The sequence below is a fragment of the Oncorhynchus nerka genome, linkage group LG7 (genome assembly GCF_034236695.1).
Source record: "Oncorhynchus nerka isolate Pitt River linkage group LG7, Oner_Uvic_2.0, whole genome shotgun sequence".
Lineage (NCBI taxonomy): Eukaryota > Metazoa > Chordata > Actinopteri > Salmoniformes > Salmonidae > Oncorhynchus > Oncorhynchus nerka.
The window spans coordinates 50362637-50494894 of NC_088402.1; the positions used below are offsets into that span (position 1 = coordinate 50362637).

Genomic DNA, 132258 nt, shown 5'->3' on the forward strand with positions numbered 1-132258 from the left:
ATGGAACGGACATTGAATGAGTCCGGAAGCCCCCCTGTATGCAATAAAATGCTAATTAATTACTTAAAAATTATACAATGTGATTTTCTGGATTTTTGTTTTAGATTCCGTCTCTCACAGGTGAAGTGTACCTATGATAAAAATTACAGATCTCTACATGCTTTGGAAGTAGGAAAACCTGTCAAATCGGCAGTGTATCAAATATTTGTTCTCCCCACTGTATCTATGTAATGTATCAATGGACAACTACAAATACCTAGGTGTCTGGTTAGACTGTAAACTCTCCTTCCAGACTCACATCAAACATCTCCAATCCAAAGTTAAATCTAGAATTGATTTCATATTTCGCAGGGTAGCCTAGTGGTTAGAGCATTGGACTAGTAACCGAAAGGTTGCAAGTTCAAATCCCGAGCTGACAAGGGACAAAATCTGTCATTCTGCCCCTGAACAGGCAGTTAACCCACTGTTCCTAGGCCGGCATTGAAAATAAGAATTTGTTCTTAACTGACTTGCCTAGTAAAATAAAATAAAAATAAAAACAAAGCATCCTTCACTCATGCTGTCAAACATACCCTCGTAAAACTGACCATCCTACCGATCCTCGACTTCGGCAATGTCATTTACAAAATAGCCTCCAATTCCCTACTCAATAAATTGGATGCAGTCTATCACAGTGCCATCCGTTTTGTCACCAAAGCCCCATATACTACCCACCACTGAGACCTGTACGCTCTCGTTGGCTGGCCCTCGCTTCATACTCTTCGCAAAACCCACTGGCTCCAGGTCATCTACAAAACCCTGCTAGGTAAAGTCCCCCTTATCTCAGTTCGCTGGTCACCATCGCAGCACCCACCTGTAGCATGCGCTCCAGCAGGTATACCTCTCTGGTCACCCCCAAAGCCAATTCCTTCTTTGGCCGACCTCTCCTTCCACTTCTCTGCTGCCAATGACTGGAACGAACTACAAAAATCTCTGAAACTGGAAACACTTATCTCCCTCACTAGCTTTAAGCACCAGCTGTCAGAGCAGCTCACAGATTACTGCACCTGTACATAACCCATCTATAATTTAGCCCAAACAACTACCTCTTCCCCTACTGTATTTATTTATTTTGCTCCTTTGCACCCCATTATTTCTATTTCTACTTTGCACATTCTTCCACTGCTAATCTACCATTCCAGTGTTTTACTTGCTACATTGTATTTACTTCGCCACCATTGCCTTTGTTTGGCTTTACCTCCCTTATCTCACCTCACTCATAATGATTCAGAAGATCATTCATCAGATGTTTAATAAATATCTGTATAAACCATTTACTACTCATTAGTGAAGTAGTTTTGCAGTCCCTTACCTAAAGTGAGGACTATTCATACTTTCTTAATACTTCATAAATGTTTTGAACAGAATTCGCTTTGTCATTCCTCCACTGGGCTCATCCCCTTCCAGTACGTACTGGGATATCAGCCGGCCATGTCTCCGTAGACTCCGAGCCAGACTGAGGGCTTCAGTAGACGAGTGGTTCCGGAGGGCAGAGGGGGTGTGGAACGCCGCGCGCCCTTCGCCTTCAGAAGGATCATGTGGACCGCAATCGCAGTGAGGCTCCTGTGTTCCATCCTGGTGATCGCATCTGGAACCACCCGCTCCGCTTGCTCTACCGGAAGCTGAGCCCCTAGTTTGTGGGGCCCTTCAAAGTCCTCCGGAGGGTCAATGAGGTAGCCAATCGTTTAGAACTCCCCACCAACTATCGGATCTCACCCTCCTTTCATGTTTCCCTTCTCTGGCCGGTGGTTCCTGGTTCCCTGACTGATGCCGTCCCCTGCAACAATCCTCCGTCTCCACTTGACATGGAGGGTACCCCAGCCTGTTAGGTCCCTCCTGGACTCCCGACATCGTGGGGGTCGGCTCCAGTACCTGGCGAACTGGGAGGGGTACGGTCCTGAGGAGTGCTCTTTGGTCCTGGTGGCAGACATCCTGGACACCAACATCATCCGGTATTTCCACATCCACCGTTCAGACCCGCTCCTCGCCCTCGGGTACGTCCTCCGGGCCATAGTCATCCTGGGGCTGGAGTCGCACATCGAGGGGTGGTACTGTCACGCCTACTCCTGCTCCCTCCCTCCAGAGCTCGACATCGTCAGTCTACTAACCACCGGTCCTGGCAACCCACATTGTGCACACCTAGACATCATCACCACCCTGATTACTCCCCCTTCATGTAGCCTCAGTCATCAGGCAGTATTGGTTTCGTTCAGTACTCTTCTCCTGTTTTGTTTATCTGTTTGTTTATCGGTTTTCTCATCATTAAACTTACCTTCTGCACCTGCTTCCTGACTCCAAGCGTATACATTACAACAATTGATATGTTCTAGTCCATTTTGACACCTTAAATATATACTTATTGTGAGAAATTACACAGGTCACTCAAAACATTGATTAATCGTTCCAAAGATACAAACAGCTCTCACTTTAGATTAGTTACTGCAAAAATACTTGATTAATTAATCATTAATATACACTGCTCAAAAAAATAAAGGGAACACTTAAACAACACAATGTAACTCCAAGTCAATCACACTTCTGTGAAATCAAACTGTCCACTTAGGAAGCAACACTGATTGACAATAGATTTCACATGCTGTTGTGCAAATGGAATAGACAACAGGTGGAAATTATAGGCAATTAGCAAGACACCCCCAATAAAGGAGTGGTTCTGCAGGTGGTGACCACAGACCACTTCTCAGTTCCTATGCTTCCTGGCTGATGTTTTGGTCACTTTTGAATGCTGGCGGTGGTAGCATGAGATGGAGTCTACAACCCACACAAGTGGCTCAGGTAGTGCAGCTCATCCAGGATGGCACATCAATGCGAGCTGTGGCAAGAAGGTTTGCTGTGTCTGTCAGCGTAGTGTCCAGAGCATGGAGGCGCTACCAGGAGACAGGTCAGTACATCAGGAGACGTGGAGAAGGCCGTAGGAGGGCAACAACCCAGCAGCAGGACCGCTACCTCCGCCTTTGTGCAAGGAGGAGCAGGAGGAGCACTGCCAGAGCCCTGCAAAATGACCTCCAGCAGGCCACAAATGTGCATGTGTCTGCTCAAACGGTCAGAAACAGACTCCATGAGGGTGGTATGAGGGCTGACGTCCACAGGTGGTGGTTGTGCTTACAGCCCAACACCGTGCAGGACATTTGGCATTTGCCAGAGAACACCAAAATTGGCAAATTCGCCACTGGCGCCCTGTGCTCTTCACAGATGAAAGCATGTTCACACTGAGCACATGTGACAGAAGTGACAGAGTCTGGACACGCTGTGGAGAATGTTCGGCTGCCTGCAACTTCCTCCATCATGACCGGTTTGGCAGTGGGTCAGTCATGGTGTGGGGTGGCATTTCTTTGGGGGGCCGCACAGCCCTCCATGTGCTCGCCAGAGGTAACCTGACTGCCATTAGGTACGGAGATGAGATCCTCAGACCCCTTGTGAGACCATATGCTGGTGCGGTTGGCCCTGGGTTCCTCCTAATGCAAGACAATGCTAGACCTCATGTGGCTGGAGTGTGTCAGCAGTTCCTGCAAGAGGAAGGCATTGATGCTATGGACTGGCCCGCCCGTTCCCCAGACCTGAATCCAATTGAGCACATCTGGGACATCATGTCTTGCTCCATCCACCAACACCACGTTGCACCACAGACTGTCCAGGAGTTGGCGGATGCTTTAGTCCAGGTCTGGGAGGAGATCCCTCAGGAGACCATCCGCCACCTCATCAGGAGCATGCCCAGGCATTGTAGGGAGTTCATACAGGCACGTGGAGGCCACACACACTACTGAGCCTCATTTTGACTTGTTTTAAGGACATTACATCAAAGTTGGATCAGCCTGTAGTGTGGTTTCCCACTTTCATTTTGAGTGTGACTCCAAATCCAGACCTTCATGGGTTGATAAATTTGATTTCCATTGATAATTTTTGTGTGATTTTGTTGTTAGCACATTCAACTATGTAAAGAAAAAAGTATTTAATAATAATATTTAATTCATTCAGATCTAGGATGTGTTATTTTAGTTTTTGAGCAGTGTACAATTTAAAAGTTGTTTACACATGCGAGAATACATAGCTTACTTACATTTAACAAATGTGGGACTAATGATTAGTAAATGAGGAACAAACTGTAAATGACTAAACAAGTGGCTTATTACTGAACATTATTATAAAGTGTTACCAAATTAAGTGATGAATAAAAAAATGACACAAACATGACATGCACACAATCACAGGATTTTGTTCAAGGTATGTTTACTCTTACAATACAGTAGTTAGACTTGTATTAAATCAAATCAAATCCAATCAAATCAAATTTTCTTTGTCACATACACATGGTTAGCAGATGTTAGTGCGAGTGTAGCGAAATGCTTGTGCTTCTAGTTCCGACAATGCAGTAATAACCAACAAGTAATCTAACTAACAATTCCAAAACTACTGTCTTATACACAGTGTAAGGGGATAAAGAATATGTACATAAGGATTTAATGAATGAGTGATGGTACAGGGCAGCATACAGTAGATGGTATCGAGTACAGTATATACATATGAGATGAGTATGTAGACAAAGTAAACAAAGTGGCATAGTTAAAGTGGCTAGTGATACATGTATTACATAAGGATGCAGTCGATGATGTAGAGTACAGTATATACGTATGCATATGAGATGAATAATGTAGGGTAAGTAACATTATATAAGGTAGCATTGTTTAAAGTGGCTAGTGATATATTTACATCATTTCCCATCAATTCCCATTATTAAATTGGCTGGAGTTGGGTCAGCGTCAATGTCAGTGTGTTGGCAGCAGCCACTCAATGTTAGTGGTGGCTGTTTAACAGTCTGATGGTGTCACGACTCCGACCGAAGGACACTCCCCTTCCCGTTCGGGTGGCGCTCGGCGGTCGTCGTCGCCGGCCTACTAGCTGCTACTGATTATTTCCTCCCCCTCCTTATGTGTTGATTGAGTGCACCTGTTTTGAATTAGGTAGTAGGCTTTATTAGTCAGCCGGCCCGCGGAGTTCCTTGTGCGGGATTAATTATTGTGACCATCTGTTTTAGTGCACTTGTGTGCACGTCTATAGGTTTTGTGTTTTTCCCATTTTGTGGGTTTTCCCTGGACCGTTTAAGTCCCGCTGTTTGGGGGCATTTGTTTGCTCATTACGCCCTGTGTGTTCGTGAGGGTTTGCTTATGTTCGCCGTTTGTTCGGTGCATTAAAATAGCACACCTGAACTCTCTGCTTCCTGCACTTGACTCCTCACCCACTACACTCAGATCGTTACAGATGGCCTTGAGATAGAAGCTGTTTTTCAGTCTCTCGGTCCCAGCTTTGATGCACCTGTACTGACCTCGCCTTCTGGATGATAGCGGGGTGAACAGGCAGTGGCTCGGGTGGTTGATGTCCTTGATGATCTTTATGGCCTTCCTGTAACATCGGGTGGTGTAGGTGTCCTGGAGGGCAGGTAGTTTGCCCTCGGTGATGCGTTGTGCAGACCTCACTACCCTCTGGAGAGCCTTACGGTTGAGGGCGGAGCAGTTGCCGTACCAGGCGGTGATACAGCCCGCCAGGATGCTCTCAATTGTGCATCTGTAGAAGTTTGTGAGTGCTTTTGGTGACAAGCCGAATTTCTTCAGCCTCCTGAGGTTGAAGAGGCGCTGCTGCGCCTTCTTCACGACGCTGTCAGTGTGAGTGGACCAATTCAGTTTGTCTGTGATGTGTATGCCGAGGAACTTAAAACTTGCTACCCTCTCCACTACTGTTCCATCGATGTGGATAGGGGGGTGTTCCCTCTGCTGTTTCCTGAAGTCCACAATCATCTCCTTAGTTTTGTTGACGTTGAGTGTGAGGTTATTTTCCTGACACCACACTCCGAGGGCCCTCACCTCCTCCCTGTAGGCCGTCTCGTCGTTGTTGGTAATCAAGCCTACCACTGTTGTGTCGTCCGCAAACTTGATGATTGAGTTGGAGGCGTGCGTGGCCACGCAGTCGTGGGTGAACAGGGAGTACAGGAGAGGGCTCAGAATGCACCCTTGTGGGGCCCCCGTGTTGAGGATCAGCGGGGAGGAGATGTTGTTGCCTACCCTCACCACCTGGGGGCGGCCCGTCAGGAAGTCCAGTACCCAGTTGCACAGGGCGGGGTCGAGACCTATTTGGGCGGTAAGCAAATTGGAGTGGGTCTAGGGTGTCAGGTAGGGTGGAGGTGATATGGTCCTTGACTAGTCTCTCAAAGCACTTCATGATGACGGAAGTGAGATGAGTCGTTTAGCTTAGTTACCTTAGCTTTCTTGGGAACAGGAACAATGGTGGCCCTCTTGAAGCATGTGGGAACAGCAGACTGGTATAGGGATTGATTGAATATGTCCGTAAACACACCGGCCAGCTGGTCTGCGCATGCTCTGAGGGCGCGGCTGGGGATGCCGTCTGGGCCTGCAGCCTTGCGAGGGTTAACACGTTTAAATGTCTTACTCACCTCGGCTGCAGTGAAGGAGAGACCGCATGTTTTCGTTGCAGGCCGTGTCAGTGGCACTGTATTGTCCTCAAAGCGGGCAAAAAAGTTATTTAGTCTGCCTGGGAGCAAGACATCCTGGTCCGTGACTGGGCTGGGTTTCTTCTTGTAGTCCGTGATTGACTGTAGACCCTGCCACATGCCTCTTGTGTCTGAGCCGTTGAATTGAGATTCTACTTTGTCTCTGTACTGACGCTTAGCTTGTTTGATAGCCTTGCGGAGGGAATAGCTGCACTGTTTGTATTCGGTCATGTTACCAGACACCATGCCCTGATTAAAAGCAGTGGTTCGCGCTTTCAGTTTCACGCGAATGCTGCCATCAATCCACGGTTTCTGGTAAGGGAATGTTTTTATCGTTACTATGGGAACGACATCTTCAACGCACGTTCTAATGAACTCGCACATTCGAATCAGCGTATTCGTCAATATTGTTATCTGACGCAATACGAAACATGTCCCAGTCCACGTGATGGAAGCAGTCTTGGAGTGTGGAGTCAGCTTGATCGGACCAGCGTTGGACAGACCTCAGCGTCTGTCCAACGCTGGTCCTTGTGCCCAGGGTCTGGGGGCTACAGCTGAAGCTGTTGAGGAGGGCTAACTTGATTAAATTCCTAATTATGATTTATTCTGAACGAGTTGTCATTGTTGTGTGGAAAATTATTTTATAAGTGCTTTGGAGATGATTGATTTAACTAAATGAAAAGGAGAATTACATGTCTTAGTCTTTTTTGTTTAAATCAGAGAAAACAACACACCAGAAAAGGAAAACACTTGACTTGGAGAACACATACTTCTGTGGTTGTTAAGTGTTATTTAATGATAAATAGTACATATTCTAATTGAACATTCTGAGGACATGAGTCGTTCTACATGTTGTTTAACATCTCCCTCTAGTGGCTCAATTGTGGCACAATGTCTTCATCAAGTGTAGTAAAGTTGAAATGTACAATACTGCATGATATCAGATAACGTCCAGATCTAACTAAATTGTGTATTTTGTAAGTAGTTGATGGTTAAATGTAATAATATGCAATTATGGGTAACACTTTATAATAACATTCAGTAATAAACCATTTGTAAGGAATTTGCAGTTTGTTCACCATTAAGCCCACATTTGGGAAATGTTACTCAGCTAGGTATTCTCACAATACAATGACATTACTTAACTCAGTGTTGTCACCATAGATACATGTGGTGTTGATACTGAATGATTTGTCTGGATTGGAATGGAATGACTTGGAGAAGGCATAAGAAGGAATAAGCTTGTTTTATAAAAGACATTCTAGTCATTATGGATTGTATACTCCAAATACCCAAGGCTGTGGTTGTTCCATGTTACTTAATGATAAATAGTATGTAAGTGTTCTAATATTTAATTCTGAGGATGTCATGACTCATGCTATATGTTGTTTAACATCTCCCTCTAGTGGCTCAATTTAGGCAAGAATGCTTTATCAAGTGTAGTAAAGTTGAAATGTACGATGCTGCTAGATATCAGATAACGTCCAAGTCTATCTCATAATGTAATGTTGTAGTTAAGGGTAAAATGCAAGAACATCCCAATTATGGGTAACACTTTATAATTTCAGTAATAAACCATTTGTAAGTCATTTACAGTTTGCTCACCATGTATTAATCATTACTCCCCCTTTAATGAAATGTTAATAAACTAGGTATTCTCAAATTTATAAATACTACTATATCCATTAATGATTCAACACAACAGCGCAGGAGACCGCAGGAGACACTTGAACCTCATCATACTGGTTATGAAGACAATCACTGCTCTCACTACCACTACTCTAACTACATCCATGATGCCAGGTCAGGGGTCACGCAAGAGCAGCTCTCTCAGATGCTGTGGAGTCAGCATGAATATAGAGATTGGTAACATTTTGCAATAAAACTTCATCATTCATGTAGCATTACTCCCACATTTGTTTTAGTTATTCACACATGTATTAACAACTTTTATAGTCTGTAATAATGGTAAATAAGATAATTCATAAGATGTTTAATGAGTTAACTTATAAACCATTTACTAATCATTACTAAAGTCATTTTGCAGAATCTAAAGGGAGGACTATTCACACTTTCTAATACTCTATAAATGTTTTGAGCAGTGACCAGTGTAATTTATCACAAAAAGATGGACATGCCATAGGTAGACAATCCAATACTACCTGATGCTACTTAAGGTCTCAAAATAATCTTGAACAAACCAATGGTAAATGATAAGCACACAACACAGAGGATGTTAAAGGACATTTTTTAAACATTTTATTCCAAAACAGTCACTTGTAGTAGTGTGCTGAAGGAAGCAATGTGTTTTGTCTGAAAATGACAGACATTCTTGTTTGTTGGCAGTGACTACCAAAACCAAAGTGTGGATTGCAGTCACTCATTAGAGCAGTTCATAGACTGCTTACATGGTAATGGAACCAATATCCAAATACTTCATTTCATTAAAGATTATTGTCACACCCTGACCATAGTTTGCTTTGTATGTTTCTATGTTTTGGTTGGTCAGGGTGTGATCTGAGTGGGCATTCTATGTTGGATGTCGTGTTTGTCTATTTCTATGTCTGGCCTGATATGGTTCTCAATCAGAGGCAGGTGTTAGTCATTGTCTCTGATTGGGAACCATATTTAGGTAGCCTGGGTTTCACTGTGTGTTTGTAGGTGATTGTTCCTGTCTCTGTGTTTTGCACCAGATAGAACTGTTTCAGGTTTTCCACGGTTGTTGTTTTGGTAGTTTATTTGTGTACAGTTTCTTTATTAAAGTACAATGAATAACAACCACGCTGCATTTTGGTCCGCCTCTACATTACCACAAGAGAACCGTTACAATTACGTTTAAGGGGTTACAACCTTTAACCATACTTATTCAAGTTGAGGTAGACTTTGTCTCAGTTACATCATGGGGACAAATACTTTTGTCAGACATCAGAAAAACCACACTGTACTCTGACCCAATCGTCCCTTGATGTTGTTTTCCATTTCTGTGGTGTTGTTTTCTCAGAAGAAAATGTGATTTCCATTTGATTTTACTTTAAATAATGTATCCAAAATAATGTGTACGACCACAAATAACAATAACTGTAGCGACCCTAAAAATGTGGATAACGACTTTGCCACTTCAGGATGCTTTTGTGGTGCATACGACGCCATGCAGGGCTATGGGCCCTGTCTGTATCATGAGGCCTACACTATGGTCAGAGTTGGCTACAGACAATGATCAGCTAGGGGAATATCAGATTTCCAACATTTTCCAGCAACAGGTTTCTCTGCCAATGAACCCCACAACCAATAAACAAAGCATACCGACTTCAGTTGTTTCAATATCATGACAATCGTGACAAATTACAAGACTATGCTCTTGCTCCACAAATGCTCTTGCCTGGTTTAATCTGGGTCATCCTTGACATCAGACAAGGAAATCAGATGGGCCACCAGTCTGAGATAGGGTTTGATGTTGGCCCAGAAGTGATCAGACAGCATTTGGCTATGGCACCAGCACTGTCGACGACTGATATCACTGTCAGCATAGATAGTTCGGGGCAGAGAGCTGTCGCTTATCCCCATGAGGAGCAAGTTGGGAGTGACTGAGTCTGGTCAGGTAGGAGGATGATGAAGGGGAGTGGTACTTCTGCCACATGGAGCACCAAGGGCAGTTGAAGGAAGGAGGTGGGTTTTGCCATCTGTCGTAACACTATGATGACCTGACCCCCCTGTCACTGGAGGTGACCTGACCCCCCTGTCACTCTGTAAATGACCCTCAAGGTTGGTTCCTCTTCTCTATGGACAGTTCGATGTTTGTAGCCAAGGGTGTCTGGCTAACAGCTCAGGCCCAGAGTTGGTTCTTGTGGACGGTGGTCTGGGAGAGCCATAGCTCACTGCTCTTTGACCTCCCTTCTGGAGGAAGGTGTTCCACAGAGGTAATGTTACTGGCCCATTCAACCCCTCGGCCAAGAGGCAGCTTTGCAACCTGTCCACCAACGACTTTGCTTCGGTCCCCAAGGGTAGACTTCTCGACTGACTCCTGAACATCCGTGTTGCCATCATGGTGGTCCTGAGAATGTTTCTGGAGGGCATAGATGGCACAGCAGGGACTACACATTGTTACGAAGGGTAAGACCTTCCATTCATAGGTGCTCGGCACTGCTTTTCAGTCCAAATTAAGATCCACAACATTTATTCCATGGGACAAAACTAGGTCCAGAGTATGACTGTGGCAGTGAGTAGGTCCGGAGACATGTTGGACAAAACCCACTGACTCGATGATGACTCCGAAAGCCTTTTGGAGTTGGTATGTGGATTTTTCCATGTGAACATTAAAGTCACCAAAAATGTGAATATTATCTGCCATGACTACAACGTCCGATAGGAATTCAGGGAACTCAGCGAGGAACACTATATATGTAAACAGTAGCTATAAAAAGTGATTGAGTAGGCTGCATGGAGTTCATGATTAGAAGCTCTAAAGACGAAAACATCTGGGGTTTTTGTAAACTGAAATTTGCTATCATAAATGTTAGCATCACCTCCGCTCTTGCTTAACCTCTTGAACCTATGGGGGCGCTGTATCATTATTGGATAAAAAGACGTGCCTGTTTTAAGCGCAATATTTTGTCACGAAAAGATGCTCGACTATGCATGGAATTGACAGCCTTGGAAATACAAAACTCTGACGTCTCCAAAACTGCAAGTATATTATCTGTGAGTGCCCCAGAACTAATGCAACAGGCGAAACCAAGATGAACTTTCATACAGGAAATGCCCCAGATTCTGAAGGCGCTGTGTTCCAATGTCTCCTTATATGGCTGTGAATGCGCAAGGAATGAGCCCGCGCTTTCTGTCTATTCCCCGAGGTGTCTGCAGAATTGTGACGTGTTTGTAGGCATATCATTGGAAGATTGACCATAAAGAGACTACATTTACCTGGTGTCCCGCCCGGTGTCCTGTGTGCGTAATCTGTAAGTCCATGCGCGTTCCATTTCTTCAGAAGAGAAAGTAAAAATCCATCGTGGCAGTTATCGTCGATAGATATGTCAAAAACACCTTGAGGATTGATTCTAAACATCGGTTTGCCATGTTTCTGTCGATATTATGGAGTTCATTTGGAAAAACTTCGCGTTTTAATGACTTATTATTATTATTTTTTCCTTAACCAAACGTTATGAACAAAACGGAGCGATTAGTCGACACAAATAATATTTTTTGTAAAAACGGAACATTTGCTGTCTAACAGAGTCTCCTCATTGAAAACATCTGAAGTTCTTCAAAGGTAAATGATTTTATTTGAATGCTTTTATGGTTTTTGTGGAAAATGTTGCATGCTGAATGCTAACGCTAAATGGTACGTTAGCCATGAATACTGTTACACAAATGCTTGTTTTGCAATGGTTGAGAAGCATATTTTGAAAATCTGAGATGACAGTGTTGTTAACAAAAGGCTAAGCTTGAGAGCAAATAGATTAATTTCATTTCATTTGCGATTTTCATGAATAGTTAACGTTGCGTTATGGTAATGAGCTTTTGAGGCTGTAGTCACGATACCGGATCCGGGATGGCTCGACGCAAGAAGTTAAGCCATGTTTAAGTCAGGCCAGTCACATCAAGATTATGATCTTGATTAGTGATATGTTAATTTTCTATAACTGCCTTGGAAGTGAGGGATCTAACATTAAGTTGCCCTATTTTTAGATGTGAGGTATCACAATCTCTTTCAATAATGGCAGGAATGGAGGAGGTCTTTATATCAGAGAGATTGCTAAGGCGAACACCGCCATGTTTAGTTTTGCCCAACCTAGGTCGAGGCACAGACACGGTCTCAATGGGGATAACTGAGCTGACTACACTGACTGTGCTTGTGGCAGACTCCACTAAGCTGGCAGGCTGGCTAACAGCCTGCTGCCTGGCCTGAACCCTGTCTCATTGTAGAGCTAGGGGACTTAGAGTCCTGTCTATGTTCGTAGATAAGATAAGAGCACCCCTCCAGCTAGGATGGAGTCCGTCACTCCTCAGCAGGCCAGGTATGGTCCTGTTTGTGGGTGAGTCCCAGAAAGAGGGCCAAGTATCTACAAATTCTATCTTTTGGGAGTGGCAGAAAACAGTTTTCAACCAGCGATTGAGTTGTGAGACTCTGCTGTATAGAGCTCATCACTCCCCCGAACTGGGAGGGGGGCAGAGACAATTACTCGATTCCGACACATCTTTCTAGCTGATTAACACACTGAAGCTATGTTGCACTTGGTGACCTCTGACTGTTTCATCCTAACATCGTTGGTGCCGACGTGGAAAACAATATCCCTATACTCTCTACACTCTACACAGCATTTCCCTCCAGAAGCCATGAGAAAGTTGTCCGGCTGCGGGGAGTGTGTGAGGGGATTATACTACAATCTGTACTTACTGGTGATACAGACGCTGTTTCATCCTTTCCTACACTGAAATTACCCTTGGCCAACCACCATCCTATGGCCACAGCACATACTGAAAGCAATCCCTGCCCACTGGGCACAGACATGAATTCAATGTCAACTCTATGTTGGATAAAAGATGAATGTTGATTCAACCAGTGTTGGACCAGTGGGTGTATCACTCTGTAGTTAAACTGTTTTTCAACTGGCCTCTTCATTCCAGCATTTTGGATATGAAATATAATGTTTCATGAGGCGACATTAGAGAACATCACCTTTTATTTGAGGGTATTTTCATACATATGTTTTACAGTTTAAGAACAAAAACAAATTATGTATCTAGTCCCCCAATTTGAAGAAGTCATACGTATTTGGACACCTTCACTTGTAGTGTTTTAAAGGTCTTAACCCTTTAAACGTCTACTTCTATAATGAGGGACTGCAATCCACACTTTGGTTTACGTACTCAGGGCTAACAAACAAGAATGTTAGCATTTTCAGACAAAAACGTTACTTACTTCAGCACAATATTAGGACAGTGTGACTGTTTTTGGAATAAAATGTTCAATATTTCTTTAAACATCCTCTGTGTTGTGTGCTTATTGTTTAACCATTGATATGTTATAGGTCATTTTGAGAACATCAGGCTGTCACGCCCTGGTCGAAGTATGTATGTTTGTCTTCATTTATTTGGTCAGGCCAGGGTGTGACAGGGGTTATTGTGGTGCGTTTTTGTCATGGGGTTTTTGTGGGGTGTCTAGCAGTCTATGGCTGCCTGAGGCGGTTCTCAATCAGAGTCAGGTGATTATCGTTGTCTCTGATTGGGAACCATATTTAGGCAGCCATATTCTTTGAGTATTTCGTGGGTGATTGTTCCTGTCTCTGTGTTAGTTGTCACCAGATAGGCTGTATAGGTTTTCACGTTCCGTTTGTTGTTTTTGTATTGTTCGTGTTTTGTCTTCATTAAAGATGTATCGAACTAACCACGCTGCATTTTGGTCCGACTCTCTTTCGACGGAAGAAAACCGTAACAGAATCACCCACCACACCAGGACCAAGCAGCGTGGTGACAGGCAGCGGCAGCAGGAGCAAAGTTTAGAGTATACGACTTGGGAGGAAATAGACAGGTGGGCGGTCGACCCAGAGAGAGTGCCGGAGCCCGCCTGGGATTCGCTGGAGCAGTGTGAAGCAGGTTATCGGAGAATGGAGTTGGCGAAGCAAGCATGGCGGTGCGGACGGAAGACCGAGAGTCAGCCCCAAAAATTTCTTGGGGGGGGCTCAGGGAGAGTGTGGCAGAGTCAGGGTTCAGACCTCAGCCAACTCCCCCTGTTTACCGTAAGGAGCCATGGATGTTATCGGAGCTATCGGCGAAACTGAGGGCTGAGTCTGAGAGAGTCGAGGAATTATTGGACAGAATGGAGGAGAGTGAACAGATGGGAGATGAGGAGACACTCGAGGAGATGTTAATATAATTGGAGGAGAGTGACGAGAGAGAGCAGTTGATTTGGCGTAGTATGCAAGATATTCGCCCGACGGAGCGTGTCGGGATTTGATGGCACCTGGGTCAACGCTCCATTCTCGTCCTGAGGTGCGTGTTAGTCGGCTGGTGAAGATTGTGCCAGTCTCACGCACCAGGCCTCCTGTGCACCTCCCTAGCCTTGCACGTCCTGTGCCAGTCCTGCTCTCAGGCTCTCCAGTACGCCTTCACGGTCCGGTCCATCCTGTGCCACCTTCACACACCAGTCCTCCGGTGGCAGCTCCTCGCACCAGGCTTCCTGTGCGTGTCCTCGGCCCAGTACCACCAGTGCCAGCACCACGCACCAGGCCTTCAGTGCGCCTCGCCTGTCTAGCGCTATCAGAGCCTTCCTCCTCTCCAGCGCTGCCGGAGTCTCCCGCCTGTTCAGCGCAGCCAGAGCATTCCTCCTTTACAGCGCTGCTGGAGTCTCCCGCCTGTTTAGCGCAGCCAGAGCCTTCCTCCTCTCCTGTGCTGCCGGAGTCTCCCGCCTGTTCAGCGCTGCCAGAGCCTTCCTCCTCTACAGCGCTGCTGGAGTCTCCTGCCTGTTCAGCGCAGCTAGAGCTGCCAGCCTGCATGGAGCAGCCTGAGCTGTCAGTCTGCATGGAGCAGCCTGATATGTCAGTCTGCATGGAGCCGCCAGAGCTGCCAGTCTGCATGGAGCAGCCAGAGCTGCCAGTCTGAATGGAGCAGCCAGAGCTGCCAGTTTGCATGGAGCAGCCAGAGCTGCCAGTCTGTATAGAGCTGCCAGTCAGCCAGACTCTTCCAGATCCGCCAGTCAGCCAGACTCTTCCAGATCCGCCAGTCAATCAGACTTTTCCAGATCCGCCAGTCAACCAGACTCTTCCAGATCCGCCAGTCAACCAGACTCTTCCAGATCTGCCAGTCAACCAGGCTCTTCCAGATCTGCCAGTCAACCAGACTCTTCCAGATCTGCCAGTCAACCAGACTCTTCCAGATCTGCCAGTCAACCAGACTCTTTCAGATCTGCTAGTCAACCAGACTCTTCCATTTCTGCCAGTCAGCCAGACTCTTCCAGATCTGCCAGTCAACCAGACTCTTCCAGATCTGCTAGTCAACCAGACTCTTCCAGATCTGCTAGTCAACCAGACTCTTCCAGATCCGTCAGTCAGCCGGGATCTGCCAGAACTGCCAGTCGGCCAGGATCCGCCAGTCGGCCAGGATCTGCCAGATCCACCAGAGCCAGGATCCGCCAGTCAGCCGGGATCCGCCAGTCAGCCAGGATCCGCCAGTCAGCCGGGATCTGCCAGTCAGCCGGGATCTGCCAGTCAGCCGGGATCTGCCAGTCAGCCGGGATCTGCCGAAACCACCAGCCAGCCAGGATCTGGTAGATCCATCAACCTGCCTGAGCTTCCTCTCACTCCTGAGCTTCCTCTAACTCCCGAGCTTCCCCTCTGTCCCGAGCTGCCTCTGTCCCGAGCTGCCCCTCAGTCCCGATCTGCTCCTCAGTCCAGTGGGGTTCTGGGTGAGGACTACTAGACCATGGTCGGCTGCGAGGGTGGACTATCCAAGGACGCGAGGAGAGGGGACTAAGACATTGATTGAGTGGGGTCCACGTCCGGCCACCATGGACAGATGCCCACCCGGACCCTCCCTATTGTTTTGAGGTGTGTTCGGGAGTCCGCACCTTAGGGGGGGGTTCTGTCACGCCCTGGCCGAAGTATTTTGTGTTCATCTTCATGTATTTGGTCAGGCCAGGGTGTGGCATGGGTTTTTGTATGTGGTGTGTATGTATTGGGATTGTAGCTAGTGGGGTGTTCTAGCAAAGTCTATGGCTGTCTGGAGTGGTTCTCAATCAGAGGCAAGTGTGTATCGTTGTCTCTGATTGGGAACCATATTTAGGCAGCCATATTCTTTGAGTGTTTTGTGGGTGATTGTCCTTGGTGTCCTTGTTCCTGTCTCTGTGTTAGTTTACACAAGTATAGGCTGTTTCGGTTTTCGTTACGTTCATTACGTCCTTTGTTTTGTAGTGTTTGTATTGATTCGTGTTTTACGTTTGTTTATTAAACATGGATCGCAATCTACACGCTGCATTTTGGTCCGACTCTCCTTCACCACAAGAAAACCGTTACAGTAGTTAATTAGCTTTGGCTACCTGTGGATATTCATGCATGGTGGCTAGCTATTACAATCAGTATGGGTTGGGATTATGTTAGCATTCAAAACAACTGGGAAATCGGAACTGGGAAGATGGAAATCTCTGCCTTCCAACTTCAGTGCTTTCATAGGCCCAGGACTAGATAAAGCGTATTTTGCTACTACTTTCACCTGTTTTAGTCTTGAAATATTTGGTTGTTTACTACACTACCTTACTCACTCTGTTTAGCACATGTCCTCACATGTGAATCCTTAAAGACATGGGAGGAGCTACGGCTAAAGAGCGTGTGAACTAGCAGCTAGTCTCTACTTTTATCCAACATAAAAAAAACACAATTTAAATTGATGTTACACAGCACCGAATCAAGCCGGTCAGTCTCATATTCATTCAGACTCAATAGCATGTGAGAGAGCTGCTCTGGCATGACCCCTGACCTGCCAGCATTCTGATAGTGATGTAGTGAGAGTAGCTGTAGTGGGGTTCAACCTTTTGTCAAGGTGGGAAAGGGCAGTGAGGAGTGTGATTGTGCATCATCAGTTTATCTGTTACGGCGGTATGCGAGTTGGAGTGGGTCTAGGGTTTCCGGGATGATGGTGTTCATGTGAGCCATGACCAGCCTTACAAAACACTTCATGGCTACCAACGTGAGTGTTACGTGCGGTAATCATTTAGGCAGGTTACCTTCACTTCCTTGGGCACAAGGACTATGCTGGTCTCCGGGAAACATGTAGGTATTACAGACTCGGTCAGGCAAAGGTTAAAAATGTCAGTGAAGACACTTGCCAGTTGTTCCAAGCATGCTTGGACTACACATCCTGGTAATACTTCTAGCCCCGCGGCTTTGTGAATGTTGACCTGTTTAAAGGTCTTGCTCACATCAGCAAATGAGAGCGTGATCACACAGTCGTGCGGAACAGCTGGTGCTCTCAAGCATGTTTCAGTGTTTCTTGCCTCAAAGCGAGCCTAAAATGCATTTAGCTCATCTGGTAGGCTCGCGTCACTGGGCATCTCGCGGCTGGGTTTCCCTTTGTAGTCTGTAATAGTTTTCAAGCTCTGAAACAACAGTGTCAGAGCTGGCGTAGTAGGATTCAATCTTTTTACTGATTTGACGCTTTGGTTCGTCTGAGGATATAGCCGGATTTCTTACAAGCGTCCGTATTAGTGTCCCGCTCCTTGAAAGAGGTTGCTCTAGCCTTTAGCTCAGTGCAGATGTTCCCTGTAATCCATGGCTTCTGTTTGGGATAAGTACGTATGGTCACTGTGGGGACGACGTTGTCGATGCATTGATTAATGACTGGGTGCAGGCTGAGGGCTGTGAACTGTCTAACTGCACAGCTAGAGGAGCATATAACTCTGGGTCTAGCGCGACGGGAGACCAAGGGCCTAGATCTAGGGCAGGTGGTTTGGCATGTAGCACTGAGGGAGCTGCTTTCTGACTGCTTGCTGACTGAGGCTGGGGGCTGCCCACACACTAAGGGCAGATACTGCAAACGTAGTGGGGAAGAGAACCTACAGCCTGGCGGAGCAGTGGACTGACTAGAGCTGAAGACAGTGAGGACGAATCTGAATCTGACAGGGTAAATGACTGTGAACCTGACATTGTGAACGACTCTGAACTTGACAGAGAGATCGACTCTGGACCTGCCAGGGAAACTGACGCTGGACTCGGAGAATAGTAGAGCTCAGGGCCTACTATACTCTGAGCCTAGTGGGGAAGGAGCTTGATGACCCACATGGGCTAGGGACTGAGAGGCGACTATTGCTGAGGAAAACAGACCTAGTGCAGCTAGAGACTAATGTCCTAGTGTAGCTGGAGACCAGTGACCTAATGCAGCTAGAGACCAATGACCTGGTGCAGCTGGAGACTAATGACCTGGTGCAGCTGGAGACTAATGACCTAGTGCAGCTGTAGACCAATGACTGAGTGTAGCTGGAGACCATTTTTAATTTTTTACCTTTGTTTACTAAGTAGGCAAATCAGTTAAAGAACAAATTCTTAATTTCAATGACAGCCTAGGAACAGTGGGTTAACTGCCTAGTTCAGGGGTAAAATGACATATTTTTACCTTGTCTGCTCAGGGATTCGATCTTGCAAACTTTCGGTTACTAGTCCAATGCTCTAACCAGTAGGCTACCTGCCGCCCCACACCAATGACTTAGTGCTAGGCATTGATGGCTGACGAGGGTTGAGAACTGAAAACCTAGCACAGGTAACTTATGGCCTAGCATTCTGGCAGACGCAATGTAGACTCCAACCGAGTGTGTGTGTGTGTGTGTGTGTGGGGGGGGTGCCTGAGTGACGAATATCTGTTAAATAGCTGTGGTCCCGTGGAGGTGGTGAAAACTCAGGACGGGACGTCCTGGAGTAGTGTCTCTCAGGGGAGAAGACCGGTGACTCCGGGAGTCCCGGCAGTGTTGACTCTCCCGTGGCGGAGACGATGGCTCCAGCCATGGAGGCCTGGAACTGTGGTGGTCATTTATTCTGGCTCGAATGACAACGTAAAAATGGTTGGCTTGTATGCCGTTACCCGTCTGAGTGGTCGGCTGTGAATTCCCTCACGCTATATACTTATAACTGATTGGTCTGGTGCTGTCCTGTTACAACATGATGTTGAGGCCCATCACTATACTCTTGATAGTCACCACCACACACACACAGACACAGTTGTTTCCATTTGAGGATGTTTGTATGGTTTTGGTAATCCGAAAGACTTAGAATCTTATTGATCAGGTTCTATATAAGGCAAAAATGTACACACATGTAAACAGTATTATTTAAATCAAATTAGTTGAATACTGTCAAATACTTACTTCCAAGCCCTTAACCAACAATGTGAAAGATGAACGGAGCAAAGTACAGAGAGATCCTTGATTTAAACCTACTCCAGAGATCTCAGGATCCCAGACTGGGTTGAAGGCTTTTTAAATGTATTTAATATGTAACCTATATTTATCCAGGTAAGCTAGTTGAGAACAAGATCTCATTTACAACTGCGACCTGGCCAAGATAAAGCAAAGCAGTGCGACACAAACAACGACACAGAGTTACACATGGAATAAACAAGCGTACAGTCAATAACACAACAGAAAAAAGAAAGTGTATATACAGTGTATGCAAATACACCTTCTACAGAACAACGAAACTAAGCACACAGACAAGACAATGCAGGAGTGGCTTCGGGACAAGTCTCTGAATGTCCTTGAGGGGCCCAGCCAGAGCCCGGACTAGAATCTGATCGAACATCTTTGGAGAGATCTGAAAATAGCTGTGCAGTGACTCTCCCCATCCAATCTGACAAGGCTTGAAAGGATCTGCATAGAAGAATGGGAGAAACTCCCCAAATACAGGTGTGCCAAGCTTGGAGAGTCATACCCTGTAATCGCTGGCATAGATGCTTCAACGAGGTACAGAATCCTTAGGGCACCCGGTGTGACCAATACAATTTGATTTGATCTGACTCCTAATGAGTGACTGCCATCCACACTTTGGTTTTGGTAGTCACTGCCAACAAACACAAATGTTAGCATTTTCAGACAAACACATTACTTCATTCAGCACACTACCACAACAGTGTGATTCTTAGAGAGCGTATTACATCAGCAAAAGTCAACCTGTGTTCTGGGAATGAGGTCTAATACTCTAAGGAATTCCACCAATTAAAGGTGTTACTCCAGGAACCTAATAAGGCCCAATTACAACATCGACATTCAAAGTGAACCTAAGTACAGCTCTATTGTCATTTGTGTGAGTACAACTTCCATTAGGCCTCAGCCTCAGTACAACCCTCACCCCTGAACTTGTCTTCCCTGCACAGGTCAAGAATCCCACCTCAGAATCATGACTCTGTCACAGGAGGGATCTGAACCGTGGTATCCTGAGTGGAACACCAACATCTTAACCAATAGTCCAAGAGGAAAGTTCCTCTTGCACCCAAGGTGGCACTGATTTAGAAGTACCAGGCAGGTCTACCTCATCACGAGAGCATGAGTCTGACTCTCCTCTGCTACACATGATCTATTTGAGTCATTTAGCAGATAAGGGGCGGGCGGGTGGGGGGTGGCATTAATCAAGATACTCATGAAGAGGTAGGTTTTAAGACTAAACCTCCCCTAAACTCACTCAATTCTCAATCCTACACCCTCTCTATAGTGTTTCTGACAAATAACAAGAGATTTTCACTATTACAGAACTGAAATGATATTTTTATATGGCCTCTCTGAGTTGGCACATCTTAAAACCTCTTAACCTTTTGTGACTAGGGGGCAGTATTTTCATTTTTGGAAAAATAACGTTCCCGTAGTAAACGGGATATTTTGTCAGGACAAGATGCTAAAATAAGCATATAATATAAGCTTAGGATAGAAAACACTCTAAAGTTTCCAAAACTGTAAAAATATTGTCTGTGAGTACAACAGAACTGATATTACAGGCGAATGCCTGAGAAAAATCCAAATCAGAGAGTGACTCTTATTTCGAAACCTCTGCGTTCCTATGCATCCCTATTGAGCATTGAAAGGGATATCAACCAGATTCCTTTTTCTATGGCTTCCCTAATGTGTCTACAGTCACTAGACATAGTTTCAGGATTTTATTTCGAAAAATGAGCGTGAACGACAACATTGCGTCAGTGGTCAGGTGGTGGCTCTCAGAGTGATTTGTGCGTAATAGACAAAGACGGCCATTGTTCCTCTCGCTCCTACTAAGAAGCCAATTGTCCCGGTTGATATATTATCGAATAGATATTTGAAAAACACCTTGAGGATTGATTATAAAAAACGTTTGCCATGTTTCTGTCGATATTATGGATCTAATTTGGACATTTTTTCAGCGTTGTCGTGACCGCAATTTCCGGTGGATTTCTCAACAAAACGTGAAGAACAAACGGAGGTATTTCGGCCATATCTTTATGGAACAAAAATAACATTTGCTGTCTAACTTGAAGTCTCGTGAGTGAAAACATCCGAAGCTCATCAAAGGTAAACGATTAAATTTGATTGCTTTTCTGATTTTTGTGACCAAGCTTCCTGCTGCTAGCTGGACATAATGCTATGCTAGGCTATCGATAAACTTACACAAATGCTTGTCTTGCTTTGGCTGTTGTCACGTTCTGACCTTAATTTCCTTTGTTTTGTATTTATTTAGTATGGTCAGGGCGTGAGTTGGGTGGGTTGTCTATGTTTGTTTTTCTAGGTTTTGGGAATTTCTATGTTTCGGCCTAGTATGGTTCTCAATCAGAGGCAGGTGTCATTAGTTGTCTCTGATTGAGAATCATACTTAGGTAGCCTGGGTTTCACTGTGTGTTGGTGGGTGATTGTTTCCGTGTCTGTGTTTGTTCGCCACACGGTACTGTTTCGGTTTTGTTCACGTTTATTGTTTTGTATTCATTGAGTGTTCAGTTCATGTTTTTAAATAAACAACCATGGACACTTACCACGCCGCATCTTGGTCCGATCCTTGCTACACCTCCTCTTCAGACGAAGAGGAGGAAAACCTTTACAGAATCACCCACCACAAACGGACCAAGCAGCGTGTCAACAGGCAGGAGCAGCCCAAAGAGGAGAAGCGCTATAAGGATTTCTGGACATGGGAGGAAATCCTAAACGGAGAAGGACCCTGGGCTCAGGCTGGAGAATATCGCCGCCCCAAGGAAGAACTGGAGGCGGTGAAAGCTGAGAGGCGCAGATATGAGGAGGCAGCACAGCGACGCGGACGTAAGCCTGAGAATCGGCCCCAAAAATTTATTGGGGGGGGCTAAGGGAGAGTGTGGCAGAGTCAGGAGTCAGACCTGAGCCAACTCTCCCTGTTTATCGTGAGGAGCCAAGGAGGAGACCAGAACCAGAGCCGGTGTTGGAGGTGAGCGAAACAGAGACTGTGAAGGAGTTAATGGGGAAATTGGAGGAGAGAGAAATGAGGGAGTTGCTGTGTTGGTGCTTTTTGCATGGAATTCGACCGACGGAACGTGTCGGGGATTTGATGGCACCTGGGTTAGCGCTCCATACTCGTCCTGAGGTGCGTGTTAGTCGGCTGGTGAAGTTGGTGCCAGCCTCACGCACCAGGCCTCCTGTGCACATCCCTAGCCTTACACGTCCTGTGCCAACACTGCTCTCAAGATCTCCAGTACGCCTTCACGGTCTAGCCCATCCTGTGCCACCTCCACACTCTAGTCCTCCGGTAGCAGCTCCCCGCACCAGGCTTCCTGTGCGTGTCCTCGATCCAGTTCCAGCACCACGCACCAGGCCTTCAGTGCGCCTCGCCTGTTCAGCGCAGCCAGAGCCTGTCTCCTCTCCTGCTCTGTCGGAGCCTCCCGCCTGTTTAGCGCAGCCAGAGCCTGTCTCTTCTCCTGCGCTGCCGGAGTCTCCAGATCTGCCAGTCAGCCAGACTCTTCCAGATCTGCCAGTCAGCCAGACTCTTCCAGATCTGCCAGTCAACCAGACTCTTCCAGATCTGCCAGTCAACCAGACTCTTCCAGATCTGCCAGTCAGCCAGACTCTTCCAGATCTGCCAGTCAGACAGACTCTTCCGGATCTGCCAGTCAGCCAGGATCTTCCAGAGGTGCCAGTCAGCCAGGATCTGCCAGTAGCGCCAGTAGGCCAGGATCTGCCAGTCAGCCAGGATCTGCTGAGACCACCAGCCAGCCAGGATCTGGTAGATCTATCTACCTGCCTGAGCTTCCTCTCACTCCTGAGCTTCCTCTCACTCCCGAGCTTTCTCTCACTCCCGAGCTTTCTCTCACTCCAGAGCTTTCTCTCACTCCCGAGCTTTCTCTCACTCCCGAGCTGCCTCAGTCCCGAGCTGTCCTTCAGTCCCGATCTGCTCCTCAGTCCAGTGGGGTTCTGGGTGAGGACTACTAGGCCATGGTCGGCGGCGAGGGTGGACTATCCAGGGACGCGAGGAGAGGGGACTAAGACATTTATTGAGTGGGGTCCACGTCCCGCGCCGGAACCGCCACCATGGACAGACGCCCACCCGGACCCTCCCTATTTGTTTTGAGGTGCGTTCGGGAGTCCGCACCTTAGGGGGGTTCTGTCACGCCCTGGTCTAAGTATTTTGTGTTTTTCTTCATGTATTGGGTCAGGCCAGGGTGTGGCATGGAGTTTTTGTATTGTGGTGTGTTTTGTCTGGGGGTTTTGGTGTGTATGTTAGTGGGATTGTAGCTTAGTAGGGTGTTCTAGGAACGTCTATGGCTGTCTGGAGTGGTTCTCAATCAGAGGCAGGTGGTTATCGTTGTCTCTGATTGGGAACCATATTTAGGCAGCCATATTCTTTGGTTGTATTGTGGGTGATTGTCCTGAGTGTCTTGATGTCCTTAGTGTCTTGATGTCCTTATTTCTGTGTTAGTTTGCACCAGTTTAGGCTGTTTCGGTTTTCATTACGTTTATTGTTTTTGTTGAGTTTGTATTTGGATTCGTGTTACGTTGTTTTATTAAAACATGGATCGAAATCTACACGCTGCAGTTTGGTCCGACTCTCCTTCACCATTAGAAAACCGTTACAGAATCACCCACCCACCAAGGACCGAGCGGCGTGGTAAAAAACCGCAGCGACGACAGCAGCAGCAGCAGCAACAGCGGCCAGCATCACAGGACTCCTGGACATGGGAGCAGATACTGAACAGAGAGGGACCCTGGGCACAGGCTGGGGAAAATCGCCGCCCTAAAGCAGAGCTGGAGGCAGCGAAAGCTGAGCGGCGTGGTAAAAAACCGCAGCGACGACAGCAGCAGCAGCAGCAACAACAGCGGCCAGCATCAGAGCAGAGTCTGGACTACACGACTTGGGAGGAGATAAACAGGTGGGTGGTCGACCCAGGGAGAGTGCCGGAGCCCGCCTGGGATTCGATGGAGCAGTGCAAGGAAGGCTACAGGAGAATGAGGTTGGCGAAGCCAGCACGGCAGTGCGACAGGTACGAGAGGCAGCCCCAAATTATTTTTTTGGGGGGGGCACACGAGGTGTGGTACTAAGCCAGGTAGCAGACCTGAGCTCACTCCTCGTGCTTATGATAAGCAGCGCATTACTGGTCAGGCACCGTGTTATGCGGTTAAGCGCACGGTGTCGCCAGTGCGTGCCCATAGCCCGGTGCGCTATAGGGCAGCCCCCCGAGAGTGCCATGCGAGTGTGGGCATTGAGCCAGGGCGTATGGTGCCTGCTCAGCGGGTCTGGTCGCCGGTACGCAGTTTTGGTCCAGGTTATCCTGCGCCGGCTCTGCGTGCTGTGTCTCCGGGCGCTGGGAGGGTGCAGTGCGTCCTCTGCCTGCGCTCCGCTCGTGCCGGGCAAATGTGGGAGTGGAGCCAAAGGGAGAGGTGCGTGTAGTAAGCACTAGATCTCCCGTGCTTACCCACAGCCCGGTTCAACCTGTGCCTGCACTCTGGAGGGTCCGGGCTAGAGTAGTTGTCCAGCCTGGGGAAGTGGTGCCAAGGTTGCGCACCAGAGCTCCAGTGCTCCACCACAGCCCAGTCTTTCAGGCTCCTCCTAACACCAAGCCTCCTGAAGGTCTCCCCAGCCTGGTGGTTCCTGTGGCAGCCCCACGCACCAGGCTGTCTCTCTGTCTCCTCCCTGCAGGTGGTCCCGCCTGTCCGGCGCCGCTGCCGGAGCGTCCCGCCTGTCCGGCGCCGCTGCCGGAGCCCCTCAGCCCAGAGGCGCCAGAGCCCCTCAGCCCAGAGGCGCCAGAGCCCCTGCCCCTCTGTCCCGAGCCCCTGCCCCTCTGTCCCGAGCCCCTGCCCCTCTGTCCCGAGCTCCTGCCCCTCTGTCCCGAGCTCCTGCCCCTCTGTCCAGAGCTTCTGCCCCTCTGTCCCGAGCTGCCCCTCTGTCCAGTGGGGTCATTGAGAGGGGTGGCCATGGTGAGAAAGCCACGGAGGCGGACAATAAGGCGGACTAAGACAATGTTGAAGTGGGGTCCGCGTCCCGCGCCAGAACCGCCACCGCGAACAGACGCCCACCCAGACCCTCCCCTATAGGTCAAGGTTTTGCGGCCGGAGTCCGCACCTTTGGGGGGGGGTACTGTCACGTTCTGACCTTAATTTCCTTTGTTTTGTATTTATTTAGTATGGTCAGGGCGTGAGTTGGGTGGGTTGTCTATGTTTGTTTTTCTAGGTTTTGGGAATTTCTATGTTTCGGCCTAGTATGGTTCTCAATCAGAGGCAGGTGTCATTAGTTGTCTCTGATTGAGAATCATACTTAGGTAGCCTGGGTTTCACTGTGTGTTGGTGGGTGATTGTTTCCGTGTCTGTGTTTGTTCGCCACACGGTACTGTTTCGGTTTTGTTCACGTTTATTGTTTTGTATTCATTGAGTGTTCAGTTCATGTTTTTAAATAAACAACCATGGACACTTACCACGCCGCATCTTGGTCCGATCCTTGCTACACCTCCTCTTCAGACGAAGAGGAGGAAAACCTTTACAGCTGTAAAGCATAATTTCAACATCTGAGATGACAGGGTGATTAACAAAAGGCTTAGCTGTGTTTCACTTGTGATTTCATGAATATGAATATTTTCTAGTAAGTTTTTTTGTCCGTTGCGTTTTGCTAATTAGTGTAGTTGATGACAATTCTCCCGGATCCGGGAGGGGTAGTTCTAAGAATGAATATATTTGCAAAAATGTCTAAAAACCTGTTTATGGGGTATTGTGTGTAGATTGATGAGAGAAAAACAAGGATTTAATACATTTTAGAATAATTTTAAAATAAGCCAGGGGGTCTGAATACTTTCCGAAAGCACCTTCAAATAAAAGGTGACATTCTATAATGTCGCCTCATGTTAAACATTTGATCTCTTATCAAAAGTGCTGGAGTAAAGAGCCACAGTTTGAATCGTTTTCCTGCAGAGTGAAACAGACGACTTGGGATTGATTTCAGTATGTGCAGTGGCCAGAGGGAGTAAGTATTATTCACAATCTGTGACAGAGGGATACCTTTACTTATTCTATACCGAACAAAAATATAAATTCAAGATTTTATTGAATAAATCATATAAGGCCTTTTAATCTATGTATTGCAATACAGATATGCATCTGTTGGTCACATATACACTACATATAGAAACGTATGGGGACACCCCTTCAAATTAGCGGATCTGGATATTTTAGCCACACCCGTTGCTGACAGGTGTATAAAATCGAGCACACCGCCATGAAATCTCCATAGACAAACATTGGCAGTAGAATGGTCTTACTGAAGAGCTCAGTGACTTTCAAAGTCGCACCGTCATAGGATGTCACTTTTCCAACAAGTCTGTTCGTCAAATTTCTGCCCTATTAGAGCTGCCCCAGTCAACTGTAAGTGCAGTTATTGTGAAATAGAAACGTCTAGGAGCAACAACGACTCAGCCGCTAAGTGGTAGGCCGCACAAGCTCACAGAACTGGAAAGCTAAGTGCTCCAGGGCATATCGAGAAAAGATCTTCTGTTCCAGCTTGCAACACTCACTACCGATTTCAAACTGCATCTGGAAGAAATGTCAGCACAATATCTGTTCATCTGGAGCTTCATGAAATGGGTTTCCGTGGCCGAGCGGCCGAATACAAGACTAAGATCACCATACTCAATGCCAAGTGTCGGTTCGAGTGGTGTAAATCACGCCACCAGTGGACTGGAGCAGTGGAAACACGTTCTCTGGAGTGATGAATCATGCTTCACTATCTGGCAGTCTGACAGATGAATCTGGGTTTGACTACCTGCACTAATGCATACTAAAGTTTGGTGGAAGAGGAATAATAGTCTGGGGATGTTTTCCATTTTCGAGTTAGGCCCCTTAGGTCCAGTGATGGGAAATCTTAACTCTACAGCATTCAATGACATTCTGGACTTTGTCACAACAGTTTGATTGTCAAGACCTCGACCACATCAAACACCTTCGGGATGATTTGGAACGCCGACTGCAAGCCAGGCCTAATCGGCCAACAGCAATGGTCGACTTCACTAATACTCTTGAGGCTGAATGGAAGAAAGTCCCCGCAGCAATGTTCCAACATCTAATGGAAATCAGAACCCAGAAGAGTGGGGACTGTTATAAAAGCAAAGGGCGGACCAACTCCATATTAATGCCCATGATTTTGGAATGAGATGTTCAACGACTAGGTGTCCACATACTTTTGGTCATGTAGTGTACCTTAATTAAAAATAAAAGTAGGGGCGTGGATCAGAAAACCAGCCAGTATCTTGTGTGACCACCATTTGCCTCATGCAGTGCGAAACATCTCCTTTGCAGAGTTGATCAGGCTGTTATTTGTGGCCTGTGGAATGTTGTCCCACTTCTCTTCAATTGCTGTGCAAAGATGTTGGATTTTGGCAGGAACTGGACAATGCTACCGTACATGTCCACCCAGAGCATCCCAAAAATGCTCATGCTCAATGGGTGACTGGTGTCTGGTGTGTATGGAGGTGAGTATGGGACATTTTCAGCTTCCAGGAAATGTGTACAGATCCTTGTGACATGGGGGCGTGAATGATCATTATCATGATGTGATGGCTTCGGATGAATGGCAAGACAATGGACCTCAGGATCTCAGCACGGTTTCTCTGTGCATTCAATTTACCATCGATAAAATGGAATTGTGTTCGTTGTCCGTAGCTTAATGCCTGCCCATACCATAACACCACTGTCAACATGGGGCATTTCACAAAATGTGGAAAAAATCAAGAGATCTGAATACTTTCTGAATGCACTGTATCATAAGATAGTGTTGAAATTACAATTATTTTGAAGACCACAATATCCTTAACTATTTCAACATTTTCAGTAATGGTTACAGAAATGTTTTACTTGCTATGACTGATATGTATTCAACTGAAATGTGTTTTCTGCATTTAACCCAACCCCTCTGAATCAGAGGTGCGGGTGGCTGCCACAATCAACATCCACATCTTCAGCGCACAGGGAACAGTGTGTTAACTTTCTTGCTCACAGGCAGAACTAAAGATTTTTACAATGTCAGCCTGGGGATTCAATCCAGGAACCTTCTGGTTGCTGGCCAAATGCTCTAACCACTAGGCAACCTGCCTCAGCAATGCATTGTACGTTACTAAGGACAAGAGCATCTGCTAAATGACCAAAATGTATATGACAACTTGCAAAGAACACTGGGTAATATGTAGCTACATGGGCAATTCCAGTAATATACCGTAAATTAGATCACAGTAAATATTTTGGTACCATAAAATGAATTGCCAAAAATTGGATTACAGCCGCTGTACTGTAAAATAAATTACAGTAACTTACTGGCCAATTGCTTCCAGTACGTTACTGTACAAATTACAGGAAAAGTTTTACAGTGTGGTTCTAGTTGCACCTACTGGGACAGCACCAGTCTGCGGTTCGCCTCGTGCCAACCAATCAGCCTATTACCAACCCTTGGTAAACTTTTGGAAAAAATGTGGTTTGACTAGATACAATGTTATTTACAGTAAACAAATTGACAACATACTTTCAGCATGCTTATAGAGAAGGACATTCAACACTTACTCAAATGACTGGCTGATAGAAATTGATGATGAAAAGATTGTTGGGGCTGCCTTGTTAGACTTCAGAGTGGCATTACCAACCCTTGGTAAACTTTTGGAAAAAATTTGGTTTGACTAGATACAATGTTATTTACAGTAAACAAATTGACAACATACTTTCAGCATGCTTATAGAGAAGGACATTCAACACTTACTCAAATGACTGGCTGATAGAAATTGATGATGAAAAGATTGTTGGGGCTGCCTTGTTAGACTTCAGAGTGGCTTTTGACATTATCGATCATAGTCTGCTGCTGGCAAAACACATGTGTTACGGCTTTACACCCCCTGCTATATTATGGTAAAAGCGTTATCTGTCTAACAGAACACAGAGGGTGTTCTTTAGTGGAAGCCTCTCCAACATAATCAAGGTAGACTCAATCTTTACTAATGAGTTGCCACTGGCTTTGAGGAAAGCCAGAGTGTTTATGTATGCGGAATACTCAACACTATACATGTCCGCTACTACAGCGACTGAAATGACTGCAACACTTAACAAAGAGTTGCAGTTAGTTTCAGAGTGGGTGGCAAGGAATAAGTTAGTCCTAAATATTTCTAAAACCTAAAGCATTGTATTTGGGACAAATAATTCACTAAACCCTAAACCTCAAATAAATCTTGTAATAAATCATGTGACAATTGAGCAAGTTCAGGTGACTAAACTGCTTGGAGTTAACCTGGATTGTAAACTGCCATGGTCAAAACATATTGATATAACAGTAACTAAGATGAGGAGAAGTCTTTCCATAATAAAGCGGTGCTAACAGCTCAACCTAGTTTTGTCGCACCTGGACTACTTTTCAGATGTGTGGTCAGGTGCCACAAAAAATACTTTTTGCAATTGGTTCAGAACAGGGCAGCACGGCTGGCCCTTGGATGTACACAGAGAGCTAAATTAATAATATGCATATCATTCTCTCAAGTCTCCAAGTGGTGGAGAGATTGACTTCATCACTACTTGTATTTATGAGAGGTATTGACATGTTGAATGCACCGAGCTGTCTGTTTGAACTACTGGTGCACAGCTCGGACACCCATACATACCCGATATGACATGCCACAAGAGGTCTCTTCACAGTCCCCAAGTCCAGAACAGACTATGGGAGGCGCACAGTATTACAAAGATCCATGACTACATGGGAACTCTTTTCCACATCAAGTAACTCATGCAAGCAGTAAAATTAGATACAAAATAAACAGATTAAAAAACACCTTAAGGAACAGCGGGGACTGTAAAGCAACACAAACATAGGGACAGACACATGCATACACACACATGATAACATACGCACTATACACACATGTACATTTAACATTACATTTAAGTCATTTAGCAGACGCTCTTATCCAGAGCGACTTACAAATTGGTGCGTTCACCTTAACACATCCAGTGGAACAGCCACTTTACAATAGTGCATCTAAATCTTTTAAGGGGGGGGGGGGGGGTGAGAAGGATTACTTTATCCTATCCTAGGTATTCCTGAAAGAGGTGGGGTTTCAGGTGTCTCCGGAAGGTGGTGATTGACTCCGCTGTCCTGGCGTCGTGAGGGAGTTTGTTCCACCATTGGGGGGCCAGAGCAGCGAACAGTTTTGACTGGGCATGTACACATGGATATTGTACTGTATATACTAGTGGCCTGAGGGCACACAGTGTGTTGTGAAATCTGTGAATGTATTGTGATGTTTTTTAAACTGCACAAACTACCTTGATTTTGCAGGGTCCAAGGAAGAGTAGCTGGCTTTTTCACCGCAACGGATTCCAGCTTGAAAAGGAAATGTCACACAAAAACAAGAATCAAAGTGTCGACGGCCACATCATCATGATGATGCAAAATATTGTATGATGCAAAACGCATCACATGATGATGGGGCCGGTGACACTTTGCTTCTTGAATGTCCAATATCTTGATATCAGATATGCAAGACATTTTGGGACAGTATCAACAGTGGACCAGTAAAAAAATTGTTTTTTGTGTGTAATTTCCCTTTAAGGGCATAATTGCTAACATCTAGGCCACTCCACACTATTAGCCACAACCCTGGGTCAGTGATGCAGCACCACCCCGGGCTGCAATCGATTTGACACACTGCTGCAAAACTCTCCTAGTGCTCTAAAGAAGTTAAGACAGTCATCTACACAGACGTCAGCAACGCAGCCAAGGAGTACAGCCTGCAGGTATATGGTACGTAAACAAAAATCTCAGAATAGTACAAAATGTACTGTACTGAGGCTGAGGACTCATGGAAGTTGTACTCACACAAATGGCAATAGAGCTGTAGTTAGGTTCACTTTGAATGTTTATGCTGTATAAGGGCCTTATTGGGCACCTGGAGTAAAGTATTTGTGTGTCTCCAACACCTTCATTTGGTCGAATTCCTTAGAGTTTTGGACCTCATTGTTCCAGAGCCTTGCATACAGTTGATAACAGCACCCTCTGGTGTCAGAAACTTAAAAAATAACTTGAACTGTCATAATTTAAGAGTTGTTCCCAGTGACAGAGAACAGGTTGAGTTTTGCTGATGTAATATGCTCCCTAAGAATCATGCAGAGGTAGCAGACACTCTTATCAAGATTAACTTACAAGAACAATTAGGGTTAAGTGCCTTGCTCAAGGGCACATTGACATATTTTTCACCTAGTAGGCATGGGGATTTGAACCAGCTACCTTTCTCTTACTGGCCCATCTGTTAAACTGCAAAGTTACCTGGCACTGGATTTTGAGAGTAGTTTGTTTTGATTAATCTTGATGTATTTATTGTATGTTCACGTTCACAATGCTTCCTTGCAAATGAGACACTTCTCAATGGTGACCCACTTCTCAATGGTGACCCATGCTGTGTGAATAAATAAAACAATAATAAAAATACAAATCACAATGTATTAGATGTGTTTGTGTTTGACACCTTTAATTGGTAGAGTTATATAAGTGTCATTATGACAGAGCCCTGCATGTTTTGAATAATATGTGAATATGTAAATATGTGACTTATGTACTAACATTACAGTTTTCCGAACAGCATGTAATATAATGTGTTGTGCATTTGTATGCTGACATCTCTAAAGGAATTTCCATGTAAATGGACAATAAAGTATATGGTTTTGTGGTGCTATAAGAACCCTCTGGAATCTGATAGAACAACAACAAAATAGATCAAATAAAAAAATAAACGTTTATTGGTCACATACAAAGATCTGCAGGTGTTATGGCAGGTGTTATTAGCTCCAACAGTGCAGTAGAATGTCTCTACACAAATAATTAAAACAAGAAACCAATAAATATATATTGTATGTACATAAATATGTACCTCATTTAGCAGTAGTAGGTACAGTGGGGTCTGAAATGATTGACATTATTGATAAAGATGAGATATAATGAATATATAAAATAAATTATACAAATAAAAATTAAATGATATTGGTTCATTCTAATGCAATTACTGAGAGAACAATTTAGTTTAAAACTTCTTATGGCTGGGGGGCCGTATTGAGTAGCTTAGATGAATACAGTGGCTAATATATGCATATTATTAGTAGTATTGGATAGAAAACACTAAAGTTTCTAAAACTGTTTGATTGATGTCTGTGAGTATAACATAACTCATATGGCAGGCAAAATCCTGAGGAGAAATCAAAACAGGAAGTGAGAAATCTGAGCTTGGTATGTATTCACCACAGTTCCCATTGATATCCCCTTGAGATATTAATGATGTTGCACTTCCCAGGGCTTCCACTAGATGTCAACCGTCTATAGACATTTGAATGAGACTTCTACTGTGTTGTGGGACTGACTGAGAGCAGAATATATCAGGTGACTGGCAGTCAGCCATTTTCTGATCATGCGCATTCCTCACTTGCATTTCATTGCTCATCAAGACACAAAGGGATACTCCGGTTGGAACTTTATTGAAGCTATATGTTAAAAACATCATAATGATTGATTCTGTACTTAGTTTGAAATGTTTCTTTGACCTGTAATATAACTTTTTGAAGTTTTTGTCCGACGTAACGCTGACCAGAATGAGCGTTTGGATATGTATACCAAAGGCACTAACAAAAGGAGGAATTTGGACATAAATAACAAACATTATCAAACAAAACTAAACATTTATTGTGGACCTGGGATTCCTGGAGTGCTTTCTGATGAAGATCATCAAAGGTAAAATAATATTTATCATGTAATTTCTTGTTTATGTTGACGCCAACATGGCTGCTATTTTGACTATTTTTCTGAGAGCCGTCTCAGATTATTGCATGGTTTGCTTATTCAGTAAAGTTTTCTTGAAATCAGACACATCGGTTGCATTAAGGAGAGGTATTATCTATAATTCCATGTGTATAACTTGTATTATCATCTACATTTATATATGATGAGTATTTCTGTTGAATGATGTGGCTATGCAAAATCACTGGATGTTTTTGGAACTGGTGAATGTAACGCGCCAATGTAAACTCATATTTTGATATAAATATGAACTATATCAAACAAAACATACATGTATTGTGTAACATGAAGTCCTATGAATGTCATCTGATGAAGATCATCAAAGGTTAGTGATTCATTTTATCTCTATTTGTGCTTTTTGTGACTGCTATCTTTGGCTGGAAAAAATTGCCGTGTATATTGTAGTTTGGTGGTGACCTAACATAATAATTTGTGGTGCTTTTGCTGTAAAGCATATTTGAAATCGGACACTGTGGTGGGATTAACAACAAAATAACCTTTAAAATGGTATAAAATACATGTATGTTTGAGGAATTTTAATTATGAGATTTTTGATGTTTTGAACTTGGCGCCCTGCACTTTCACTGGCTGTTGTCATATCGATCCCGTTAACGGGATTTCAGCCCTAAAAAGTTAACAAGTCATATTTTTTTCTCCCAAAAAGGAAAAAACTATTGACACCTTTTAAAGATTCTTACAAATATATATATATATGGATGAGCGATGGCCGAACGGCATAGGAAAGATGCAGTAGATGGTATAGAGTACAGTATATACAAATGAGATGAGTATGTAAACATTATATACATGTTTTTTTATTTCACCTTTATTTAACCAGGTTGGCAAGTTGAGAACAAGTTCTTATTTACATTTGCGACCTGGCCATATAAAGTGGCATTGTTTAAAGTGACTAGTTATACATTTACTACATCCAATTTTTAATTATTAAAGTTGCTAGAGAGTCAGTATGTTGGCAGCAGCCACTCAATATTAGTGATGGCTGTTTACAGTCTGATGGCCTTGATATAAAAGCGGTTTTTCAGTCTCTCGGCCCCAGCTTTGATGCACCTGTACTGACCTCGCCTTCTGGATGATAGCGGGGTGAACAGAAAGTGGCTCGGGTGGCTGTTGTCCTTGATGATCTTTTTGGCCTTCCTATGACATTGGGTGGTGTAGGTGTCCTGGAGGGCAGGTAGTTTTCCCCCGGTGATGCGTTGTGCAGACCTCACTACCCTCTGGAGAGCCTTACGGTTGTGGGCGGAGCAGTTGCGCCTTCTTCACGATGCTGTCTGTGTGGGTGGACCAATTCAGTTTGTCTGTGATGTGTACGCCGAGGAACTTAAAACTTACTACCCTCTCCACTACTGTTCCATCGATGTGGATAGGGGGGTGTTCCCTCTGCTGTTTCCTGAAGTCCACAATCATCTCCTTAGTTTTGTTGACGTTGAGTGTGAGGTTATTTTCCTGACACCACACTCCGAGGGCCCTCACCTCCTCCCTGTAGGCCGTCTCGTTGTTGTTGGTAATCAAGCCTACCACTGTTGTGTCGTCCGCAAACTTGATGATTGAGTTGGAGGCGTGCGTGGAGGCGTGCGTGGCCACGCAGTCGTGGGTGAACAGGGAGTACAGGAGAGGGCTCAAAACGCACCCTTGTGGGGCCTCAGTGTTGAGGATCAGCGGGGTGGAGATGTTGTTGCCTACCCTCACCACCTGGGGGCGACCCGTCAGGAAGTCCAGTACCCAGTTGCACAGGGCGGGGTCGAGACCCAGGGTCTCGAGCTTGATGACGAGCTTGGAGGGTACTACTATGGTGTTAAATGCCGAGCTGTAGTCGATGAACAGCATTCTCACATAGGTATTCCTCTTGTCCAGATGGGTTAGGGCAGTGTGCAGTGTGTTTGAGATTGCATCGTCTGTGGACCTATTTGGGCGGTAAGCAAATTGGAGTGGGTCTAGGGTGTCAGGTAGGGTGGAGGTGATACGCCCCCGTCTCTCAAAGCACTTCATGATGACGGAAGTGAGGGCTACGGGGCGGTAGTCGTTTAGCTCAGTTACCTTAGCTTTCTTGGGAGCAGGAACAATGGTGGCCCTCTTGAAGCATGTGGGAACAACAGACTGGGATAGGGATTGATTGAATATGTCCGTAAACACACCAGCCAGCTGGTCTGCGCATGTTCTGAGGGCGCGGCTGGGGATGCCGTCTGGGCCTGCAGCCTTGCGAGGGTTAACACCTTTAAATGTGGCTGCAGTGAAGGAGAGTCTGCATGTTTTGGTTGCGGGCCGTGTCAGTGGCGCTGTATTGTCCTCAAAGTGGGCAAAATAGTTATTTAGTCTGCCTGGGAGCAAGACATCCTGGTCCGTGACGGGGCTGGTTTTCTTTTTGTAATCCGTGATTGACTGTAGACCCTGCCACATACCTCTTGTGTCTGAGCCGTTGAATTGAGATTCTACTTTGTCTCTATACTGACGCTTAGCTTGTTTGATTGCCTTGCGGAGGGAATAGCTACACTGTTTGTATTCGGTCATGTTTCCGGTCACCTTGCCCTGATTAAAAGCAGTGGTTCGCGCTTTCAGTTTCACCCGAATGCTGCCATCAATCCACGGTTTCTGGTTTGGGAATGTTTTAATCGTTGCTATGGGAACGGCATCTTCAACGCACATTCTAATGAACTCGCTCACCGAATCAGCGTATTCGTCAATGTTGTTGTTTGATGCAATACGAAACATATCCCAGTCCACGTGATGGAAGCAGTCTTGGAGTGTGGAATCAGATTGGTCGGACTAGCGTTGAACAGACCTCAGCGTGGGAGCTTCTTATTTTAGTTTCTGTCTGTAGGCAGGGATCAACAAAATGGAGTCGTGGTCAGCTTTTCCGAAAGGAGAGCGGGGCAGGGCCTTATATGCGTCGCGGAAGTTAGAATAGCAATGATCCAAGGTTTTTCCAGCCCTGGTTGCGCAATCGATATGCTGATACAATTTAGTGAGTCTTGTTTTCAGATTAGCCTTGTTAAAATCCCCAGCTACAATGAATGCAGCCTCAGGATATATGGATTCCAGTTTGCAAAGAGTCAAATAAAGTTCGTTCAGAGCCATCGATGTGTCTGCTTGGGGGGGAATATATACGGCTGTGATTATAATCGAAGAGAATTCCCTTGGTAGATAATGCGGTCGACATTTGATTGTGAGGAATTCTAAATCAGGTGAACAGAAGGACTTGAGTTCTTGTATGTTGTTGTGACCACACCACGTCTCGTTAACCATAAAGCATACGCCCCTGCCCCTCTTCTTACCAGAAAGATGTTTGTTTCTGTCGGCGCGATGCGTGGAGAAACCAGCTGGCTGCACCGACTCCGATAGCGTCTCTCCAGTGAGCCATGTTTCCGTGAAACAAAGAACGTTACAGTCTCTGATGTCCCTCTGGAATTGCTACCCTTGCTCGGATTTCATCAACCTTGTTGTCAAGAGACTGGACATTGGCGTTTAGAATGCTAGGGAGTGGCGCGCGATGTGCCCGTCTCCGGAGCCTGACCAGAAGACCGCTCCGTTTGCCTCTTTTACGACGTCGTTGTTTTGGGTCGCAGGCTGGGATCCATTCCGTTGTCCTGGGTGGAAGTCAGAACACAGGATCCGCTCCGGGTAAGTCATATTCTTGGTCGTACTGATGGTGAGTTGACGCTGCTCTTATATCCAGTAGTTCTTCTCGACTGTATGTAAAGAAACCTAAGATGATATGGGGTACCAACGTGAGAAACAACACGTAAAAAAACAAAAAAGTTTCCTAGGAACGCGAAGCGAGGCGGCCATCTCTGTCGGCGCCGGAAAGAGTGACCATTTCCCCCGCGCATCCCGCAAGAGCGGAGGTGTTGCTAACATTCATGATAGCAAATTTAAATTTACAAATTAAAAACTACGTTTTCGTCTTTTGAGCTTCTAGTCATGAACTCTATGCAGCCTACTCAATCACTTTTTATAGCTACTGTTAACATATATAGTGTTCCTCGCTGAGTTCCCTGAATTTCTATTGGACCTTGTAGTCATGGCAGATAATATTCTATTTTTTGTGACTTTAATGTTCACATGGAAAAATCCACAGACCAACACCAAAAGGCTTTCAGAGTCATCATCGACTCAGTGTTTTTTTTTGCAACATGTCTCCGGACCTACTTACTGCCACAGTCTTAGTTTTGGACCTAGTTTTGTCCCGTGGAATAAATGTTGTGGATCTTAATTTGGCCTGAAAAAGTGTTGAGCACCTATGAATGGCAGGTCTTACCCTTCGTAACGATGTGTAGTCCCTGCTGTGCCATCTATGCCCTCCAGAAACATTCTCAGGACCACCATGATGGCAACATGGATGTTCAGGAGTCAGTCGAGAAGTCTAGTGTTACGACAGATGGCAAAACCCACCTCCTTCCTTCAACTGCCCTTGGTGCTCCATGTAGCAGAAGTACCACTCCCCTTCATCATCCTCCTGCCTGACCAGACTCAGTCACTCCCAACTTGCTCCTCATGGGGATAAGCGACAGCTCTCTGCCCCAAACTATCTATGCTGACAGTGATGTCAGTGGTCGACAGTGCTGGTGCCATAGCCAAATGCTGTCTGATCACTTCTGGGCCAACATCAACCCTACCTCAGACTGGTGGCCCATCTGATTTCCTTGTCTGATGTCAAGGATGACCCAGATTAAACCAGGCGAGAGCATTTGTGGAGCAAGAGCATAGTTGTCACGAATCCCGCAGAAGATGGTGCCTCTTCCTGTTCGGGCGGTGCTCGGGGTCGTCGTCACCAGCCTACTAGCTGCCATCGATTCCCTTTCCTTTTGTTTCTGTTAGTTGGGTCCAATTGGTTACACCTGTTTTGAGTTCATAGGGTATTTAAGGGCACTAGGCCCACTGGGTATTGTGCAGGCTTGTTTATTGGTGTTAGTTAATTAGTGTGATCTCTATTTTTCTGGACAGTGTTAGTCATGTTTATTTGGACGGGTTGTTTCATGCGCCCTTATGTTTTGCATGTCCGTTTTCCCACTGTCATTGGAATAAAAGATCCACATACGGAATTACCTGCTCTCTGCGCTTGACTCCTCCACCCACCATTCATAGAAGTCATAACAATAGTCTTTTAATTTGTCACGATTGTCATGATATTGAAACACCTGAAGTCGGTATGCTTTGTTTATTGGTTGTGGGGTGCATTGGCAGAGAAACCTGTTGCTGGAAAATGTTGGAAATCTGATATCCCCCTAGTTGATCATTGTCTGTAGCCAACTCTGACCGTAGTGTAGGCCTCATGATACAGACCTGGCCGTAGCCCTGCATGGCCTCGTATGCACCACAAGAGCATCCTGAAGTGGAAAGGCGATATCCACATTTGTAGGGTCGCTACAGTTATTGTTATTTGTGGTCGTACACATTCTGTTGGATACATGTTTTAAAATACAAAGAGAGGGTTGTGAAAATATTCAGAGTAAATTGTGAACTGTCCATAATTACTTGAGGTGCTTTTGAGATCATTGATTGATACAACTGAACTGGAAATCACATTTCTCAGTCACATTTTCTTCTGAGAAAACAACACTACAGAAATAGAAAAGAACATCAAGGGATGATTGGGTCAGAGTACAGTGTGGTTGTTCTGATGTCTGACAAATAGTATTTGTCCCCATGATGTAACTGAGACAAAGTCTACCTCAACTTGAAGAAGTATGGTTAAAGGCTGTAACCCCTTAAACTTAATCTTTAATGAAATGAAGTATTTGGATATTGGTTCCATTACCCTGTAAGCAGTTTATGAACTGCTCTAATGAGTGACTGCAATCCACACTTTGGTTTTGGTAGTCACTGCCAACAAACAAGAATGTCTGTCATTTTCAGAGAAAACACATTACTTCCTTCAGCACACTACTACAAGTGTGACTGTTTTGGAATAAAATATTCAGTATATTTCCTTTAACATCATCTGTGTTGTGTGCTTATCGTTTACCATTGATTTGTTCTAGATTATTTTGAGACCATCAGGTAGTATTGGAATGTCTACCAATGGCATGTCCATCTTTTTGTGATAAATTAAACTGGTCACTGTTCAAAACATTTATAGAGTATTAAGAAAGGGTGAATAGTCCCCCCTTTACATTAGGGACTGCAAAACGACTTTACTAATGATTAGTAAATGGTTTATAAGTTCACTCATTAAACATCTTATGAATTATCTTATGAATCATTATTACAGACTATAAAAGTTGTTAAGGCATGTGTGAATAACTAGCTTACTAAAACAAATGTGGGAGTAATGATACATGAATGATGAATAAACTAATTACTTATCCATTATGAATACTTTATTACAAAATGTTATTGCAAAATATTACCTATCTCTAAATTAATTAACTCCACAGCTTCTGAGAGAGCTGCTCTTGCATGACTCCTGACCTGGCAGCAGTGATGTAGTGAGAGTAGTGGTAGTGAGAGTAGTGATTGTGTTCATAACCAGTATGATAAGGTTCAAGTGTCTTCTGTTGTCTCCTGCGCTGTTGTGTTGAATCATTAATGGATATAGTAGTGTTTATTCATTTGAGAATACCTAGTTTATTAACATTTAATTAAAGGGGGAGTAATGATTAATACATGGTGAGCAAGCTGTAAATGACATAGAGATGGTTTATTACTGAAATTATAAAGTGTTACCCACTATTGCATATGCTTTCATTTTACCCTTAACTACTTACACAATACACCATTGAGATAGACTTGGACGTTATCTGATATCATGCAGCACTGGACATTTCAACTTTACTACACTTGATGAAGACGTTGTGCCTCAATTGAGCCACTAGAGGGAGATGTTAAACAACATATGGAACGACTCATGACTTCCTCAGAATGTACTATTAGAATACTTACTATTAATAATTAAATAACACTTAACAACCACAGAAGTATGTGTTCTCCAAGTCAAGTGTTTTCCTTTTCTGGTGTGTTGTTTTCTTTGATTTAAACAAAAAAGACTAAGACATGTAATTCTCCTTTTCATTTCGTTAAATCAATCATCTCCAAAGCACTTATAAAATAATCTTTCACACAAAAATGACAACTCTTTCAGAATAAATCATAATTAGCCATTTAATCAAGTTAGCCCTCCTCAACAGCTTCAGCTGTAGCCCCCAGACCCTGGGCACAAGGATAATCTGTAATACAAGTCTAACTACTGTATTGTAATAGTAAACATACCTTGCACAAAATCCTGTGATTGTGTGAATGTCACGTTTGTGGCATTTTTTATTCATGACCTAATTCGGTAACACTTTATAATAATGTTTAGTAATAAGCCACTTGTTTAGTAATTTACAGTTTGTTCCTCATTTACTAATCATTACTCCCACATTTGTTAAAACTAAGTAAGCTATGTATTCTCACATGTACATCACTTTTCATTATGTATTAATGATTCATTAATTTATTATGTATTATTGCAGTCACTAATCTAAAGTGAGAGCTATTTGTCCCTTTGGAACGATTAATCAACGTTTTGGGTGACCTGTGTAATTTCTCACAATAAGTAGACATTTAGGGTGTCATAATGGACTACAACATATCAATGGTTGTAACGTATACACTTGGAGTCAGGAAGAAGGTGCTGTATGCACTTTTAATGTTGAGAAAAAGCAGGTTTAGCAAAACAGGAGAAGCGTACTGAACATGAGAAAAACCAATACTGCCTGATGACTGAGGCTACATGAAGGGAGAGTAATCAGGGTGGTGATGATGTCTAGGTGTGCACAATGTGGGTTGCCAGGACCGGTGGTTAGTAGACTGACAACGTCGACCTCTGGAGGGAGAGAGCAGGAGTAGGCTTGACAGTACCACCCCCCGATGTTTGAGTCCAGCCCCAGGATGACTATGGCCAGGAGGTCGCCCCCGAGGGTGAGGAGCGGACTGGTGTCGACGGTGGATGTGGAAATACCGAATGATTTTGGTGTCCAGGATGTCTGCCACCAGGACCAAAGAGCACTCCTCAGGACCGTACGCCTCCCAGTTCGCCAGGTACTGGAGCCGACCCCCACGACGTTGGGAGTCCAGGAGGGACCTAACAGGCTGGGGTACCCTTCATGTCCAGTGGAGACGGAGGATTGTTGCGGGGGACGGCATCAGTCAGGGAACCAGGAACCACCGGCCAGTGGAGGGAAACATGAAAGGAGGGTGAGATCCGAAAGTTGGTGGGGAGTTCTAAACGATTGGCTACCTCATTGACCCTCCGGAGGACTTTGAAGGGCCCCGCAAAATATGGGCTCAGCTTCCGGTAGAGCAGGCGGAGCGGGAGGTTTCAGTTGAGATCATCAGGATGGAACACAGGAGCCTCACTGCGATTGCGGTCCGCATGATCCTTCTGAAGGCGAAGGGCGCGTGGCGTTCCACACCCCATCTGCCCGCCGGAACCACTAGTCTACTGAAGCCCTCAGTCTGGCTCGGAGTCCGCGGAGACAGGGCTGGCTGATATCCCAGGACGCACTGGAAGGGAGTAAGCCCAGTTGTGGAGTGACAAGCGAGTTCTGAGCGTTTTCCACCCAGGGAAGAAACCGGGCCCACTCTTCCTGCCAGTCCTGGTAGTGACTACTTAGAATCCTCCCCAGCTCTTGGTTGGTTTTCTCCACCTGCCTGTTAAACTGAGGCTGGTACCCAAACGTGAGGCTGACTGTGGCCCCTAGCTTCTCCATAAAGGCTTTCCAGTCCCGCAACATTAATTGGGGACTGCGGTCAGAAACAATGTCCTCCGGAAGGCCTTAGTGCCGGAAGACATGCTCCTCACTTTAGGAATAGTGCCTCAGTAACCTGGAGAGTGGTATGTAGACCAGAGAGAGGGATACACCGGCAGGAGTTAGAGAATATGTCAACAACAACCAGAATATTGATAAAACCATCAGAAAGGGGGAGATCCTTTACAAAGTTTATGGACAGACGTGACCAAGGCTGATGAGGCATGTGAATGGGTAGTAGTTTCCCTGCTGAAGCGTGCCGGGGAGATGGTGCATATGGAACATGAGTTGATATAGTGGGCGACGTCCTGCGCCAAGGCGGGCCACCAGTATTTATCGGAGAGGGATTGGATGACGCGGGTGATATCTGGGTGTCCAGTGATGAAGGATGTGTGTGCCCGGGGCAACAGCCAATCTCTCACCCCATTAGGGAGGGAGATGAGCTTTGGAGGGCAGGTGGCAGGAGCACGTTCCCTATCCAGATTATGGCTGATGTCCACATCTACGTCCCAAAACACGGGGCAAAAAATACGCGAGGACAGATTTATGGGCTGGAGGACACTCACAGGACCCTCCCCCTGATGAGGAACCACAGGGTGTAGAAAAGCAGGTACTCCAGCACCAATGGTTGCGTATCCAGGGCTTGGACAGGAAAAGGAGTGGAGAGGGGGTATGAAGTTAAGTTCAGGGAGGTAGCGAGGGCCTGGTCAATGAAGGTCCCAGGGCACCTGAGTCCCCTAGAGCTGTAGAGACAACACTTGAGGGACGGCCAGACAGGGAATTGGGAACCAGAAAGGGTTTGGCGGAAAACGATAATAATGAAATATTCACACTTTCCCTGGGAGATGGAAGGTCACGGGGCCACCGCTCTGCTCTAGTGGACCCCAGGTTGGGATGCACCTGACACCGCTGAAGCTGATGCCCCTCCTGGCCGCAACAGGGACAGAGCCCCAGCTGTCTCCTGCGATGCCGCTCTGCCGCATAGAGGTGTGTGCGCCCTACCTCCATGGGTTCAGGCTCTGCCTCAGGATAACCAAAGGAGGGAGGCGAGTGGCGAGGTGGACACCGGATGTGGCAAACACTCAGGCCTGGAGGTCCTCAGGGGAGTAGCCTGGCCGACTCGGGGAGTCCTGGCAGTGATGACGCTCCCGTAGCGGAGTGGAGGCTAGAGCCATCGACTAACTCCGGCTAGAAGGACAATGTAGGACAATGTAAAAACGGTTGGCTAGTTTGCCGTCACCCGTCTGAGCGGTCGGCTGTGAATTCCCTCACATGCTATATACCTATAGCTGATTGGTCTGGTTCTGTCCTCTATAGTGCTGTCCTGTTAGAACATGATGTTGAGGTCCATCACTGTACTCTTGATAGTCACCACCACACACAGCTGTTTCCATTTGAGGATGTTTATATGATTTTGGTAATCTGAATGACTTGGAATCTTATTTTTGTGGTTCTATAAGGCAAAAATATATACACATGTAAACAATATTAGTTCAATCAAATATGTTGAATACAACACTGTCAAATATTTACTTCCAAGCCTTTAAACAACAACGCAGTATAAGAAATAGAGTTAAGAAAATATTTATTAAATAAACTAAAGAAAAAAATCTATTAAAAAGTAGCACAATAAAATTACATAAGAATAAAGAGCTATATACAGGGGTTGCCGGTACCGAGTCAATGTGCGGGGGTACAGGTTAGTCGGAGTAAAGTGACCATGCATAGATAATAAACAGAGAGTAGCAGCAGTGTAAAAACAAAGGCGGGGTGGTCAATGTAAATAGTCTGGGTGGCCATTTGATTAATTGTTCAGCAGTCTTATGGCTTGGGGGTAGAAACTGTTAAGGAGCCTTTTGGACCTTGGAATTGCCCATGCAGCTACATATTACCCAGTGTTCTTTGCAAGTTCTAATTTTTACATTTACATTTTGGTAATTTAGTGGGCACTCTTGTCCTTAGTAGTCACTGCATTCAACCAAGGTTAATAAAAAGAAGGTATATCACAGCCTTTGCAAGTAAAACATTTCTGTAACCATTGTTGAATGCACAGAGATACCATGATGAGATCCTGAGGCCCATTGTTGTGCCATTCATCCAGCACCATCACCTCATGTTTCAGCATGCTCATTTACACATGTCAGTCTTCAACATCTGTCCAGAATTCCTGGAAGCTGAAAATGTCCCAGATATTCAATAGCCTGCGTACTCCCCAGACATGTCACATATTGAGCATGTTTGGGATGCTCTGGAATGATGTGCACAGGAGCATGTTCCCGTTCCCAAAAATATCCAACAACTTTGCACAGCCATTGAAGAGGAGTGGGACAACATTCCACAGACCACAATCAACAGCCTTTTTTATTTAACATTTATTTAACTCGGTAAGTCAGTTAAGATCAAATTCTTGTTTACAATGACGGGCATCACCGGCCAAACCCAGAAAGCATGGGGCCAATTGTGCGCTGCCCGGACTCCCAGTTGTGATACAGCCTGGATTTGAACCAGGGTGTATGTAGTGACGCCTCTAACACTGAGATGCAGTGCCTTAGACCGCTGCCCCACTCAGGAGCCAGATCAACACTGCAAAGGAGATGTTTTGTGCTGCTTGAGGAAAATGGTGGTCACATGCAATACATGACTGGTTTTCTGATCCACACCCATACTTTTATTAAGGTACACTACATGACCAAATTCATGTGGACAACTGCTTGTCAAACATCTCATTCCAAAATCATGGTCAATAATATGGAATTTGTCCGCCCTTTGCTGCTACAACTGCCCACTAGATGTTGGAACAATGCTGAGGGGACTTGCTTCCATTCAGCTACAAGAGCATAAGTGAAGTCGACCAATGATGTTGGCCGATGAGGCCTGGCTTGCTGTCTGCGTTCCAATTCATCCCACATGTGCTCGATGGGGTCGAGGTCAGGGCTCTATGCGGTCCGGTCAGGTTCTTCCACACAGATCTCAACAAACCATTTCTTTATGGACCTCACTTTGTGCACGGTGGCATTTTCATGCTGAAACAGGAAAGAACCTTCCCCAAACTGTTGCCATAAAATCTTGAATGTCATTGTATGCTGTAGTGTTAAGATTTCCCTTCACTGGCACTAAGGGGCCTAGCTCAAACCATGAAAAACATCCCCAGACCATTATTCATCCTCCACCAAACTTTACAGTTGGCACTATGCATTGGGGCAGGTAGAGTTCTCCTGGAACCGCCAAACCCAAATATGTCCATCGGACTGCCAGATAGTGAAGCGTGACTCATCACTCCAGAGAAGGTGTTTCCACTGCTCCAGAGTCCAATGACGGAGTGCTTTACACCACTCGAGCCAACACGGCATTGTGCATGGTGATCTTAGGCTTATTCTCAGCTGCTCAGCCATGGAAACCAATTTCATGAAGTTCCTGATGAACAGTTCTTGTGCTGACGTTGCTTCCAGAGGCAGTTTGGAACTTGGTAGTGAGATGTGCAACCGGGACAGAGGATTTTTACTCGCTACGTGCTGGAGCACTCGGCCTTCCCGTTCGTTGAGGTTGTGTGGCCTACCACTTAGCGGCTGAGTCATTGTTGCTCCTAGACGTTTCTTTTTCACAACAACAGCCCTTACAGTTGACCTGGCAGCTCTAGCAGAGCAGAAACTTGACGAACTGACTTGTTGGAAAGGTGCATCCCATGAAGGTGCCACGTTGATAGTCACTTAGCGCTTCAGTAAGACCATTCTACTGCCAATGTTTGTCTATGGAGATTACATGGCTATGTGCTCGATTTTATACACCTGTCAGCAAGGATGTGGCTGAAATAGCCACAAAATCCACTCATTTGAAGGGGTGTCCCCATACTTTTGTATATAATGTGTCTGTGATCAACAGATTCATATCTGCATTCCCAATCTTGTGAATTACATAGATTTGGGCCTGACACATTTATTTTAATTGACTGATTTCCTTATATGACTGTAACTCAGTTTTTTATTTATTTTGTATTTTTATTTCACCTTTATTTAACCAGGTAGGCTCGTTGAGAACAAGTTCTCATTTGCAACTGCGACCTGGCCAATATAAAGCATAGCAGTGAGAACAGACAACACAGATTTACACATGGAGTAAACAATTAACAAGTCAATAACACAGTAGAAAAAAAGGGGAGTCTATATACATTGTGTGTAAAATATTGTTTTTATATATTTGTTCAGTATAGAATAAATCAAGTTATCCCTCTGTCACAGATTGTGAATTATACTGCCTTCCTCTGGCTACTGCACATACTGAAGTAATCACTGTCCTCTATTTCACTCTGCAGTGTCCATATCCAAAGTGCTTTACTCCAGCACTTTGGATATGAGATTTTGTTTAATACGAGGCGACATTATAGAATGTCACCTTTTATTTGAGGGTATTTTCATACATACTGTGCATTCGGAAAGTATTCAAACCCCCCGGCTTTTTCCAAATGTTGTTTACGTTATAGCCTTATTCTAAAATGTATTAAATAATTTCTCTCATCAATATACACACAATAACCCACAAACAGGTTTTTAGAAATGTTTGCAAATCTTTAAAAATAAAAACAGAAATACCTTATTTACATAATTATTAAGACCCTTTTCTATGCGACTCGAAATTGAGCTCTAAAGCGCATCCTGTTTCCATTGATCGTCCTTGAGATCTTTCTACAATTTGATTGGAGTCCACCTGCTGTAGATTCAATTGATTGGACATGATTCGGGCTCCCGAGTGGAGGAGTGGTCTAAGGTACTGGCTCTTAGTGCTAGACGTGTCACCACAGACACCCTGGTTCAAATCCAGCTGTATCACAACTGGTCAACTGAACTTCCTCACTCAACAACCCGGTCGCATTCGCTCCACAGGTAGTATCACATTTTCATTTCATTACAGTACAACGGTTTGATTTGTTTGATCGTAGCTAGCTACATAGTCGTCTTTGTATCAAAGATAATTGTGTAGTCTAGAGCGATTTTCTAGGTTAGCTAGCCAGCTATTGTCGTTCTTTTAACGCAACGTAACGTAATCAACACTGCTAGCTAGCCAGCTAGCCCCCGAATAGCACCACTGTAGAAACTATCACACTCAACGGAATGACTTGATTAGTGTAGTGCCAACAACGCAGCCACTGCCAGCTAGCCTACAAAGTCAACAACGCAGCCACTGCCAGCTAGCCTACTTCAGCAGTACTGTATCATTTTAATCATTTTAGTCAATAAGATTCTTGCTACGTAAGCTTAACTTTCTGAACATTCGAGACGTGTAGTCCACTTGTCATTCCAATCTCCTTTGCATTAGCGTAGCCTCTTCTGTAGCCTGTCAACTATGTGTCTGTCTATCCCCGTTCTCTCCTCTCTGCACAGACCATACAAACGCTCCACACCGCGTGGCCGCGGCCACCCTAATCTGGTGGTCCCAGCGCGCACGACCCACGTGGAGTTCCAGGTCTCCGGTAGCCTCTGGAACTGCCGATCTGCGGCCAACAAGGCAGAGTTCATCTCAGCCTATGCCTCCCTCCAGTCCCTCGACTTCTTGGCACTGACGGAAACATGGATCACCACAGATAACACTGCTACTCCTACTGCTCTCTCTTCGTCCGCCCACATGTTCTCGCACACCCCGAGAGCTTCTGGTCAGCGGGGTGGTGGCACCGGGATCCTCATCTCTCCCAAGTGGTCATTCTCTCTTTCTCCCCTTACCCATCTGTCTATCGCCTCCTTTGAATTCCATGCTGTCACAGTTACCAGCCCTTTCAAGCTTAACATCCTTATCATTTATCGCCCTCCAGGTTCCCTCGGAGAGTTCATCAATGAGCTTGATGCCTTGATAAGCTCCTTTCCTGAGGACGGCTCACCTCTCACAGTTCTGGGCGACTTTAACCTCCCCACGTCTACCTTTGACTCATTCCTCTCTGCCTCCTTCTTTCCACTCCTCTCCTCTTTTGACCTCACCCTCTCACCTTCCCCCTACTCATAAGGCAGGCAATACGCTCGACCTCATCTTTACTAGATGCTGTTCTTCCACTAACCTCACTGCAACTCCCCTCCAAGTCTCCGACCACTACCTTGTATCCTTTTCCCTCTCGCTCTCATCCAACACTTCCCACACTGCCCCTACTCGGATGGTATCGCGCCGTCCCAACCTTCGCTCTCTCTCCCCCGCTACTCTCTCCTCTTCCATCCTATCATCTCTTCCCTCTGCTCAAACCTTCTCCAACCTATCTCCTGATTCTGCCTCCTCAACCCTCCTCTCCTCCCTTTCTGCATCCTTTGACTCTCTATGTCCCCTATCCTCCAGGCCGGCTCGGTCCTCCCCTCCCGCTCCGTGGCTCGACGACTCATTGCGAGCTCACAGAACAGGGCTCCGGGCAGCCGAGCGGAAATGGAGGAAAACTCGCCTCCCTGCGGACCTGGCATCCTTTCACTCCCTCCTCTCTACATTTTCCTCTTCTGTCTCTGCTGCTAAAGATACTTTCTACCACTCTAAATTCCAAGCATCTGCCTCTAACCCTAGGAAGCTCTTTGCCACCTTCTCCTCCCTCCTGAATCCTCCTCCCCTCCCCCCTCCTCCCTCTCTGCAGATGACTTCGTCAACCATTTTGAAAAGAAGGTCGACGACATCCGATCCTCGTTTGCTAAGTCAAACGACACCGCTGGTTCTGCTCACACTGCCCTACCCTGTGCTCTGACCTCTTTCTCCCTCTCTCTCCAGATGAAATCTCGCGTCTTGTGACGGCCGGCCGCCCAACAACCTGCCCGCTTGACCCTATCCCCTCCTCTCTTCTCCAGACCATTTCCGGAGACCTTCTCCCTTACCTCACCTCGCTCATCAACTCATCCCTGACCGCTGGCTACGTCCCTTCCGTCTTCAAGAGAGCGAGAGTTGCACCCCTTCTGAAAAAACCTACACTCGATCCCTCCGATGTCAACAACTACAGACCAGTATCCCTTCTTTCTTTTCTCTCCAAAACTCTTGAACGTGCCGTCCTTGGCCAGCTCTCCCGCTATCTCTCTCAGAATGACCTTCTTGATCCAAATCAGTCAGGTTTCAAGACTAGTCATTCAACTGAGACTGCTCTTCTCTGTATCACGGAGGCGCTCCGCACTGCTAAAGCTAACTCTCTCTCCTCTGCTCTCATCCTTCTAGACCTATCGGCTGCCTTCGATACTGTGAACCATCAGATCCTCCTCTCCACCCTCTCCGAGTTGGGCATCTCCGGCGCGGCCCACGCTTGGATTACGTCCTACCTGACAGGTCGCTCCTACCAGGTGGCGTGGCGAGAATCCGTCTCCACACCACGTGCTCACACCACTGGTGTCCCCCAGGGCTCTGTTCTAGGCCCTCTCCTATTCTCGCTATACACCAAGTCACTTGGCTCTGTCATAACCTCACATGGTCTCTCCTATCATTGCTATGCAGACGACACACAATTCATCTTCTCCTTTCCCCCTTCTGATGACAAGGTGGCGAATCGCATCTCTGCATGTCTGGCAGACATATCAGTGTGGATGACCACCTCAAGCTGAACCTCGGCAAGACGGAGCTGCTCTTCCTCCCGGGGAAGGACTGCCCGTTCCATGATCTCGCCATCACGGTTGACAACTCCATTGTGTCCTCCTCCCAGAGCGCTAAGAACCTTGGCGTGATCCTGGACAACACCCTGTCGTTCTCAACTAACATCAAGGCGGTGGCCCGTTCCTGTAGGTTCATGCTCTACAACATCCGCAGAGTACGACCCTGCCTCACACAGGAAGCGGCGCAGGTCCTAATCCAGGCACTTGTCATCTCCCGTCTGGATTACTGCAACTCGCTGTTGGCTGGGCTCCCTGCCTGTGCCATTAAACCCCTACAACTCATCCAGAAAGCCGCAGCCCGTCTGGTGTTCAACCTTCCCAAGTTCTCTCACGTCACCCCGCTCCTCCGCTCCCTCCACTGGCTTCCAGTTGAAGCTCGCATCCGCTACAAGACCATGGTGCTTGCCTACGGAGCTGTGAGGGGAACGGCACCTCAGTACCTCCAGGCTCTGATCAGGCCCTACACCCAAACAAGGGCACTGCGTTCATCCACCTCTGGCCTGCTCGCCTCCCTACCACTGAGGAAGTACAGTTCCCGCTCAGCCCAGTCAAAACTGTTCGCTGCTCTGGCCCCCCAATGGTGGAACAAACTCCCTCACGACGCCAGGACAGCGGAGTCAATCACCACCTTCCGGAGACACCTGAAACCCCACCTCTTTAAGGAATACCTAGGATAGGATAAAGTAATCCCTCTCACCCCCCCCTTAAAAGATTTAGATGCACTAGTGTTCCACTGGATGTCATAAGGTGAATGCACCAATTTGTAAGTCGCTCTGGATAAGAGCGTCTGCTAAATGACTTAAATGTAAATGTAAATGTAAAAAAGAGTCGGCCCGAGGATTGAACCCTGTGGCACCCCCATAGAGACTTCCAGAGGACCGGACAGCATGCCCTCCGATTTGACACACTGAACTCTGTCTGCAAAGTAATTGGTGAACCAGGCAAGGCAGTCATCCGAAAAACCGAGGCTACTGAGTCTGCCGATAAGAATATGGTGATTGACCGAGTCGAAAGCCTTGGCAAGGTCGATGAAGACGGCTGCACAGTACTGTCTTTTATCGATGGCGGTTATGATATCGTTTAGTACCTTGAGCGTGGCTGAGGTGCACCCGTGACCGGCTCGGAAACCAGATTGCACAGCGGAGAAGGTACGGTGGGATTCGAGATGGTCAGTGACCTGTTTGTTGACTTGGCTTTCGAAGACCTTAGATAGGCAGGGCAGGATGGATATAGGTCTGTAACAGTTTGGGTCCAGGGTGTCTCCCCCTTTGAAGAGGGGGATGACTGCGGCAGCTTTCCAATCCTTGGGGATCTCAGACGATATGAAAGAGAGGTTGAACAGGCTGGTAATAGGGGTTGCGACAATGGCGGCGGATAGTTTCAGAATAGAGGGTCCAGATTGTCAAGCCCAGCTGATTTGTACGGGTCCAGGTTTTGCAGCTTTTTCAGAACATCTGCTATCTGGATTTGGGTAAAGGAGAACCGGGAGAGGCTTGGGCGAGTAGCTGCGGGGGGGGCGGAGCTGTTGGCCGAGGTTGGAGTAGCCAGGCGGAAGGCATGGCCAGCCGTTGAGAAATGCTTGTTGAAGTTTTCGATTATCATGGATTTATCGGTGGTGACCGTGTTACCTAGCCTCAGTGCAGTGGGCAGCTGGGAGGAGATGCTCTTGTTCTCCATGGACTTCACAGTGTCCCAGAACTTTTTGGAGTTGGAGCTACAGGATGCAAACTTCTGCCTGAAGAAGCTGGCCTTAGCTTTCCTGACTGACTGTGTGTATTGGTTCCTGACTTCCCTGAACAGTTGCATATCGGGGGGACTATTCGATGCTATTGCAGTCCGCCACAGGATGTTTTTGTGCTGGTCGAGGGCAGTCAGGTCTGGAGTGAACCAAGGGCTATATCTGTTCTTAGTTCTGCATTTTTTGAACGGAGCATGCTTATCTAAAATAGTGAGGAAGTTACTTTTAAAGAATGACCAGGCATCCTCAACTGACGGGATGAGGTCAATGTCCTTCCAGGATACCCGGGCCAGGTCGATTAGAAAGGCCTGCTCACAGAAGTGTTTTAGGGAGCGTTTGACAGTGATGAGGGGTGGTCATTTGACTGCGGCTCCGTCGCGGATACAGGTAATGAGGCAGTGATCGCTGAGATCCTGGTTGAAGACAGCGGAGGTGTATTTGGAGGGCCAGTTGGTCAGGATGACGTCTATGAGGGTGCCCTTGTTTACAGATTTAGGGTTGTACCTGGTGGGTTCCTTGATGATTTGTGTGAGATTGAGGGCATCTAGCTTAGATTGTAGGACTGCCGGGGTGTTAAGCATATCCCAGTTTAGGTCACCTAACAGAACAAACTCTGAAGCTAGATGGGGGGCAATCAATTCACAAATGGTGTCCAGGGCACAGCTGGGTGCTGAGGGGGGTCGGTGGCAGGCGGCAACAGTGAGAGACTTATTTCTGGAGAGAGTCATTTTCAAGATTAGTAGTTTGAACTGTTTGGGTATGGACCTGGAAAGTATGACATTACTTTGCAGGCTATCTCTGCAGTAGACTGCAACTCCTCCCCCTTTGGCAGTTCTATCTTGACGGAAGATGTTATAGTTGGGTATGGAAATCTCAGAATTTTTGGTGGCCTTCCTGAGCCAGGATTCAGACACGGCAAGGACATCAGGCTAAGCAGAGTGTGCTAAAGCAGTGAGTAAAACAAACTTAGAGAGGAGGCTTCTGATGTTGACATGCATGAATGAGTGATGGTACAGAATGGCATAGGCAAGATGCAGTAGATGGTATCGAGTACAGTATATACATATGAGATGAGTAATGTAGGGTATGTAAACAAAGTGGCACAGTTTAAAGTGGCTAGTGATACATGCATTACATAAAGATGCAGTAGAGTACAGTATATACATATACATATGAGATGAGTAATGTAGGGTAATTGATGCAAGCTATCAAAGGAGGTGGTCACCACTCCTCCGCTAATTAGTGAACCTCCACCCATAAAAGGAATGATCTCTGACCTCAGCAGCGATACCAACCCCAATTATGCCATTAGCAAAAAAAACAGCCGAAATTGCGAAAATCAACCATCAAACACAGGCTTTGTGACAGTTCTCCCCATTTTTGCACTGATGTATCGCCCTAAAAATAAGGCATCGGTCCAATACCACAGTGCACAGCTGAAGCATGTGCCAGACATGGCTAACATGAGGGGACAGGTGGAGAGAACTGAGCAACTATTGACAAAAGCAGAAAATGAAAACATTCTGCTAGTCGAGGAACTGCGTTTGAAATCTGAACAATTAAAAGTAATTGAGAATACTTATAACGATGAACGAGCAGAAATTCTTCAACAAAATCGTTGTCTCCAGGAACAACTCGATTTAGCCAAAACTAAATACGATGTCGTCCACTCCAAACTAGATACATCTGTTGAGTTATCTACAAACAGGAGCGCGCAATTTGATAACATGCAGGCAGTTTTGTTGAACGTTACTCAGAGTAACACGGTTCTACTCAAAATTCTGCAGACCAAAGACAATCAATTAATGAACACAATGACTAAGTTGGATGAAAAATCAGCAGAACTCATTGAAGTCGCTGACCAAATGAATGATGAGAGAACTCAGGTGATGAAGATGGAAATATTGATTTCTAAGCAAGCGGAGGAAATCTCATCACTGAATCTCTCGCTCAGTACTCAAGACCTCTATCTGCAAACCATGACAGATAAGTTTGAGACCAAAAGGAGCAAGTGCGACACTCATGTGTCCAAAATCAATACTCTAAGCACTCAAGTGGACTCTGCAGTGCAGCACAATACCACCCTTAGGTACCATCTGGAGGAATTCCAGAATGGTCACGCCCCTCAGCGTGACTACCCATCCAAGCAACCGGAGCCCTGCACTCAAAGGAGTGAAGACGATAGGTTTCAGACATTGCCTCCATCATGTGTCCCTCAGTCTTCTCCTCTCGGCCATTCGGCACTGAGTAATATGGCGCCTCTTGGTCAACAAAGCCAAAGCTTGGCTTCTCCTCTTGGCCATTCGGCCCCACTTTCCCCACAGGATGAAGCCAACCCTCTCCACCCGCTTGACGCGGAATACCTTGACAAACTCGTCAAGAATTTCCCCACCTTTGACCCCGTTCCAGGTCAGCCAAATGATACTGGGACGTTCCTAGCTGACATAGAGGACGCGTTGGATGGCTACCCGAACGCTATGGGTTCTGACAGGGTTTACCTGTTGAAGCGAACGTCGAATAGACACGTGACAAGGTTCATTCGCCTACAACGGCAACATGTGCTAAATGACTACGCTAAACTTGCCACAGCTTTGAAATTAGAATTCAGTGGTTCTGCGACTCGCAAACACGATAGTTCACTGGCTAATACGGTCAAACAAGCTCGGAACAAACAACCACAAGCTTACTATCATAGGCTTCGTTCAGCTTACTTTGGCCTACTCACTGAAACAGGCATGGAAGACCTGTTACCATTTAAACAAATGTTCCTGTCGAACATGTATCCTACCTTCATTACCTACTTGGGCCCTGCAGCCCACGTTGGCTTGCCTGTCTTACAACTCAGAGAGCTTGCAAGTACAGCTTTTGAGGCATCAAAAGTTTGCAACGCTAAGAGCCCAGACCACTCGGTTTTGAAGTTTGACCAGGAGCACTCACTCCAGTCAGAAGGTGCATTATCAGGTATTGGAGCGTTAAGAGATGACGCACAACAACAGTTTCTACCACGAAACCATGATTCCAATAACCTCCGCAGTCGAAATAACTGTAAAGTACGTCACCATCAAAACGACTACCACTACAATCGACCTGTTCACTACGTTCCTGCAACCAACCCACACAAAGTGTCAGAGCACAAGGGTAACAAAGGGTTGAAGGATGATCAAAACGTAGACCAATGTTCTCCAGAAGTTCCACTACGTGAAGAATAAAGCGAGAAACATTTGAGAATAGAGTAAAAGATAAGTCACAAGGACTAGACGGGGAATTAACGGACACCAGGTCCGCAGGAACATCCATAGCAGGGACGTTAAAATTCAAATCTCTCCCGCTCCCGCTCCCTATCCAGGGCCCGCTTGATCAAGAAGCAAGCCCACGGGCTTTGTCTATAGACTCTGATACAAAAGTTGCGAAGAAAAAGGTCAAAAACTTCATTAAAGCCAAGCCCACTCAAAATCATAAAAGTCGATCTGCTTCCACCTTGAACAGAATTGACACATCACGTCGTTGCGAACGACCACTCCACTTTGTGGGGAATATGTCCACTAAACCCATATCGAAACGACCATACCTGGAAACAGTCCTGGAGGACTGCTTAACTTGTCATGCGCTAATTGATTCAGGTGCGACAATATCACTCATCTCTCAAACATTGTTTGATGATCTAAAAAGGGCTTTGAAGCCAACTCAACGTTGGTTAAAAATGGAACGATGCGGCACTACACTTCGAGGGGTCACTCAGACTACCTCGCCTCTCACATTGAGAGTCATGCTGAAACTACACTTCCAGGACGTATCGCTCGTTCACCCTGTGTATGTTACCAGCCTCGAAACTGTACCCCTGCTACTTGGAGCAGACGTGATGGATCGGTTACTCCCATTGATGGATTGGAAAACCAACTAGGTATGTTCACAGGCCACAGTGCCTTCTCCACCGACCACACTGTCCTCCCCTAATGCTAGCTGCAACGCAGTCATTCACGAGGGGTATCTGTCGAAAGCACCCCTTGGGAAAAAGACGTTTAGAAAACACTTGGTGCAGAATCCGATCCAAGGAGATATTAAGATATCTCGACACATTCCATCAGCCAATCTGATTGACAATGCTTTTCATGATTTTGAGCCTGCTGTCTCTGTGAATGAGCAGCTTCCCTCCTCCTTGCAGTCATGCAATACGGTAGTTGAGATGAACTTCTCTTGCCCTTCGGACACTCCCGCAAGCACTGCGGCAGTCTCAGCAAGAAAAACATTGATGCTATACTCTGCTTCCGATGACACACCTTCCGCTTTGTGGGGGACTGTCAACCTTTACAATGACACTAATGGCGTCAGTCCAGCAACTGACCCGATGACTCCCACTGGTGAAACACTTTGCGATATCACAGACCGATATCCTCATCTCAGTTCGCAGGTACTGAAGAGGTTGCCACACGCGGACGCGGTGGTGACTGACAGACCTCGACAGCCACTGAGGGTGTTAAAGCACAAACACCAGGAGATTTGGTTGAAAGGTTACAGCCACTGGCATAATAACACGGCCACTGACAACTCGTACATAGGGTCCGAACTTTTCGTACCATTCGCAACCAAAGCCTATGCTGATTTTGGCTTCGTTCTTGTAGTTTTGTCTGAACCATTCTGACATGGGATCGTCATCTCACATCCGCGGAAGAGATAGTGATGTTGTAGTCAAGAGCTTAAATAGGAAGGAAGAGGAGGGTGTGTTTGAACAGTTTTATAGCCTTTGTCCCTTCACAGGGGTGGGCCACTAATTGAGCAGCCCTATCTTATGAAAATCCAAATCTCACATTTTAGAAGCTAAAATCACATTTCATCCCATCACAAATAATTTCATATTCAAACATTTAAATTGAACAACAATTCCATGTGAATCTGATAACTCTTATGTATAGAGTTTCCGCTGTGGAGTTTATGTCATCTTATTATTGATGAGAATGTCTCAGATGACAACCGAACTGACATCATATTCAATAAGTACCAGTGCATATGTTCAATTGTTCGGATTACCAGAATATAGTTAATTTCCCCCCACATTCTGACGTTCCCAGAATCTCTATGTTAACCAAGAGGTTTTGCATATGTAACCTTAGTAGGGTAGAGAGAGGAAAAAGGGGGGGAAGAGGTATTTACGACTGTCATAAACCAACCCCCAAGTCGGAAGTTTGCAGCTCCATCACAGAGATACAGACCGAAAAAGGTTGTACTTTTCACGCATTAGCCAGCTTTTGACCTTCTTTTTAAAATTGGTTTTGGTTGGTACTGCCACGTTCTGACCTTAGTTATTTTGTTATGTCTTGGTCTTGGTCCGCATTGGTCCTCCTCTTCTTCCACCAACAACGGCCGTTACAGAATCACCCACCACAACCGGACCAAGCAGCGTGGTACCCAGGAGCAGCGGGTTAAAGACTCCTGGACTTGGGAGGAGATATTGGATGGCAAGGGACCCTGGGTACAGCCGGGAGAATATCGCTGCCCCAAGGCAGAGCTGGAGGCAGCGAAAGCCGAGAGGCGGCGTTATGAGGCGGCTGCACGGCAGCGCGGCTGGAAGCCCAAGAGGTAGCCCCAAAAATGTCTTGAGGGGGCACACGGGGAGTGTAGTTAAGTCAGGTAGGAGACCTGAGCCAACTCCCCGTGCTTACCATGGAGAGAGGTGGACCGGGCAGGCACTGTGTTATGCCGTGAGGCGCACGGTGTCCCCGGTGCGCAGCGGCTCGTTTCGGCCGGGCTAGAGTGGGCATCGTGCCAGGTCCCATGAAGCCGGCTCAGCGCATCTGGTCTCCAGTGCGTCTCCTCGGGCCGGGGCACATGGCACCAGCCCGACGCAGGGTGTCCCCGGTTCGCCAGTACAGCCCAGTGCGATCTATTCCACCTTGCCGCACTGGCCTGGCTATGGGGAGTATCCAGCCAGGTAGGGTTGTGCAGGCTCGGTGCTCGAGAGCTCCAGTGCGCCTCCACAGTCCGGTCTATCTGGTGCCACCTCCACGCACCAAGCCTCCGGTGGCAGCCCCCCACACCAGGTTGTCTCTCCGTCTCCTCCCTACAGGTGCTCCCACCTGTCCAGCGCTGCCAGGAGCTGCCAGAGCCGCCCATCAGTCAGGAGCTGCCAGAGCCGCAAGTCAGTCAGGAGCTGCCAGAGCAGTCCGTCACTCCTGCACTGTCGGAGTCGCCCTTCATGCCGGAGCTGCTGGAGTCTCCCGCCAGTCCGGTGCTGCCGGAGTCTCCCGCCAGTCCGGTGCTGCTGGAGTCGCCCTTCACTCCGGCGCTGCCAGAGTCTCCCGCTTGTCTGGTGCTGCCGGAATCTCCCGTCCATCCAGGACCCGTTGCTAGGGTCCCCAGTCCGAGGTCGGCGGCGAGGGTTGCCGCTCGACAGGCGCCACGAAGGAGGGGAAAGAGGCGGAGAAAGACTATGGTGGAGTGTGGTCCACGTCCAGCGCCAGAGCCGCCACCGTGGACAGCTCAAGGGCAAAAACAGGCTGCCTAAGTATGGTTCTCAATCAGAGACAATGATTGACAGCTGCCTCTGATTGGGAACCATACCAGGCCAAACACATAGAAATACAAACATAGAACAAAACATAGAATGCCCACCCCAACTCACGCCCTGACCAACCTAAAATAAAGACATAAAAAAGGAACTAAGGGCAGGACGTGAGTTGGGGTGGCACATGTGGGCGGCTGGGATGTAGCGCACCGGGCTAAGAACGCGCACTGGAGACACCGTGCGCTTGACCGCATAGCACGGTGCCTGACCAGTACGACGCCCGCCATGGTAAGCACAGGGAGTTGGCTCAGGTCTCCTACCTGACTTATCCACATAGCTCCTGTACTCCTGGTTATCACGCTGCTTGGTCCAGTTGTGGTGGGTAGTTCTGTAATGGCCGTCGTAGGTGGAAGAAGGAGAGGACCAAGGTGCAGCGTGATATGTGTTCATGATCTTTTAATTACACTGAACACTAGAACAAAAATAACAAAAACGGAACAAACGAAACAGTCCTGTCTGGTACAGAGACAGAAAAAAACTACCCACAACTCAAGGGCGAAAACAGGCTGCCTAAGTATGGTTCTCATTCAGTGACAACGATTGACAGCTGCCTCTGATTGGGAACCATACCAGGCCAAACACATAGAAATACAAACATAGAACAAAGCATAGCATGCCCACCCCAACTCACGCCCTGACCAACCTAAAATAAAGACACAAAAAAAGGAACTAAGGTCAGGACGTGACACCATGGTGGAAACATGGTGGAAGGACCTGGATTAATTGAAATGTAAGAAAACCAACACCACCTGAAAATTTATTAATTTCATACACACATATTCAATTAACACATATTTGACATCAGTCCTCATTCAATTTGAACAAAACAGAGTAAAAGCCATTGGAAGCAAGTCATTTTTGTAATATTGTTGAAATTAGTAAAAATGCTATGCAAATTGCCATTCCTTAATGGCATAGCTGGTATGACCCTCCTGACTTCTCAACTGTCTGGTAGAGTTGGGTTATTTCCAAAATAAACATCAAGTTGAAAATAATTAAAAACTATTGGAAATTCAACATGTGTTTCAAAAAGGGACAGTTAAAGAACCATATTCGTAAGGTTCTAGTTGAAACCAACAAGTTAGCTATTATAAAATTCAAAACTAATGGCAAGCGTTAGAAGCCAGCCCTGAAATGCAAAATGTGAAACTGAAGATCTTTAGGTCTAATGAATTCATTTCAATTGACTGATTTCCTTATGACTGTATTCAGTAAAATCTTGCATTTATATTTTTGTTCAGTATAGAATAAATCATGTTATTACTCTGCCTTACTCTGGCCACTGTACATACTGAAAGTAATACCTGTCCTCTGTTTCACTCTGAAGGAAAACATTTTTAAAAATTTAGCTCTTTACTCCAGCAGTTTGGATATGAGATCAAATGTTTAATATGAGGCGACATTATAGAATGTCACCTTTTATTTTAGGGTATTTTCATATATGAAGGGCACTATTCGGCATTTGCTGTATGATTGATGAGGATCTCCATATCACAAATGTACAGTCCCTTACTAGACGTCCGCAAATGTTTTTAAAATAGACCGACGTCCTGGAGCCGTGCCCCAGGACCAGATCTACAGGGAAGTCATCGAATTAAGTCTCTCGGACATTTGTTTTGCGTTTTATCATTTTTTTTCCCGCTGTTCAGGAAAATTCCAGCAGATGGCGAGTGCTGCTTATTGTATATTGACAAAACATCACCAACGTGACATGGCCATTTCTCCTTAATGGGAAAAGACTTGAAAAACGAAACTCGGTGAGCACGGGTTTGGCCAAATGGGCTGTTACCCCAGAAACATGATGATGTCGAGGCCTCAACGCTTTTTGAGTTAATGCCCATTTTCTGGGATTAAAGGTAAAAATGTTCATTAACTTGTTATGGCTGAAATCCCGATACCGGGATCGATATGACAACTACCAGTGAAAATAGAGGGCGCAAAATTCAAACCACAGAAATCTCGTAATTACAATTCCTAAAACATACATGTGTCTCATACCATTTTAAAGCTATTCTCGTTGTTAATCCCACAAAAGTGTCCGATTTCAAATAGGCTTTTTAGCGAAAGCACTACAAACGATTATGTTTGGTCTCCAGCAAACCACAATAAGCACAGCCATTTTCCAGCAAAATATAGCATTCACAAAAAGCGGAAATAGAGATAAAATGAATCACTAACCTTGAATTATCTTCATCAGATGACACTCATAGGACTTCATGTTATACAATACATGCATGTTTTGTTTGATAAAGTTCATATTTATATAAAAAAAATCTGAGTTTACATTGGCTTGTTAGATTCACTAGTTGCAAAAACATGAAGTGATTTTGCATAGCCACATCGTTTCAACAGAAATACTCATCATAAATGTAGATGATAATACAAGTTATACACATGGAATTATAGATACACCTCTAGATACAACCGCTGTGTCAGATTTTTCAAAAAGTTTACGGAAAAAGCAGCTCATGCAATAATCTGAGACATCGCTCAGAACATTAGCCAAATTAGCCTCTATGTTAGTGTCAACAGAAACCAGAAAATACATGATAAATGTTTCCTTACCTTTGATGAACTTCATCAGAATGCAGTCCTAGAAATCGCAGGTCCACAATAAATGCTTGATTTGTTCGAAAATGTCCATTATTTATGTCCAATTAGCTACTTTGGTTAGTGCGTTTGGTAAACAATTCCAAAGTTACAAAGCGCGTCCACTATAACGTGACGAAATGTCCCAAAGTTCCGTAACAGTCAGTGGAAACATGTCAAACGATGTACTGAATCAGTCTTTAGAATGTTGCTAACATACATCTTGAATAACGTTCCAACCGGAGAATTAGAATTACTTCAGATGAGCGGTGGAACGCAAGTCCTTCCCCTGTGAATGCGCCTGGTCCACTCATGGCTGTGGTGACTATTTCCTGTGTCAATCGACCCCCCTTCACATTAGAGTCATCAGACAAAGTTCTATTGACTGCTGACATCTAGTGGAAGGCGTAGGAAGTGAAAACCCATCCATATCTCACTGTAATTTCAATGAGAGCTTGGTTGAAAATATGCCACCTCCAGAAGAAAAAAAACAGGAGGTGGAATTTCTCAGGTTTTTCGCCTGCTATATGAGTTCTGTTAAACTCACAGACATAATTCAAACCGTTTTAGACACTTTAGTGTTTTCTATCCAATACTAATAATAATATGCAAATATTAGCAACTATGACTGAGGAGCAGGCCGTTGAATATGGTCACCTCTGTGCACCTTTCATCCAAGCTACTCAATACTGCCCCTGGAGCCATAAGAAGTTAAGCGCTAATTTGACCGCTTCACGTCAAAGTACATGAACCTACGGTGTCAGGAAAAAAAGAACCAGCCATGTATCTATCGTAATTAATGAGAATTAGTGCAATGTACAATTGGTGATGGCTAAAGATTTTTTTTTTTAAGTTAAAGATCCAGTTGCGCCGTGTTCAGACTAATCCGTTAAGGATTAGTTAATGGGCAGTGACACAGTGTGGGGCTTAGAGACATACAGAGCCTGCAATAGATACTGGAGTTCGAACTATCAAAGAATCAGTTAGAAGATTCTTTGATAGTTCGAGACAGCAATGGCGGTTCGTTGCTCCAGTACCTTTCCGTTCACCTTCACACTCCTGGGCCAGACTACGCTCAATCATAGGACCACTTTTTTTGGTTCTAGTCAAGATTCAAGTACACAGACCAAGACACACAACACACAACTACTCACTATACACAATGACCAAATCTATGCATAGCATTGAAAGTTAACATTATGTTTCCGAATGACATCACCAAGAGGTAAAATATATAGTGAAAACAATAGTGGTCCTAAAATGGAGGATTGAGGAACACCAAAATCAACAGTTGATTTGTCAGAGGAGAAACCATCCAGAGAGACAAACTCATATCTTTCCGACAGATAAGATCTAATCCAGGCCAGAACTTGTCAGTGTAGACCAATTTGGGTTTCCAATCTCTCCAAAAGAATGTGATGATTGATGGTATCAAAATCAAGGTCTAGGAGCACGAGGACGGATGCAGAGCCTCGGCCTGATGCCATTAAGAGGTCATTTACCACCTTCACAAGTGCAGTCTCAGTGCTATGATGGGGTCTAAAACCCGACTGAAGCGTTTCGTATTCATTGTTTGTCTTCAGGAATGCAGTGAGTTGCTGCGCAACAGCTTTTTCTAGAATTTTAGAGAGGAATGGGAGATTCAATATAGGACGATAGTTTTTTTTTGTTATAGGTCAAGGTTTGGCTTTTTCATGAGAGGCTTTATTACTGCCACTTTTAGTGAGTTTGGTACACATCCGGTGGATAGAGAGCCGTTTATTTTGTTCAACATAGAAGGGCCAGGCACAGGAAGCAGATCTTTCCGTAGTTTAGTTGGAATAGGGTCCAGAATGCAGCTTGAAGTTTTACAGGTCATGAATATTTTCATCAATGTGTCAAGAGATATAAAACTAAACAACTTGAGTGTGTCCATTGATCCTAGGTCTTGGCAGAGTTGCACAGACTCAGGACAACTGAGCTTTGGAGGAATACGCAGATTTAAAGAGGAGACCGCAATTTGCTTTCAAATGATCGTGATCTTTTTCTCAAAGAAGTTCATTAATTTATCACTCCTGAAGTGAAAGCCATCCTCTCTTGGGGAATGCTGCTTTTTAGTTAGCTTTGCCACAGTATCCAAAATACATTTGGGATTGTTCTTATTTTCCTCAATTAAGTTGGAAAAATAGGATGATCGAGCAGTGAGAGCTGTGAGAGCTCTTCGATACTGCACGGTACTGTCTTTCCAAGCTAATCGGAAGACTTACAGTTTGGTGTAGCGCTATTTCCTTTCCAATTTTCTGGAAGCATGATTCAGAGCTCGGGTATTTTCTGTATACCAGGGAGCTAGTTTCTTATGACAAAAGTTTTTAGTTTATAGGGGTCCGACTGCATCTAGGGTATTGTGCAAGGTTAAACTGAGTTCCTCGGTTAGGTGGTTAACTGATTTTGTACTCTGACGTCATTGGGTAGGTGGAGGGAGTCTGGAAGGGCATCTAGGAATCTTTGGGTTGTCCGAGAATTTATAGCACGACTTTTGATGATTCTTCATTAAATAGTACCTGCAAAACACCAGTCTCAATGTCAACAGTGTAGAGGTGACTCCGGGATGCTGGTTCAATAGCATGCATTTAGTTTTACTTGCGTTTAAGAGCAGTTGGAGGCCAGGGAAGGAGAGTTGTAATGTCATTGAAACTCGTCTGGAGGTGTCCAAAGAGGGGCCAGAATTATACAGGAGTATACAGAATGGTGTCGTCTGCATAGAGGTGTATCAGAGAATCAACAGCAGCAAGAGCAACAGCATTGATGTATACAGAGAAGAGAGTCAGTCCGAGGATTGAACCCTGTGACACCCCCATAGAGACTGCCAGTGGTCCGGGCAACAGGCCCTCCGATTTGCCACACTGAACTCTATCAGAGAAGTAGTTGGTAAACCAGGCGAGACAATCATTTTAGAAACCAAGGCTGTTGAGTCTGCCAATAAGAATGTGGTGATTGACAGAGTCGAAAGCCTTGGCCAGGTCGATGAATACGGCTGTGCAGTAATGTCTCTTATCGATGGCGGTTATGATGTCGTTTAGGACCTTGAGCGTGGCTAAGGTACACCCATGACCAGCTCTGAAACCAGATTGCATAGCAGAGAAGGTACGGTGGAATTCGAAATGGTCGGTAAATCTGTTTGTTAACTTAGCTGTCAAAGACCTTAGAAAGAAAGGGTAGGATAGATGTAGGTCTGTAGCAGTTTGGGTCTAGAGTGTCACCCCCTTTGAAGAGGGGGATGACCGCGGCAGCTTTCCAATCTTTGGGAAACTCAGACGATACGAAAGAGAGTTTGAACAGGCTAGTAATAGGGGTTGCATCAATTTCGGCAGATCATTTTAGAAAGAGAGGGTCCAGATTGTCTAGCCCGGCTGATTTGTAGGGGTCCAGATTTTTCAGCTATCTGCATTTTGGTGAAGGAGAAATTGTGGGGGCTTTGGCGGGTTGCTGTGGAGGGTGCCGAGCAGTTGACCAGCGTAGTGGTAGCCAGGTGGAAAGTATAGAGAAATACTTATTGAAATTCTAAATTATAGTGGATTTATCAGTGGTGACAGTGTTTCCTAGCCTCAGAGCAGTGGGCAGCTGGGATGAGGTGTTCTTATTTTACATGGACTTTACAGTGTCCCAGAATTTTTGTGAGTTAGCATTTCAGGATGCAAATTTCTGTTTGAAAAAGCTAGCCTTAACTTTCTTAACTGCCTGTGTATTTTTGTTCCTAACTTCCCTGAAAAGTTGCAAATCACGGGGGATATTCGATGCTAATGCGACGGATGTATTTTCTGTTTTTCGCTATTGTCACTATTGTCAAAGTCTGATTATTGTGATGTTGAAAATGCATACCATGATATTGAAGCACCCGAAGTCGGTATGCTTTGTTTTTAGTTGTGTGATGCATTGGCACAGAAAACTATTGGTGAAAACTTATGTTTGCATTCCATGTATTTTATATGATTGGCATTAAAATGTTGGATATCTAATATTCCTCTAGATTATAATTGCCTGCAGCCAGCTCTCATCGTGTTGTAGGCCTAATGAAACATGCAAGGAGATTGAGCTCGTCCGTGGTGGTCGGTGATCCCTCAACCTTCTGGCCCGTAGCCCTGTGTGGCATCGACTGTGCCACAAAAGTATGCTGAAGTGGCAATGTCGATAACCACGTTTCAAAGCATTATTTAGAGTTAATTCAATAAGTGTGGAGGGTATGTACATTTGTTTTTACAGTACAAGGGGAGGTTCAATGAAAATATTTCCAGTACATTTTGAACTGCCCCTAATTACTTGAAGTGCTTTTGAGATCACTGATCGATACAACTGAACCAAACTGGAAATCACATTTCTTAGTCACGTAAAAAAAACACATCAATGGGTGATTGGGTCAGAATACATTTTGGTTATTCTGATGTCTGACAAAAATTACTTGTCCCCATGATGTAACTGAGACAAAGTGTCCCTCGACTTGAAGAAGTGTGGTTCATAATTTAGTTCAGATGGACATTTCTAAATGTCTATGGAATGTTCCTATGGAATCCCACTACAAATTCTGATTGTATGTGCTATAAGCGTGTACACAATAAAGTTATGCCATCTCATCAACTTCCTTACTGTTAGCTTTCCTACACCAGCCAAGTGACATGTGACTTGCCATCTCGTTTCCTGAGGTTGTGGATTATGTTCCATATTGAGCACTGACATCACCAAAAACAGTTAGTATGGACAGTTATCCTATTTCCCATGTTGAAAAACCTTTAAGTGACCAAATCATCACCCATAATATATTTCTCCATTAATAATGCACAGAATTGTCTTCCTGACGGGCCGCCCCCAGGTGGTAAGGGTAGGTAACAACACATCTGCAACGCTGATCCTCAACACAGGGGGCCCCTCAGGGGTGCACGCTCAGTCCCCTCATGTACTCCCTGTTCACTCATGACTGCATGACCATATGACCAGGCACGACTCCAACACCATCATTAAATTTGCCGATGACACAACAGTGGTAGGCCTGATCACCTACAAAGATGAGCCAGTCTATAGGGAGGAGGTCAGAGAGCTGGACGTGTGGTGCCAGGGTAACAACCTCTCCCTCAATGTGATCAAGAAAAAGGAGATGATTGTGGACTACAGGAAAAGGAGGAGCGAGCACACCCACATTCTCATCGACGTGGCTGAAGTGGAGCAGGTTGAGAGCTTCAAGTTCCTTGGTGTCCACATCACAAACAAACTATCATGGTCCAAGCACACAAAGACAGTCATGAAGAGAGCACGACAAAGCCTATTCCCCCTCAGGAGACTGAAAAGATTTAGCATGGGTCCTCAGATCCTCAAAAAGTTCTACAGCTGCACCATCGAGAGCATGGTTGCATCACTGCCTGGTATTTTGAACTGCTCGGCCTCCGGCCACAAGGCGCTACAGAGGGTAGTGAGTACGGCCCAGTACATCACCGGGGCCAAGCTTCCTGCCATCCAAGACCTCTATACCAGGCTGTGTTAGAGGAAGGCCCTAAAAATTGACAAAGACTCCAGCCACCCATGTCACGGACTGTTCCCTCTGCTACCACACGGCAAGCGTTACCGGACTGCCAAGTCTAGGTCCAAAAGACTGTTTAACAGCTTCTACCCCAAAGCCGAACAGCTAATCGAATGGCTAGCCAGACAATTTGCATTGCCCCCCTCCTCTTTTACGGTGCTGCTACTCTCTGTTTATTATCTATGCATAGTCACTTTAACTCGAACTACATGTACATATTACCTCAAGTACCTCGACTAACCTTGACTAATTACCCCTCCCATTGACTCTGTACCGGCACACCCAGTATATAGCCTTGATATTGCTATTTTACTGATGCTCTAATTATTTGTTACTGTTATTTTTTACTTATCTATTTTTCACTTAACATTTATTTTTTTCTGAAAACTGCATTGTTGGTTAACGGCTTGTAAGTAAGCATTTCACTGTAAGCTCTACACCTGATCAGCGCTGTTGACAAATAACATTTGATTTGATTTGAATTGGATTGGAGAAACTGTACCTTTTCTCTCATCTCTAACTATCAGTAAGGCTGAAGGACAGGCTAGCTGGGCACAGCAACAGCCAATCACGTCATCATGCTATCACAAATTATTTGTTTATCCAAACATTTTTTCATTTGTGTGTTCACTTGTGTATATTGTGTTGTTGGTGGTGTGTGTGTGTGTGTGTGTGTGTGTGTGTGTGTGTGTGTGTGCGCAAAGAGACCCCGGGGTAGGGGAGTTTCTGTCAGTAACTCAAGGATAAATAGAGAGGCAAAGCTCAGAGTTTTTCAGAAGTCGGACCTGACAGGGTCACACACAAGACCAAACAGGAGCAGGACCTCAGCATTTTTACGCTTTAATACAAATGGAGAAACATGAAGATGATCAATACTGTTTTCAAGACAGAAACTCTTCTTGCAGAAAGGCTTTGCTGTCGACATCTATCTACATAACACTGTACATCTTCTTCTCATTGATTTCAGCAGTTACAGTATTTTTGAACGTACTGGTGATCATCTCCATCTCTCACTTCAAGCAGCTCCACACTCCAACCAACCTGCTAATCCTCTCTCTGGCTGTGTCAGATCTCCTGGTGGGACTGATTGTGATACCAGTAATGACTGTAGCAGTAATGGAATCATGCTGGGGTTTTGGGGGATATTTCTGTGTGTTTCAATTCTACATTACTTTTTTATGTACTACTTTATCGCTTGGCAATTTGGTCTTGATATCTATTGACCGCTATGTTGCTGTGAGTGATCCCTTACTGTACCACTCTAAAATAACAATAACAGGAACTATCTGTTGTATATCCATTACCTGGTGTTGTTGTATCATATACGATGCTGTTATTATAAAAAACTTTGTAAATGTACAGATACCCAGTAGGTGTTTGACAGAATGTGTTATTGTTGAAGGTATAACATGGGTTAATATAATTTACGTTGTATTTATAATGATTGTCCCTTGCTCTATTATTATAACACTTTATTTGAAAATCTTTGTGGTGGCCAGATCACAGGCCAGAAAGGTGTTTTCAAAAGAGGCTGCCAGTGTGTCTGGTTTTAAAACACTATCAGCAAATAAGTCTGAGACAAAAGCAGCAAAAACTCTAGGTATTGTTGTTTTCACCTATCTCATTTCTTGGATTCCATCTCTATTTATTTACTTTGTTTTTTCTGTTTTAGGTAATCATTTAATATCATTTTTCACCAGTTATCTGGCACTTGTTAATTCCTTAATTAATCCAATAATTTATGCTTTCTTTTATCCATGGTTCAAAGTGACAGCTAAACTTATTTTAACTTTGAAGATAAGACGTTTGTAGTTCCTATAATATGATTCCCTAGTTCGCAAACATCGGTTTGTTATAGTTTTGTTCTACAATTGTTGTATTTATTTCATGTTACAATACACAGCCATTACTTATCTCAGTGTTGTCATGATAGATACATGTGGTGTTGATACAGAATGATTTGTCTGGATTGGAATAGAATGACTTGGAGAAGGCAGAAGAAGGCATAAGCTTTTTTATAAAAGACATTGCAGTCATTGTGGATTGTGTACTCCAAATACCTAAGGCTGTGGTTGTTCCGTGTTACTTAATGATAAATAGTTGGTATTCTAATAGTACATTCTGAGGACGTCATGAGTCCTTCCATATGTTGTTTAACATCTCCCTCTAGTGGCTCAATTGAGGCAAGACGTCTTTATCAAGTGTAGTACAGTTGAAATGTACAATGCTGCATGATATCAGATAACATCCAAGTCTATCTCAATGGTGTATGTGTAAGTAGTTAAGGGTAAAATGCAAGAACATCCCAATTATGGGTAACACTTTATAATTTCGGTAATAAACCATTTGTAAGTCATTTACAGTTTGCTCACCATGTATTAATCATTACACCCCTTTTAATGAAATGTTAATAAACTAGGTATTCTCAAATGTGTAAATACTACTATATCCATTAATGATTCAACACAACAGCGCAGGAGACCGCAGAAGACACTTGAACCTCATCATACTGGTTATGAAGACTATCACTACTCTCACTACCACTACTCTAACTACATCCGGGGCGGCAGGCTAACCTAGTGGTTAGAGTGTTGGACTAATAACCAAAAGGTTGCTAGTTCAAATCCCTGAGCTGACAAGGTACAAATCTGTGGTTCTGCCCCTGAACAGGCAGTTAAGCCACTGTTCCTAGGCCGTCGTTGAAAATAAGACTTTGTTCTTAACTGACTAGTTAAATAAAGGTAAAATAAAACAAATTTAATCCCTACATCCCTGCTGCCAGGTCAGGGGTCACCCAAGAGTAGCTCTCTCAGTTTTTGTGGAGTCAGAATGAATATACAGATAGGTAACATTTACTAATCATTAGTAAAGTCATTTTGCAGTCCCTAATCTAAAGGGAGGACTATTCACACTTTCTAATACTCTATAAATGTTTTGAACAGTGACCGGTTTAATGTATCACAAAAAGATGGACATGCCATTGGTAGACATTCCAATACTACCTGATGCTACTTAAGGTCTCAAAATAATCTATAACAAATCAATGGTAAACAATAAGCACACAACACAGAGGATGTTAAAGGAAATATATTGAACATTTTATTCCAAAACAGTCACACTTGTAGTAGTGTGCTGAAGGAAGTAATATGTTTTGTCTGAAAATGACAGACATTCTTGTTTGTTGGCAGTGACTACCAAAACCAAAGTGTGGATTGCAGTCACTCATTAGAGCAGTTCATAGACTGCTTACAGGGTAATGGAACCAATATCCAAATACTTCATTTTATTAAACTTTAAGTTTAAGGGGTTACAATCTTTAACCATACTTCTTCAAGTTGAGGTAGACTTGGTCTCAGTTACATCGTGGGGACAAATACTATTTGTCAGACACACTCTGAATCCAAGATGGCGTAGCAGTCAGACGTCTTGTCGTGTCGTGTCCCTTGTATATATCGTTTTTTTACATATTTTTCTTCGCATATCTTTTAAAACATTTTGCTAAACCTCAACTTCTAAATACTCTCCTGCAACCCGCATCACCCAATGTAGCGTGGATCTGCTTTAATTTCTAAAGTATTTATATTTACTTCGGATCCGGAACCCCTCAACTGAAGCTAGCCAGCTAACTACCAGCTATCAGTCAGCAAACCATTGCTAGCGGTCTTCAGCTAACCGGTCATCATTTTCATTTTTTTTTTTTTCATTTCACCTTTATTTAACCAGGTAGGCTAGTTGAGAACAAGTTCTCATTTGCAACTGCGACCTGGCCAAGATAAAGCATAGCAGTGTGAACAGACAACACAGAGTTACATATGGAGTAAACAATTAACAAGTCAATAACACAGTAGAAAAAAAGAGTCTATATACATTGTGTGCAAAAGGCATGAGGAGGTAGGCGAATAATTACAATTTTGCAGATTAACACTGGAGTGATAAATGATCAGATGGTCATGTACAGGTAGAGATATTGGTGTGCAAAAGAGCAGAAAAGTAAATAAATATAAACAGTATGGGGATGAGGTAGGTAAAATTGGGTGGGCTATTTACCGATAGACTATGTACAGCTGCAGCGATCGGTTAGCTGCTCAGATAGGAGATGTTTGAAGTTGGTGAGGGAGATAAAAGTCTCCAACTTCAGCGATTTTTGCAATTCGTTCCAGTCACAGGCAGCAGAGAACTGGAACGAAAGGCGGCCAAATGAGGTGTTGGCTTTAGGGATGATCAGTGAGATACACCTGCTGGAGCGGGTGCTACGGGTGGGTGTTGCCATGGTGACTAGTGAACTGAGATAAGTCGGAGCTTTACCTAGCATGGACTTGTAGATGACCTGGAGCCAGTGGGCCAGCCGACTAGAGCATACAGGTCGCAGTGGTGGGTGGTATAACGTGCTTTAGTAACAAAAACGGATGGCACTGTGATAAACTGCATCCAGTTTGCTGAGTAGAGTGTTGGAAGCTATTTTGTAGATGACATCGCCGAAGTCGAGGATCGGTAGGATAGTCAGTTTTACTAGGGTAAGTTTGGCGGCGTGAGTGAAGGAGGCTTTGTTGCGGAATAGAAAGCCGACTCTAGATTTGATTTTAGATTGGAGATGTTTGATATGAGTCTGAAAGGAGAGTTTACAGTCTAGCCAGACACCTAGGTACTTATAGATGTCCACATATTCAAGGTCGGAACCATCCAGGGTGGTGATGCTAGTCGGGCGTGAGGGTGCAGGCAGCGAACAGTTGAAAAGCATGCATTTGGTTTTACTAGCGTTTAAGAGCAGTTGGAGGCCACGGAAGGAGTGTTGTATGGCATTGAAGCTCGTTTGGAGGTTAGATAGCACAGTGTCCAAGGACGGGCCGGAAGTATACAGAATGGTGTCATCTGCGTAGAGGTGGATCAGGGAATCGCCCGCAGCAAGAGCAACATCATTGATATATACAGAGAAAAGAGTCGGCCCGAGATTTGAACCCTGTGGCACTTAGTGCCAGGCTTCATTTTATGCCTACTTTTTCTCATGGTCACTGTGCTAAGACCGAGCGAGCTATGGTCAAGCGGGGTATCTCATTGAACTCGGCAAAGCCTAGAGATTATGGTAATGCCATTGCAGGCTCTGTGTGTCTTTAAGCACCGCACTTCGTCACTCCATCCTTGCTGTGTGTATGTGTGTGCATGTGAGAGGTTTTTTTTTACATCTGTTGAGAGAAATGTCTGATTTACAGTTCATGAGGGTTACCTAGTCACACGTATGAAGTTTTGGAAAGATGTGACTTTTTTAACCCTTAAAAACAGACACTGAGATCCCAATTAAAGGTACTTCCAGTTGGCACAGGAAGCTATAAATAAACACATATCTTGCTTGGGGTATGCTCTTACAAAATCCTGAGTTTAAAGTATGTTATGTTATTAAGTAAGTTATGTTAAGAACTGACTGATCTACACAGGGTTGAATGCAGTCATTTTCACATTTGCAGGTTATGTCCATTAAAAATAACTTTTGGGTTAATTTAACCACTTCCGGCTGCTCCAGGAAGCTTAGAATCGACACAGGTAGACCTCATAGTGGCCTGATGGATTGTCATCGAAGGCAGGTTCATAAGGCAATATTAACCCACATAGGCTCTAGGTTGAATTTTGGGGAGCAGTCAATGTATTCCTATAAGGAGAAATGTCATTGTAATCTGTGAGACAAAAAAAAAACGGATTTACTGTTAAGGGTTAGTGCCACACGGTCAAGGTTAGGCTTGCACAGATCGGGAGTACCTCAGGAAGGTACCTGAGGTCGAATTGTGCTTCTCACCCTAACGGTTCTCTCACTGTCACCCAAAAGCAAATGACATTTAGGGCCAGGCTTCATTTTGGGCCTACTTTTTTCACGGTCGCTGCACTCAGAGTGAGCTACGGTCAAGCGGGGCATCTCGTTGAACTCGGCACGGCCTTGAGAATATGGAAATGTCATTGCAGGCTCTGTGTCTTTAAGCACCGCACTTTGTCACTCCATCCTTGCTGTGTGTGTGTGTGTGTGTGTGTGTGTGTGTGTGTGTGTGTGTGTGTGTGTGTGTGTGTGTGAGAGAGCTTTTCTTTGACATCTGTTGGGAAAAATGACTGATTTACAGTTCATGAGGGTTGTTTAATCACACATATGAAGTTTTAAAAAGATCTGACCTTTTTAACCCTTCGAAACAGCACCTATGACACCATTTTAAGGCACTTCCGGTTGGCACATATCTACATTGGGGTTGGCTCTTATGGAATCCTGAGTTTTAAGTCTTTATATTAGAATTGACTGATCTATACTGGGTTGAATGCAGTGATTTTTAAAATTGCAGGTTATGTATATCAAAACACTTTTAGGATGAATTTAATCACTTCCGGTTGCTTCCCTTTGGGGGGGGGGGGGGGGGCAATCAGTCAAAACATTGAAGGGGATTTTACAGGGCCCTAATGGACTACAGACGTTGACAGTCTCCTAGCCTAAAAACAAATGCTGAATGCACTGCCTAGATTTTGAGGTAAACGCATTGTCCATGATTTGATCTGGGCAGGGCAGGGAAGCACTAACAAACTGCATTTAGTCCAATAAAAAGACACAACATTATTAGGGTGATAAATAAAAGGCCCTAGTCCATGATGTTGTCATAAGTATGAACCTAGGATATGCCCTCTTCCCCCCCCCCACAAGAGTGAAATATATGGTCTGGAAATGCAAGCAAGGTTTGAGCTTTTCAGTGTGTGTCACAAGGTGGGGTCATGCTCCACGCATGACACAAGAGAACCCTCTGCTGGAGCAAAACACTTACAGCACCTGGTATTCCCAGGCGGTCTCACATCCAAGTACTAAACAGGGTCGGCCTGCTTAGCTTCCGAGATCGGGCGTATTCAGGCTGGTATGGCTGTAAGCGAAAGGCAATCTCTTGGTACACTATATAAAGTCAACGTGTCGTGTCTTAGGGGGACAGAGAAATGTCCACCTTGTGACACACACTGAAAAGCTCAAACCTTGATTGCATTAACCATTTAATGTGGTTCACGTTTAACAATGGGTTGAAGTGGCGCATGGATATATTTTCCCATTTTCAGTGATCAGATTTTCCTGCACTTTTCGATGAAACGCACGTTCTGTTATAGTCACAGCCGTGATTTAACCAGTTTTATAAACGTCTGAGTGTTTTCTATCCACACATACTAATCATATGCATATACTATATTCCTGGCATGAGTAGCAGGGTGCTGAAATGTTGCGCGATTTTTAACAGAATGTTCGAAAAAGTAGGGGGTAGGAGTAACAGGTTAAGAAAATCTTGTTTATAATATCCTGTTGTGCCCCGATGAACACTAGCCATTTATAGCCAACACTACTACCCCCCCCCCCCCCCCCCCAGAGGCTTCTGACAAATTCCCAAATCAGCTCCTCACCGTTACTACATAGCCACACCTGTAGATCTCAGAACGCAAGAGTAATATATCACAAGGCTATCATTTTTGGGAATGGTTTTGTAAAGGAGACCTTCCAAGATTCTTTTAGAGGCTAGGGGTCAAGTTGAAATTCTGAATTTGTGCACGCTTACCCTGAACTAGTCTCATTCTGAACATTAGTTGAACCGTCCCAGTCTCTGCAAAAGGCTTGTTGTCAGGAAGGCCAATATGCGAGTGATGTTGACCACATGGTAGCAGGAAACCTTTAACCTTAAAAGAGTATGCAACTTCAATAGGGGAAATATGCAACTTCAATAGGGTAAACTTCAAGCAGTGGAGTGGACACACTGATAGTAGAGGCACATTTTCCCTGTATACAAAGTATTGAGCAATTGGTGAAGGAAAAAAAAACACCCTATAACAGCTAATAGCTACAATTGTGATGCGTAATGCACTCATACAGCATGAATTGTTGATAAACTATGTAGTAGAGGGGAATTGCTTATTACAGCCTACAGAAGTAAACAGTCCATAAATACACAGTACCCATCACCTCAGGGTAACAGTCATTTTACCTTCCTGGTGGTGCCACAGGAGTTCACAGTGAAGTGGAAGTAGGCGAAGCGATCGTCACTGTAGGTGGGACCACAGGCAGGGTCACTCAGGGTCAGCTGCCCGGGGTTCAGTGTTTGGAGGTGGGGGAGCAAAAGACAGGTAGCCATCAGACTTGGGTTCTGTATTTGTTACACTTAATTGAGCTTGCCGAGCACAGTAGAACCAATGGAATAGCACCAAATGTGCAAACCATGCCCATCTGGTTCTCCAGGTTGAATTGAAGAATACACCTGAAGTCGTAAAATGTCTAACTAGTCATTTGTTATGCTAACTATCTAGCAAGAGGTTGCATAGCAACATCATCAACTTCCGGTTGACAGGTGAAGAGGTAGTACACGCGACTGAAAGCATACTGTTCGTTTACAGGTTGGAACAACCTATTTCGTTTGTTTTTGCGGTCCTTTTTTGGAACTGTATAAGCTTAAATGTTGCGGCATCCTGCAGCACATCTTGTGTGGTTCCGCATAATTCTATTGCACGTTATTTAAGTGTCAGCCAAGACGCAATTTACCACAATATGCCACCATCTACCACAAACGGTGGCTGCATAAGCTCAAAACTTTCAAAAGTAAGAACCACTGTACATCTGACAACTTTATCAGATGTAACATTTTACTGGTTGTCTCAGATAAAAAAAACACTACTACTTTGTACTCCTGTACCTCTTCTCCCTGCCTGTTTGTTCTTCTAGATTCTCCCCTTCCATCTATGTCCCCATCTGTGGCAAATCCACCCTCGTCTCCTTTTCCGAAAATTTTCCACCAAAAAATGTGTACAGTCTTGTAGGTAGACTCATCACTGATCCTTTCACCTTCATCCATCTCAGACGTACTCTCATCTGGGCTACCTGCACAGCCTACCTCATTACAGATGTGCAGATCCACCAACCAAACGCACCACTACATTCACTTCCAAAACCCAATGTTTTGATCGAACACAACATTTTTTAAACAATAATAATTCAATGTCCAAAGTCAGATTCCGCACTCATCTGGTACGTTGTGATTCAAACTGTAGCCCAAATGAGCGTGCTCTGGTATCAATGCTCATCGGGAGAAGTCCTCAACTTCAAAACGTTGTTTTCTACAGCAAAGCTGGCTTACCTTACGTATTCACTACTGCACTTGTTTATTGCAATTGAATGGTAAAAACACATCCAAGAAACACCCACATCAAACCACACCCCCAAGACAATTCTTGTTTGCCTTCAGTCATGGCCGCTAGCATTTCTTAATGAGCATTGATGAAAAACAAGAGCTGTGCTTGAATACCCATACTAACATACTGTATACTACATACTTAATGAGTATATACTGAATACTATATATTATTAGTTCATTTTAGTATACTGTAAACGAACAGTAGGCTTTCAATTGAGCGTACTAGCTTTTCACCTGTCTACCGGAAGTTGATGCTGTTGCTATGCAACCTCTTGCTAGCTATCTAGCATAACAAATTACTGGTTAGACATTATATGACTTCGGGTGTGTTCTTAAATTCAATCAGGAGTTCCAGAATGCGCGCATGAACTCAGAGCGTTGTCATATTGTCTGTTTGTAAATTCAGAGCAGAGTAGACAGCCAGAGCGAATTTACGAAAGCACTCGAATGTCCATTGAGAACGCACAATGACTATACCATTTAGCTAAGCTCAGAATGACGGGAATAATCAAGTCAAACATTGGGTAGTTAGTTAGATAGCCTATAGTTATTATACTGTCAAGTTTTATCTATAAGTAGCCAACTAACGTTTAGGTATCTAGCTAACAACATACCGGTACATACTGACTGATAATGTGGTTCGTAAGACCAGTCAACAAATTGTCAGCCAATATAACGTGTAAGTTAACTTATTTAAAAAGGTTTTTCTTAATATTTGCATAATTAGTTAAAGCAATGAATTTGTATCCGCTAACTGCATATTTTCCGGAAATATGTGTCCTGAAGAATTACATTATTGGCCCTAAAGTACGGAAATAGTGTCCTCATCATGTATTCCTCATATTTTGACGAATTTAGTATGACATCCTGGAACATTTGGCATACTAAATATATCCATAGTATTTTTTAATTCTATTTTATTTAACCTTCATTTAACCAGTTAGGCTAGTTGAGAACAAGCTCTCATTTACAACTGCAACCTGGCCAAGATAAAGCAAAGCAGTTTGACACATACAACAACACAGAGTTACAGATGGAATAAACAAACATACAGTCAATAATACAGTAGAAAAAGTCTATATACAGTGTGTGCAAATAAGGAAAGGATAAGGGAGGTAAAGGCAATAAATAGGCCATTGTGGCGAAGTAATTACAATATAGCAATTAAACACTGGAATGGTAGATGTGCAGAAGATGAATGTGCAAGTAGAGATACTGGGGTGCAAAGGAGCAAAATAAATAAATAAATACAGCAAGGGGATGAGGTAGTTGGATGGGCTATTTACAGATGGGCTATGCTCTGACAGCTGGTGCTCTGAAGCTGGTGCTTAAAGCTTCGTGAGGGAGATCTGAATCTCCAGCTTCAGTGATTTTTGCAGTTTGTTCCAGTCATTGGCAGCAGAGAACTGGAAGTAAATTGGCTTTGGGGGTGACCAATGAGATTCTCCTGTTGGAGCGTGTGCTATGGGTGGGTGCTGCTATGGTGACCAGTGAGCTGAGATAAGGCGGGGCTTTACCTAGCAGAGACTTGTAGATGACCTGGTGCCAGTGGATGACCTGGAGCATATAGGTTGCAGTGGTGGGTAGTAAATGGGGCTTTTGGATTGGAGATGCTTAATGTGAGTCTGGAAGGAGAGTTTACAGTCTAACCTGACATCTAGGTATTTGTAGTCCACATATTCTAAGTCAGAACCGTCCAGAGTAGTGATGCTGAACGGGCGGACAGGTGCGGGCAGCGATCGGTTGAAGAGCATGCATTTACTTTTACTTGCATTTAAGAGCAGTTGGAGGCCACGGAAGGAGAGTTGTATGGCATTGAAGCTCATCTGGAGGTTAGTTAACACAGTGTCCAAAGAAGGGCCAGAGGTATACAGGTATACTATGATATATTTATACAGGTATACTATGACCAATAAGCATACTAAATACTCAATTCATGTCACAAACAGTACAGTTAGTGCGAGTATTTGAACACAGCTAAGGCCAAATCAGGAAGTGCAGTCACCTTTTAATCCTGAATGACAATTGTCTTGCCTCATAGAGATAGATAAATCTTCTTAGGGCTGATCGATAATGACAACAGCCAGTGAAAGTGCAGGGCGCCAAATTCAAAAGAACAGAAATCTCATCATTAAAATTCCCCAGACATACAAGTATTTCACACCATTTTAAAGATACACTTCTTGTTAATCCCACCACAGTGCCCGATTTCAAATAGGCTTTACGGCGAAAGCAACACAAACGATTATGTTAGGTCAGAGCCAAGTCACAGGAAAAACACAGTCATTTTCCCAGCCAAAGAGAGGAGTCACAAAAATCTGAAATAGAGATAAAATTCATCACTAACCTTTGATGATCTTCATCAGATGACACTCATAGGACTTCATGTTACACAATACATGTATGTTTTGTTCGATAAAGTTCATAATTATCAAAAGAATCTCAGTATACGTTTGGAGCGTTATGTTCAGTAGTTCCAAAAACATCCGGTGATTTTGCAGAGAGCCACATCAATTTACAGAAATACTCATAATAAATGTTGATGAAAATAAAATTGTTATGCACAGAATTAAAGATATATTTCTGCTTAATGCAACCGCTGTGTCAGATTTCAAAAAACCTTTACGGAAAAAGCAAACCATGCAATAATCTGAGTACGGCGCTCAGAGCCCAAACAAGCCAAAAAGATATCCGCCATATTGTGCAGTCAACAGAAGTCAGAAAAAACATTATAAATATTCATTTACCTTTGATGATCTACATCAGGATGCACTCCCAGGAATCCCAGTTCCACAATAAATGTTTGTTTTGTTCGATAATGTCCATCATTTATGTCCAAATAGCTACTTTTGTTAGCGAGTTTTGTAAACAAATCCAATCTCACGAAGCGTGTTCACTAGGAGCAGACGAAATGTCAAAAAGTTCCATTACAGTCCGTAGAAACATGTCAAACGATGTATAGAATCAATCTTTAGGACGTTGTTAAAATAAATCTTCAATAATGTTCCAACTGGAGAATTCCTTTGTCTGTAGAATTGCGATGGAACAGAGCTCGCCCTCATGTGAACGAGCGTCACGAGCTCAAGGCATTCTGCCAGACCTCTGACTCATTCCCCTCTCATTCGCCCTCACTTCACAGTAGAAGCATCAAACAAGTTCTAAAGACTGTTGGCATCTAGTGGAAGCCTGTTGACATCTAGGAAGTGCAACATGACCAATATCCCACTGGGTCTTCAATAGGGAATGAGTTGAAAAACGACCATCCTCAGATTTCCCACTTCCTGGTTGGATTTTTCTCAGGTTTTTGCCTGCCATATGTGTTCTGTTATAGTGTCTGGGGGCTAGGGTCAGTTTGTTATATCCGGAGTACTTCTCCTGTCCAATTCGGTGTCCTGTGTGAATTTAAGTGTGCTCTCTCTAATTCTCTCTTTCTTTCTCTCTCTCGGAGGACCTGAGCCCTAGGAACATGCCTCAGGACTACCTGACATGATGATTGCTTGCTGTCCCCAGTCCACCTGGCCGTGCTGCTGCTCCAGTTTAAACTGTTCTGCCTTATTATTATTTGACCATGCTGGTCATTTATGAACATTTGAACATCTTGGCCATGTTCCGCTATAATCTCCACCCGGCACAGCCAGAAGAGGACTGGCCACCCCACATAGCCTGGTTCCTCTCTAGGTTTCTTCCTAGGTTTTGGCCTTTCTTGGGAGTTTTTCCTAGCCACCGTGCTTCTACACCTGCATTGTTTGCTGTTTGGGGTTTTAGGCTGGGTTTCTGTACAACACTTTGAGATATCAGCTGATGTACGAAGGGCTATATAATATGATTTGATTTTAGAAACTTCAGAGTGTTTTCTATCCAAATATACTAATAATATGCATATCTTAGCTTCTGGGACTGAGTAGCAGGCAGTTTACTCTGGGCACCTCTGGACAAGAAGATAATAAGAAGCCATATGAAGATAAAAGACTCATCTATGTATCTGTGCCAATATAGTGTCTGTGACAGCATGGGCAGTGCCATTAAGGCTATCTTCACATTAAAGTAGTAACATTTATTCTTCACAATTGTCTGAGCCCTTCTGATGACCCGATTGGACATGACTTCAACAGGGTCACCAGTAGGGCTCAGCCAATGAAGTTGGTAGTCCCACCCAGTTGACTACATTCAAATTGTGAAAGTGCATGCAAATGCAGCATTTTGGCCATTAGAGGCCAATATCTTTCTCTCTGTCTGGGCTACAATTGTAGACGGTTGGGTAATTATGATTTTCACCTGTGAAAGGCTGTTGTGCTGCTAATGAGGGAGTTCTATTAACCTGAGCCGAGGTGCACCGGTCCATGGCCCCTGACATGAATGGATAAAAGCAGTGAGGGCGGAGCACCCTTCTAAAATTGAACAGTAGCCTTACATTTAGGTTTTTGTCCTAACACTACACAGCTGATTCAGATTAACAAAGCTGAATGATTATTTGAATCAGCTTTGTAGGGCTAGGGGAATAAAAAGAACATGTGCAGCCCTTTGGGGTTCAGGTGACTGAGTGTGGGAAGCCTTTGTCATAGGGTAAAAGTTGCACACCCCTGGGCTGTAGGCTGCACACTTTGGGTCAAAGATCAGGTTCTGTAGCTGTGTATTTTATCAGAACAAATCTGTTCTACAATGATTCTTTTCCTTAGCTCAGGGTAAGTAGTAGCAGGCCTAGGAGAGTCTTATGCGACGCAAACATTTGAGTTGTGTTCTTCCTCCTTTTAATCATAATAATTTGTCAAATGCCTTACAGGTTGTTTTGCCTATTGATGGCAGCTGTGGGCATACAAGCACAACAGACACCTTCTATAAGTATGTATTTTGCACATTGCAAATTTAAGCACTAAGCGTTTGACAATATTTTTTGAACTAACCTTTCCTATTCCAGATTACCTCAACGCTGAATGCCTTGGTAACGTTATTCGTTTGAGTGTCGCTCCTCTTTTTGAAGAGGTTGACGCTGTCTTCAGTGAGTTTGCCTCTTATGATTCTCTTTCTCTCCTTTCATAATTCATGGCTTGATATTGCTTGTCAACTATTGTGTTCACACCATCTCCATCCCTTCCAGATGACACACAAATCATAAACCTGACGCCTGGCCTTGCTACTCAGTGTGGATTCAGCTTTAAATTTGACCCCATGGGGAATGCCATGTTTTTTGCTTCTCTTCAAAACTGCTTTTCCCAAAACATGGTAACCCTAAGAACTGTAGTGTTTGCTTGTACTTCAAATGGACAGTTTGCATTTCAGTATAACTGCATTTGCAACTCATACTGTAGTAATGTCATTTTATATACCTTTGAGACCAGGCTCTTTTACAGATGAGCCCTGTATACACAAAGATACAAGTCAATATTTGCATCACTAGATGGAAAAATGACATAACTGAACCCATTCTTCAGTAAAAAGATCCTCAATAAGCCTGAGGTGCTAATACATACAATTTAGCGCATGGAGGTTATTATAAGTCCGGTTCCAGAAACATTGAAGCAGTTTTACTTAACTCTGTGGATATCAAAAGGATCTCCATTGTTAGCCACCCCTGGGTCTGGTATCTCTTACCTCTAAGATGACGTAAGGTACAGCAGAAGTTTATGGAGGGCTTTCAGAGGGCCAGCCAACTTTCTGATACAGACTGCAGTGATGTGAACTATTGAGCTCTACTCCACGAGTGTGGCTTCAATACAGTGGCAGCTGCATTTATATAGTCTATTTTGCCACAGTCTATAACATGCATGAATGTCACCTGAATTTATTTTTTTGCTATATGATGGCTTTTTTCCCTTCCCCCTTCATTTTAGGATGATAAGATGTTCAGCTTGGTCATGCAGTTCAGGCTGCCAGGAAACCACATGACTGGAGACCCTGTGTATAGAGTGGGCAAAACCTGTAGCTACACCCCCTGGACCTCCCGAGAGATTCTGTGCGACCGCAACTACATGGAGGCAAGTGAGCAGAGCATGCCCCAATGGACATGTTTACAGTCGCGCTTGTCGTACTGCCTGTATAAATGATCTGTCTAGAGCTACAACTGTCCAGTGTTTCGTTTCTTCTGCGACACAACGTAGAGGCCTTGACTCTATCAATTCCACTCGCCTCTTCAAAATGCACATAGGAGAACTTTAAAGGTGAGGAATTTTGGCCTATTCTCAATGCATTTAAGGAGGCGAGTGGACAGATTGAGAACTGGCCCTTGATTTCCTATTGTATGGGAGGGAGAAAATGCATAGGGAATAATGGCCTTTCTTCTCTAGGTGTCTGTCAGAAGGACTCTTCCAGACATCCAAACCATCCCCGAACAGCCCACTGGGGGCCCGAAAGCAAGGAGCGGCAACTTCCGGAGGGGAGCTGAGGTAGCCATATTTCAGTTTCTGTAATTTCACTACAAAATGACAGGATGGCGCTAAACAATGTGCGTTTGTTGACAATTTTGTTTAATTGATGTTTCCATTTCCTGAGACAGGCTGTTGCTTCAGGATACAAAATGACAGCAGTCGTCTTTAGTCCTAGCAAGAATGTCATGAATGTGGATGAGGTCCAAAGAAAGGGCTATGCAATAGCCAACACTCCCACACGGCTGGTGTTAAGAAGCCCTCATAATGCAGAGGAGACATACCTCCAGAATGTAAGCTGACCTCCATGAACTAGGTCATGTTCAGTAGAGCAAACATTTGGAAACGGTGGCCCTACCTGAGCTCTGCAACATATTGTTAATACGGTGTGTCCTACTGAACACGGCCCTGGTGTGGTTGCCCCCTGAACAGGTAGCTGGGGTTCCGATGCGGGTGCTCTCAACCTCAACCTTCTTTGAGCAGAAGTGGCTGGTTACTCGAGTAGATGCCACGGCTGTTTGTCCAACACCAGGTTGAGTGTGAAATAATTGAAGATCCTATAAGCCCAGTTCTTAGTTGGCTCCAGACAAGACATTCATGTAGTGTTCAGTTGGGAAAATGTTTTGGGGTGGACTTTTTCCAAATAATGGCACAGTTTTCAGTTGCAAAATGTTCTGTTTTGATGTGCACTTGGCTTCTTGTTTCACTGCAGAGGCAGTGGCCTTTACTCCAGAAGTGATCACCTGGTACATGCCCAAGCACATAGACCCACTTTTCTCCTCTGATGCCTTCACCATGTTGGAGGTGTACATGGGAATTGACGCTAAGAGGCTGGACACTGAGGAAATGGCTGCCAGAAACTACTCGGTTTTAGTCACAGAGGCTCATATTATTGTTGAAATTCCGGTGGGGGCGGTTGGCGGCTACTTCAAGGTCAGCATTGGATGAGTAAAATGTTCCTGTTTAATTTCTAAGTCTTATTTGTAGAGCCCTTGTCAGAGCAGTTGTCAGTGCTTTGCAGTAACCCTTAAACTCCTAGAAAATGTTTCTTATTGAGCAATTGTTTGCTTAACCAGGCTAATATACAATGGATTGCAAAATTGTGTGAATTTTGCATAAAATTACACTTAAACATACTCTACCTCTTGTCTTTGCAGTTTGTCCTTGTTAGCCGCTTGAAATTTCAGACCAAATATCCACACTAAAGTATTGTTTACCTGACTTTTTAGGGAGCCGGTAGCTTTGCCACTGTCAACTGAATGCAAGCAACACTCGGCTGCTGTTTACATATTGCGCAAGTGTTTACTTTGTGTGTCAGTTGCTTTGAAAATGCACACCGCCAGAAATGCAAGTTGACAACCATACACCTACCAGCTTTCTAAAGTCTGGTAACCAATACTTTCCTTTGGATATTTTGTCTTAAATTACGAGCGGCAAAAAGACAAGTGGTCGAATAATTGTATTTAACATTCTGGCTTATAAGGAACATTTACCTGTTTTTGCACTCAAATGGTGTATTACAGCCTGACTGCATCACTCGTCTCCCTTACAGAGCCATATTCAGGATGACCAGTACTTTGTCACTTACACCATTGAGCCCATGCTTGAGTTGCTGTGGATCGAGGAGGTCGCACACGAGAACACCAGCTATAAAGTCCTCTTCCCTATCACAACACCTCCAATGGCCAGGCCTCCACAAGTTCGCAACTGTGAGTCTGGTTTAGTTAAATAGTGCCTATTGTAATTTGGGATGCCTGGGTTGTTCATTAGGCACAAAACAGAAGAAAATGTACTGAAACGGGGAGGCAATACCTGGACTTACCCAATAACAAATGTCAACTTCCATCGTACCGCATTTCAAAATGTTTTCCTTTGTTTGCCAATGAACAGACACGCCCTTAGACACAGTTCCTGAGCAGGCAGTGTTTGTGCTTGAGTTGGGGACCTTCAACCTTGATGTGGAGCTGCTGAACATCACCTTTCCCACCATGGTGCTAACTGTTGCAGAGTGCAACGCCAGGGGCTTCAATGTTCAAGAGCAGAGATCCCCGGACAACACCTTGAAGACCTTCAGGATGGAGGTGCCCTTCTCAGACCCGGTGGTCTTTAAGGAGGTGTGTTTCTGTTAAATGCAAAGCCACACGCAGTGATTTGTACATGCCCTAATAAGTGGGCCACCAACAAAATATAAATAATGGCACAAATGTACTTTGTATCCCTCATTTACTCAAGTGTTTCCATTGTTTTGGCAGTTGTATGCATTTGATTTAGAGGAATGAGGGCAACATTACTTTAAGTATGTAGTTTGTTTTAATAGTCCCCGTATGTACTTAGTTGTCACTTGATGTTGAATAGAGTTCTGTTACAACAATGCTGACCAATGCTTTTAACTTTACTACAGAGAAGGGCTGAACAAGGTGTCACAACCTTCACTCTTCAGCTGATCTACGGCCTGGTCATCTTTCCCGAGTACGCTCCTTTCTCTCACTCTGCCGTTGTGGACGCTGTACTGCTGGACATTGGTATGTCTCTGGACTACGGCAAACTACTGTTGACTGGTTTTCTCTCGTTTAATGATTGCCTTGAAAGGAAATTGGCAGTGAAAGCCCAACTAGCCATACTGTAGGGTTTTCCTATGCGGTCTCTCTACAAAGAAAATGTTAAGCTTTAGAGTATTTGGAGCCAGTTGTCCTGTTCATGTTTATTCAGTCCCACCGTAGCAAAACATTTTGCAATTTAAACAAGGGTTTCTTCTTGGACAAGTTCAAGTAGTACCTGCCTGTTTTTTGTGCTTAATTAATGAACACAACCCTGTTTGTCCTTGTAGTGCCACCCTCAGTCACTGGCAACTGTGATCAGGAGAACTTCCACATCACTGTGGACTACAGGAACCAAGAGCCCTTTTTTGTGGTCTTGGTTGGCAAGCGGCTGCTTAACCATGAGTTTGCTCAACAGTATTTAACAGAGGGCGATACAGACTTCACCATCACGTTGCCCTTCTCTTCGCCGGACGCAGTGTTTGAGGTACGACGCTCTCACAAAACATGTTAACCTAAATTGCTGCAGCTAGCCTTGCTGTCCTTACCCTGTATACATGCATACAATATTGGACTAATGAACTCTCCCATTGGTTCCCAGTCGGTTCACTCGTCCTCTGTCAGGAGCAGACTGGATGTGGCTCTGTTGAATCCTTACAACAACATGACCATCAAATACTTTTCCCTGGCTTGCAGCTTCCTCAAAACGCTGACTGGTTGGTTCTCAAACAATTACTTACGATAGATTGTCGTTTAACATGGTTACCAAACCTGGGTTCCTTGCAAATACCGTGAGTCTAATAGTAGTGCCAGATGGGCATGGTTTGCATTTTTGGTGCTATTCCATTTGTTCAAGCTCAATAAGTGTAACAAATACAGAACCCAGGTCTGATGGCTACCTGTCTTTTGCTCCCCCACCTCCAAGAGTGTTTCTCTAACGGAACGATGACTGCGCTGGCAGTGAAGGTGGAGTCTGCTCCCGGTCTGAACCCCGGTCAGCTGACCCTGAGGGACCCCGCCTGTGGTCCCACCTACAGTGACGATCGCTTCGCCTACTTCCACTTCACTGTGAACTCCTGTGGCACCACCAGGAAGGTAAAATGACTATTACCCTGAGGTGATGGGTACTGTGTATTTACGGACTGTTTGCTTCTGCAGGCTGTAATAAGCAATTCCCCTCTCCTACATAGTTTATCAACAATGTCATGCTGTATGAGAACGAAATCTCCTTGCCAGATGAACTTGAGGTGAAGCTGAATGCCACGGCGTTTTCAGAGGAATATCAGTAAGTGCATTACGCATCACAATTGTAGCTATTAGCTTTCATAGGGTTTTTTTTTCTTCACCAATTGCTCAATACTTTGTTTTAGGGTAAAGGTTTCCTGCTACTATGTGGCCAACATCACTCGCACATTGGCCTTCCTGACCAGGCCGCGTGACGACGAGCCTTTTGCCGAGACTGGGACTGGTCGACTAATGGTCAGAATGAGACTCGCTCAGGGTAAGCGTGCACAATTTCAACTTGACCCCTAGCCTGTAAAAGAATCTTGGAAGGTCTCCTTTACAAAACCATTCCCAAAAATGTAAGCCTTGTGATTTATTACTCTTGCGTTCTGAGATCTACAGGTGTGGCTATGTAGTAACGGTGAGGAGCTATTTGGGAATTTGTCAGAAGCCTCTAGTGGGGGGTGGGTAGTGTTGGCTATAAATGGCTTGTGTTCATTGGGGCACAACAGGATATGATGAACGAGCATTTCTTAATGGACAAGTTCAGATTGTGCCCACTGAACACGACCCCCGGTTGTCTTGTTCTGTGTTCCAGACGCCTCGTATAACACGTTCCACCAGGAGGAGGACTATCCAGTGGTGCGGTACCTGAGACAGCCTCTGCACTTTGAGGTGGAGCTGACCACGTCCTCTGATCCCAAGGTAGCGCTGGTGCTTGACCACTGCTGGGCCACCCTCAACGAGGACCGCGACTCCCGAACCCGGTGGAATCTCATCATTAATGGGTAACATGTTGTTTTTGGGCCTAAACAAGTGTTATTCCACAGGTGTGGTTCCTGAGTAAATAGCAACCTATCATGCTTGGCAGGACATTTACTTTGGCTACCGTGGCTATGCCCCCATCCATAGGTCGAGTGGTCACAATGCTTAAAAACGATGTGAGCCATGTGCGGTCTGTCACCAGATCTCCACCCAATTGAACACTTATGGGAGATTCTGGCGCGTATGATCACATGCTTGTTATCACTGAGTGGTCCCTGCAGCGTATCATTGGAACGGAACGTATGCTGCATCAAACGACTCTAAACCGCGTTGTCTGAAAAGCATCTAAACAATTTTTTGTACTGATGAGAAATAAAGGTCTTCACAACTTTATTCCATCTTTGCTTGTAAAATATATCAATGTTAACGTTATCATCTAGTTTAATTAACAGGTTGACTTGTTTTACAGTATGATGCGGTACAAGGGAGCCATGTAAATCTAGTATAGAAAGTCTGGCAGCCATGTTTGTCAAGCAAGAACTCCTAGAATACTGTGCCCGTTGCCTGAGATCTTAACTTAGTTTGGCCACTTCAGCATGTGATAATCTTTGTACTTGTTACGGCGTACAGATGACAAGTAGTTTACAGGTAACTATACAAAAAGCCAATTGTTGTCACCTCCCCAAATACAACCGTAGCACGAAAGCTAAACAGGGTTGCAAGATATAGCACAATCCATTATTGGGGGTTAAGTCCTTGGGAAGGTATTGTGAAGAGGATGATGCAGGAAATATTACTAAGATCTGGGAATTTATCAACAATAAATGGCGGGGCAGACAGTTTTTCTAAGCTATATACCCCTGGAAAGGGGGGTCTGATCTGGCAACCCTGAGGTACCATAGTTTACACTCCTCTGATGCTGTGTTCAAATCAACGACTTCAGTGCATTCAAGACAATGGTACTCCAGTTGAGATTACCATAAATCTGACAGGCGCTTATGTGAGAACCCGACTGCATTGTATGGCGTTAGCATTAGCTCATATTCAGTACCACCTTCAAAAGTGTTTTACACACGTGTCCACTACAATCTAGGCAAGAATCAGAACTCCTTAATAAAATGCTAAGTACATTATACTTACGGTACGCTACAGTAGAAACGACAACATTTTACACAGAAAATAAGGCACTTTGATAGGAATGCACGCATGTTCACAGTTAATTGTAAGGAAGGCACTAAATGTGCAAGGACTGTATACTTGATCTGGGGAAGTGCTTGTGCTTTCTTTTGAAGGAAAGTTTGTCCGGCTCATTAAATTCTCAAATCGAAATGGTCTGCAACAGTGAAATGGGCTACTTTTGTGAATGAATGAGGCTAAATTAGAAGTTGACACGGCCTATAGAAAATTAGCAGGTAGTGTGCCTTGGTCTGAGGTCAGCGCGGGTTAACTGTCCACATTTTGGAACAGTGACTACATTCTGACATCACGCGCATAAAATCAACTCCCACTGGGGCAACTGTTGAAGATATTTATTTGGAACTCGCGTATGAAAAGGTTAATGTTGGCGTTACCTACACCTTTTTAATCAATGTTATGCTTTTGGTTTGCTACAGTTCAGTGTTGTGCCAAACTGATGGTCAGTCGAATGGAAATCGAGAGCGGCTGGCAAGCTTGGCTTGCCTTTCCGATTGGTTTCATACTGCTCTTAACACTGACTGAATAGTTGTTGGTTTGGGGTTGAATTCAGGCACAAGTGACTTCTGTTTAAAACAGTTATTGCACTAAACCTAAAGGATGGTTCAGATGCCTGTGCAGCATGGATGTTTGAAACGGAATAGGATCAGTTGAAAGGATCCCCAGAAGTTGATGCCGCTTTCAATGGAATTTCCTGTCCTAGAGGAATGCGCTAATTGGGAGTTGCTAAACATGAACAAATACCACGGTCAAGTGTAGCAGCATCTTGCTAACCTTATTTAGCTAGCTAATGTTCATATTTAAAAAAAAATGTTACTACATTTTTGATTTGGGTGAGCACTTTGCCACAGATGGACATGCTGGTCTAATTTTTATCTCAAGAATTTAAATTGGGTTACTTTTGAAAGATGACTTTTTCCTACATTGTAATGGGCTACAATGACTTTGCCCATGATTATGCACGCTGCAAATGACACTTTATTTTGCGGGTTCCTTTTCAGTATCTGGATGCATGTTACACCAAGCAAGTGTAGTGAAGCAACTTTATTGGTCAAAACCATTCATTTGGGGCATCGGGTTTGCTATCAAATCACGCAATTTTACTATTTTTTAATGAAATGGTATCAACCTAAATTTGGCCATGTGGACACAGCGTAACTTCGCAGCTGTTCATTAAATCAGCAATGTCATAGCAGTTTTAAAAAAAAAAAACAGGCTGAAATGTTTTGTACATCATAGGAAAAGACACAACATTCACATGGCTGTTCACAAAATGGGCAGTTCAGATTTGTCACTTTAGCTGCAACTATATCGTTGTGCAAAATCCTGACCATCGTCTGTCAGCTCAAGTGATTTGTACTGGTGTGGGCGTTTGTCTCTTCATGTAACGTCTTCAGATTTCACATTCCTTTTTGCTAATATCTGGCAGTTAAACAGTAAAGGATAAACCTCCCAAAGATGCAAATTTTTTTAAAAAAGTAGGCCTAAACTTTCAATGCGTAGGTTACTTTGTATAGTAGAGCTGCGCCCTTCACATGTGAATCCGATGCCGTGGGTGTAGAATTTATTTTGTGACCTATTTTTCCAACAGCGGAAGAATTGCTCTGGCGCATTGCATGAAATTCTTGTTTAAAATGAAGTACTTGTGTTGAAAAATATGATTGCCTTGTTGATGATACCTACTGTCTATTCGGCAACTTTGGTTAAACCACGGTCAATTGATCAATATTCTGGTCAGACTACAGGCGACCTTTCTGGATCATTTAGAATTTTAAGAACCATCTCACCTCATGGCAATGGAATTGAATATACATGTTTGACATCCGTCATTTAACAAGCCATTGCAGTAGACCAAAATAAATATTGTTGACGGAAAGCCCAATTTCTGTTCTTTAAAATAAAATAAAAACGTACTAAATCAGATTCATCCAGGTCTGATGGGCCAAAAGATCAGAAATGAAAACCAACAAACCACTGTCGTGACGTGACCTTGAATTATCTGAGGACTGTTGAATTGTTAGCCGACTCTAAATGAATCATGTTAGGATTTGGGGTGCCGAGGAAGCGGTTTTAAAGAGTTACCGTCTCCCGACTAACTCTAGACGGTAGAAATCTATTAAATTGATAACTTATTAACATCGTATCATCCTTGCAGCTGCAAAACCCCAGCCTTATGATTCAGTACTATACAAGTTGGTTTAATTGAATTACTAGCTAACTAAATAACACAGGCTCAACACACAGGTGACACAATGACAGCTTGTTACAAGGTTTCTCTTCACACCCCCCAACGTTCCGTAAGGGACACTTATCATTGCTACATTTTTGAACACACGAACCGGCACCAGCTTGGAGTAAAAGCATGAATGTATTTCTGTGGGATGCCGCCGTGGAAAGGTAGGTGGTTGGTCTTCTCTCTGATTGGCTACATGAGGTCACAATGTCGTTGGTTGTCCGTGGCTCCAATGACTAGTCTTGAACAGAACTACAGGATGGATTTTCCTTTCACTCGTTCTGGAAGATAGGCTAATCAACCCTGTCGCTGATTTCTCAGTGGGTGATGAGTAGGATGGTATGCATATGGTAGCAGAATGGTCCCACTTAAGTAAATTTTAGGTACTTGTGAGTTTAGTAAAGTTCCAAACGTCTAGCTTGCGCCTCACGGTTTTCTGGTTTAATGTTAATTTCTGTTACCATTCCTTTTATGCACTCGGAGATTAGCTATAGAAAATGAATGTCATATTGGTTTTTATTTTGTGATTTCTACTAGAAATGTGCTTACTCTACAGGTAGGACGTCTCTAGCCTTTACATTGTATATGAAATGTTTTTTCAAGACAAAGGTGATTTTTGTTGGGTAAAGCCTGTTGGCAAAAACATTCCTTTAGTTCATACTGGAGGGGGAGAAAGAACCCACTTCTGCTGTAAATTGATCTGATCCTCACAGGACATTCATGACACCACCACAAGACTTCGTACACAAGGCGGTAGGGGTTTGCAGCGTTTTCTTGTTACTAACTTAGTCCCTCTCTCTACCATGGCAGCTGTGAGAACCCCGAGGATCCATACCGTGTGGTCTTCCACCCGGTAGAAGCTGACGCCAGGGTCCACTTCCCCCCTCACGTCAAACGCTTTGAGGCCTATATGTTTTCCTTCGCTGAGGATGCGGTTGAGCCGAGTGGCCAGGTAACAAAGTTCTCCCAACAATCTTTATTGGTTAATTTTGTGTGAGTGGCAATCATCCCTTTAAAAAAAATATTTAAAAAAATCTGACACATCAAATCTTTGATTCCTAGGTCTTTGTCCATTGTGATGTGGTCATCTGTGATGCCAGTAGTCCCACTGGTGGCCCCTGCAGTGGACAATGTGTGAATCAGGACAACCCGAAAAGAGGTAGGTCTTGTTTTATGCTTTTCAGACCCTGGCAGACCATAACTGAACTAATAGGTTCGCTCTCTCTCAACAGGTCAACGACATGTCAAAGACTTCTTTGAGGAGCGTCATTTATATGTTTCTTCTGGATACATTCTTTGGGTGTAATGTCTTGTTCTAACATGTCAATTAAAGTGTTCTATATAAAACAATCCTAACCGTTGGAGCTACCTGATTTGCATTTAACACCATGTCGTAGGCTTGTCATCTGACATGTATCAATCAACCCTTTTGTAAGCATGGAACTCTGAACCATCCACCGGAGGGAGATAAGTGTTGCACACCAATTTCCCGTCTAGGACAAACAATGGGTGACGAAACAAAAGCTTTCCATTGTCCAGTAGGATGAACTGACTCAATGTTATAGCAGATGGTGGTTTGCCAAAGTGAAACAAGCAGGGCTGTGGTTGGATGCAGTGTTGGTAATTTTCAACTGAAATTACAACTTTCCTTGATACCTCTCACTAGCTTTGTTTCCCTCCAAATATGGCCATTTCTTCATGTCAATCTCTTATGGCTACTTGTTTGTGTAAGAAGTGTTGACGAGCTGAATGTTTTAAACTAGCGCACAGCTCAGACACCCATGCATTCCCCACAAGACATCTCTTCACAATCTCCAAGTCCGAACTACGAAGGTAGAGCCATGAATACGTTGCAATCTATTCCGCATCAGGATAAGATTTCAACACGCACTGTACGGAACAGTGGGGACAGAAGACACACTCCTTTAAAAGTTGCGAGCTTGCACCATGGGATGGCTTCATTGCTCCAGACCACCACAAGGGGGAGTTTGCGCAATCATTATCCATTTGGGTCCCAAGGCTTTGATGACCAAAGACTAATTTTGACACGAGCCACCCTTGCCTTGTGGCGCTCAACGAAGATTGCTGACAAAACAGATGGAAGATGTCTTAACGAGTCAAGCAAATGTACAATTTGAGAGGAATGTGATAATGTAGAGACGCAGCTATATATATTTCTGTTGTCAAAATGAAATTATGGAAATCTCTATATTTAGCAAGTTCAGACTAGCTAGTGTTAGGAGAATGAATTTGTCTTTCAGGGACTCCTGAGAACCAACAAACCAGGATGTTGTCTTGTGAAACAGTGGCTGTAAAGCATCTCAATGGCTAAAGCATTGACTGCACAATTGTAAGCTTGCCTTGCAATGCAGCTGAAGTAACATGGCTAGCTATTTACTTGCTTGAGTCGGATTAAAAATAACTATTGCCGCTCTGGGTATGGACCCTAAAACGTAGTTCTGAACTAATATTCATACCAATCATCCTCAAGTCTGAATGGCATTAATGAAGCCTAGAGTAGAATATACCTTTATTGTACCAAGGATGCAAGACCTATATACACATGTATTTTAGTTAATACCACGTATGAGATTCCCATCTTGTAGCCTGTACTCTTCCTTGGCAAATAAAGGTGTGGTTCAGGTATGACTGACGCTGTCAGTCATATCAAACGATGCGGTGTCTAAATGTATGTCTTACAATTATACACTTCAGTGTTGACTGCTCCTGGGATATCAATGATTACACATTGTAACTATACAATAGACTAAACATGATTGATTTGTAAATCATATATACAGGAAAAAAAACCTATGCATATCGAACTCAATTAATCTGAGGACACAGGATAGTATTTCAACCAGTGGAGAATGTGAAACGCTTTATTGAAAGAAGTGCATTTTATTGGTAATATAAGAGTTCAATCTTGGGCGGGCAGGTGGGTAGAGCGTCTGACATGTAACCAGAAGGTTGCAAGATCGAATCCCTGAGCCGAGAAGGTAAAAATCTGTCCTCCTGCCCCTGAACAAGGCAGTTCCTAGGCCATCATTATCTGACATGCCTAGTTAAAGGGTAACTACACCCCAAAATCGATACGTCTTTTTTCCCAGACCTAAAGTGGTTTCCTGCTAGGGTTTTAAACGTTGTCGTGGACAGAACATCCAATCATGTAATATTTCTATTAAAAAGGTGTACTTTTGAGAGCGAAAACCTATAGATGCAGGGACAAATGGGGAAATGTAAATAGAGAATAGGGGGATTTGTTTTTTTGGGGGCGGGATCAGGCAAAACATTGAAGGGATTTTACAGGGCCCTAACTGACTACAGACATTGACAGTCTCCTAGCCTAAAAACAAATGCTGAATGCACTGCCCAGATTTTGAGGGAAACTCACTGTCCATTATTTGAGGGAAGCACTAACAAACTGCATTTATTCCAATGAAAAGACAACATTAGGGTGATAAATAACAGGCAATTGCTCCACGCATGACACCCCTCTGCTGGAGTAAAACGCTTACAGCACCTGGTATTCCCAGGCGGTCTCTCATCCAAGTACTAACCAGGCCCGACCCTGCTTAGCTTCCGAGATCGGGCACATTTTAAATAAATGTTTTTTTATTATATAAAAAACACACAATTTATAACATTCAGACAACAATAAAAGATTAACAATTCACCCTTTAACAAAATCAGAAAAAGAAACAAACACTTATCCACTAAAACCAATTAATGAATTACAAGTTTTCCATTTTAATAGAATTTCAATTAAAGTACTCACCCACACAGTTTCCTCCACTGTATCTATATATTATCTTTCTCCAAAATACTCCTAAACTCCACACTCTCAATTTTCCCTTCATAATGACCTAAATTCCTTAATCTTATCGCATGGCTTAGTACAAAATTCACCAAATTTAAAATTACTTTTCCCATTTAAACCAAAAAGAAACAACCTCCACTCCAGTAAAAATCCCTTTTAAAAACTTGTGAATCTTTTAACCTACTACATTCAACAAAAGTGCATAAAATGTTCCACCCCCGTACCACAAATCACGTTCCCTATAAATTTGATGCAAACCACATTTTGTAAAAATCCTATTATGTTTCAATTTAAAATCATTGTCTTCACATTCTATAGATTTATTGTACATTTACATTCTTCCATATTGATTTCACATGTTTGCAAACACCCTAGACACCACTTTTTCCGAAGCAGTGACTTATCGCTTTTAAAATTATTTTTCTATAAACCATTATGTTTTAAACCTGATTTAAATCATGTTTCTCCCCATTACTTTCAGAATATAAAACTGGTAAACCCCTCGCTCTTTTGACCACCTTCATTTATTAAAATCACCCACTCCCCAGGAATACATCCTAATATTTTCTTGTACATATTCTCCACAGTAGTTTTACTCAGTGGGGCAAAAAAGTATTTAGTCAGCCACCAATTGTGCAAGTTCTCCCACTTAAAAAGATGAGAGGCCTGTAATTTTCATCATAGGTACACTTCAACTGTGACAGACACAATGAGGGAAAAAAAATCCAGAAAATCACGGATTTTTAAAGAATTTATTTGCAAATTATGGAAAATAAATGTTTCTCAATACTTTGTTATATACCCTTTGTTGGCAATGACAGAGGTCAAACGTTTTCTGTAAGTTTTCACACACTGTTGCTGGTATTTTGGCCCATTCCTCCATGCAGATCTCCTCTAGAGCAGTGATGTTTTGGGTCTGTTGCTGGGCAACACTGACTTTCAACTCCCTCCTAAGATTTTCTATGGGGTTGAGATCTGGAGACTGGCTAGGCCACTCCAGGACCTTAATGCTTCTTACGAAGCCACTCCTTCATTGCCCGGGCGGTGTGTTTGGGATCATTGTCATGCTGAAAGACCCAGCCACGTTTAATCTTCAATGCCCTTGCTGATGGAAGGAGGTTTTCACTCAATCTCACGATACACCATATAGGTATGGTGTTCTTTGGATGCAACTCAGCATTCTTTGTCCTCCAAACACGACGTGTTGAGTTTTTACCAAAAAGTTCTATTTTGGTTTCATCTGGGTCTGCCTCTGTCTTAGGGGTGATGTCTTCCATGTCCAGGTGGGAAGAAGCCAGGTCTGTGTTATGGGTGACAACAACAATCCTGATGAGCTCTACTACTACAAGGCACCTAGATGTCATCGGAACAGGCATCTGTCAGAGTGCTCTCTCATTGCTACTCACCTGCTTGGATGCCAGCTGGTAGTGTGGTGAAAACGGCCACCGAGAGGACAGGGGGGACTGGTAGGGTGGCTGCAGGGGGCTGGAAGCAGCTCTGCACCTCGTCCGCCACAAAGGCACAGACAGAGCTCATCTAAAAAGGGCTCTGGAGGTCATCGGTGGAGAAGGACTGACTGATTCTCCAGAGGATCGACCGCGCAGAGTCAAAAGCAGCAGCCCGGGAGAAAGGGATGTGAGGGGAAGGGTCCTTTAACATGCAGGAGAACTTCTCCACTACGGCCATCCCACTTATAAGGATTGGGTGCTCTGAATGGCCTTCCTCTGGCTGAAGCCACAGGGCCAGGAGGAGCCTGGGCACCCCCTCCACCACCACCTGAGATGGGCTGAGCAGGTTGCTACAGGGCTCATTGGACTGCTTGCCCAGAATACATCTCACAGATCTTTCCACGATGCTGTGGACCTTATGATCGCTGAAATCAACAAAAAGGAGAAGACAAAGCTAAACGATGTGCAATGTGCTCACATAGAACACTGTCTTAGTCTGTTTTTGCGTAGTTCCAGATGTGTAGATAAATGGATCAAGTCATATGCAGGGCAGTACATGGAACTGACATGTCAGCTGGCGAGGTGGGGTGCATGGAGCGGCGGAGCTTGCAGAAAGCCTCGTGCTCTATGTCCATCATTTTTAGGCAAGTGTTTACTTCCCAGGCCTGCAGTGTGAAACAGGATGTCCCATTAGTGTAATTTCACAACAGATCTATTCTGCTGTGCTAACTCGTTGTTGAAAGGCTGGTAAAGAAATCACACTCTTGTAGTATGTCTCTAACTCTCATTCTCTTACCAGCCGAGCGAGGTCGTTTCCTTCCTCCAGGGTTTCCTTCCACACCCTTCAAATATAACACAGAGCAATTCATCTTTCCTGGCTTCTGATTTTTCTGTTGATTATTATTATCACGCCACATCTCCTGGCGTGCTGCTGGTGGCAGGTAATGGCAGTGAAGGTGAGTGCTGACGTGGACTTTTTGCACTGAGACACCAGCCAGTTGCTCATGTACTCTGTGGTGACATGGGGTGGGACTCTGGAGCAGCAGCTAGTGGACCATGAGCTTATTCTGCAAGATGAGGTAAGGTGTGAGACCGTGCCACGAAATACCATATCATGTGCTTTCAGAAGGGCCTCTCTCAACATTTCACAACTGCTCATGCCTCACAATTTGCAAGTGATATTAAGAACTCTTATGACCACCTTCTCTAAACTGTCTTGAAGTACAACTCTCTTTCTGTTGTTTATGTTTTTGTGGGATGAATCTTACCTGTTTATTTTAATATGTTTCCTTCCAGCAGGCCTGCAGAGTCTGAAAATAAAGGCTGCTTCTACAGAATTCCTGTGAAGATAATGAAAATAATGATGCTTTGTTATGCACATTATGCACAGGCATTTACAGTATGCTAAAATGAATTTCTCCTAAGACTATCTTTGTGGGTCCATAAGTGAACTCCGGAATGCACCAAACCCTATCCATAGTAAGATGGGGAAGAAATGCAGCGCTATAGATATACGGGATGCTCTAGAGATAACAGGAATGACTTAAAGTCGCGAATGATCAATGACTGTGGAGTCGTCCAATATGCTGCACTTAGAATTGAGTTGTAGGCGATGTTTGGCGCAAAATAGAATGTTTACATTCTATTGCCATGGAGAAATGGAATGTGTAGAACCTGTATAAATGGATATGCTTCTGTCTTTATTTCGTGAAAGATTAAACTCTTTATTATGTCATAATGTGTATATGAGGACGTAGGAGCCCGTCCCGATTCATGACGCGATTATCCAGGTGCATGTTGCTTAGACCTACCTATCCAACCTTGGTTTACAAGTGAAATACATTGTTTATATATGCCTATACAAATCTATCGACCACATCCATTTAAAGCAATGATTGTCAATTGAAAATGTGGTTTTTGTTGTTATCCTGTTGTGCGCCTTTGAGTGTCAGTCCGCTTAAATCAATGACTGGAGTTTTTAATTAATAAAAACAAATGACTATTGAAAGTGCAAGTCAGTATCGTGCATAAATGTACTGGTCTCTGTGGTGATTTTAGAAGGCTGTGCCTATTTCTACTTTTAACCCGATACCCAGGTACTGTGCTGTAGTCAGGATGGCCGAGCGGTCTAAGGCGCTGCGTTAAGGTCGAAGTCTCCCGTGGAGGCGTGGGTTCGAATCCCACTTCTGACAGTTGTTTAGTGTCTCTCAGGAGTCATGCTGCTTAGCAGTAATAAGATGATGAAATAACAACTTCACACAGTGAAATAAAAATTCATAATAAACACTCTCAAATGCAAACCTTCTGGAGCTGAGCAAAGATCAAGGAAAATAAGAAAACAGCTGTACTTAATAACAAATGAATGAGTGGAACATTTCATGTTATTGCATTAAAATGAGTTACTGCATTATAATGAGTTACTGCATTATCTTTCAGTTGTAAAATTATCACTTTCTGTAGGCTATGCCTGGTGGCCCATTCACTTCTAACAAGCCTGTTTTCTTCTGCCAATGTTGTCGTGGCCGAGTGGTTGAGGTGATAGACTAGAAATCCATTAGGATCTTCCAGTGCAGGTTTCAATCCTGCCGACAACGAAAATGTTTTTTTTTGACCCCCCTGTGAACTGGAGCGTTCTTGGATCCACAAAAAAATGTGTTTTTGGAGAATGCGGGGATCGATCCCACTACCTCTTGCATGCTAAGCAAGCACTCTACGATTTGAGCTAATTCCTCAGCCGGTAGGATTGGCTGCAAGGAGCAACCAAGAGTGTACAGTCTTGTCAGGCTATGCTGTTGGTGGACTTGTTACTTTACGAGCCAGCACTTGCAGAGGCTCAGTGCATCTCAAAAACTGTGCTCCATAGGCAGTGGCTGGTTAGCTCAGTTGGTTAGAGCGTGGTGCTAATTACGCCAATGGTGTGGGTTTTGAACCCCTTACTGGTGATGATGAATCGATACAGGAGACAAGTTGATACACTGGACAAGGTGGATCAGGTATAGTAAAGACAGTTTATTTTATAGTGTAGAGATATCTGGCATAGCGTGCACGGACTCTCATTCGTCTAGTCCATAGGGAACCTTCAGAAAAGAGCCCCGATACATTGTGTATAGTCATTTTATTCATGGGTATGACATAGGTAGATTCTGGTAGATCTGGCCTCTGGTAGGTTGCTGGTAGTTGATTGGCAGTTCCCTCCAGACTGGTGTCGGCGTCCCATTGGCAGTTTGGAAGAGTTCTTTGTCTTTGGAGTCCATCCCCAGGAGAGGGAATGAGTGTGTGTATGTGTGTGCGTTCCTGTCTTGTCAAGTCTGTGTGTATGTGTGTGCGTTCTTGTCTTGGCAAGTCAAGGCTGTGTGTCCTCGCAATGGGTGGGTGTAATGTGTTGTGCGCTCTTATCTGGGTGTCCTCGGCAGTGAGTATGTGTGTGTGCTCTTGCAGTCACGGGATGTTGTAGCCGAACTGACGGCTATCACCTGTGGCTAGGATGTATCCTGTTTCGACAGTGTTGTGGATGATTTAAAAAAGTGTGTGTGTGTGTGTGTGTGAGAGAGATCCTGTATGAGGCCTAACATGTTTTACTGTGAAAATACGTTGTTATGTGTTGTCTCAGTTATACCAATGTAATAGCAGTAAGCTGGTCATTTGCATAGGAAATAGCACTTCATTACACTGGCCATGAGGTACATTTTGAGTGTCAAAATTGTAAGCCACATGCGTGTGCATTGTCAAGGGTGCCATAGAATTAAGTTAAGTGAATTGCCGAAGGAGCTCATTTGGGAGAGCGTTAGACTGAAGATCTAAAGGTCCCTGCTTTGATCCCGAGTTTCGGCATTTGTATTTGTTCTTTCTTAATGCTCTGGCTTCAAGGGAACTATCCACAGCTTTGTTTGTGGGCCTCAATGGTGTGTGCTACGCTGCTCCTCTGAAAGTAAGTAATGTCTTGCTTTTTCGTCTGACATTTTGACATCGGTGTTACAGGAAAGTTGCTTGTCATTGTTACATGACAGTAGGTTGTCGTAAGACAAGGCTGCATGAAGTGTGAACTGAAGCTTTCTTGGATCCACAAAAAAAAATGTTTTGGGGGAATGCGGGCATCCATCCCACTACCTATAGCATGCTAAGCATTTGAGCTAATTCCCCAGCCGTCTGGAATTTCCTCAAGAAGCAATCGAGAGGGTCCAGTCTTGTCAGGCTATGCTGTTGGTGGACTTGTTAGTTTACGCGCCAGCATTTGTAGAGGCTTGTTGATTCTCGACAGTTGAGCCCAATTGCTAGTGGCAGGGTAGCTCAGTTGGTTAGAGTCTGGTGCTAATAATTCCAAGGTCATGGGTTCGATCCCTGTACTGCCTATGAATTTACATTTTGAGTGTCAAAATTGTGACTCACATGCATGTGAATTTTCAAGGGTGCCAAAGAATTACATCTAGTAAATTGCCAAAATAGATCAGTTGTGAGTGTGTCAAACTGAAGATCTAAAGGTCCTTGGTTCAATCCTGGGTTTTGGCATTTGTATTTGTTGGCCACTTGGCTCAGTTTGTTAGAGTGTGGTGCTAATAACTCCAAGGTCATGGGTTCGATCCCCGTACTAGCTATGAAGTACATTTTGAGTCTCAAAATTGTGAGTTCCGTGCATGTGAATTGTCAAGGTTGACGACCATACCGGCCTGAGTACAGCCCTTTTTGGAAGTTTCAGGAAGTGAGTGAGCAGCAGGTGTTTGATTGTTTGGAGAGAGAAAATCGTTTTTGTTTTTTGTGGTTTATATACTTCTAGTTTGGAAGTTTGTGTGGGGAGTGTAGTTTATATTCTTTGTAAATATTTGCGTTTTTATGCCCCAACGGCGTGAGCCGTTTGGGGGATTCTACGTAAAATAACCGGACGAATTCAATGGCTTCGCCATCAAGAATAACGACAACAATGAGAATGGACAACGGAGAAAAAAGAGCGTCGAATGAAGAGTTGAGGAGAAGAAAATATGAGAAAGAACTGACGGTGAACGTGAAAGTTATTGGTGAAGAAAAAATAACAACGATGGAATTCCTGAGAGGAATAAAATAAGTATGTGGAACGGTTTCGGGATGTAGAACGAAAGACAGAAATAAGTACGAAATAACCATGTCGCATGGGTTGATGAATAGCTATATGAGAAACGAGACCAAGTTGAGACTCTGGACAAGGCGGATATGGTATAGTAAAGGCCGTTTATTCAAACGTAATGATATCTGGCAAAACGTGCTGCACGGTCCCTTTTCGTCTAGTTCTTATGGAGCCATCAGAAAAAGAGAGAGAGAAACATGATGGGCAGTCCATTTTATACATTGAAATGACATATGTAGATTCTGGTAGTCCTGGCTTCTGGTAGGTTGCTTGTAGGTGATTGACAGTCCCCTCCAGCCTGGTGTCCGTATCCCATTGGCTCTTGACAGAGTTCTTTGTCTTTGGAGCCCATCCCGAAGTGGGTCGTGTGTGTGTGTGTGTGTGTGTTTAGGAATTTCAGTGTTTACGTTATCTTGGTCAGCCCCCCCGTACGGGGTTGTATCCGTGCGGTTAGTATCTACAGAAGAACAGGGGGAGGGGAAGGTTTATGACACAGTGTGCAAGCTATTTTATCATGCTTAGGCCACAGGCAGACAACAGTCAGTGAATGCGTTATTACATGTGTTAATATGTTACTACAAATCCCCCTCTTCACATCTCCAAAGAGTCGTGAAAACTACTCATATGTGCGTGTTTCAAACTCCACCGAAGGATCCTCCTGTAGTAGGAGGGGAAACATCAGTGCATGGCCATTATTTGGTGCAATAGCAGAGGTAATAACTCGAGAAAGCAGAGAGCGGGCACATGGGATTTAACAACAGCCACAGAAGGTTAATAGAAGAGACCAGGACCTTATATTTACCAAATGCATCCATCCAGGAGTCCCACATGATAGTATCAACCCCAGAGTGGGATTTCATTTTACCATTAAGGGTACGCAGTCCTTCTAATGCCACAGTGAGGCTGCCATCAGAGGCTGTGTTATTGGGGATAAATGTGCAACATTGCTCCCCAAACATAAAACATATCCCACCCTTCTCAGCCAGCAACATGTCAACGGCAATGCGATTTTGAAAAGCCATAAGGGAGGTGGCAGCCAGTTGACCATGCACGGCCTCAAAGCCTTGTTGAGTCCAGTTACCTAATTTTTGGACATTGAAATGTATATAGTTAATGCGGTCAACATTTTTATTAACAGTGCACCACCAGCAGAAAGCTGATTCAAAACCTGCTGCGACCTGGTCCACCAGCTTGTACTCATCAGGGACCCCCCTAGGAACCCCTATGGCATCAATATACGTGGGATCCCCGACAGTCAGGGCTGCTGCCCGCTTGGTTCTGGTAGGCAGAAACTGTGGGTCCACAGCCTGTATCCGGGTCACCAAATCACCCACACCTATAGGGTAAACAGAGATAGGCAGCAGAAGTGTTACAAGCGCACAAGTACCCGTAGCATCACTGGGAATTCTGTCAAAAACCTGAGTTCCCCCACACCACCACCAGATGTCCGCCCTGACCACTGGCTTAAAACCACCAACTATTACGATAGTATTTGTACACCAACCCTCAGGGAGTAACCCTAACTGTAGTGTACCCCCTGTCAAGTTAATACAGGAGAATTCGGCCCTGGCAACATCAGAGGAAAATACTGGTGCCCTGACCGTAGCGGAGACAACAGGGTAAACTGCATCCCACAAGGAGCAATTACCAGTCGGATTGTCTTTGTCCATAAGGGGCATTAAACATCCGATCTCGACAGAGGCCGGGACAATGCGGAGCAATGGTCTAGCACCCATGCAAACTACGCAACTAGTGGGGGGTTGTATTGGCTGCTTGTTCGGTCAATAATAAGCAATTGTTAGACAAACCTGAGACACCTGTGGCAACCTGAATGTTCTCATCCGGGGTAGGGGTAGTAACCACTAAAACAGCAGAACCCCACCCACCCTTGCGTTAGGTAATGGGTATGACCCCATGGGAGTTTGGTATGGCTTCTTAAGATTGTAGCTTATCACAAATGCTGCACTCGTCACAGAATAAGTCTGTCATATCTTTCATGTGAGGGTGCCACCAGATGTGAGACACCTTCTGTAAAGTCCTTAGTTTGCCTTCGTGGGTGGCTATGTGCTTCTCGTAAAAGTTCTGGGTCCATCAGTGTGGACTGCTCCATGGGCATAGGCTGAGTCTGTATAGATTTTCACAGTCTTTCCTTTTCCTCTGATGAGGGCCTGCGTCAATCCGATGATTTCAGCTAATTGGGCAGGTGCTGGTTGAAGGATGATGGCTGATTCAAGGGTAATGTGTGAGCCGTCTGGGCCTGCTGCACCACTGCGCTCCCCCTCTTGTTTCTGAAAAAGGACAGAGACCGTGAACCCCTCCTTTTCAGAAACATCCAAATGGAAACTCTTGGAGTAGTCAGGGGAGGTGAGAGAGGCAGCCGTAGAGAGGTCAGTTCCTTCTCTCGTGGTGATGGTGGACATCTTCATTGCCAAGGGGGGTATTCTCCTGACATACCCTGGGACGGCGCCTGCTGTGGTGGGTAGGAGGCAAATGGCACTGGGTGGTTGTATGCAGGTTGTTCACTCTGAATTCTTGATTGCGGCTGTGGTTGTGGTTGAGGGGATGTCCTGTAGCCACCCCTCCCTCTAGGTGGACCGTAGAAGGGCCTTCCTCCCCTGGGTGGGTGCTTAGGTTGAGACAGTGGATATGGGCAATCCCTGGAGTAGTGACCGGGTGTCCCACAGTTGTAGCAAACTCCCCCTCTAGGCAGTCCTGGAATCCATTGTGGCTGGAATGCAACCTGTGGTCCCCCTCTTGGTGCCATTGACATTGGCGTTAAGTGCGCAGGGCCAGGAGCAGGTGCGGAGGTCTGCTGGACAGTTTGTTGCTGCATCATCTGGGTGACTGTTTTAGTGACTATATCAACAATGTCTGTAGATGCCTCGGCCACCATCTGTTTCTTTGGTTTGGTTTGTCTCCCCTCTGCGCGTCCTTCAGCTGCAACTTCAAGAGCTCAACCTGGAGCTTTTGCACCTGGGATTCAGCTCCCCCTTTATCCTTGTGATGTTGAGCAACGTGATGATGGATGTGTGTGTTGAACTGGGTCAGAGGGAGGGAGATGAGGCCCACTGTGCCCCTCAACTGTGCTTTCACTTCAGTAGGACATCCATTTACCACCATCTCTTTCCACATCGCTAGAGTGGTGTCGGTGTGATCGAATGGCTCCTCATGCACCGACCTCCATGTTGTCTTTGCTCTATCCAGGTAGGCAGCGGGTTGTTCACCAGGTTCCATGGTAAAGGAGGTAAGGGTGGCATGGTTCCTTTCCGTAGGATATGCTCTTCTCAACTCAGCCCATAACTGAGTTCGGAATCGTTCTAGACCTAGTGCAGCTGGGCCCGTGGCCAGATCTGCGTCTCTCATGAGAGCCATCATGGTGGTATGGTCTGTAGCCCTAGCCAACAGGGCCTTAATGTCTCCCAGGCAGAGGCGTAGGCCAGAGGTAAGTGTCTGTAGTTGGAGGAGCCATGCCGAGGCACCCCCATGTAGACTGGGCAACTGTTCCATTAAAGTGGTGAGGTCTGTCATTTTCCAGGGTTGGTACTCTTCGTATTCTCCATCAGGAGTGGGCCTTAACAGCATTTGGAGGCCTGTCCTCCTTGTCTCTCCATGTTGGGGATCCCAGTCTGCTCTGGATGAGACTCCCCTGCTTCTTAGTTCTGAGAGCCTTACGGACTGTCTGACAGGTTCGATCAGGTCCGTCACTGTTCCTACCATTACCCCTTCCACATGGAATGAGCCCCCTCTACGTTTACACATGCGAAGGGAGAAGAAAGACTAATAGACGGGCTAAAAATAAAGAGTTGTCAAGTCATGGCGAAAGAACTGGGGAACGATGAACTTGTGGTGTCCTTTTTGAACTTGCCGGCATATATTACGCATGATGAAATATATGAGAAATTACAAGGATGGAAAGTGAACGCGACAACACCAATCAAGAGGAGGATGTGGCCAGGAACGGACATTGTGGATGGGACGAGATTTTGTAAGGTGAAGTTTACGGACAGTGTGCAATCATTGCCTTACTCAACAAAGTTCAATACAGTCGAAAGATTTGAATATTTCTGAGTGATCTAAGTTAAGGTATGTAGGTAGACTATGTATTCAACCGGGACACATACTTAAAGAATGTCCAGAATTTATGTCATAAATGTGGTGAACAAGGGCATTATGCCAGGGAATGTTCGAACATCGGTGATATGTGTAGAAGGTGTGACAGACCTAAGGACAGATGTAAATGTAAGAAGGGGAGTGATGTCTTATTTCTGCAAACAATGGACCTCATTACTGAAGAATTGCTCTGGCCCCCCAATGGTGGAACAAACTCCCTCACGACGCCAGGACAGCGGAGTCAATCACCACCTTCCGGAGACACCTGAAACCCCACCTCTTTAAGGAATACCTAGGATAGGATAAAGTAATCCTTCTCACCCCCCCCCCCCCTTAAAAGATTTAGATGCACTATTGTAAAGTGGCTGTTCCACTGGATGTCATAAGGTGAATGCACCAATTTGTAAGTCGCTCTGGATAAGAGCGTCTGCTAAATGACTTAAATGTAAATGATGTAAATGTAGGAGATTTTAACGTGAAGTGTACTAGAATGGATGTCTCGAGATGTGATAGTTTCAGACATGATTCGTCTAGAAATGCTTTATGGGAATGAATGAAAAATGAGAATCTTGTAGATATATGGAGGGCTGAAAATTTAACTAGAAGAGTGTTTTCGAGAAGGCAGGTGGTGTTAACTGAACTAAAACAAAGCAGAATTGATTTATGTTTAGTAAAAGAAGATGTGATACAGCAGGTTCAGAAGATGTCATATAATTTTACGGCATACAGTGATCATGCAGTAATGTCATTTCAGATAGGTTTTGCTGTGGAGATGAGAGGGGGAGGTGTCTGGTGTTTAAATGCCAGTCTGTTAAAGGAGGAAAGTTATATAAAGGAAATTGTTGAATGTATTGAAGGTGAAATGTCTAATGTACTGTTAAAAAAGAATGTGTGTTTATGGTGGGAGGAAGTGAAAGTTCAAGTAAAAAACAGGAGTATTAGGTACTCTAAAAATCGTAACCGTGTAGATAAGGTAAAAGAAAAAATGCTTAGAAATAGGATGTTACATGAACTTGAAAAGGCCGATGCTGATCCAGACTATGATGTTGTGAACTATTTGAAAATCCATGCAGAGCTAGGGTTTTATGAAAAAAAATGTATGTTTAGGTGCTATTGTTAGGAGTAAGGCACAGTACGCCTTGGAGGGAGAGAAATGTACTTCCTTTTTTCTGTGGAGTTATATTTTAGAATTGGAAAATGAAAAAGGTGTAAAGGTAAATGATTTTGTTGACATCGTAGATTCAGTTGAATCCTTTTACAGAAATCTTTATAAAAAAGAATGATGTGGACAAAGTGTGTGTTGCAAAAGTGTTGGAGAAAATCAGTGCCAAAGTATCTCAGGCAGATAGAAGGATGTGTGATGAAGAGATTTCAATTATAGAAATCAAGGAAGCAATTGAGAACACTCAAGGAAATAAAAGTCCAGGTTTGGATGGTTTAATTAACAAATGAATTCTATAAAGCTTTTGTGGATACTTTGGCACCCATTTTATTGAAGGTTTTTCAGTATATGGAAGAGAATAAGGAAATCCCTGAGTCTATGTCAATTGGTATGTTAATTAACCATCTTATTTAAAAATAGAGGAAGTAGGTTAAAGTTAGAAAATTATAGGCCTATTAGTCTTCTAAATTCATATTATAAAATACTGACTATCGTTTTAGCTAATAGGATGAAAAAGGTGATTGGAAGTATTATTACATCAATACAAGCCTACGGAGAGGTTGTGAATGAGGGGAGCCAGGATCTTTTTGTGGAGGCTGATGTATCACCGAGAGCAGAAGAAGATGATGGAGGAGATGACGTGGTGGAGAGACAGAGAACGCCAGAAGGGAGAAGGTGGAACAGAAGACGAATGAAATAGGAATGTCAAAAAGTTCCGTTACAGTCCGTAGAAACATGTCAAACGATGTATAGAATCAATCTTTAGGATGTTGTTAAAATAATGTTCCAACCGGAGAATTCCTTTGTCTGTAGAATTGCGATGGAACAGAGCTCGCTCTCATGTGAACGAGCGTCACGAGCTCAAGGCATTCTGCCAGACCTCTGACTCATTCCCCTCTCATTCACCCTCACCTCACAGTAGAAGCATGAAACAAGGTTCTAAAGACTGTTGACATCTAGTGGAAGCCTGTTGACATCTAGGAAGTGCAACATGACCAATATCCCACTGTGTCTTTGATAGAGGAAATTATAGTTGAAATGATTAATTATGTATACATTATTGATTAGAACCATTTATACTAATACTATTATGTTATGGTATGAAAAGTATGAGTTCTTGGTTGAGCTGTTACTGAAAATGTAAGCAGAACGAATTAATTGTCTGTGCCTCTTGGAAAGGTTAAGGGGGAGAAAAAATATAGCTTTTCAGACAAAATAAGAATGTTTGGGTTATGTTCCAGATAAGAATGTTTGGATTATGTTCCATTAGTGGGAGAAAAGTATATCTTTTAGACAGATTGGAATGTCTGGTTTATAAGGGGAGTAGAAAGCATCTCCGGACCTAAAAAAACGGGGCTATCGTGGGAAACTGATGATGTCATTTTCAGTTTATAACCTGTGGAAATGTGTGTAAGCATTTAGTACTCTCTGGAATTAAACGCTCTTACCTGGCTTTTAAGACTGGTCTCGATCTACTTCATGCATAATTAATTAACTTACACCTCATTAATGAATTAGAAACGAGTGCGAATTGGTTTTGGCAATAAATCATACAGGAATTTAGAATTCCTCTATCAGTCTTGAATAGGGAATGAGTTGAAAAACGACCAACCTCAGATTTCCCACTTCCTGGTTGGATTTCTTTCTCAGGTTTTTGCCTGCCATATGTGTTCTGTTATACTCACAGACATCACTCAAACGGTTTCAGAACCTTCAGAGTGTTTTCTATCCAAATATACTAATAATATGCATATCTTAGCTTCTGGGACTGAGTAGCAGGCAGTTTACTCTGGGCACCTCTGGACAAGAAGATAATAAGCCATAAGAAGATAAAAGACTCATCTATGTATCTGTGCCAATATAGTGTCTGTGACAGCATGGGCAGCACCATTGAGGCTATCTTCACATTAAAGTAGTAACATTTCTTCTTCACAATTGTCTGAGCCCTTCTGATGACCCGATTGGACATGACTTCAACAGGGTCACCAGTAGGGCTCAGCCAATGAAGTTGGTAGTCCCACCCAGTTGACTACATTCAAATTGTGAAAGTGCATGCAAATGCAGCATTTTGGCCATTAGAGGCCAATATCTTTCTCTCTGTCTGGGCTACAATTGTAGACGGTTGGGTAATTATGCTTTTCACCTGTGAAAGGCTGTTGTGCTGCTAATGAGGGAGTTCTATTAACCTGAGCCGAGGTGCACCGGTCCATGGCCCCTGACATGAATGGATAAAAGCAGTGAGGGCGGAGCACCCTTCTAAAATTGAGCAGTAGCCTTACATTTAGGTTTTTGTCCTAACACTACACAGCTGATTCATATTAACAAAGCTGGGTGATTATTTGAATCAGCTTTGTAGGGCTAGGGGAATAAAAAGAAAATGTGCAGCCCTTTGGGGTTCAGGTGACTGAGTGTGGGAAGCCTTTGTCATAGGGTAAAAGTTGCATACCCCTGGGCTGTAGGCTGCACACTTTGGGTCAAATATCAGGTTCTGTAGCTGTGTATTATATCAGAACAAATCTGTTCTACAATGATTATTTTCCTTAGCTCAGGGTAAGTAGTAGCAAGCCTAGGGGAGTCTTATGCAACGCAAACATTTGAGTTGTGTTCTTCCTCCTTTTAATCATAATAATTTGTCAAATGCCTTACAGGTTGTTTTGCCTATTGATTGCAGCTGTGGGCATACAAGCACAACAGACACCTATAAGTATGCATTTTGCACCTTGCAAATTTAAGCACTAAGCGTTTGGCAATATTTTTTTAACTAACCTTTCCTATTCCAGATGACCTCAACGCTGAATGCCTTGGTAACGTTATTCGTTTGAGTGTCGCTCCTCTTTTTGAAGAGGTTGACGCTGTCTTCAGTGAGTTTGCCTCTTATGATTCTCTTTCTCTCCTTTCATAATTCATGGCTTGATATTGCTTGTCAACTATTGTGTTCACACCATCTCCATCCCTTCCAGATGACACACAAATCATAAACCTGACGCCTGGCCTTGCTACTCAGTGTGGATTCAGCTTTAAATTTGACCCCATGGGGAATGCCATGTTTTTTGCTTCTCTTCAAAACTGCTTTTCCCAAAACATGGTAACCTTAAGAACTGTAGTGTTTGCTTGTACTTCAAATGGACAGTTTGCCTTTCAGTGTCACTGCATTTGCAACTCATACTGTAGTAATGTCATTTTATATACCTTTGAGACCAGGCTCTTTTAACAGATGAGCCCTGTATACACAAAGATACAAGTCAATATTTGCATCACTAGATGGAAAAATGACAACTGAACCCATTCTTCAGTAAAAAGGTCCTCAATAAGCCTGAGGTGCTAATACATACAATTTAGCGCATGGAGGTTATTATAAGTCCGGTTCCAGAAACATTGAAGCAGTTTTACTTAACTCTGTGGATATCAAAAGGATCTCCATTGTTAGCCACCCCTGGGTCTGGTATCTCTTACCTCTAAGATGACGTAAGGTACAGCAGAAGTTTATGGAGGGCTTTCAGAGGGCCAGCCAACTTTCTGATACAGACTGCAGTGATGTGAACTATTGAGCTCTACTCCGCGAGTGTGGCTTCAATACAGTGGCAGCTGCATTTATATAGTCTATTTTGCCACAGTCTATAACATGCATGAATGTCACCTGAATTTATTTTTTTGCTATATGATGGCTTTTTTCCCTTCCCCCTTCATTTTAGGATGATAAGATGTTCAGCTTGGTCATGCAGTTCAGGCTGCCAGGAAACCACATGACTGGAGACCCTGTGTATAGAGTGGGCAAAACCTGTAGCTACACCCCCTGGACCTCCCGAGAGATTCTGTGCGACCGCAACTACATGGAGGCAAGTGAGCAGAGCATGCCCCAATGGACATGTTTACAGTCGCGCTTGTCGTACTGCCTGTATAAATGATCTGTCTAGAGCTACAACTGTCCAGTGTTTCGTTTCTTCTGCGACACAACGTAGAGGCCTTGACTCTATCAATTCCACTCGCCTCTTCAAAATGCACATAGAACTTTAAAGGTGAGGAATTTTGGCCTATTCTCAATGCATTTAAGGAGGCGAGTGGACAGATTGAGAACTGGCCCTTGATTTCCTATTGTATGGGAGGGAGAAAATGCATAGGGAATAATGGCCTTTCTTCTCTAGGTGTCTGTCAGAAGGACTCTTCCAGACATCCAAACCATCCCCGAACAGCCCACTGGGGGCCCGAAAGCAAGGAGCGGCAACTTCCGGAGGGGAGCTGAGGTAGCCATATTTCAATTTCTGTAATTTCACTACAAAATGACAGGATGGCGCTAAATGATGTGCGTTTGTTGACAATTTTGTTTAATTCATGTTTCCATTTCCTGAGACAGGCTGTTGCTTCAGGATACAAAATGACAGCAGTCGTCTTTAGTCCTAGCAAGAATGTCATGAATGTGGATGAGGTCCAAAGAAAGGGCTATGCAATAGCCAACACTCCCACACGGCTGGTGTTAAGAAGCCCTCATAATGCAGAGGAGACATACCTCCAGAATGTAAGCTGACCTCCATGAACTGGGTCATGTTCAGTAGAGCAAACATTTGGAAACAGTGGCCCTACCTGAGCTCTGCAACATATTGTTAATACGGTGTGTCCTACTGAACACGGCCCTGGTGTGGTTGCCCCCTGAACAGGTAGCTGGGGTTCCGATGCGGGTGCTCTCAACCTCAACCTTCTTTGAGCAGAAGTGGCTGGTTACTCGAGTAGATGCCACGGCTGTTTGTCCAACACCAGGTTGAGTGTGAAATAATTGAAGATCCTATAAGCCCAGTTCTTAGTTGGCTCCAGACAAGACATTCATGTAGTGTTCAGTTGGGAAAATGTTTTGGGGTGGACTTTTTTCAAATAATGGCACAGTTTTGGCTTCTTGTTTCACTGCAGAGGCAGTGGCCTTTACTCCAGAAGTGATCACCTGGTACATGCCCAAGCACATAGACCCACTTTTCTCCTCTGATGCCTTCACCATGTTGGAGGTGTACATGGGAATTGACGCTAAGAGGCTGGACACTGAGGAAATGGCTGCCAGAAACTACTCGGTTTTAGTCACAGAGGCTCATATTATTGTTGAAATTCCGGTGGGGGCGGTTGGCGGCTACTTCAAGGTCAGCATTGGATGAGTAAAATGTTCCTGTTTAATTTCTAAGTCTTATTTGTAGAGCCCTTGTCAGAGCAGTTGTCAGTGCTTTGCACTAACCCTTTTAACTCCTAGAAACGCTGTCTTGTGTAAAACGTTTCTTATTGAGCAATTGTTTGCTTAACCAGGCTAATATACAGTGGATTGCAAAATTGTGTGAATTTTGCATAAAATTACACTTAAACATACTCTACCTCTTGTCTTTGCAGTTTGTCCTTTAGCCGCTTGAAATTTCAGACCAAATATCCACACTAAAGTATTGTTTACCTGACTTTTTAGGGAGCCGGTTACTTTGCCACTGTCAACTGAATGCAAGCAACATTCGGCTGCTGTTTACATATTGCGCAAGTGTTTACTTTGTGTCAGTTGCTTTGAAAATGCACACCACCAGAAATGCAAGTTGACAACCATACACCTACCAGCTTTCTAAAGTCTGGTAACCAATACTTTCCTTTGGATATTTTGTCTTAAATTACGAGCGGCAAAAAGACAAGTGGTCGAATAATTGTATTTAACATTCTGGCTTATAAGGAACATTTACCTGTTTTTGCACTCAAATTGTGTATTACAGCCTGACTGCATCACTCGTCTCCCTTACAGAGCCATATTCAGGATGACCAGTACTTTGTCACTTACACCATTGAGCCCATGCTTGAGTTGCTGTGGATCGAAGAGGTCGCACACGAGAACACCAGCTATAAAGTCCTCTTCCCTATCACAACACCTCCGATGGCCAGGCCTCCACAAGTTCGCAACTGTGAGTCTGGTTTAGTTAAATAGTGCCTATGGTAATTTGGGATGCCTGGGTTGTTCATTAGGCACAAAACAGAAGAAAATGTACTGAAACGGGGAGGCAATACCTGGACTTAACCAATAAGAAATGTCAATTTTCAACTTCCATCGTACTGCATTTCAAAATGTTTTCCTTTGTTTGCCAATGAACAGACACGCCCTTAGACACAGTTCCTGAGCAGGCAGTGTTTGTGCTTGAGTTGGGGACCTTCAACCTTGATGTGGAGCTGCTGAACATCACCTTTCCCACCATGGTGCTAACTGTTGCAGAGTGCAACGCCAGGGGCTTCAATGTTCAAGAGCAGAGATCCCCGGACAAGACCTTGAAGACCTTCAGGATGGAGGTGCCCTTCTCAGACCCGGTGGTCTTTAAGGAGGTGTGTTTCTGTTAAATGCAAAGCCACACGCAGTGATTTGTACATGCCCTAATAAGTGGGCCACCAACAAAATATAAATAATGGCACAAATGTACTTTGTATCCCTCATTTACTCAAGTGTTTCCATTGTTTTGGCAGTTGTATGCATTTGATTTAGAGGAATGAGGGCAACATTACTTTAAGTATGTAGTTTGTTTTAATAGCATGTACTTAGTTGTCACTTGATGTTGAATAGAGTTCTGTTACAACAATAATGCTGACCAATGCTTTTAACTTTACTACAGAGAAGGGCTGAACAAGGTGTCACAACCTTCACTCTTCAGCTGATCTACGGCCTGGTCATCTTTCCAGAGTACGCTCCTTTCTCTCACTCTGCCGTTGTGGACGCTGTACTGCTGGACATTGGTATGTCTCTGGACTACGGCAAACTACTGTTGAATGGTTTTCTCTCGTTTAATGATTGCCTTGAAAGGAAATTGGCAGTGAAAGCCCAACTAGCCATACTGTAGAGTTTTCCTATGCGGTCTCTCTACAAAGAATGTTAAGCTTTAGAGTATTTGGAGCCAGTTGTCCTGTTCATGTTTATTCAGTCCCACCGTAGCAAAACATTTTGCAATTTAAACAAGGGTTTCTTCTTGGACAAGTTCAAGTAGTACCTGCCTGTTTTTTTGTGCTTAATTAATGAACACAACCCTGTTTGTCCTTGTAGTGCCACCCTCAGTCACTGGCAACTGTGATCAGGAGAACTTCCACATCACTGTGGACTACAGGAACCAAGAGCCCTTTTTTGTGGTCTTGGTTGGCAAGCGGCTGCTTAACCATGAGTTTGCTCAACAGTATTTAACAGAGGGCGATACAGACTTCACCATCACGTTGCCCTTCTCTTCGCCGGACGCAGTGTTTGAGGTACGACGCTCTCACACATGTTAACCTAAATTGCTGCAGCTAGCCTTGCTGTCCTTACCCTGTATACAATATTGGACTAATGAACTCTCCCATTGGTTCCCAGTCGGTTCACTCGTCCTCTGTCAGGAGCAGACTGGATGTGGCTCTGTTGAATCCTTACAACAACATGACCATCAAATACTTTTCCCTGGCTTGCAGCTTCCTCAAAACGCTGACTGGTTGGTTCTCAAACAATTACTTACGATAGATTGTCGTTTAACATGGTTACCAAACCTGGGTTCCTTGCAAATACCGTGAGTCTAATAGTAGTGCCAGATGGGCATGGTTTGCATTTTTGGTGCTATTCCATTTGTTCAAGCTCAATAAGTGTAACAAATACAGAACCCAGGTCTGATGGCTACCTGTCTTTTGCTCCCCCACCTCCAAGAGTGTTTCTCTAACGGAACGATGACTGCGCTGGCAGTGAAGGTGGAGTCTGCTCCCGGTCTGAACCCCGGTCAGCTGACCCTGAGCGACCCCGCCTGTGGTCCCACCTACAGTGACGATCGCTTCGCCTACTTCCACTTCACTGTGAACTCCTGTGGCACCACCAGGAAGGTAAAATGACTATTACCCTGAGGTGATGGGTACTGTGTATTTACGGACTGTTTGCTTCTACAGGCTGTAATAAGCAATTCCCCTCTCCTACATAGTTTATCAACAATGTCATGCTATATGAGAACGAAATCTCCTTGCCAGATGAACTTGAGGTGAAGCTGAATGCCACGGCGTTTTCAGAGGAATATCAGTAAGTGCATTACGCATCACAATTGTAGCTATTAGCTTTCATAGGGTTTTTTTTCTTCACCAATTGCTCAATACTTTGTTTTAGGGTAAAGGTTTCCTGCTACTATGTGGCCAACATCACTCGCACATTGGCCTTCCTGACCAGGCCGCGTGACGACGAGCCTTTTGCCGAGACTGGGACTGGTCGACTAATGGTCAGAATGAGACTCGCTCAGGGTAAGCGTGCACAATTTCAACTTGACCCCTAGCCTGTAAAAGAATCTTGGAAGGTCTCCTTTACAAAACCATTCCCAAAAATGTAAGCCTTGTGATATATTACTCTTGCGTTCTGAGATCTACAGGTGTGGCTATGTAGTAACGGTGAGGAGCTGATTTGGGAATTTGTCAGAAGCCTCTAGTGGGGGGTGGGTAGTGTTGGCTATAAATGGCTTGTGTTCATTGGGGCACAACAGGATATGATGAACGAGCATTTCTTAATGGACAAGTTCAGATTGTGCCCACTGAACACGACCCCCGGTTGTCTTGTTCTGTGTTCCAGACGCCTCGTATAACACGTTCCACCAGGAGGAGGACTATCCAGTGGTGCGGTACCTGAGACAGCCTCTGCACTTTGAGGTGGAGCTGACCACGTCCTCTGATCCCAAGGTAGCGCTGGTGCTTGACCACTGCTGGGCCACCCTCAACGAGGACCGCGACTCCCGACCCCGGTGGAATCTCATCATTAATGGGTAACATGTTGTTTTTGGGCCTAAACAAGTGTTATTCCACAGGTGTGGTTCCTGAGTAAATAGCAACCTATCATGCTTGGCAGGCCATTTACTTTGGCTACCGTGGCTATGCCCCCATCCATAGGTCGAGTGGTCACAATGCTTAAAAACGATGTGAGCCATGTGCGGTCTGTCACCAGATCTCCACCCAATTGAACACTTATGGGAGATTCTGGCGCGTATGATCACATGCTTGTTATCACTGAGTGGTCCCTGCAGCGTATCATTGGAACGGAACGTATGCTGCATCAAACGACTCTAAACCGCGTTGTCTGAAAAGCATCTAAACAATGTTTTGTACTGATGAGAAATAAAGGTCTTCACAACTTTATTCCATCTTTGCTTGTAAAATATATCAATGTTAACGTTATCATCTAGTCTAATTAACAGGTTGACTTGTTTTACAGTATGATTCGGTACAAGGGAGCCATGTAAATCTAGTATAGAAAGTATGGCAGCCATGTTTGTCAAGCAAGAACTCCTAGAATACTGTGCCCGTTGCCTGAGATCATAACTTAGTTTGGCCACTTCAGCATGTGATAATCTTTGTACTTGTTACGGCGTACAGATGACAAGTAGTTTACAGGTAACTATACAAAAAGCCAATTGTTGTCACCTCCCCAAATACAACCGTAGCACGAAAGCTAAACAGGGTTGCAAGATATAGCACAATCCATTATTGGGGGTTAAGTCCTTGGGGGAAGGTATTGTGAAGAGGATAATGCAGACAGTTTTTCTAAGCTCTATACCCCTGGAAAGGGGGGTCTGATCTGGCAACCCTGAGGTACCATAGTTTACACTCCTCTGATGCTGTGTTCAAATCAACGACTTCAGTGCATTCAAGACAATGGTACTCCAGTTGAGATTACCATAAATCTGACAGGCGCTTATGTGAGAACCCGACTGCATTGTATGGCATTAGCTCATATTCAGTACCACCTTCAAAAGTGTTTTACATTTACATTTAAGTCATTTAGCAGACGCTCTTATCCAGAGCGACTTACAAATTGGTGCGTTCACCTTAAGACATCCAGTGGAACAGCCACTTTACAATAGTGCATCTAAATCTTTTAAGGGGGGTGAGAAGGATTACTTTATCCTATCCTAGGTATTCCTGAAAGAGGTGGGGTTTCAGGTGTCTCCGGAAGGTGGTGATTGACTCCGCTGTCGTGAGGGAGTTTGTTCCACCATTGGGGGGCCAGAGCAGCGAACAGTTTTGACTGGGCTGCGCGGGAACTGTACTTCCTCAGTGGTAGGGAGGCGAGCAGGCCAGAGGTGGATGAACGCAGTGCCCTTGTTTGGGTGTAGGGCCTGATCAGAGCCTGGAGGTACTGAGGTGCCGTTCCCCTCACAGCTCCGTAGGCAAGCACCATGGTCTTGTAGCGGATGCGAGCTTCAACTGGAAGCCAGTGGAGAGAGCGGAGGAGCGGGGTGACGTGAGAGAACTTGGGAAGGTTGAACACCAGACGGGCTGCGGCGTTCTGGATGAGTTGTAGGGGTTTAATGGCACAGGCAGGGAGCCCAGCCAACAGCGAGTTGCAGTAATCCAGACGGGAGATGACAAGTGCCTGGATTAGGACCTGCGCCGCTTCCTGTGTGAGGCAGGGTCGTACTCTGCGGATGTTGTAGAGCATGAACCTACAAGAACGGGCCACCGCCTTGATGTTAGTTGAGAACGACAGGGTGTTGTCCAGGATCACGCCAAGGTTCTTAGCGCTCTGGGAGGAGGACACAATGGAGTTGTCAACCGTGATGGCGAGATCATGGAACGGGCAGTCCTTCCCCGGGAGGAAGAGCAGCTCCGTCTTGCCGAGGTTCAGCTTGAGGTGGTGATCCGTCATCCACACTGATATGTCTGCCAGACATGCAGAGATGCGATTCGCCACCTGGTCATCAGAAGGGGGAAAGGAGAAGATTAATTGTGTGTCGTCTGCATAGCAATGATAGGAGAGACCATGTGAGGTTATGACAGAGCCAAGTGACTTGGTGTATAGCGAGAATAGGAGAGGGCCTAGAACAGAGCCCTGGGGGACGCCAGTGGTGAGAGCGCGTGGTGAGTAGACAGATTCTCGCCACGCCACCTGGTAGGAGCGAGCTGTCAGGTAGGACGCAATCCAAGCGTGGGCCGCGCCGGAGATGCCCAACTCGGAGAGGGTGGAGAGGAGGATCTGATGGTTCACAGTATCGAAGGCAGCCGATAGGTCTAGAAGGATGAGAGCAGAGGAGAGAGAGTTAGCTTTAGCAGTGCGGAGGGCCTCCGTGATACAGAGAAGAGCAGTCTCAGTTGAATGACTAGTCTTGAAACCTGACTGATTTGGATCAAGAAGGTCATTCTGAGAGATAGCGGGAGAGCTGGCCAAGGACGGCACGTTCAAGAGTTTTGGAGAGAAAAGAAAGAAGGGATACTGGTCTGTAGTTGTTGACATCGGAGGGATCGAGTGTAGGTTTTTTCAGAAGGGGTGCAACTCTCGCTCTCTTGAAGACAGAAGGGACGTAGCCAGCGGTCAGGGATGAGTTGATGAGCGAGGTGAGGTAAGGGAGAAGGTCTCCGGAAATGGTCTGGAGAAGAGAGGGAATAGGGTCAAGCAGGCAGGTTGTTGGGCGGCCGTCACAAGACGCGAGATTTCATCTGGAGAGAGAGGGGAGAAAGAGGTCAGAGCACAGGGTAGGGCAGTGTGAGCAGAACCAGCGGTGCCGTTTGACTTAGCAAACGAGGATCGGATGTCGTCGACCTTCTTTTCAAAATGGTTGACGAAGTCATCTGCAGAGAGGGAGGAGGGGGAGGAGGATTCAGGAGGGAGGAGAAGGTGGCAAAGAGCTTCCTAGGGTTAGAGGCAGATGCTTGGACTTTAGAGTGGTAGAAAGTGGCTTTAGCAGCAGAGACAGAAGAGGAAAATGTAGAGGAGGGAGTGAAAGGATGCCAGGTCCGCAGGGAGGCGAGTTTTCCTCCATTTCCGCTCGGCTGCCCGGAGCCCTGTTCTGTGAGCTCGCAATGAGTCGTCGAGCCACGGAGCAGGAGGGGAGGACCGAGCCGGCCTGGAGGATAGGGGACAGAGAATCAAGGGATGCAGAAAGGGAGGAGAGGAGGGTTGAGGAGGCAGAATCAGGAGATAGGTTGGAGAAGGTTTGAGCAGAGGGAAGAGATGATAGGATGGAAGAGGAGAGAGTAGCGGGGGAGAGAGATTTAAGATTGGGACGCCGCGATACCATCCGAGTAGGGGCAGTGTGGGAAGTGTTGGATGAGAGCAAGAGGGAAAAGGATACAAGGTAGTGGTCGGAGACTTGGAGGGGAGTTGCAGTGAGGTTAGTGGAAGAACAGCATCTAGTAAAGATGAGGTCGAGCGTATTGCCTGCCTTGTGAGTAGAGGGGGAAGGTGAGAGGGTGAGGTCAAAAGAGGAGAGGAGTGGAAAGGAGGCAGAGAGGAATGAGTCAAAGGTAGACGTGGGGAGGTTAAAGTCGCCCAGAACTGTGAGAGGTGAGCCATCCTCAGGAAAGGAGCTTATCAAGGCATCAAGCTCATTGATGAACTCTCCGAGGGAACCTGGAGGGCGATAAATGATAAGGATGTTAAGCTTGAAAGGGCTGGTAACTGTGACAGCATGGAATTCAAAGGAGGCGATAGACAGATGGGTAAGGGGAGAATGACCACTTGGGAGAGATGAGGATCCCGGTGCCACCACCCCGCTGACCAGAAGCTCTCGGGGTGTGGGCGGACGAAGAGAGAGCAGTAGGAGTAGCAGTGTTATCTGTGGTGATCCATGTTTCCGTCAGTGCCAAGAAGTCGAGGGACTGGAGGGTGGCATAGGCTGAGATTAACTCTGCCTTGTTGGCCGCAGATCGGCAGTTCCAGAGGCTACCGGAGACCTGGAACTCCACGTGGGTCATGCGTGCTGGGACCACCAGATTAGTGGCCACGCGGTGTGGAGCGTTTGTATGGTCTGTGCAGAGAGGAGAGAACAGGGATAGACAGACACATAGTTGACAGGCTACAGAAGAGGCTACGCTAATGCAAAGGAGATTGGAATGACAAATGGACTACACGTCTCGAATGTTCAGAAAGTTAAGCTTACGTAGCAGGAATCTTATTGACTAAAATAATTCAAATGATACAGTACTGCTGAAGTAGGCTAGCTGGCAGTGGCTGCGTTGTTGTTCTATCTCTCTATAGTGCTGTTTCTTGTATTATGGTCTCTTGTTTCTTTAGAGGTTTCACTTTGTTGTCCTTTTTCTTTTCCTTTTTCTTCTGTCCTTATTTTGTCTTCCTTTCTTCTGTTAACTAGATATTTTTTGTTATTCTTTGTAAGCTAGCTAGCTTCTTCCAGGAGAGTCCCTAGCAACTGCTTAGCAACAAGTAAACAATTCAGCTAGCAATTCAGCTAGCTAAGATAACTGTACAATTTTATGAAAAATAGTTACTTCTTCAAAAGCCTGTCTTTTTGGTTTGTTCCTTGTTTTGTCTTCTATTGAGTCTTGCAGTTTTCTCTTGATTTTTTTCGATGTACTTCACTCTAAAAAAACATTTAAATCTCTATATATATATATATATTTTTTTTTATATGTTTTACACACGTGTCCACTACAATCTAGGCAAGAATCAGAACTCCTTAATAAAATGCTAAGTACATTATACTTACGGTACGCTACAGTAGAAACGACAACACGTTACACAGAAAATAAGGCACTTTGATAGGAATGCACGCATGTTCACAGTTAATTGTAAGGAAGGCACTAAATGTGCAAGGACTGTATACTTGATCTGGGAAAGTGCTTTCTTTTGAAGGAAAGTTTGTCTGGCTCATTAAATTCTCAAATCGAAATGGTCTGCAACAGTGAAATGGGCTACTTTTGTGAATGAATGAGGCAAAATTAGAAGTTGAAACAGGCCTATAGAAAATTAGCAGGTAGTGTGCCTTGGTCTGAGGTCAGCGCGGGTTAACTGTCCACATTTTGGAACAGTGAGTGCATTCTGACATCACGCGCATAAAATCAACTCCCACTGGGGCAACTGTTGAAGATATTTATTTGGAACTTGCGTCTGAAAAGGTTAATGTTGGCGTTACCTACACCTTTTTACTCAATGTTATCCTTTTGGTTTGCTACAGTTCAGTGTTGTGCCAAACTGATGGTCAGTCGAATGGAAATCGAGAGCGGCTGGCAAGCTTGGCTTGCCTTTCCGATTGGTTTCATACAACTGCTCTTAACGCTGACTGAATAGTTGTTGGGGGTTGAATTGCTCTGGCGCATTGCATGAAATTCTTGTTTAAAATGAAGTACTTGTGTTGAAAAATATGATTGCCTTGTTGATGATACCTACTGTCTATTCGGGAACTTTGGTTAAACCACGGTCAATTGATCAATATTCTGGTCAGACTACAGGCGACCTTTCTGGATCATTTAGAATTTTAAGAACCATCTCACCTCATGGCAATGGAATTGAATATACATGTTTGACATCCGTCATTTAACAAGCCATTGCAGTAGACCAAAATAAATATTGTTGACGGAAAGCCCAATTTCTGTTCTTTAAAATAAAATAAAAACGTACTAAATCAGATTCATCCAGGTCTGATGGGCCAAAAGATCAGAAATGAAAACCAACAAACCACTGTCGTGACGTGACCTTGAATTATCTGAGGACTGTTGAATTGTTAGCCGACTCTAAATGAATCATGTTATGATTTGGGGTGCCGAGGAAGCGGTTTTAAAGAGTTACCGTCTCCCGACTAACTCTAGACGGTAGAAATCTATTAAATTGATAACTTATTAACATCGTATCATCCTTGCAGCTGCAAAAACCCCAGCCTTATGATTCAGTACTATACAAGTTGGTTTAATTGAATTACTAGCTAACTAAATAACACAGGCTCAACACACAGGTGACACAATGACAGCTTGTTACAAGGTTTCTCTTCACACCCCCCAACGTTCCGTAAGGGACACTTATCATTGCTACATTTTTGAACACACGAACCGGCACCAGCTTGGAGTAAAAGCATGAATGTATTTCTGTGGGATGCCGCCGTGGAAAGGTAGGTGGTTGGTCTTCTCTCTGATTGGCTACATGAGGTCACAATGTCGTTGGTTGTCCGTGGCTCCAATGACTAGTCTTGAACAGAACTACAGGATGGATTTTCCTTTCACTCGTTCTGGAAGATAGGCTAATCAACCCTGTCGCTGATTTCTCAGTGGGTGATGAGTAGGATGGTATGCATATGGTAGCAGAATGGTCCCACTTAAGTAAATTTTAGGTACTTGTGAGTTTAGTAAAGTTCCAAACGTCTAGCTTGCGCCTCACGGTTTTCTGGTTTAATGTTAATTTCTGTTACCATTCCTTTTATGCACTCGGAGATTAGCTATAGAAAATGAATGTCATATTGGTTTTTATTTTGTGATTTCTACTAGAAATGTGCTTACTCTACAGGTAGGACGTCTCTAGCCTTTACATTGTATATGAAATGTTTTTTCAAGACAAAGGTGATTTTTGTTGGGTAAAGCCTGTTGGCAAAAACATTCCTTTAGTTCATACTGGAGGGGGAGAAAGAACCCACTTCTGCTGTAAATTGATCTGATCCTCACAGGACATTCATGACACCACCACAAGACTTCGTACACAAGGCGGTAGGGGTTTGCAGCGTTTTCTTGTTACTAACTTAGTCCCTCTCTCTACCATGGCAGCTGTGAGAACCCCGAGGATCCATACCGTGTGGTCTTCCACCCGGTAGAAGCTGACGCCAGGGTCCACTTCCCCCCTCACGTCAAACGCTTTGAGGCCTATATGTTTTCCTTCGCTGAGGATGCGGTTGAGCCGAGTGGCCAGGTAACAAAGTTCTCCCAACAATCTTTATTGGTTAATTTTGTGTGAGTGGCAATCATCCCTTTAAAAAAAATATTTAAAAAATCTGACACATCAAATCTTTGATTCCTAGGTCTTTGTCCATTGTGATGTGGTCATCTGTGATGCCAGTAGTCCCACTGGCGGCCCCTGCAGTGGACAATGTGTGAATCAGGACAACCCGAAAAGAGGTAGGTCTTGTTTTATGCTTTTCAGACCCTGGCAGACCATAACTGAACTAATAGGTTCGCTCTCTCTCAACAGGTCAATGAAATGTCAGACTTCTTTGAGGAGTGTCATTTATATGTTTCTTCTGGATACATTCTTTGGGTGTAATGTCTTGTTCTAACATGTCAATTAAAGTGTTCTATATAAAACAATCCTAACCGTTGGAGCTACCTGATTTGCATTTAACACCATGTCGTAGGCTTGTCATCTGACATGTATCAATCAACCCTTTTGTAAGCATGGAACTCTGAACCATCCACCGGAGGGAGATAAGTGTTGCACACCAATTTCCCGTCTAGGACAAACAATGGGTGACGAAACAAAAGCTTTCCATTGTCCAGTAGGATGAACTGACTCAATGTTATAGCAGATGGTGGTTTGCCAAAGTGAAACAAGCAGGGCTGTGGTTGGATGCAGTGTTGGTAATTATTTTCAACTGAAATTAGAACTTTCCTTGATACCTCTCACTAGCTTTGTTTCCATCCAAATATGGCCATTTCTTCTTTAATGATAAGCAGGTCAATCTCTCATGGCTCAAATGGGAAAAGCATGACTTCATGGCTACTTGTTTGTGTAAGAAGTGACAAGCTGAATGTACCGAGCTGTCTGTTTTAAACTAGCGCACAGCTCGGACACCCATGCATTCCCCACAAGACATCTCTTCACAATCTCCAAGTCCGAACTACAAAGGTAGAGCCTTGAATACGTTGCAATCTATTCCGCATCAGGATAAGATTTCAACACACACCGTACGGAACAGCGGGGACAGAAGACACACTCCTTTAAAAGTTGCGAGCTTGCACCATGGGATGGCTTCATTGCTCCAGACCACCACAAGGGGGAGTTTGCGCAATCATTATCCATTTGGGTCCCAAGGCTTTGATGACCAAAGACTAATTTTGACACGAGCCACCCTTGCCTTGTGGCGCTCAACGAAGATTGCTGACAAAACAGATGGAAGATGTCTTAACGAGTCAAGCAAATGTACAATTTGAGAGGAATGTGATAATGTAGAGAAATTATTTTTTTTTTTTGTCAAAGTTCAATTACAAATCTCTCTTTAGCAAGTTACCAGACTAGCTAGTGTTAGGAGAATGAATTTATCTTTCAGGGACTCCTGAGAACCAACAAACCAGGATGTTGTCTTGTGAAACAGTGGCTGTAAAGCATCTAGCTGGCTAAAGCATTGACTGCACAATTGTAAGCTTGCCTTGCAATGCAGCTGAAGGAACATGGCTAGCTATTTACTTGCTTGAGTTGGATTAAAAATAACTTGCCGCTCTGCGTATGGACCCTAAAACGTAGCTCTGAACTAATATTCATACCAATCAATGAACCTAAAGTCTGAATGGCATTAATGAAGCCTAGAGTAGAATATACCTTTTATTGTGCCAAGGATGCAAGACCTATATACACATGTATTTTAGCTATTACCACGTATGAGATTCCCATCTTGTAGCCTGTACATTGAATATATTCACCGACCATGTACTCTTCCTTGGTAAATAAAGGTGTGGTTCAGGTATGACACACTTTCAGTCATATCAAACGATGCGATGTCAGTATGTATTACAATTATACACTTCAGTGTTTACTGCTCCTGGGATATCAATGATTACACATTGTAACTATACATGATTGATTTGTGAATCATATATACAGGAAGAGAACCTATGCATATCTAACTCCATTAATCTGAGGACACAGGATAGTATTTCAACCAGTGGAGAATGTGAAACGCTTTATTGAAAAATCGATGTCTAACGTTTTTCCCAGACCTAAAGTGTTTCCTGCTAGGGTTGTCGTAGACAGAACATCCAATCATGTTATATTTCTATTAAAAAAGGTGTACTTTTGAGAGTGAAAACCTATAGATGCAGGGACAAACTGTCAACGGGGAAATGTAACTGGAGAATAGGGGGAATTGTTTTGGGGGGGATCAGGCAAAACATTGAAGGGATTTTACAGGGCCCTAATGGACTACAGACATTGACCGTCTCCTAGCCTAAAAACAAATGCTGAATGCATTGCCTAGATTGAGGGAAACGCACTGTCCATTATTTGATTTGAGCAGGGCAGGGAAGCACTAACTGCCTTTAGTCCAATGAAAAGACATTAAGGTGCTAAATAAAAGACAGTTGCTCCACGCATTACACGAGAACCCTCTGCTGGAGCAAAACGCCTACAGCACCTGGTATTCCCAGGCGGTCTCCCATCCAAGTACTAACCAGGCCCGACCCTTCTTAGCTTCTGAGATCGGGCACATTTAAAAAAATATATATATTCAGACAACAAAACATGAACAATTCACCCTTTAACAAAATCAGAAAAAATAAAAAAATTAACACTATCCACTAAAACCAATTAATAATGAATTACAAGTTTTCCATTTGATAGAATTTCAAATAAAGTACTCACCCACACAGTTTCCTCCACCGTATCTATATATTATCTATCTTTCTCTAAAATACTCCTAAAAAAAACTCCACACAATTTTCCCTTCATAATGACCAAAATTCCTTAATCTTATCGCATATCTAGCATGACTTAGTACAAAACTCACCAATTTAAAACTTTACTTTTCCCCATTTAAACCAAAAAGAATCAACCTCCACTCCAGTAAAAATCTCTTCTCCCCAATGTTTTACTTAAAGCCCTTTTAAAAACTTGTGAAAATCTTTTAACCTACTACATTCAAAAAAGTGCATAATTTTCCACCCCCCGTACATCTCGCATTGATGTGCCATCCTGGATGAGCTGCACTACCTGAGCCACTTGTGTGGGTTGCAGACTCAGTCTCATGCTACCACTAGAGTGAAAGCACCGCCAGCATTCAAAAGTGACCAAAACATCAGCCAGGAAGCATAGGAACTGAGAAGTGGTCTGTGGTCACCACCTGCAGAACCACTCCTTTATTGGGGGTGTCTTGCTAATTGCCTATAATTTCCACCTGTTGTCTATTCCATTTGCACAACAGCATGTGAAATCTATTGTCAATCAGTGTTGCTTCCTAAGTGGACAGTTTGATTTCACAGAAGTGTGATTGACTTGGAGTTGCATTGTGTTGTGTAAGTGTTCCCTTTATTTTTTTGAGCGAGCAGTGTATGTTCTCCTCAGTTTTTTCTTGGATTAGAGAAGAATAAACAAAGTGCATTTCTCCCCCTCAAAAATACTTTGCTTTACATACATAAGGGAACATTTTGACGTTCGCCATATGGTTAGTGGGAAAGTCAATATTGCAAATGTACGGTCCCTTACCAGACGTCCGAAAACGTTTGTAAAATTTGCGGACGGCGTCGGGCCGTGCGGCAGGGCCAGATCTACCGGGAAGTCATCAAACGAACTCTCTCTGACATTCGGTTTCCGTTTTATAAAATAATCAAATTTTGGTAATTTTTCCGCTGTCCCAGTAAATCCCACAAGAGGGCATAAGCAATCATATTGCAAATGTACAAAACATCACGAATCACGACGTGGCCTTGTCTCCTAAACAGAAAATATTTTGAAGCCGAAACTTGGTGAGCATAGGTTTGGCATAATGGGCAGTTGGCCCCGAACCAGATGGCCTCAACGGTTTTTGAGTTATGGCCATTTCTCTGGGATTAAAGGTCCAAAATGAAAATAGAGAAATTACTTTTCCACTTCACGTCAAAGTCAAGGAGCCTCCGGTATCAATAAAAAAAGAACCAGCCATTTATCTATCGTCATTTAAGAGAAATGGTACAAATTCGGACAAATTGGTGATGTTCAAATATAGGTGGGTTTTTTTTTTCAACAGCTACAGATCCAGCTGCAGGGTGTTCATACGAATCTTTTTAAAGTGTGCTGTGGAGCTCTGCGAGATTTCTGTGATTTTCTATGATTTTCTGAAATAACACACACTCACTAAACCCTCCGTAAATAACTCAGTTCTTAACGTAAAGACTTAAAACTCAGGATCCTGTAAAGGCATACCCCAATCAGGATATGAGTATTATTTATATTATTATTATTATTATTTATAGCTTCCTGTGCCAACCGGAAGTGCCTTAGATGGTGTCATAGTGGCAGTTTCCAAGGGTTGAAAGGTCAGATCTTTTCAAAACTTCATATGTGTGATTAGGCAACCCCCATAAACTGTAAGTCATTCATTTCTCCCAACAGATGTCAAGGAAAAGCTCTCTCTCACACACACACACACACACACACACACACACACACAGAGACACACACACAAAACAAGGGTGGAGTGACAAAGTGCGATGCTTAAAGACACACAGAGCTTGCAATGGCATTTCCATATTCTCTAGGCCGTGCCGAGTTCAACGAGACGCCCCGCTTGACCGTAGCTCGTTCTGAGTGCAGCGACCTTGAAAAAAAGAAGGCCCAAAATGAAGCCTGGCCCTCAATGTCATTTGCTTTTGGGTGACAGTGAGAGAACCGTTAGGGTGAGAAGCACAATTCGACCTCAGGTACGTTCCTAAGGTCCTCCCGATCCGTGCAAGCCTAACCTTGACCGTGTGGCATTAACCCTTAATAGTTAAAAGAAGGTGTTTACTTCAAAGAGTTTGCATTGACTTCTCTCCCCATAGGAATACATTGCCTGCACCCCTAAATTCAACCTGAAGCCTATATGGGTTATGAATGCCGTATGAACCTGTCTTCGGTAACAGTCCATCAGGCCACTATGTGGTCTACCTGTGTTGATTCTAAGCTTCCTGGACCAACCGGAAGTGGTTAAAATCGCCCTAAAAGTGTATATCCATACCCTGCCTGCAGTTTGATAGACATAGTGCATTCAACCCTGTGTAAATCAGTCAGTTCTTAACGTAAGGACTTAAAACTCAGGATTCTGTAAAAACATACCCCAATGAGGATATGTGTTGACTTATAGCTTCCTGTGCCAACCGGAAGTGCCATAATTGGTGTATCAGGGGCTGTTTCGAGGGGTTAAAAAAGTCAGATCTTTCCAAAACTTCAAAAATGTGATTAGGCAACCCCCATGAACTTGTAAATCAGTCATTTTTCCCATAAAATTTCAAAGGAAAACTAAATCACACACACACACAGCTTGGAAGGAGGGACGTATTGGAGTGCGTAGAGACAAACACTGCCTGCATTAGTTAACCTTGTTAGAACTTTTAAAGAACCGTCAGACCTAGAGTTCCGAAACTTTAGAAACCTGTTCTAGACCTCGGGTCGATGGTGCGTGGTGAGTTAGTTGGCTCTAGAAGGTTATCGGACCAAGAAACAGCCTCGTACATTTGCAATGACTTCAATTCATTTTGACCATTACGAAAAGGACTACATTTAGAAAAGTCTCAGAGACACAAGACTAGGTGCATTGAAACCGGCTCGGCCCATAGAGACGGACCCCAACGTTTCTGTCCGATAGCTCATTCAAGGACCCCATAGCAAGGCATGGGAAAAAAAGTGGATTTTCAGCACCAATTAGGGTTTTACTCGGGCACCGAAGGACCTATCGAGCCGAAACTCAGGGATTCGGGGTTGCCTCACATAGGCCTACACATAATGTCCGAACTGGACCCGCAGCTAGAACGTAACTATGTGTTTTATGTTTTTATTATGTTTTAAACTGAAGGCGCTGTGAATTATGGGCCTGCTCTGACATATGTGATAGTTGGCTTCTAAATGAGTTGGAAAAAGTGGGTTTGGTGTCAATTGGTATCAGTTTGGTGTCAGAATGACATCTAATTGACTGATGGACACTGACTTGCTAGTTGACTTTTGTACATTTGCAATATGTTTAACCTGTTGCGACGAGCCATCCCGGATCAGGGATCGTGAATACAGCCTCACGCTCATTACCATAACGCAACGTTAACTATTCATGAAATTCGCAAATGAAATGAAATCAATATGCTAGCTCGCAAGCTTAGATTTTTGTTAACAACACTGTCATCTCAGATTTTCAAAATATGCTTCTCAACCATAGCAAAACAAGCATTTGTGTAACAGTATTGATAGGTAGCGTAGCATTTAGCGTAGCATTTAGAGTTAGCATTCAGCAGGCAACATTTTCACAAAAACCAGAAAAACATTCAAATAAAATCATTTACCTTTGAAGAACTTCAGATGTTTTCAATGAGGAGACTGTCAGTTAGATAGCAAATGTTAAGTTTTTACAAAAATATTATTTGTTTAGGACAAATCGCTCCGTTTTCTGCGTCACGTTTAGCTACGAAAGAAACCTGTATCCAGGATTGTGTAAATCTATCCGCAAGCTCATTAGCATAACGCAACGTTAACTATTCATGAAAATCGCAAATGAAATGAAATAAATCTATTTGCTCTCAAGCTTAGCCTTTTGTTAACAACACTGTCATCTCAGATTTTCAAAAATATGCTTCTCAACCATTGCAAAACAAGCATTTGTGTAACATTATTGATAGCCTAGCATAGTATTATGCCTGACATTCAGCAAGCAACATTTTCACAAAAAACAGAAAAACATTCAAATAAAATCATTTACCTTTGAAGAACTTCAGATGTTTTCAATGAGGAGACTCTCAGTTAGATTGCAAATGTTCAGTTTTTACAAAAAGATTATTTGTGTTGACAAATCGCTCCGCTTTCTCCATCACGTTTGGGTAAGAAAAAAAACGAAAATTAAGTCATTAAAACGCGAACTTTTTTCCAAATTAACTCCATATAATATCGACAGAAACATGGCAAACCAATGTTTAGAATCAATCCTCAAGGTGTTTTTCACATATCTATCGACGATAAATCCATCGTGGCAGTTGACTTTCTCTTCTGAAGAAATGGAACGCGCATGGACCTAGAGATTACACAATAATTTCGACACAGGACACCGGGCGGACCCCTGGTAAATGTAGTCTCTTATGGTCAATCTTCCAATGATATGCCTACAAATACGTCACAATGCTGCAGACATCTTGGACGAACGGCAGAGAGCTTAGGTTCATTCATGGCACATTCACAGCCATATAAGGAGACGATGGGAAACAGAGCCTCAAAAATTCTGCTCATTTCCTGTTTGAGGTTTCATCTTGGTTTCGCCTGTAGCATGAGTTCTGTGGCACTCACAGATAATATCTTTGCAGTTTTGAAAACGTCAGAGTGTTTTCTTTCCAAAGCTGCCAATTATATATATAGTCGAGCATCTTTTCGTGACAAAATATTGCGCTTAAAACGGGCGTTTTTTTAATCCAACATGGCGCCCCCATAGGTTGAAGAGGTTAAACGGAGAGGGACCATCACCAAAATGGCATTCTGAAATCAACACAAAAAATGGCATCACCATAGTCTCCAGACTGTGCCGAGTTCAACGAGACGCCCCGCTTGACCGTAGCTCGTTCTGAGTGCAGCGACCTTGAAAAAAAGAAGGCCCAAAATGAAGCCTGGCCCTCAATGTCATTTGCTTTTGGGTGACAGTGAGAGAACCGTTAGGGTGAGAAGCACAATTCGACCTCAGGTACGTTCCTAAGGTCCTCCCGATCCGTGCAAGCCTAACCTTGACCGTGTGGCATTAACCCTTAATAGTTAAAAGAAGGTGTTTACTTCAAAGAGTTTGCATTGACTTCTCTCCCCATAGGAATACATTGCCTGCACCCCTAAATTCAACCTGAAGCCTATATGGGTTATGAATGCCGTATGAACCTGTCTTCGGTAACAGTCCATCAGGCCACTATGTGGTCTACCTGTGTTGATTCTAAGCTTCCTGGACCAACCGGAAGTGGTTAAAATCGCCCTAAAAGTGTATATCCATACCCTGCCTGCAGTTTGATAGACATAGTGCATTCAACCCTGTGTAAATCAGTCAGTTCTTAACGTAAGGACTTAAAACTCAGGATTCTGTAAAAGCATACCCCAATGAGGATATGTGTTGACTTATAGCTTCCTGTGCCAACCGGAAGTGCCATAATTGGTGTATCAGGGGCTGTTTCGAGGGGTTAAAAAAGTCAGATCTTTCCAAAACTTCAAAAATGTGATTAGGCAACCCCCATGAACTTGTAAATCAGTCATTTTTCCCATAAAATTTCAAAGGAAAACTAAATCACACACACACACAGCTTGGAAGGAGGGACGTATTGGAGTGCGTAGAGACAAACACTGCCTGCATTAGTTAACCTTGTTAGAACTTTTAAAGAACCGTCAGACCTAGAGTTCCGAAACTTTAGAATCCTGTTCTAGACCTCAGGTCGATAGGGCGTGGTGAGTTACGTGGCTCTAGAAGGTTCTCGGACCGAGAAACAGCCTTGTACATTTGCAATGACTTCAATTCATTTTTGCATCACGAAAATGACGACATTTAGAAATGTCCCAGAGTCGCAAGACTAGGTGCATTGCGACCGTCTCTGCCCATATAGACAGACCCCAACGTTTCTGTCCGATAGCTCATTCAAGTACCCCGTAGCAAGTCATGGAAAAAATGTGATTTTCAGCACCAATTAGGGTTTTGCTCGGACACCAAATGACCTATCGAGCCGAAACTTGGGATTCGGGGTCGCCTCAGCTAGGCCTACACATAACATAAGAACTGGACCCGCAGCTAGAACGTAACTACGTGTTTTATGTTTTTTTTAATGGTTTGAACCGAAGGCGTTGTGAATTTTGGGCCAGCTCTGAAGTATGTGATAGTTGGCTACTAAACGAGTTGGAAAAAGTGGGTTTGGTTTCAGTTTGTATCAGTTTGGTGTCAGAATGATATCTAATTGATTGATGGACGGTGACTTGCTGGTGACTATTGTCCATTTGCAATATGTTTAAACAGTGAGGTACCATCACCAAAGTGACATTCTGAAATCAACCCTAACGAGTGATGGAGAGGAACCAGAATCACTGCCCAGCCATCCCGAGTTCATCGGGCCAGTCAATTTCGCATTCCTGCAGGATTTTTATAGCATGACAAATTCGTGATGGTAAATGCCCATTGAACCATATTGCAAATGCACGTGCACTTGCAATATGATTCAACAGTGAAAAACATCACCAAATGGACATGATGAAGTCAACACAACGAGCGATGGAAAGGAGCAACTATCACTGCCCGGCCATCCTGTGTTCATCAGGCCAGTCAATGTTGCATTTCTGCAGGATTTTTGAGCATGACAAATTCGTGATGGTAAATGCCCATTGAACCATATTGCAAATGCACGTGCACTTGCAATATGATTCAACAGTGAAAAAACATCACCAAATGGACATGATGAAGTCAACACAACGAGCGATGGAAAGGAGCAACTATCACTGCCAGGCCATCCTGTGTTCCCATAGCGGGCATTAATATCAGAATGACCGGTAAATGCATTTACAACCATATTTTTAATTTTGGGTTACCAGGTGCCTATTTTCAATCACCAGTTGCACAACAATGCACATGCATTTGCAATATGATTCTATAGTGAAAAAATATCACCAAATGGACATGATGAAATCAACACAACGAGTGATGGAAAGGAACAACCATCACTGCCCGGCCATCCTGTGTTCATCAGGCCAGTCAATTTTGCATTTCTGCAGGATTTTTGAGCACGTCAAATTTCTTATGTTATTTGGCCAAAGAAAAAGTGACTTTTGACTTTGACTTTTGACTTCCTATGAAATCATATTGCAAATGGACAAAACATATGCCTTTTGCACAAGTAAAAAAAAAATTATGATAATAAAAGTTGACAAAAGTATAGTTTGAGCAAATTATAGTTTGACTTTTGAGCATGCCAAATTCATGATGGTAAATTCCCATTGAAACATATTACAAATGCACCTGCACTTGCAATATGATTCTATAGTGAAAAAACATCACAAAAGGACATGATGAAATCAACACAACGAGTGATGGAAAGGAACAACTATCACTGCCTGGCCACCCCGAGTTCATCTGGCCAGTCAATTTTGCATTTCTGCAGGATTTTTGTTTTGAGCATGTCAAATTTCTTATGGCATTTGGCCCCCAAAAAAGTGTCTTTTGACTTTCTATGAAATCATATTGCAAATGGACAAATCATATTCCTTATGCACAAGTAATAAAATAAAATAATGATAATAAAATTGGACAAAAGTATATTCATACAGTTCTTACACATGTGTAATTGACAAAAAAAATCGAAAGAATTTCGAAAAACGGTCCAGAAAGCACTTTTTTAAGGGGTGATAAGTTTTTGACAAAAGAATAATTTTTTCAAAACTCGCCACCTGTTGGATTTTTAAAGAGTTACAACTGGCATTTGCCATATGGCATTTGCAATCAACTTTACACGAATCAACGCCGGATTGGGTGGTATTGGACACCGTGTATATGGTTTGTCCAATGCCAATGTTTTCCCATTCATTTTTGTCCATTTCAGGAGGGTATTCCCTTACATATGTTGCATTTTCACCATTTAGATCTTTGTGTCACTCAAAAAGTGGAAGAAATTGCATATAATGTAGCCATCACTTTGTAGCACAGATCGTTGGATGAAATACAAACTAATCTTGCTTACTTATTTCAAAGCGAGGGCACATATTTCAGCCTTGTGGGAAAAAACAGACAAAGAGTTTTAATTCTACAAGGCAGTGATGCTGATGAAATGATGCAAGAGCACCCCCTAGTGGATCAAGCCCACTACCTCTCACATGCTAAGCAAGCACTCTTCCATTTGATCTAATTCTCCAGCCGGATGGAATTGCCACAAGGAGCAACCAAGAGTGTCCAGTCTTGTCAGGCTATGCTGTTGGTGGACTTGTTAGTTTACTCGCCAGCACTTGCAGAGGCTTGGTGCATCTCAACAATTGTGCGCCCTAGCCAATGGCCGGTTAGCTCAGTATGTTAGAGCGTGATGCAAATAACCCCAAGGAATTTGGGTTTGGTCCCTGTGCTGGCCATGAGCATGGCCATGAGCATGGTCCCCGTGCTAACCCTTTACTATGAGACTCAAAATTGACCTCAGGTGCATCCTGTTTCCATTGATCATCATTGAGATGTTTCTACAACTTGATTGGAGTCCACCTGTTGTAAATTCAATAGATTGGACATGATTTGGAAAGGCACACACCTGTCTATGTAAGATCCCCAAGTTGACAGTGCATGTCAGATCAAAAACCAAGCCATGAGGTCGAAGGAATTGTATTGAGACACAGGTCTGGGGAAAGATCAGCAAAAAATGCTGCAGCATTGAATGTCCCTAAGAACACAGTGTCCTCCATCATTCTTAAATGGAAGAAATTTGAAACCACCAATACTTTGTCACTCTGACAGAGCTCCAGAGTTCCTCTGTGGAGA

The 132258-nt window shown here is 44.2% G+C and overlaps 2 protein-coding genes and 1 non-coding gene across 6 annotated transcripts; all 3 read left to right on the plus strand.

The window, feature by feature from the left end:
• Nucleotides 1-66916: 66916 nt before the first annotated feature.
• On the plus strand, nt 66917-67879 carry LOC115132588 (trace amine-associated receptor 8c-like). Its single transcript, XM_029665331.1, has one exon. The coding sequence runs from the start codon at nt 66917-66919 to the stop codon at nt 67877-67879; it is 963 nt and encodes a 320-aa protein (XP_029521191.1).
• An 11885-nt stretch (nt 67880-79764) lies between these two features.
• On the plus strand, nt 79765-121183 carry LOC115127648 (uncharacterized). 4 transcript variants are annotated; one of them, XM_065020578.1, is made up of 21 exons: nt 79765-79925; nt 80024-80082; nt 80159-80239; nt 80339-80463; nt 81072-81215; nt 81525-81623; nt 81734-81895; nt 82035-82134; nt 82315-82535; nt 83155-83311; nt 83493-83716; nt 84004-84124; nt 84430-84626; nt 84741-84855; nt 85065-85234; nt 85330-85424; nt 85510-85640; nt 85962-86151; nt 90366-90507; nt 90618-90714; nt 90788-90905. In XM_065020578.1, the coding sequence occupies exons 1-21, from the start codon at nt 79903-79905 to the stop codon at nt 90859-90861; spliced, it is 2727 nt and encodes a 908-aa protein (XP_064876650.1). In that variant the 5' UTR covers nt 79765-79902; the 3' UTR covers nt 90862-90905. The 4 variants fall into 4 exon arrangements, with proteins under 4 accessions (XP_064876650.1, XP_064876651.1, XP_064876653.1 ...); XM_065020579.1 differs by having other exon boundaries at nt 83493-83683; XM_065020581.1 differs by lacking the exons at nt 80024-80082; nt 80159-80239; nt 80339-80463; ... (15 more) ...; nt 90618-90714; nt 90788-90905 and adding exons at nt 107839-107894; nt 107971-108051; nt 108151-108275; ... (15 more) ...; nt 120898-120994; nt 121068-121183 and having other exon boundaries at nt 79771-79925.
• trnal-aag (transfer RNA leucine (anticodon AAG)) lies at nt 96933-97015 on the plus strand. The gene has a single exon. It is a non-coding gene; the product is annotated as a tRNA-Leu (tRNA).
• Nucleotides 121184-132258: the final 11075 nt, after the last annotated feature.

Bases quoted from the DNA above. Each gene is read 5' to 3' on its own strand.
- LOC115127648 (XM_065020578.1), top strand. From the start codon at position 79,903: ATGATTCTTTTCCTTAGCTCAGG. The intron at 82,135-82,314 runs GTTGAGTGTGAA...GTTTCACTGCAG, and splicing joins GGCTGTTTGTCCAACACCAG to AGGCAGTGGCCTTTACTCCA. The intron at 84,627-84,740 runs GTACGACGCTCT...ATTGGTTCCCAG, and splicing joins CGCCGGACGCAGTGTTTGAG to TCGGTTCACTCGTCCTCTGT.
- LOC115132588 (XM_029665331.1), top strand. From the start codon at position 66,917: ATGGAGAAACATGAAGATGATCAATACTGTTTTCAAGACAGAAACTCT.